The sequence below is a fragment of the Lissotriton vulgaris genome, unplaced genomic scaffold (genome assembly GCF_964263255.1).
Source record: "Lissotriton vulgaris unplaced genomic scaffold, aLisVul1.2 SCAFFOLD_4396, whole genome shotgun sequence".
Taxonomy (NCBI): Eukaryota; Metazoa; Chordata; class Amphibia; order Caudata; family Salamandridae; genus Lissotriton; species Lissotriton vulgaris.
Window position 1 is genome coordinate 45,783 of NW_028250683.1, and position 123,508 is coordinate 169,290.

Below are 123,508 nucleotides of genomic sequence, written 5' to 3' on the forward strand. Positions count from 1 at the left end.
TGATGCCACATGCAATGTCACACCCCATGATGTTACCTGAATACTGCCTAAATTGGTTATTCTCCCCCCACTTCCTTTTTTAGGGTTTGCCTGCACAGCGCTTGTGCTGTGCTTGTGAAATCTATTGTATTAAATATATCTTAAAAGGGACTTGCATCCTGCTTTCACTTCTTCACTTTTTATTGGTCCTTGTGCTTGTCACTTTACATTTCCTCATTATATTGGTCTTAGGCGTTATATTTCCTGTTCTTCTGTGTGTGTTTCTCTTATCAGTTTCCCATCAGCAAAGTACTGTGTTTATCCATTTTTGTGGAACTTCTTTAAAGCGTCTCAAGCAACATAAGGGAAACAAAATAAAAACAAGAGCTCCACCCCGCTTATAAATTACAGTGATGCCAGAGTGGTGTGGGTGCAGCGTGCTGTTATTATCGTCGTGGAGATCTTTCAACATGCCTTTTATTCCTTCTCTGCGCTCTGGACGAAGAAGGCACTACCTTGTCCCCCTGGGGCACAAGCAGGAACTCACTTTAGTGTCTTCATCATGGGGTGCACTCCATCATCCCCCCAGGGCACAAGCAAGCATCCACTTCAGTACTTGTTCCGCTTCCCTCTCATGAGTGCCTTCCCTGTTTTCCCTTGTCCCGGATAGAGGCCCGTTTTAATGCCACTTTAAATCACTTTTTTGCCCTAATGCAAAAATGTAGTCTTATCACACCCTTTTATTGAAGAGACATACATACATACATCTCATTATTGAAAGTGTCTGCTCTGCTGGCATCTCCCTACTCCTCCAAAGGTCATGTCCAGAAAGCGATCTAAGGCTGCTGCATATGCTGCAGAAATGGCAGACACATTGGAAACAAGCATTGGCATAGCCAATAGGTCTCGCCTTTGGGACCTTATGTGTTTAGCCAGAACTTTTAGCTATGTTGTAGAGCATTGTGGCTGCTGTGCATTATGTTGAAAAGTAATAATAAAAAGTGTTAAGCATTTTTATTACCATTATACAAACAAAGATGAGTTTATATACAACTGAAAAACCTGATTAAAAAAAGATTTTAAACATAAAAAATGTCTTCTAGTTTTTTTGTACTTGCACTGCTGGCAACTTCTTTCTGCCTGTTCTCATGCTTGTTTGTTAAAAAAAAGACATTTTGGGGAGCGGAATAAATAACGGGGGAGTGGAGTTTGGACAACAGTAATTTAAATAGAACACGAGCAACGGACAGACACTAGGGGAGAATCAACAGATGCCATATCCCAAGGGGAGACTGACGTGATGCTTAGGTGGTGTGCTGATGCAAAATAGTGGTGGTGAATGATGTTTAGTGCTCAGGTGGTGACACTATATGCTGTGGATTGGAGGTACGTTGTGGATTGTGGAGTTGAAATATATTGTTTGGTTTGTAATTATGCAGTGTGCATTGGAAATGTATGGAGTTGAATTGTGTGGCCTGGAACTGTGGGGTTGAATGAAATTGTCATGATGTGGAGTGCATTTATGTTGATTGGTGGTATGTGGTATAGAGTGCATTTATGTGGAGTGTATTTATGTTGCATTGAGTATAGTGCACTGATGTGGCATGTAGTTATGTGGTACTGAGTGGTATGTGGAGGGTATTTATGTTGCATTGAGTAGAGTGTAATTATGTGGCGTACTGAGTGGCATTTTGTGGAGTTTATTTATGTTGCAATGAGTAGAGTGTAATTATGTGGCGTCTAATTATGTGCCACAGTGGTATTATGTGGCGTGTATTTATGGAGTATTGAATAGAGTGCAATTATGTGGTACTAAGTGGTATTATGTTGAGTCTATTTATATTGCATTGAGTAGAGTGTAAATATGTGCCATGTAATTATGTGGCACTGAGTGGTATTTTATGGAGTGTATTTGTGTTGCGTTGAGTAGAGTGTTATTATGTGGTGTGTAATTATGTGGCACTGAGTGGTAATATGTGGAGTGTATTTATGTTGCATTGAGTAGAGTGTAATTATGTGGCTTGTAATTATGTGGTACTGAGTGGTGTGTGGGGTGTATTTCTTGCATTGTGTAGAGTGTAATTATGTGCCACAGTGGTAATATGTGGAGTGTATTTATGTTGCATTGAATAGAGTGTAATTATGTGGTCTATTTATGTGCCACATATATGTTAAATAGCGTATGGCTAAGCGGTATTACCATCCAGGTCGACAGTTTGCAACCTATTTGATAGGAACGACTGTAGAATTTTACGCACGGACCCCTTTACACCAAACTCCGACAACCGGTCCATCAATATTTTATGACGGACCATGTCAAAGCCCGCGGATAGGTCCAACAGTATGAGTCCAGCATTTCCTCCTCTATCCACGGCTTCTCAGATTTCCTCCGTGGATTTTAACAGAGCCAACTCAGTACTATGATAGGCTCTAAACCCATATTGGGAATTATGAATTATTAAGATGGAGAAAAGCACTGAGTTGGTTATTCATTACCTTTATCTTAGCTGGAAGGGGAAGCCTAGAGACCGATCTGTAACTATTAGGGTCCTTGGGGTCCAGAGTGTTCTTCTTCAATAAAGGAAGAACAGATGCTTTTTTCCACAAATTGGCAAATACGCCGGAAGACAAAATGCCATTCAACAGAGGGGTCAGTGCTGTTCCAATAGTTTCAGGGATTTGTTTAATAATCCGTACTGGACAAGGGTCACTAGGCGCTTCTGATTTAATCGCATTCAGTACTTTGAGCATATCTGACCTCTCCAAAGGAGTAAAATGGAGCCGGACTCGTCCGCTTCCCTCATGTTGGGACTAATCTGATTCGTTATAGTCATATTAGTGAATGAAGAAAATATGATTACTATTTTTTTGTCTAAAGAATCCAAAATTTTATTGCAGAATTCAGGATGGTCTTGACTTTTAGGAGTGTTCGGGGTAGATAGTTTAGTTATAGTTTAAAAAAAATTCTTTTGAATTAGATTTAGCTAATGCTATTTGCATTGAAAAAAACTCTTTTTTTTGCTTCTAAGAGTGAATGCTTATAACTGGTGATACAAATTTTGTATCTTTCCTTATCTGCTTCATCATAACGTTTGCGCCATGTCCTCTCTGATTGCTTACAAGCCAACTTTTTGGCTTTAAGTTAGTCAGAGTACCAAGGAGCAGCAGGGGAAGCTCGTTTGGGAATCCATTTTTCCTAGGAGCTAACAGATCACAGGCCTTGGTTAGTCATTTGTTGTAAACATCCGTGGCCTCTTCCACATCTGGAGGAAGATGACACAATGTGCTTGTGAGAGAATTTTCATTTTTCATGGAGTGTATTTAAGTTGCATTGAGTAGAGTGTAATTATGTGGTGTGTAATTATGTGGCACTGAGTGGTATTATGGGGAATGTATTTATGTTGCATTGAATAGAGTGTAATTGTGATGTGTGATTATGTGGTGCTGAGTGGTATTATGTGGAGTGTATTTATGTTGCATTGAGTAGAGTGTAATTATGTGGCGTGTGATTATGTGGTACTGAGTGATATTAATTGGAGTGTATGTTGCATTGAGTGCAGTGTAATTATGTAGCATATAGTTATGTCTAGTTATACCTATTTCTAATAACTATTGTGAATTGTTTTAAAATCGCCGATTCTGTTGATCCCTCGCCACTCAGCTGACTGCTTGCTGACGTGGACAAGGTCTTTCCAGCTGCCGCGACGTGATTGGCCTGTTGCCAGGACACGCCCACTAGCGAAGCCACGCCCCCTTTCACACAAAACGCGCGCTGACTACGAGCGCAGCGTTTTGCTAGCTTTAGCTCCTGAGGCACAGCCGGGAGCAGGGGCAAACAGCTAATTTTACCTATTTCTAATAACTATTGTGAATTGTTTTAAAATCGCCGATTCTGTTGATCCCTCGCCACTCAGCTGACTGCTTGCTGACGTGGACAAGGTCTTTCCAGCTGCCGCGACGTGAATGGCCTGTTGCCAGGACACGCCCACTAGCGAAGCCACGCCCCCTTTCAACCCCTCCCCTCCTCCGCCACAAAGCATGTGCCCCCACCGGAAGCGCAGCGGACGAGCGCAGCGGGCGCGACGATTGCGCGCCGAAGGCGCGCCTAAGGCAAGCCCGTCTGCGCCCGTCCGCGACCAGACGGGGCCAGGGGCCATAAACCCTGATCCCCACACTCATCTGGTCAAGACCTATTCCTCGGCGGCCCTTCGTAGCATAGGCAGTGGAGTCGGTGCTCACTGTACCCATATCTACGCCCCTACAGAGCTTCCTACTCAATGCCCATTCTGTAAATATTCCTTCCGCCATCCCTATAAGTCTATTTTGGCACAAACATATCGCATGTTGGCCCTAAATTGCCGCTCCCTACCCAAACATAGCACGCAAATTGCTATGCTGCTAGAGGAACAAAAACCAGACGTCCTTTTCCTGACGGAGACATGGCTTAAGGCGCACTCCGAGCCAGACGTAGTATCAGCTCTACCTACAGGGTATCATATTGTCCGGCTAGACAGATCGGAAGGGAGAGGGGGAGGTCTGGCGATCGTATTGAAGACCCGGTACCAATGCCGCACCTCAACAGAAACCATTCCCGAGTGTGAAAGCATGGCTTTCTGCATCGAGATGAATGCTAATAGCTCTTTCTCCGGCACCCTGATTTATCGCCCCCCAGTACAACCTAAAATGTTCCACAGATCTCTTCCAGAGATTATAGCAGAAAGAACTATGGCTGTGGCCAACCACACAGTTCTAGGGGACCTTAATTTCCACTTTAACTCCCCCTCAGACCAATTCGCTAAGGAAATAACAGAGGACCTTGGAGCTCTTCAAATGTCCCAGCTGGTGTCAGCTCCAACTCACGAAAAGGGCAATTTGCTGGACCCCATATTCAGCAACTGCCCGGGTCTGACGGTCGATTTACCTATTCCCATCCCATGGTCGGACCACTTTCTGGTCCCGTTTACTTGGACCACACAAAAAGTCCCCCAGTTACCACCCCAATCCACGACCAGAAGAAATTGGAAAAAGCTCCCTTTGGATGCCTGGGTACACATTCTGGACGCTACTCGTCCACAACCCTGCCCAGACCCTAATGTGGCAAATAGTAATTTTGTAGACTGGATTACAAATTCATTGGACCCGATCCTCCCTCTTCGCAGATCTTCCTCAAAGAAAATACACAAATCTGCACCCTGGTTCTCCGACTCCCTGAGGGAACTAAAACGCCGCTGCAGGCAACAAGAGAGAGCCTGGCGACTAGATTTCCTTCCGGACAAAAAGGCCGCCTATAAAGAGGCGATTAAAACTTATAAAACAGGAATCAGGCTCGCCCAAGCAACCTACTACTCAGACAAAATTCTTGAAGCTAAATCTAAGCCGAAGGAAATCTTTAGTATAATAAAACTATGCACCAGCCCCAATACAGCAACCCCGCCCAATAAAACCCAGGATCAATGTAATGAGCTTGCTAACTTTTTTCATGACAAAGTTGTAAAAATCTACTCTACATTCCCATCAGTAGCTACAAACCGGGACGCGACTGCCTCACCTCTTCCTAGATCGCACCTTCATCCCGAGCAGCCCTCCCTTGAGCACTTCCCTCTTCTGGATCTCGACACCTTAGATAAGGTGGCACGCCAAGTTAAATCAGGCTCCCCATGTGACCCCGCCCCCCCAGATGTCCTGCTGCAGGCATCTAAAACCACCTTGCCAATAATGCTGGAACTTCTCAACTCGTCCATCTCTGCATGCGTAGTCCCCACGACATGGAAGCAAGCCATGGTGCGGGCGCTGCTAAAAAAACCTAGCCTAGATCCCGATGATAACGCTAGCTATCGCCCCATCTCACTTCTCCCTTGGGTCAGCAAGGTCCTGGAGAAGTTTGTAAACGCCCAACTCGTTCAGTTCCTGGAGAACCATTCTCTGCTACATACATCGCAGACAGGCTTTAGACCAAAGCACGGTACTGAAACCGCCTTGCTAGCAGTCACAGAAGAATCTCGAAGGGTACTGGATCAGGGGGGATCAGTGGCAGTGATCCTCCTTGATCTAAGTGCCGCATTCGATACGGTCAGCCATAACACCTTGCTGAACCGTCTCCATGACATCGGAGTATCTGGCGACGCACTAAGGTGGTTTGAGTCTTTCCTGTCGGAGAGATCCTTTCGGATCTTTGATGGCGAGACAATGTCCTCCAGGAAAACCCTCAGCTGCGGAGTACCACAGGGCTCTTCCCTGAGCCCTGTGCTGTTCAACGTATACATGAGGCCGCTGGCGAGTGTCGTCGAACCGTATGGCATCAAAATTGTGTCATACGCCGACGACACTCAACTAGTGGTCTCACTGGCCGCTAGCAACAACAGGCAATGCCCGGCAGATCTGCTAAAATGCTTAGAGGATGTCAAGGGATGGATGACCTCCTCCTCCCTAAAACTGAATGGGGACAAGACGGAGCTAATGCTCCTAGGCCCAACCCCCCCAGTACCTTTCACCTCTCTATGGCCCTGTACTCTGGGTCCCCCCCCCACCCCCAAGGAAAGTGTGAAGAGCCTAGGTGTGTGGCTGGATAACAAACTCTCGTTTACCACCCAGGCCACGAAGTTGTCCGCCACATGCTTTGGCCTACTAAGAATTCTCAGAAAGATCCTTCCACTTCTACCGTTAGAAGCTAGAAAGGTGGCGGTACAAGGCCTCATTCAGTCTCGTCTGGACTCGAATAATGCCCTGTATGTTGGGGCTCCTGAAATGACCCTCCGGAAATTACAGATCGTGCAAAACTGTGCAGCTCGCACCCTGCTACAGATTCCACGATCCCAGTCAGCCAGACCTGCTCTGAAGAGTCTCCACTGGCTGCCAGTGAGGCAGAGAGTAGCATTCAAGGCGTTATGCATGGCACATCACGCCTTTTGGAAAACAGGCCCACCCATTAACAACGACCTTGTAACCCCCTATCACCCAAACAGGAACCTTAGGTCGATGGAAGCCTTTCTTGCTGTTGTTCCCAGAGTGAAGAGAGCCAGGTCGGGTGGTAGGCTGTTCTCTCTAAACACTGCCAAACTCTGGAACGCTCTTCCCCTCTCACTCCGATCGAATCCAAATCTGCTTTCATTCCGGAAAAACTTGAAGACACTACTGTTCGCTAAATCCTTCGTGTCTTAATTCCTCCGTCCCTGGTCTCTCCGCCTCAGCACAACTTAGCGCTTGGACGCCCCCGGGCAGCAATCGCGCTCAATAAATTTATTTTCATTTCATTTCATTTTCATTTCATTTTCATTATGTGGCACTGAGTGGTATTGTGTGGAGTGTATGTTGCATTTAGTAGAGGGTATGTATGTGGCGTGTAATTATATGGCAATAAGTGGTAATATGTGGAGTGTATGTTGTATTCAGTAGAGTGTAGTTATGTGGTGTGTAATTATGTGGCACTGAGTGGCATTATTTGGAGTGTATGTTGCATTGAGTGCAGTGTAATTATGTAGCATATAATTATGTGGCACTGAGTGGTATTGTGTGAAGTATCTGTTGCATTCAGTAGAGTGTAATTATGTGGCACTGAGTGGTATTTGGAGTGTATATTGCATTGGGTGCAATGTAATTATGTGGCATATAATTATGTGGCACTGTGTGGTTTTATGTGGTGTATGTTGCATTAAGTAGAGGGTATGTATGTGGTGTTAAATTGTATGGCACTAAGTGGTAATATGTAGAAGGTATGTTGCATTCAGTGGAGTGTAATTATGTAGCATATAATTATGTGGCACTGAGTGGTATTGTGTGGTTACTTTTCTAAATGTAGTTATGCCATATGAACTTGCTTTTGAATAAAAATACTTTGTTATTAAGAAAGAGATATATTCTGAGCCATGGCTTTTCGCATTCATTTTTCTCAACACTTTGAAAGGTCTGGAAGAGACCGCGAACACGATGCCTAGGCGAACCCTAAAAAGTATAACAGAAGGCTATTGATGTATACACATGTGTGGGTCATGGGAACACTTAATATCATCTGCACATTGAATGATGCTAGGAGCCCTCTGTTGTACAGGTTACCCTCACAGACTGACACCGTCTGAAATTGAGGGTTTCTCCAAAGCAAGAAAACTGAGCTTACAGTTGTTGTATTGAACAAAGAGAACTAATGTAGATCTTAAAAGACAACTAAGCCCAGGGCGTTGTTCTTTAGCATCAAACTGGAGAATAATGCATGTTGTCAAGTGGCTGAATGACAAACTGTGAGTCTGTGAAACCTGAGCTAAAATCCTGGCTTCCGCACTTGACCAAACTGAGTGCTCCCCGGCATCTCGCATTGCTTCACTGTCTCTCTCTTGACTAAGAAATTTTGAAAGACCACAGTTCTGAGTGGGAACTATACTCAAACAAAATCCTCACTCCTGCATGGAATAAAAAAAACATAACTTTGCTCTACATAATGCATGTGTTCTATAAATGAGATTTTGTTCACAGCGCAGCTTGTATTTTGACACATAGGGCGTGGTCAGACCCCCTGCTCGGTTGCTCCACTTCGGACCTTCCTCCCACCCCACTGATGAAGCTCTTCTGTGGGGCCGCAAAGTTACAGGGCACAAACACAGACTGACCACACCAATAATATGCCCATCCACATTATATGCCCCAATCAACTGTTTGACACTTGAATGCCTACACGTGTCTAGCTGTTGTGTGTCCAGAGTGACTTTACTGCTTTGTTGTAGTAGGCCACAGTCTTGAAAGTTCTTCCTCTTACTCCACTTCGTGGGGTGGTGGGAGTGTTGTTGGCGCAGAACCTGTTGAAGTCACAGTTTCCCGAATCCCCACTCCTATTGAAAACAAACATCAGTCCCAGCAGGAATGTTGAAAGGAACCTCAAATTGCAGGAGAGGACAAGTAAAATGTGGCCTTGAGGTGTGGTCTGGTCATAGCACCCCTTTCTGCTCTGAAAGGAGTCCCTAACCTGAAACCTGTTTGTGGGAATGCCAGGGCAAGAGTCTGTCCAATCCACCCGAGCGAAGTTATGTGATCTTGGGCAATTCAGTTTGATTACCCGTGTCTCGGTTCTCTCATCTATAATATCAAGAATGTTTAGAAACAGAATTACTCTAGCTTTAAAGGCTTTAGTAAAGCTTATATTTTTACACATCATGCCTCGTTCTGCCTACGTGACTCCCATCTCCATGAAAACATTGAATCACTGGAGAGCATACTGTTAACCGAATACATGAATCGCGTTTGCATACAGCTTCCGTCTCTCCCCGCAGAGCCTTCATTCTCCTCGCCCACGTCACCCATTGTGAATTAGCCCTTGAGAGATGTTTGTACACAGACAGCACCCTCGGGGTAAGGAGGTGCTCCTATTGTTATGACTGACTGCAGCTGTCAAGTTTAACAATACAGCTCTGTGAAACGGCATAGCGGAGCGTGAAGAAAGTCCTACATGTCCAACTAAGCAGAAACAAACAAACACCTGAAGTCTTGGGTGTAGAGCTGTATAGAGCACACAGCCTCTGAGCAAACGCCGGCCGTCTTGCCGCCCTGAGAAGTCCACGCTGCTAGGAAGCCAAACAGCAGACTCCATGATGTAGGTATTGCACCCTAAGACACGCCTCCAAAGTGTACTTTTGTTTGTGTTAATTATAAATGTAGACTAACAAGTCAAGATGTCGCAGACTCGCAATGACCGACCAAAACGACACGTTTCATTACTTGCCAGTAACAATGGATGAAAAGGCAACTAATAGTAACCAGCGCGACTAGCGCTGACCGCTCTCACTTCATCTGTTTCCAATTAACGCGAACCGATCATAGGAAACAGATGGCGTTAAATGCTCACTCCCACGCACCCTAGGCCAGGGAACAAAGAAGGCGGGACAATCGCCCACCTTGGACCAATTGCGTGCTGTCTTTATTAGAAAGACGCCTGCAAAGGCCAATTGAGGGTGATAAAAAAAAGACGCACAAGCGTGTGTTTAGAATTTACATTTCTTACTAAAGCCTCGCTGAGCAGCGCATGAGCGATGGATCAGGCGAGACCTAACAAACTACGGTTTTTATTATTTCTTTTGCAGTTTTATATAGCCACGTTTATTTTTGGGTCAGCTCAGAACCACAGGATGTTAAGCCTAGACTTGAGCCTGGTTCCCCAGTTTGAAGGTCGGCAGCCATGGCCATTACGCCACATCCTCTCTGCATTGTTCACTTAGTATGTAAGAAGTCACCAATTCACAGACTGTGCTTCTTAACTTGCATTGCTTTGGTAAGCTGTCGGGAAAAGGTATCCAATGTATGAGAAGTAACACTCCCAGGCATACACTTAAAGCAAATACGCAATAGATTAAACAAACAAACTAGTTCAGTTTAGAGAAAATACATTTTTTAATTTGATTAAAAGGAGATATTAAAAATCAGTGCACTGATCAAAATTGATAAAATAACAATATAATGATACATGTGTATTCACAAAAAAGTTAAAAAGAGGTTAGATGGCATCCGGTCGACGCGTTTCGACATAAAGAATATGCCTTCATCAGGACTTTTACCATCAAATTTCTGTAAGAAAGATCATAACAATGTTTTACTATTTTTGGCCTCCTATCGTGAAACAATACAACCGAACTAGTTACATGTTTGTTGCAACATTCTATTGGTAAAAAATATATATAATATTCTTTTCATGTTCATGATATACCGCTTTATATAAACAAATCTCAGAAACCTATGCATATAGATTAGTTTCAAGAGCAAGCCATAATATGTTTTGTGCCTGCAGACAGTGAGGTAAAAATGCCGAAACAAGTCCTTGCCATGATACACAGTTAACACATTTCAGCTAAAGACATATTTAGAAATTTTAACAATTACAGACACTCTTTTTCTATAATCAAATCTAGTGAATCAAATCTAATGATGTGGTTCAATGTCATTTTACATTTTACACCATACATATTCCCAATCAGGTTTCACTTGCTTGCATATGTCTTTTGCTAAAAAATAGAGCCTACTTACTCTTGATTGCAAAAAGATTAAAGGAAGAAAAATAGAGAGAAAAAAGATAAGAAATAGTGATGTTTTATCCATTTCTTCATTCATTGGTTTTGGTATATCTATCAGTCATATCTTAAGGAATACTAATTGCCTTAAAAATTGTTTTGGAAGATGCTATGAAAAGATATCATATTTTAAGCTAACCCCTATTTTAGTTACTAACATAGGACGTATTGTCGCACTTCTTATTCTCTTACCTAAAGTAGTACTCTTGTACCTGGACACTACTATTCTCGAATAATGAGGCTGTAAAGTGGCTGTATCAGGGCTGTGTCGTCCAGCTTCGAAATTGATTTATTCTTTATAATTTTCTAAAGAGACAAGGTAAAACACTAGTAAGCGGTCTGAATACACTCTTTTGGGGAAATTTCATGGTTCCACTAAAGAGGATACACCTAACTGCTCACCTTGCATACATGTTATTATATTTGTTTGTCGTTTCCAGTGATGTATTCATAAAATGGGTTTATTTAGGTCCAAAGCGTTGACACTTCCCTATAGGCAAAAACATATAATTTCACTACTGACCACCCTATTTCTATTCCTTTTTAAGGGGGGACATACTTATAGTTATCTTACCCTCAAAGGATTTATGATGCGCTTTTCATCTGGGGTCTATTTGTCGGTAAGGAACCACCACTGAACACTAGTATATTAGATGGAATCCTGACAAAAATTACAAATAAAACAGGTGAATGCTCCGAATTCTGCTACCCATTTTATACCTGTACGACGTTGCTGTTATATAATTACCGCTTACCTAAAGTAAAAGGAAGCGTTGTTTGCTAGTGGTGCCAATCCTTCCTCGTGGTGGGGTTTAAAAAGGAGATGTATATACGGCGTTGGCGTTCTGATTCAATTATATTTCGCCGCCGGTCACAAAATGCTCCTGGTAAGAGAATATTAACCATTTTCAAATAACTGTATATTAATCCAACAATTGCGATTTGATGTATCTTTTGTCAAATATTATCAATTACCTCAATCCTACAGAGCGCTTTTTACAAGTGGTGTCGTTTTCACCTCGCAGGAGGGCTTGCGAGTATACGGCGGCGGCGTCTTGATATCGAATATTATTTTGAGAGCCGTACGCACGTTACTCCTATTAAGTAAGGAGCAAACTATTAGCATTTAAAAAGCTGTTTGCATAGTCTCGATTTAGTTTATGTTAGACTAAACAGCATACGCGGTCTCTTACCAGGAACGCTCCGAGGGAACAGCTGCTACAGGATACTCTGCCGGCGGGTCAGGTTTCACAAAGAGCAACTCCAATTGGCAGTTCAGGAGTTCTTTTATAAGGACATTTTCTATTGGTTTACACCCCACCTTTGCTCTTTAAAGGCGAAGGTCTTATTTACACGTCGCTAGTTTTTCCGGGGTCATTGAACAATTCTTTGTTTTATTTATTAATTTTATATAATTCAGTGCTAATATGGCTTCCGCATCACTGCATGTTAGAACATATCACGATGTGAAGAAAGATTTATTTATACAGCATATTTATATAGAGCTACCGCTTAACTTAAAGTATTGGGTGTGGGTGAAAGTTTGTTTAATTCGAATGTTACAGCCTTATGTTGAGAAAAACAAAGTATACCATTAGTAGATAAGGTACATGTATTATACTTCTGGTGGTTAAATGATCACCCAGATCCATTTTATATGTTATTTCAAAAATAAATCCGGTAAAACCTTATTTAATCCGAGTGTTACAGCCTTATGTCGAGAAACAGGGTATCCCAATTCTGAGTAGAATACATATATTATAGTTCCGGTGAATGAATGTTCACCCAGATCCATTTTATATGTTATTTCAACATAGGTCGGGCGGTCTTATCTCTTGGTGGGATCTTGTTAATTATTAGTTTTAGCAATACTCATAAAATTGCATTCTCCCAGGGCAATTCATTATTAAGGCCTTGGCTGAAAGTCTTGAGGGAAAAAATCCAAAAAACTTCTTGTTTCTTTCGTATCTTCTCTCCTCCTTTAGTGTTAGGTGTATGGATCTTTTCCAGAATGCGCCACCGTATATCCGATGGAGCATGCCGGAAATCCATGAAATGTGCAACAAGTGGTGCTGTCAGTTTTTTAGTTTTAATTGCTGACCTGTGTTCGGTCAGCCGGATTTTAATTGTTCTCGAGGTTTCACCTACGTATCCCAAGTTGCACGGGCATACGAGCAAATAAACCACATTGCTAGTGTTGCATGTCCACAGATCATTAGCTGTAATGTTGTATCCATTCAGCTGAAATGTCTGTCCTGTTATGATGCCATCACAAGAGTGGCACGAACCACATCTTGAAGTACCTTTCACAGGGTTCACCCCCTGTATAGATTTTTGTACAAATGGGGGCCTTACAGAGGTGCCAGTGTGTCTTGATCTTACCACAAAGTTTTTTAAATTTTTATTTCTCCGATGTGCAAACATCGGTTTCTTGAGTTTTGGTTTAGACGATTCTATGTTCAGTAAGTGCCAATTTGCATTCACTATCTGTCTAATTGTTGCATTCAGGGTTGAATGTCGTGTGACACATACTAATTTTGATTCCTGGACTTCGTTTTTCGGTCTTAAGAGTGCATCCCGGTCATAGTATCGGGCTCTCTTATATGCCTCACGAACTAGCCGGTGAGGGTATCCTCTGTCAAGGAATTTTTTCTTCATCTTTTCGTACTGGATATCGTAATCTTTAATATTTGTACAGTTTCGTCTCACCCTAAGAAACTGTGAGAAGGGTATACCATCCTTTTGGCTCCTAGGGTGATAACTCGAAAAGTGAAGCAGGGTATTTCTTGAAGTGGGCTTAGAATATAAGTCCACTTCCAATTTATTGTTTTCATTCCTGATATATATGTCCAAGAACTCAACTTTGGTAGTATTGACATGGGCAATGAAATGGAGATTTTCATCTGCAAGATTTACCCACTCTAGAAATTCTCCCAGAGCCTGTTCCCCACTGGTCCGGATGAAAAAAATATCATCAATGAACCTGTACCAGTGGGAAACAGACTCAAAGAAGGGGGCCATCTCGTTGTATATATTACGTGCCTCAAAAAGAGCCATGTATATATTTGCTATGGACGGAGCCATGGCAGCCCCCATGCTCACGCCCTTAATTTGCTGATACATGTGGTCTCCAAATTGGAAGACATTCTCCTGCAATACTATAGACAGGCACTCATAGATAAACTGCTTATTACAAGGTATCTGATGTAAATCTATAAACCACATAGTGGCATCCAGTGCTCCTTTCTGTGGGATATTACTATATAACGCTTCAACATCAAGCGTAACCAATAGATCGTTATTCTCATCAAATGTTAGGTTTTCTACCTTTGCAATTATTTCACCTGTGTCCTTAATGTACGATGGAGATAGTGAGATATAAGGTCTCAATATATTATCTACATATTTGGAGATGGCCTCTGTGGGGGTACCGATTGTTGAAACTATTGGTCGATAAGGTGGGTCCTGTTGATTTTTGTGCATTTTGGGAAGACCATAAATGCATGCTAGTTTCCCTTGCGAATTGTTTAGAAATTCATATTCTTTTTTAGTTATTATTTTCCTATCTAGTGCTCTCTTTGTTGTCTGCTGGATTTTTCTAACTACCCTATCTGTCGGATTATTAGTGACTTCTTTGTAGAACAGGGGATCATTCAGCATATTTAGCATGTTTGCTTCATATGCATTGGAATCAATGAGGACAATGCCGCCTCCCTTATCGCTGCTTTTTATTATCAGTGATTTATTGTTCTTTAGATTGAGTAAAGAATCATGTTCCTCTTTCGAGATATTGTATTTTGATTTAGGAACAAATCTCAGGGCGTGATCTAATTTGGCTAGGACAACTTTCTCAAACATCGCCATCTCCGGGCCGAGTTGGTCCAGTGATGGTGTGAATGTTGAAGGTAGGGCTACAATATTGTTTGTTATATTATCCTGATCTATTTCTGTTCTGTCCATGAAGAATTTTTGAAGTCTTATTTTTCTGAAAAAAGCATGCACATCTTGATACATTTCAAATAGGTTTACATTAGCATGTGGGACAAAGGTCAAACCCTTTGAAAGTAAAGATATGTCTGAGGCTTTTAAGTTATGTTTGGAGAGGTTGAAGATTGGTATCACATCCACTGCCTCTGGTACTGCCTGCTGCGAGTCTCCAGATAATGTTGGGGCTGAGCTTCCATGGGGTGTTGATATGTTTGGTGCTGACCCCGGGTAGACGGCTGAAAGCGTACTCTCTGTCGTCCCCGTTTTGCTCCTCGGTACCCTAAAAAAGGCTGGCGCATATTTCTACGGCCATTTTGGGGATTATAATGACCCTCATCCTGGTAGTTTTGTTCATTGTCAGATTCAGGGTCGGAGGAGTCAGAGAAATTATTTATTCTTTGATGATTATAACTTACTTCCCCCTGTTGGTTATCTGGTTTATAGAAGCTTTCTCCTAGGTAGGGGTATGTACGTTCTAAAGTATAGAACCTCTTATCCTTTGCGAATTTTTCTTGTTTTCTCTTAGTAAGATATTCAGCAAAGGATAGGATATCCTTATTCAGAGATTCAAGTTGCTTCTCAGCGTCTGTTATTACTGTAGATGTTTTAATCTTGTTTTCTAGTTCTTCTATTTCTTTTTTTATATCTGAGGCTAACTCTTTAGAGGTGGAAATAATAAGGATCATTAGGTCCCTGGAGCACCTACTGGCTATCATGCTCCACTTGTGTATGAATGACTTTATATCTACAAATAACCCCGGGATATTTCTAACCCGTAATCCTAACGGAATAATAGCCGCTTTCAAATAGTTTAACATAAACTCTCCATGAGCCTCTATCCTTATTAATTTCTTTTTCAGGTTTGACAGCTTCACTAAATCGTTGTTACTTTGTGGTTTTGGCATAAAGCTAGAACCAGATGGTACAGTAGTGCCAACCAAGGTGGCAAAATAATCGTCAGAGAAACCAAATGTTTCCATGTGGGCCATCTGTAATCTCACGGTGAGGTTATTAATAAGATAAATAAGAGAAAACAAAGACAGGAATGATAGGAGAAAACACTAATGCATAGGTTTGAAGTAGCGGTAAGTTAATACACAGGTAGACAGAACAGTCCCACACGGAAAACCGTGGGTAATAGTGTGTTGATAACAAGGACCCCCTGATACGGATCAATATCCTGGGACAGGGTAAACAATGTATGAGAAGTAACACTCCCAGGCATACACTTAAAGCAAATATGCAATAGATTAAACAAACAAACTAGTTCAGTTTAGAGAAAATACATTTTTTAATTTGATTAAAAGGAGATATTAAAAATCAGTGCATTGATCAAAATTGATAAAATAACAATATAATGATACATGTGTATTCACAAAAAAGTTAAAAAGAGGTTAGATGGCATCCGGTCGACGCGTTTCGACATAAAGAATATGCCTTCATCAGGACTTTTACCATCAAATTTCTGTAAGAAAGATCATAACAATGTTTTACTATTTTTGGCCTCCTATCGTGAAACAATACAACCGAACTAGTTACATGTTTGTTGCAACATTCTATTGGTAAAAAATATATATAATATTCTTTTCATATTCATGATAAACCGCTTTATATAAACAAATCTCAGAAACCTATGCATATAGATTAGTTTCAAGAGCAAGCCATAATATGTTTTGTGCCTGCAGACAGGGAGGTAAAAATGCCGAAACAAGTCCTTGCCATGATACACAGTTAACACATTTCAGCTAAAGACATATTTAGAAATTTTAACAATTACAGACACTCTTTTTCTATAATCAAATCTAGTGAATCAAATCTAATGATGTGGTTCAATGTCATTTTACATTTTACACCATACATATTCCCAATCAGGTTTCACTTGCTTGCATATGTCTTTTGCTAAAAAATAGAGCCTACTTACTCTTGATTGTAAAAAGATTAAAGGAAGAAAAATAGAGAGAAAAAAAGATAAGAAATAGTGATGTTTTATCCATTTCTTCATTCATTGGTTTTGGTATATCTATCAGTCATATCTTAAGGAATACTAATTGCCTTAAAAATTGTTTTGGAAGATGCTATGAAAAGATATCATATTTTAAGCTAACCCCTATTTTAGTTACTAACATAGGACGTATTGTCACACTTCTTATTCTCTTACCTAAAGTAGTACTCTTGTACCTGGACACTACTATTCTCGTATAATGAGGCTGTATCAGGGCTGTGTCGTCCAGCTTCGAAATTGATTTATTCTTTATAATTTTCTAAATAGACAAGGTAAAACACTAGTAAGCGGTCTGAATACACTCTTTTGGGGAAATTTCATGGTTCCACTAAAGAGGATACACCTAACTGCTCACCTTGCATACATGTTATTATATTCGTTTGTCGTTTCCAGTGATGTATTCATAAAATGGGTTTATTTAGGTCCAAAGCGTTGACACTTCCCTATAGGCAAAAACATATAATTTCATTACTGACCACCCTATTTCTATTCCTTTTTAAGGGGGGACATACTTATAGTTATCTTACCCTCAAAGGATTTATGATGCGCTTTTCATCTGGGGTCTATTTGTCGGTAAGGAACCACCACTGAACACTAGTATATTAGATGGAATCCTGACAAAAATTACAAATAAAACAGGTGAATGCTCCGAATTCTGCTACCCATTTTATACCTGTACGACGTTGCTGTTATATAATTACCGCTTACCTAAAGTAAAAGGAAGCGTTGTTTGCTAGTGGTGCCAATCCTTCCTCGTGGTGGGGTTTAAAAAGGAGATGTATATACGGCGTTGGCGTTATGATTCAATTATATTTTGCCGCCGGTCACAAAATGCTCCTGGTAAGAGAATATTAACCATTTTCAAATAACTGTATATTAATCCAACAATTGTGATTTGATGTATCTTTTGTCAAATATTATCAATTACCTCAATCCTACAGAGCGCTTTTTACAAGTGGTGTCGTTTTCACCTCGCAGGAGGGCTTGCGAGTATACGGCGGCGGCGTCTTGATATCGAATATTATTTTGAGAGCCGTACGCACCTTACTCCTATTAAGTAAGGAGCAAACTATTAGCATTTAAAAAGCTGTTTGCATAGTCTCGATTTAGTTTATGTTAGACTAAACAGCATACGCGGTCTCTTACCAGGAACGCTCCGAGGGAACAGCTGCTACAGGATACTCTGCCGGCGGAAAAGGTATCCATACTTCATCATTTTGTGGGTCCCAGGCACTCCACACCACTTGGAGTCAAGCTAGCCGGGCTGATGAGAGGTGTTACCTCGAAACCGGTCCGGTCCTCGGATGCTTGATTCCGTTCTGGGAAGGACATGGCTTTTGTAGTTCGGACTGGACTGTTCCCATGGGGCAACAGGGTCAGAGCTGATTTGCATATCGCCATTGTCTAACCCAGGGTGGTGTGGAGTGCAAAAAAACGATGGATTTAGGCCCAGATCTTTTGACTGGGGGAATGTGTGACATTGATTCACATTCGGTCCATTTTGCTTTTTTTTTTTAAAGGCATTCACTTGGAGAGTGATTTATGGTGAAGTACTTTGCCTGTGTAGTTGAAATTGAAACACTCCTTAATAAGACGTCTTTGTACGCGCAAACATCCCTGCCTCCTATCTGAGGTAGAAGCCAGAGCTCTTGCAATCACTTACAACTCCACCTAGACCACCTCCTCTCACTCGGACCTCACAGGGGAAGAAATCCTAGCTATCCTCCAAGACCATAACCCTGCCCAAGACTCCCCGTGCCCTCAAGATACGAGTCCTAAACAGCACATCTGCACAGTCTCCATCAACCCTAACAGACCAGCTACGCTTCACAACAGAAGTGTGGTTAAAAGCAACCTCGCGCCAGTGCTTCTATCCGCCCTGACACTCCCCCAGACTCGACTCTATCGGGCCTCTTAATTAACTGCCGCTCGGCAGTTAAACATGCCTCAGATATCGCTGACCTCATCCTGAAAAAAACATAGACCTAACTATACTAACCGAATCCTGGCTCAATGAATTCTCTTCCCCTTGCCTCGACTTATTAGTCCCCCTAACTACAACATTGGTAGGCTAGACAGGCTCTCCAACAAAAAAGGTGGAGGCATCGCCTGCATCTACCGATCCTCCCTCTCGGTCACGGAACTCCTTGCTGACTCCACTGACTCCTGTGAATACCTCGCCATCTCCATTTCCAGCAACTCACTACACCTTTGCAACTTGCACATCTTCTACCACACCCCTGGCTCGAGTGACTCTTTCACTGAGCTCCTCATGGATATCATCACAACCAAGATTCCCTCCAATACTAAAGAAATCTTCCTTGGTGACTTCAACCTGCATTGGAATGACCTTAAAGACCCCCACGTCAACGCTATCAAAGACCTCCTCTCTGATCAAGCCCTGTCCCAAGCATGCTCGGTGCCTACCCACTCAAAAGGGGCCACCCGGGACTGGATCATCTATAAAAAATCCACAGTCAAACTTGTCTCCATAGACCCATGCGACTGGTCCGACCACCACACCATCTCCTTCGTTCTACCAGGGACTCGCAAGTCAAAGACACCGCAATCTGTGATCCCCGAGCGCTGGATCAGAGACACTGTGGGGCAGATTTATTATAACCTTGCGCCGCAATTGCGTCACTTTATTTGACGCAACTGCGGCGCAAACAATGCGCCCTATTTACAACGTGGCGCATCTAGGAGATGCGTCACGTTGTAAAGCCCTGTGCCATAAGGAAGCGTTCCAGCGCAGGGGGGGGGGGGGGGGGGGGGGCGTTCCTGCGCAGGAACGCCTCCTGAAAGTGGCTGAGTGAAATCTATGAGATTTCACTCCGTCACTTTCAGGCCAATGCTGTGTCAAAACCCTGCGCCTGCTTGAAGCAGGCGTAGGTCTTGATGCAGCATTGTGTAGATGGGGCACCCCCGAGCCTTGCTGGAGCGGCGTCGCGCTTGCGACGCACCTCCAGCAATGTGCCACATTTCCGGCACAGATGCGTCACGCATCTGTGCCATTTTTGCACCATGGTGCGCCGCATTGTAAATGCGGCGCACCATGGGAGGCGTAGCTGAGGCGCACTGTGGCGCACATTAACTGGCGCATCCCTGGAGATGCGCCTGTTAACATAAATCTGCCCCTAAAAGCCTTGACCTTATCAACCTGGAAGCACGCTAAAATTCTGATCCCCCCACCCCTCGCACATTACTGCGGTCAGTGACCTCAATGATCATTACTCAGCATACATATCTAACATCCTGGACGACCTGGCCCCTCTAAAACTAAAAAGGTCACAAATCAAAGACAGAAACCCCTGGTTCTCCGATTCCCTCAACATGGAAAGGAGATCCCTAAGACAAGCTGAAAGAATCTGGAGACAGCACCCCTCTGCTGAGCACCTTAAACTTCTCCGCCAGGCAAGAAACTCTTACAACAAACACATCCTAAACTCAAAAAAAGAATATTTCAGATCGGAATTGGGGAATGCCAGAAACAGACCCCGCAAGCTCTTTGAGCTGATCAAACACCAATCTAATAAACTGGCTAAATTTCAGAAAGAATCCCCTAAATCCCTAATATCCTCTGAGGAATTCTCTTCCTTCTTTACTGATAAAACCAAGGCACTAGAAACTGAACTCAATACCGCCGATTACTCTCATCGCCCCCCTGACCTCTCCCCCTTCTCTGCACTACCCACACTGGCCCCACCTAAAAACCAAGCTCACTGGACTGACTTCGATTACTACGAAGAAGACTCCATATCCAAAATCCTCTCTACCTTGAACCCAAAGAACCACTTCAATGACCCTCTACCATCTAACTGCCTCACTGTGGTCACCCAAGCCAATTATTCCCTGCTGGACTACAATAATCAATGCCTCACTTCAGCGGGGTTCTATCCCGGAGCCCTTGAAAGGGCTTCCTGTGCTAAAAAAAAGCCATCGCTGGACCCCGCTTCCCCCGACAACTTCAGACCTATCTCCAATATCCCTCTGTTAGCTAAAGTGTTAGAAAAATGTGTCCAACAGCAACTAAGTCAGCACATCAATAACTTCCACCTATTGGACAACCTTCAATCTGGCTTCAGACCGGGGCACAGCACGGAAACCACCATGCTCCACATTGTGGATGATGCCCTCCAAGCCCTTGACCAAGGCAAAACCTGCCTTCTAATCCTGCTTGATTGATCACCCGCCTTCGATACGGTCAACCATGATAAGCTACTCGAACGTCTTAATCTCAGGATGGGGCTTGATGGTGTTTTCCTAGAATGGTTCAGGTCCTTCCTACATAACCGATCTCAGAGATGCCTCATAAACGGCAAACTTTCAGCTCCCACCCCAGTCACAGTAGGTCTCCCCCAAGGCTCAACCTTATCACCCACCCTCTTTAACCTTTACTTAGAGCCACTCACTGAAGTTCTCCGTACTGCCAACATCTCCTACCACATGTACGCGGAGAATACCCAAATATACATCAATATTACATCACTTGAGGAGATCATTACCCTGAACGAGACCCTGAAACTAACTGTCCAATGGCTTGCCGCTAACCAACTGAAACTCAATGCAAAGAAAACCGAATTCCTCCTGATCTCCCCCTCCAAAGCCAACCCTGAGATCGAGACTTGGATCAAAGCTATCACAGCCTTAAATTGCCCGCTGACCATTGTGAACTCTGCCAAATCCCTGGGCATACTTGAACATGTGTGACCAACTCAATGGCTATATCAGCCAGAATCCACCTGAGCTACCTGTGAAAGTTAAAACCCTTCATAGATGCTCTAGACTTAAAAATGACAGTCAAAGCACTAGTCATATCGAGACTGGAATATGGGTGTTCCACCCTCACTGGTTTACCTAAAATCTCTCTGGACCTCTAAAAGCCTGCCTCAATGCGGCCGCAAGATTAATCACAGGCACCAGGAAATTTGACCACATCTGAAAGCACTAAACTGGCTCCCTATGGAGGCTTTGTTTTGCTTTTGTTTAACCATTCAGTCTCATTGCTGGCTTGCAGGTGTACTTTCCTCTTATGAGTAAAGCACCTGTGGCAACGACATGCATGTAAAGAACAAGGGAGGACTTTGAATTCCTTTAAGGTTAACACAAATCTTTGTTTTTCTTGCCATGAATAAGAGTAACAATTAATACCTACCGCGAAGTGAAACAAAACATCAGTTTTTCTAGAGTGCTATGTAAATGGTCATTGGTATAATTATGTAGCGATGACGTGAAAACGTCACGTGTAATATGAATTGAGTACATGTTTTCTTTGCATGACCACAACACAGACAGTGTATTCTAAAAGGGCGTGGCAGCGTCCAGCTCAATACTTCCTCTAACCTAGTGACGTAACGCAAAATGGCGGGTCCTGCCTGCAGAACGTGATGGGGGCCACCCGAGAATCCCCCATCTTGCTCAAAGCGTCCAAGTTTCCCGGGTGAATGCTGTGATGTGCTGCTCTGCTCCAGGTTTTTCCATTTGAATTCTGGGGCTTGGAGTCTCGTTTTATAATGGAATGAACAAGTCTACCAGTTCCACAGTTCAAAGAAAAAGCTGGACTGCAGCAGCAGGTCAAGCATGGACCTGGGAAACATGGCTCAGCTGTTTACTTCTAGCCATAGGATTTACAATGAAAGGAGCACCGCACCCTGGGGGCATGTTTTATTAACTTCACTTAGATTTTTAAAAAATGCACAGATTAGTTCACACTGCTGAGCCACACATGAATGGAAGTGAGACCACCTCTGCTCAGGCCCCCGCTCAATCAGCATACATTAACAGGCCGGCCCAGCGAGAGAAAAGGAGTGATATCTCTGCTCTTCTGTCTCTAGAAAGGCCACTCGGGCACCCACTGGTGGCATCCTAAAAGCACAGACAGCGCCCACATTGGCCAAAAAAGCATCCCACAGCTGGAACTCTGCTACCAGCTCTTCGGCCAGTTCCTGAGTGCCCGCGTTACCCTGCCCATGTTCTAGCCTTTGCCACGTATATGTCTGGTTAAAGACAGGGATGAACTGGTCAATTATCCCATCAGATATTTCCCTGGGAGACTGGAGGCATGTAGGCTGGCCTTTAATGCGGGTCAGGTGAGTCCACGCTGAAGGGAGGTGGCGCACTCAGCAGAGTGGGGCAGAGCTAAGGCCCACGCGGGCCGGTGAAGGGTCCACGTTGGAGAGAGATGGTGCACATAGAAGGGGCACGGCCAACTATGACACTGGCCTGCCACTCAATTTGCCCAGCAGGAGCAGGCAGGCCCAAAGGGGTGACAGACCAGACAGTAAATAAGCTGGTGCGCATAGGGCCGGGAGGTCAGCCCGTTTCCAGTATCGAAGGGCATGAGAGCGGGTTGGAAGCAGCCACGGATTTGCAACCCCCTGGGTTTGGGCAAGGGATGGTAAAATGTTGGAAACAGTCTGAATTTGGCCATTTCTGTCAGGTGGGGAGGTAAATGTGGCTGTGGAGGAGGCAGTTCAGAGGTCCTGAGAGAGTGGGTTAGGGTCTACCTGGTGTTTCTTGGGATGCATGGGCCTCTGTACGCGCTCTGCGCCTGTATACGTAATCAGAGGCAATGGCTTATGGAATGCAAGGCAAGGGGATGGTGGATGTGGGTTCTGAAGGTTGAGGAAAGGGGCATCAGAGAGTGAGGAGCTAGTGAGAGGACAGGCAGGGGATTTTGGCTGGGATGGTGGAGTCGTTCATTTTCAGAAGGGCGAGTTTGGTACAACTCATAAACCCCAATTCGAAGACAGGTGCAGCTGGTTCTGAGATGGCGGCGGATCCGAGTGGATGTGGCAGGGGAAGGATTTAGGCAGTATCTCCTAAGCAGGTGGATTTCATAGGAACTTTATGAAGAGCAGATTGGCAATGGAGATGTGAGTGATGGAGCAGTGGCAAGACCAAGCTCATATGGGCCTGATGATTTTGAATCTGGAATGAAAGAGCATGTGTTGGATTACGATGATGAGCCGGAAGGGGGTAAATGACGGGACTTGGAGAGTAAGAAGACTGGGTGGTGGAAAGCGCCTCAAGATTTGCGTCATGGGCGCATGGTAGCTAATGCTGGTAAAGGAGTTGGTGTTTTACAGGCGAAGCGAACGCCTGAAGAGCAAAGGGAGATGTCCGTGCAGACAGACAGAGGACTGGCATCGGGACGCCCGGCTTCAGACTGAGCTATGACCTCGAAGCCAGGTAAGGAAGGTGTGCTTTGACATAAAAAGGTTTGTCAGTCAGTGGAGGTAGGAACTGCGAGGGAATGTGCACCTAGTAAAGGGTACATTTGTGCAGGATTATTATACACGATTCCAGACGGAAAAAAGGGTCCAAGGGAAAATATTTACCGAGCCACTCCAGTTTCAATCCCCAATTCCATACTAGTACAAACACAAATAGAATCTGGTGGTCAACTAACTATAGTGAGAGAAGAAAAAATGCAAACTCTGCATACTACTCAGTCAAATGAACTCTTTATGACACAGCAAAAATGCTATAGGATTACCATCAACTGCCCTTCGTGGCCAGTGTCATCATCTGGAATTCCTGCATGCCTACCACTGCACCCCACAACCAAGAGGGGTGCCACTGTGGATTGGATGACATACTAGTCAGACAGCAGTAACCAAGTTGTTCACCAAACTAGACATATATACAGAGTTTGCATTTTTTTCTTCTCTCACTATAGTTAGTTGACCACCAGATTCTGTTTGTGTTTGTACATTTGTGCAGGACCTGGGGACAAGTGCAGAAGTTGATGACAAGGGGAGAAATCAGGGAAATCAGTGGGATCTAGCACAGGGGTGAGACTAGTGAAGGGTAAGTACGTTCGGAATCAAGGGGCAGCTTCAGAGGCTAGTGACGACCAGGGGGAGAAACAAGGAAATCTAGATTGGGCTACACAGAGGAACTAGAGAGGGATGAAGAAGAGGCCAAAGAAAGTAAGGAAATTAAATATAAAACAACTTCCTTACAAAGGGATTACAAAATCGCACCGGGCACATTTCATGGCATCTACTAAAGAACATATCTTGAAAGGGGAGTATATGGAGGTGTTCAAGTGGTTACATAGGGAGGTCAGGGCTAACAAAGGGCCAAAAGAGGAGAACAAGCTGTCCAAAAGGCCATGGGTGCCGGTTAACATAGAAAATTGGATGGCAGCTTTCCTGATATACAGTAGCGTACACTGCGGAAAATACCCAGAGCGATGAGTGTCATGGTTTATATACCTGGACGTAGTGCTGAAGTCCCAAATAACCTTTTGGGGGCCGGGCTTGGGTGAGGTAAGACGAGGAGTGTAGGGCCTGTTTGGCAGATGACGCAGACAGCATCTGGGGACATTCAGACAATGAATTGTTTTTGCAAAGATGATGCTCGCAAGGCTGGCCAATGACTTATATGGCAAGTGGGTGGCCAGTGATTTATAAGCCCTTTCATGGCTGTCCCACCCAAGGAGGGGTGGGGTCAGGGGATTGAGGGCAAAAGATAAATACAGGAGCATGGCCAGGCCTACAACAAAGGCACGTGCACTAGGAGGTACTGCCATTTTGAGCATGAATCCTCAAAATGCTGAGGGAGACATCCAGGTTTGCAATGCCGGCCACATTGGGAAGCAGGGGGCCCTCGTCATACAAGGGGGTCAGTGGTAATACAACAGTGAGAGGGCCAAAGGATGAGGACAGAACAGCACGGGGAAAGGCTTGTACACCAGTTGAGACCGATGGATTAAGATATTGGTTATCCTGGAGTGCTACTTTATTATTGTTGGAAGGTTTTGAGTTGGGCTATGTAGGCCCGCGTTGTGCCACTCGGCTGAGATTTGTGTTCCATCCCAGGGCATGAGTAGATGGTTTGGCATAAGCTGATGAAGGGAGGATGGCAGGCCCTTTTGAAGATTGACAGTTACGTTACTTAATCATATCCCCATTGGATTATCCCTAAGAAGGAGCTATTGGAACTTAGACTAATTCAGCATCTTTGCTGGCCAGAGGGTCAATCAATAAATGATTTTATTCCTGATAGGATGAGCAGCATGCATTATGCCTTAGTGGTCCAAGCTATTGCATTGAGCAAAAGGTTTGGGCCAGGTGCCCTGATGGCGAAATGCAATATTAAATCGGCTTTTTTGTTAGCTGCCTGTTCACCCTGACAATTTGGCGTTGCTCGGAGCCCAGATGCAGATTTGTTGACAATTCAGAACAGGGGGTGGTGATGAACAGAGTGTCTGAATTAAGCAGACCACTCTTACCCAGTCCAAAGATCAGGGCTTGATCCATCACCGTTATTTATCTCACTGCACCATCCCAGCTCAGAACCTGGCTATATGCAAATCAGTCTGTCCCTGGCCCAGTGCATCATGGGAACAGGGCAGACTAAACTACCAAGCCAATTCTTCACCAGAAAGGAGACAAGCTACCGGGGACCGGTTTCTGGCATTTCAGCCGTCTTCGGCCTGGCTTGCTTGAATCCTGATGGTGCAGTGAGAAAGGGACTCATGTCTGAGATTTGTTGACAAAGCATTGCCGATGAGCTATTCTGTTTCCTGCTCATTGTTTGTAGCCTTTAGTACATTTTTGCAGAACTTGTTTCAAATGGTTACTAATTCAGATACTATGACACACCACTTGGATGATTTGTGCATTGTGGGTTTCCCAGAGTCTACGGAGTGTGCAGACCTGCTGATCAGGTTTCTGGATTTGATGCAAGACTTGGGGAACCCTATGGCACCAGAGAAGACAGTTGGAGCACTAGTGGTTTTGACCTTCCTAGCTGTGAAGCTGGATTCCGTGAGAATAGAGGTGCGGCTGTCCTTGGATGAAAGGGTTTGCCCGCTGCCATGGTGGCAGATGTTCCCAGGAGTGGAGCCTCTGGAAGGTGAAGTTTTACGGCATGCCACGGGGAGCAGAGTGTTACAGTCTCAGGTTCTGGGCGTGTTGCAGAAGGCTTTGAAAGTGATGGGGTTCCCAGGGGAGGAGTTTGGTTCACATTCGTTTAGAACAGGCATGGCAACATGGGAATAGTTATGAAAAAGTTATCATTGTCCTGCTGTTTTGTGCTGCATTTGAGGGAGAATGACTTAGTTAAGATGAAGGGCTTGGGTCTAACAAAATACATCAAGGGCAATTTATATGAAATCAAGATGGCTAACCTCTATAGAAACTTCAAACCCCAGCCCAAGGTCACCGTCCTCTTCAAACAAAAATAAATCAATACATGTGTAGAATGCACTACTTACCTGTGAGGGTCGGGGGGGGGAGGGGAGGGGGCTACTGCTTGAACAGCCAGCTACCACCACCGAAACGTCGACTGTGGCTTTATCTACCATTCAATATTTAATTAATTTTGTGTTAGGTAGAAAAGCTTGAGCAATTGATGTAACAAGGGCTGTGTGGATTAATGGTTTTACCCTTTTACATCTTTGCTGTTTATCTTATACCCAACTTTTTAACTTGATTTGAAAAAAAGATTAAATACTCTTTGTTTATATACACCAGTTTTTCAATCTCTTTTTGCTCTCTCTCCTGACTGATTACTCACAAGTAACAGCTTTGAATATATGTCATTTTTGTTGTTGCATAACCAGCATTAGTGGGTCCAAATCACTAAGCCCACACGATCTCATCCTTTAAGTGATTTCAAAATTCCTGTGTCTAATAAAATCCCTTGAAGGTATCTTTACCCCATCATACTCTTTGACCAAACCCTCAAGGGTATACTGGGTCGCCCACTATCAATTCTCAGCTACCACCACAGACATCAGACTAACTGAATGTAGCCAGCTCATCCCACGGGAAACTGCCTCTATCATGATCTTTAACTAGTGTATGGAAGGGAACAATGCTGCTTTTGCAGAACGGGGATTTCCTGTATCACTATAGCAGTGATGAGGAGGGCTGTATCCCGTGATGCTGCAGTATCCACTGGCAGAAGAACAGCATTTGGACTGGGTGCTGAGAAGATGGACAGGGGCTGCGCTGGCAAAAGAGACAGGATCTGAACTAGAGGTGCTGCGCACCTCTTAAATGAAACACCAACGTATATATGTACCTAGCCCATTAACCGTGGGAACCTGGGCAACGTCACAATAGAGAAAACAATTGTTCCTTAAGGAAGTACTCTTGAGCAACATTGAAGAGCAGTTCAAAAATCCTAGATAATCTGATATTCTGGAATGGTTTGATATCCAACCAACATTCAGAAGGCCAGCCCTGGGGCAGGGTATGCCGAGAGAGGTCCCTAAGAGACACCTAAAGCTCTCAGCAGCACACACTCTAAGGGACCTTCTCCAAGAGTGCAGTGCTTACCCGGACACAAAGACTGAATCAAGAGCCCAGAGCCTTACTTGGTGGGAACGTTCTGAGCTTCAGACAGGAAGAAAAGGGAAGGTGTGGCATCACCAAATCAAGGCTTCACATCTTCAGAATCATTCCCCCCCCCCATACAATTAAACAATGCCAATTAACACATCGTTCACATGCGACTGACAACTTAAGTCCTCAATTTTTAAGCAGACCACAAGTTGCATGTGAACCTTGTATTTCGAGCCAATCTGTGAAAAAGTTCTCAGTTAACTATATTATAGATGCACTTTCAAACACCATTTATATACTCCCAATTATTCCATTTGATCCATTGCAGTTTGGGTTAAATCAGTGATCGTTTTAAATAACTCCATGTCATTATTATAAAGACTTCATTTAATCTACACTTTTCATACTTTAATAGCCGGACTATTGAACATGTTTTGGAGACTAAACTTGAGAAAAATACACGTCAGTGTTAACTGCTCTGGGTTTATCAAGGGTTTTCAAAACCACATGTGCTACAAGGACAGTGGCAATTTTTAAGGAGGCACTCACCTGAAAAGCACAGTACACAGTACAACATTATTGCATAACTGCAGACCGAGTACAGTCTGCAAGGAGTAATGTTGCTATATTTGTGTGGCCTGTCGTCAGAAGTGTTTGGGGTTATGTTACCTGTAGTTTGATCTTCGAACCTCAGATTGATCTGCTTAGCACGCGACATATTGAAGCCTTGAATATATAAGAAAAGGGCACAATGTCAGAATGGCACGTTAGGTGCTTTCCCAACTCAGTCTCGAATTATGGCCTCCACCATATTTGACAGATGTCACAAGGCCGGCTAAGAGTTGGTTATGCAATGATGAAGGGAATGTGCACCTAAAGCCGTAGTATGTGGGGGGAAATTTAAGATGTGCGACATTTGGTTGGATGTTCGAGTAGCCTAATGGCTAGTCCCTGCTTCCCCACTAGGCCAAATGCAGTGATCCTGGGCATATCACTTCATTTCGTTGCACTTTATACCTCAACTGCATTTGAAGCGGTTAGAAATATTTCAGCCCAGAGTGAGCCATATACAAAAACACAACTTGATTTGACAGACTATAATGTTGCTTCAAATATTCTTAAGACAGAACTCTGAACATACACCCAGCCTTTCCATGCAATTAACTGGCTATAAGGGTTCCCAACAAGACTTGCTACCATCAGCTACCTGGCATACATATATGTTTGCCAGGCTGTGAGAAGCTACACCAAGTTAGAAATGGTCTGGTTCTGTCCTCTGATCTCACCCTCTAACAAAAAAAGCCTCACAGTTAATTTAAACTATCTTATTCACCCTCCTAAACCACAGAGCTACAATATTGAATGGCACTTTGGCCTGAGTTTTAAACGTTTGGAAAGCCATACCCCAGACTACCGAAAGATGCCGTGATATCTTTAGGGTTGCCACCCTCCCAGAAGAAATACCTGCCACTTGTTTACCTTTTGATATTCTTTAAGTGCCATGAGCTTCTAATTTAACAATACTTTGGTAAAGTCCCCAGAACTGATATGTTTCAACATCACAATTATCCTACTGTTTGCTTTAATGATGATTTCCCCCAAAAATGTAGCTACCTCGCAAACACTTTTAAAGCATGTCGATGCAGGTTTGCTTTTTAGAATGTATATTTCGGAGGGGGGGCGAGACACTGGAATTTTACGATTAATAATACCTAGAATGTACTCACTGTGAATATTCCACAAACAAAAACGTATTTGTATGTTGGCTCACTCATGGTAATTAATGAGTGGTGTTACATATTTCTAAGCCAGTTTAAATCTTTCAATACATGTCACTAAATTGCAGTCATGTAGTGTAACAGCATCAACAACACGGAGTCGCGTCGATTTTACATTTAAAAAAAATCAATAGACAAACATTTTTATTAAAACATGTTTCTTAAAGCTACAAGCACATTAACGCTCATATTTCCGGAAATTAGTTCGCACCATCAATGAGGTTAGCAGCATTTGCGACAACTTTTAGGTTCACCGCAAGTATAGAAATTGTTGGTGCTGCACTAACACATCCTGTCGCTGGAGGGCAGCATTGTCTTTGACAAGAAAACGTCGATACATTTCCGTGCTTGAACAAACTACAAGAGGCTGGCAAATTATATTTCGCAAACAAATACCTTTATTGCTTTGCGACAGAGGCCTGAACAAGTGCGAGGATTTTATTACAGGTTGCATTCTTTCGAACATTTGTGCGAAATTTGAATTGATCTTTGAACCCCACTGACTTGAGGTAATGAACCGAACAGTTTACGTTTTAACAATGGACCTCCTGGGAACGCAGCCATTAAATCACAAAGGGGTGGGGCTACACCGAATTCCTCTCCCAACCCGAACCTCCCACTGGGTGATTGCCAGTAAACCTCTTTAGCAGCGGGAAAGGCATTCTTTGGGCAGAGAAACAGATTCTAGGTATTATTAGTGTGTTCAAGGCAAAGAGCCGGATATTGCAGGGATTGTCAGAGCAAAGGCAATGGCTGAGCTGGCAGAACGTGCAAGAGAATTAAAAAAACACACTCACACCCGGATATGCAGCATGCCACAGCCTTTCAGAGCCCCCCTGATGGAGCCAGCTCTGTTCTGCAGAGAGTCTTGCCCTGATGACCTTGAATAATTCTCAGAATGTTTTAAATACCAGTTTCCTGTAATTCACTTTTAATGTGGGGGATGTGTTAGAGTCTATTACAGATTGCAGAGAAATGCTGTGTTTATGTTTCATGCAACATACATAATGAAAGTTTCTTTGAGCTCAAAACAGGAGCTCACATATGAGAAATGAAGGGTGTCACAAAGATTAATTGCAGTAATCTTAGTGAGCTGCAGCTGTGTTAGATATCGAAAACACGTGTCACTATCCCTGAATATTAGATGGAAAAACAAGTAGAATTTGGACAAGTGTAACCTGTGCACGGTTAGTGACCTGAAGAAAGAGTGCATGAAAGAGCTGAAATTGGATCATAAATTCAAAGCTGTTTCGAACACAAACCCCACCCCCAAAATACATTTGTCCCGGGCCCCCAAAATCCTCAATATGTCCCTGAAAACCCCCCTGAATTAATCTTTGCGCATTGGTCGTTTTTGGTGCCTCATTCAACGCTTTGGTCTGCACAAAGCTCTAAGTTTCTCTCGTGTTATAGAGCTTTACAAGTCCAATTGCCTCTTCATAGCACCCAGAAGAAAATACACTCATGCAAATTTTGTGCAAACCCGCTAATGTACGCGAACAATAAACACAGCCCCAAAGACCATCTGTACCCTATAGTACAATTACCGGGCACTCAAAATGAGGCCATTTCAAAGGAAATGTTTTCACACTGGCATCATGCCTGGCACATTACATTCATACGTACTGTTTTGTACTTGCACATATATACATATGTAACACTCTTAGCAATTCTACACAGGAAGACGAAACTGAGCAGCAACAGTTACATCGACCCTAATCCGACCGCAGCAGACATCCCTGCATTTAACATTCAATGAAAGTATTTCCGATCAGCAGAGGAAATACTACAAGAACATTTTGAGCAATACAATAACACTCTGTGCAAAAGGTAAAAAATACTACATTTATACCATAATCAATAACAAGATCTCTGCAGGGAACGCTGGATCAATGACCTTCTGTAACGTAACTGGTGCTCATGTACAGCGTTCTGATACCAGATACCGTTGGGTCAAGTTCGCCCTACATAAAACTCCGGAAAAAACAAAAATGATGTATAAATATGCTTTTGATCTCTGAAGGGAACACTGTATCAATGACTTCTAAATATACTTGTTTCCATTGCGGAGTACCCGATCTCTAGCATGATGTTAGTATCTTTGCAATTTCTCCACAGGATGTTATATTGACAGCACTATCTAAAATCTTCTGACCTTTCTAATAACCTTTTATTAATAACATAAGCAATCTCTTGATATCCACATAGATTAACATATTGGTAATCTTTCCAGTGGCTCACATTCTCTGCAGAAAACGCAATATTGACAATTATACCAGCAATATTGTGGTCTCTGCAGAGAATTCCATTGACCTCCTGATCTCTGCAGTCAATTATTTATTGATAATGTTTCAAGTAACATTCCAAATCACTGCAAAAATGCCTATATTGAAAATGTCACCAATATTCTTCTGATCCAAGCAGTAAGAACACTACTCCTTATGTTAACAATGATCTGATTTCTGCAGTGACTGCTATGGTGATAATCTGATGGATAATCTGTAGTAGATTCTAGATTGACAATGTTAACAATAATATTCTGGTATCTGCAGTGACTGCTATGGTGATAATCTGACCGATAATCTGTAGGAGACGCTTTATTGACAATGTTAACAATAATATTCTGGGTTCTGCACCGAAAACCGCTAACCTTGTGTTCTTGGCAGAGAATGCTTTATTGATTGTGTTATCGGTAGTTTTCTCATATCTGCAGATATTGCTATATTGAAAAAGTTGCTAATAATGTTTTGGTCTACGCCGAGATCACTATATGATAATGTCACCAATAGCCTTCGGATCTATGTGGGGAATGCTATATTAATTATTCGAACACTGACCCAATCTCTGGAAGTATGTTATACTGTGGTCTCTGCAGAGCACGTCATATCAATCCCAATAACCTTATACTCCCAGGAGAGAGCGTTGTATTGTAACATCACTGATAATACGCTCATATCCAGAGAAAAGTCTGGAGATACCATTCCGAACAACCCCCTCCTCTCTACACAGAATGTTTCAATGTCACAATACCCTCCCCATCTCTCCTGGTAGAACGGCATCTATAAACTCATGATCGGTAACCATAAATGCTGGAGGCTCCAGAAAGGAATTGATAAACTGGTGAACCTCCGAGAGAACTAGAAATACGAAATGCTGCAGGGTACTCGGGCATGGTCGGCTACTGCGATAAGAGAAGAATAGGGGTGGGAGCAGCGGTGTCCAACAAGTGACTTATTGTAGTGATAGCCCAAGAAAGCAGGATACTAGAGTTCCTTCACACATTTATTATCCAACTTATGCGGAGAGGTCTTTACGAAGCTGACTTTCAGGGTTTGCACCTGAAACGAAGACTGTCCTCTGTTGATGAGATGTTGTACCTCATTCTCGGGCATCCAGTATACAACATTTGGGGTTCTGCAAGTCTAGGGAGAATGGTATTTCCTTGTTTATCGATGACATCCTTTCTGAAACACTGTTCACTGTCCTTCGGGGCTCCTTATCTTTAATATACAGAAGCAGATAGACAAGACATTGAGGTGTCTCACACAAGGGAGATATTAGCCAGGCCAATGTTCAAGGGCCCAAGATTGTCATGAGTAAGGGATGAAAATGACTCCCATAGTGAGACAAGAATTGCACAGCTGAGGAGATGCCTCAATCACATCACCAGTCTCTTGAGTGAGTTCTGGACCACTGAGAGATGATCAGTCTAAAATGAAGAGTGGGTCCTGGATGACGCAAGACTGAAAATGGAGCAATCTCCTGGATCACACACATGAAAGTGAAGCAAGATCTGGATCCATCAAGCCTGAGGGTGGAGAGCGTCCTGGATGGCCTCGCTGCAGCCGCTTAGGTCCATCTCCCGCAGCACTCGACTAATGACCTCCACAGTGGACCCAGCCACCCCCGTTCGGCATCGCCACTTCTGCAGCATCTCATAATGCCCTTCACGGCAGTCCCGGTTCTGCATCTCTATCAATTCAATGTCATGATCACTGAGACCGAGCCGGCGAACAAACTCCTTCCAGCGACGTGGAGGGACTGTGTCAACCACAGCGTAGAGAACACGAGGGTCTGGAGGGGGAGGAAGAGAAGGAATCCACATGAGTTATCAGGGTAGGTAAGCTTCAGATGGACAAGTATAGTACACCATGGGACTCACACAACTCCTCTCACACCAACAGATTAGATCTCAACTCTATTTCACACACTTACAATTTCACCACTGATCAACAAAGAATTGGTACGATGCTCCACATACACAATACAGTCCACTAAAACGAAAGAAAACCACCACTAGGAACATATAACACCCAAAAAATGTTGTGCATCCCATAAAAAACTTTCCACATAATAGCCCACAAATCTGTTGAGTTGCTACAAGCACTAAAGCTAGCCTTATGAATGGATTTGTGTCTCAAGCACAAGGCGCCATGTTTGGTTAAACAGCTTCCATACAACCAGAAGCTTTAATGTCAGTCTTTGGGTAAAGTCGAAGGCCCGGAGAAGCTATGACAAGCTTAGACCTCTGCATTGCACTACGAATGATCCAATTTAAAACAAAAGATTAAGGGCAGCATGCTGTCTGTACTCCGTACCCCAAGGCCAACACTCTTCTGCATAGATTTTACACACATCTTACATCAGGTACACCAACTATAAGGGCTTGATAATTTAGGTTCAGAAACACATGCACATATTTGTATCCTAGCACACTCTTGCAAACCTGTATGTTGCACACCAAGGGGTTAACTGATGACTTGTGAAGGTTGTTGCAACGCACTTTCTGAAGTTGTGCAATATCCGCCAGCACATGCACCACTGCGAGCCAGCTTTGTAACCACGTGGGTTTGTGGGTGCACCTACAGAACAGTGGTGGCCATCCACAGCACAACTCATCTTATTTAGCTTTAAATGTGTAGGTAAAACATTGTCGTAAATGCCATCTGCACATGGAAGGCTTGGCTAGGTAAAGCAAGACACCAAAATTGATAATCTAATAGAGATTCAGCCCTTCGCCAGCAATGCACAGCCTTCGAGGCTTTCACACATATGAACAAGTGGACACTGGACCCACTAGGTTAGAAGCCCATCCACAAGAACATGCAGGCTACTTACATAACTTACACTTATACACACACTGTAATATCTTATGTGCATAGACTAAAATACATCAGACATACCCTTACTCATACATCAAATACACTCGAAACCTCCGCACACCATTAGCATCCCAACAAACTGCGTACCAAGGGACGGACGCACACCCCAGTGTTCCTCAGCTACATGTGTTCAACAATACATCAGATAACTAGTAACATTTAACATAAACTTTCACCAAACAGGAGCACTTAAGGCACATTTGCAAAGAATACATACATACTGTAAGCGGATTCGCTGTATCTCCCTGTCGCACGTGCACACAAACAGACTCTGGCATGCACACTATCACACTAAGGTGTGATAATGACAAGTTAGGCACACCCACATGTGCCACGTATCTACTCACCCTCAGGAAGCTGTGTCCTTCCGGCATCACTGACACAGTCTGGTAATTGAGACACCATAGGGGATGGGCACGGGGCGGTCACAGGCAGCAGGACCTCTGGATCCGAGCACTGCACTGGCTGTCCAGGGAGGTATGTGGATTTAGTAAGTCCAGTTTCCATCTAGGTGAAGATGAAAAAAATGCAACCTTATGGTTACAAAACAGACACAAAACAGAAACCAATCCAGAAATCATACAACCAATCCATAAGTCGTATAGCAGGAAACAAGGAAGGGGAGGGAGGCCATATTCAGAATTGGCAGGCCTTGCAGAGAGATTTGAGTCAGGCAAGCAAAATAGGGCAAACACACAGATTACTAAAATGGAGAAAATACTCACATACAGAGAAAAAGAGCAAGCAGAGAGGATTGTTATAAGATGGCAAGCTTATATAGTGTTGTTCCATCTGGAACCTAGAATGTGGACTCCTACATGTCCAAGTTGCAGCTCCTGAGCTAGCGTTCCAGGGAGGTGAGCTGGAGTGTGACTGGCTAAGGGACAGCTAAGCTTACATTGTAGGGAAGATCTTTAATATACCCAGTGTTTACTCACCCCCTGGTGTCCTGTGGTTCAAGGAGGGCGGTGCAAGTAGAACATACACCAAGATTACAAAACTGAGGAGAGAGACCATGTACAGAGACTGCGGAGGGCGACTGTGGAGGTTAAGGGGGTAACATGCAGCATTAGAACCAATAAGGGAATAGAAAGGGTCATATAGAGATTTTACACACCAGAGAGGGACCTCAAGGCCCTGTAAAGTGACTAGACTACGGATGCGGAGTGGTAAAAGGGCGTCTCGAAAACAGATTACATACTACAAATAGGAAGTGACACCATATGTGGAGAATGAAGACCGGCGAAGCAAGAGAGTGATTACATGTCAACATAGAGTAAGCAATATATCCAGAGTTTACGGAGGAAGAGAGAGGTCCTCGAAAGACAATACAGCATGGGGAAGAGGCCATATCCACAGATTACGGACTATGAAGGAGGTAAAGAGTGGGCGTATTTATAGGAGTTAGAAAACAGGGTGAGATAACCGAGGCCAACTATAGAGTTTACAAACTACGTATAACCGCACTTCAGTGGCCATCACCATGATATAAAAACACTTCCCACATAGGCTCAAAACAAAGCCAACATCCTTCCACCATCCATGCTACCCATGTAGGCAATTGCTCCAGCGCCCCATTAGGGGTAATAAAAGCAATACAATACTCTCTCTCTATGGGAATTCTTTCTCTTTTACAATAGGAGGGCATTCGTGATGCCATATACAGACTATTTACCAATTTATAAATGCGTTTACTTATTTTTGTTGACTTCGGGACACTTGCGGGAACTTTGTTTGACTTGAACCTTGCCCTGCGTCGCTAAATACTTGTGGGTAAGATATAGGGCTTCGTTGATTGATACATAAGATTAGGTTGTGCAATGTTATCATTAACTTTGGATGCCAGAAAGGGATGCATCTTTTATTTATGATATGGATAGTTGTGAGAAAAATGGGGCCAATCGAGGGTGGTGGATAACAGACTGTATGCAATGAGGCACAAAACTACTACAGCCTTAAAAACAGGTTGGTTTTGCTCGTCCCGGCACCTCAAATAAGCAAGGTGAATCTTCAGTCAGATTTTGCACTTTTTATTTTATAGACAGAACAACACATATCGATTAACAATAGTCCAAGAAGGTTGCAACGAGAGAGCTACTAATCTAATCTTAGTGGTTAGTCACAAAGATTGGCCAGTTAGAAATTGGCCTCTTTGATCACTGAATTTTCTTGTTCCATATTGGACAAAAATGAATGATTCCTTCCAAGTTCCTTTCTCTCTGCTAAGAAGCGCGAGCTGCCACGGCAGACAAGGCCAGGCAAATGGAATCGTATTGTTTGAACCATTGCAGACCAGAGCCTCGGTTATGGTACAGATGAGGCAGAGACAAAATCCCTCAGCCATGTGGTAACTATGGCCTGGGTGCTTTTCAATAGCTGGTTAAGTTCCTAGCTTTAGTTTCCAGTCGTAGATGAATTTGGGAGTCATCTTCATACATCTGAAATGGCAGATACTGTTGTTCAATCACTAGTGCCTATGCATGCATGTCAATGTTAAAAGGTAGGCGCAATTTGAGGGACCCATGGGATACACTCCAAGACAACTTCAATCTACATAGTAAATATCATTTTAGAATGAAATAAATATGACAGTTATCTACTTTGCAATACCATTTTTGTTAAAAAGAACCTGAAGTGTTAGTAAAAGAAAGTTGCTGGCAAAAGAGCAAGTTACTTACCTTTAGTGTCTCTATTTCTGGTGGATACTCTATATAACCACAGACTTCTAACCTTAGAATATTCTCCAGACACCAGCACCAGTCTGGATTTCAAAACCTTTTTCCAGTGCACCACTAGGTGGCATTGCGGACTCTGTGCCACCCTGGAAGTGGTGGCGCAGAGCCACATGGAATCACCAGCCCTACAAGCTGACATCCGTTTCTCTTTTTTCCCCCTTTCAGCCCCCTCAGGTGCAGAGAATGAACAATTATTGGTGCCAGTGTGCCAAATACTAACTTTGGATTTTTTTTTAATTGTTACAAAAAAGAGGCTACTTCACAGAATGGGAAAGTGTTAGGGCAGGAAGAGGTCTGTGGTTAGTTAGAAGTAATCATCAGTACAAGTTACTTGCCCTCAGTAATGCTCTTGCTGATGGCTGATCTAACTTCAGATTCCTCACCTAAGAATAGATATCAAAGGATGTATGACGTTACAACGCAGGCTATTACAACGCCTGCCTTTACAACGCGGTTTTTACATCGCAATCCATTACAACGCATAGGACTTTGGGGTGCTGGAATGTGAAAAGTTTAATTTACTATTCCAACTCCAGTCCCCGTGGACACTAGGGAAGGTGTTGGATAGTAAATTAAACGTATTCCCTATCCTAGAGCGCCCCCCAGCGCAATGCGTTGTAATGTTTTGCGTTGTAATGACCGCGTTGTAATGGTAGTGCGTTGTAAAAGTTTTTTTGTAAAGGTCGTTCACTGATATCAAAGCATAGCCCCCAGTCTGTGGCATGGACTCAGACCAAAATGTCCAGCAGGACTGAGCAGCACAGTTCCTTTCCATCAGACATGGCCGTCAAGACAGTAGAGTTTTGTGAGCGTATGAAATGATGCCCATATCGCACCCTATCATATTTCAAGAACAAGCACTTCACGATTCAATGTAGTGATCGCAGCCTTAGCCGTAGTAGAATGAGCTCTCAAACCTTCCAGGGGCCGCTGGTTGGCCAGATCCTGATGCAGACCACTATTCATCTCAATGGGGTCCCCTCCTACACAGCCTTCCCTTTCTTCACCACAGAGAACACAACATCAAAAATGGTTGGCCCAATAAACGTAGACTGTCTGAGAGGGCACTATTAAAGGTCGATTATTGGTTTGTAACTTTGAAATGGGGAGTAAAGATGAGAGCCAGCGTGTGGTTTGTTGTTGTTGGTGTTGGGCCTTACACTCACTGGTTGAGAATAAGGGTTTCCATATTCTCTCCACAGTCAGTGGGGATAAAAAATTCACAGATAGCTGGCAATGGAGGGAAATAGAGGCCATATGCAAAGATAACACACCAGCAAGGAGAAAAAGAAGGTCGCCCAGCTGGCCCAGTTTTTGGGGAAAGATAGCATGGTTAAGAAATGGAAGGATCCTATCGGGTTGGCTGCACCCGAGGACCCAAACACCCACATCTTTAAGGGGCGCAATGGCTGCTGGAAAGGGTGGGCTGCTATGCTGAGGGATAGGGCTGGCTTTCGACAGACTGCTGTGGATTCGGGGACCATGACCATTAGCGGAATTGCAAATGTAGCAGTTTCTGTGCCACACATGACAGTGTTTCCTATCCAGAGCACAGACAGCAGCACCTCTTGAGTCACAGCATAAGAGAAAGAGGTCTCTGCTATGCAAAGGCACACATCAGGTAAGGTATAAGGCCAGAAAACACAAACATTACTTAGGAAATCAGGAGGTACAGTTTCGAGCTTACAAGCAGGACTGTACAAGGATTACACTCAGAAGAAAGACAGAGAAATACTACAGGGGAGAAAGAGTCAGGCAGGTGAATTACAGACCAGGGAAGGAGAGACAGGTAACCTCTCTACTCGCAGCCCTCCACCCCTCATGCAGGGTACTTTGCTCCCACTCACCTGTGATGTGCCGCCGTCTATTGGAGAAGACTGTGGAGACACTGAAACAAAAAGAAGACATGTCAAAGGCACTGCTGAACTCGTCTCTTGTGCTGGTTCTCTCTCTTTCTGTGCCTCCTGTCTGTTCCCTCTTTCTTGGTCCTTTCTCTCTCTCCCACCACATGCTCGCTGTATCACTCTCTTCTCATTCTTTCCCTGTAATCTCCCCCACTTTCTTCACAATTTCTTTCCCTCCAAGCTTTCAATTTCTCTCCTCCTTTTCCTCTTTACAACTTGTTTTCACTCTTTATTGCCTCTACGCCATTACATCTCCCTCTGCTCCCTTTCCTTATTCTTTCCGCTCTCTCTTCTCCATTGTGCCTTTATCTCTACTGCTTCCCATCCTTTGTTCTCTTCTCTTTCTCATCTGTATGATCGTTTTCATCTCTCCCGATACCACTTTTCCACCTTGCTCACTCACCTAACACCCCTTTTCACTCTCCTCCTGAATCTTTTCCTGTTTGTTCTTTCAATTTCCCCTTCTTCTCTCGAAGTTCCCTGTTCCCCTCTATTGTCGATCTGTTCTCCACTTTCATCACTTTTCTCCTTTCACTCCCTCTACTCCATTTCTCTATTTTCACCTATTCTCCACTACTGTCCACCTTCCTTCTCTCCCACTTCCACCATCTGTTGTCTGCCTCTTTCCTTCTTTCTCTTCATCCTCCCTCTCCTTCAGCTCTGTTTGTCTCCTCTCCGCCCGAGTAAGGATAACCAGTGCTACGTCGCGCCAGGTTAAAGTGCTGCACAAAGCAGAGTCAAGTCACAAGTTCTCGGTCTGAGATGGTGCACCACTGATTATTTAATAGGAACCGGCAGAGTTATGAACTGGCCAATTTGAGGCAACAACCACAACAGCAAGGGTAGCATCCTCCCCAGCCCGGGAGCATGCAAATGAAATGTGCTGCACACGGAACTCAGCAACATAAGCCTTTATTTATTCTTCAACATACAACCACACACTGCACGCATTGTGTCATAACCTTTAAAACCACACCTCAACATTTCCCAGCAGATTACGTAATTCCTGTTTAGAGTCCGCCCAGAACCGCAAGGGTCCTAGTGCCCGTTATATCAAAACTCTACAGCATGCTTAAATTGTCAGTCCCAGTCAAGTTCATGTTCAGCGTAGGACTTGGTCCCCTCAAACTGGGTCAAAGAAGTGTCCTCGAAATGTTGTACAGTCAGCAGTGGCAGAAGTACTCCGGCTTACCAGGGTAGTGGGGGCACGCATGCTGCTCCACAAGTTAGTTTTTTTTATCATGAGACGTGCTAAGGCTTGTCTGTGATTGTTGGAGCATGCAGCATCAACTCAAAATGTGTACTAGTGTAACATCAAAGGGGCCAGGACATGCATGGGCAAGCCTGAACACAGCAGAAGAAAGATTCATTATGGCAGACTGTGGGGGCTTGCTGCTGCTACAAGCACTCAAGGTGGTTCCACTGTTAGAGTGCGCAGAAGGAGGAAGGAACATTACAACCGCCTTGAGTGACATGGAGGTGGTTTGTGTACAGCAGAGGTCTTCAAACGAGGAGTGGGATATCAGAGGGGTACCAGCTAACTGGCCAGAGGATCATGTATTATGCCATTAAAAACAGAGACAAGCATGCTTAAAAGAGTGCAGTGTTGTAAGTGAAAACAAACAAAGCAGCAGTGAGCCACTTTGCAATGGGCTACAGGTAATGTCTTTTGTCACTCAGGTCCTGGCTGGAGGTAGGTGTTAGAGTGGGGCTGCTAAAAAACAGAACCCCAGAAACTACACGTGGTTCATCACTCAGGTCAGGAGCACACATGCATTCACCATGCCATGGACATTCCCCCCAAAACCAACTCTTTATAATAGGCACATGTGTGCTTTCACTTTTGACTCCGAAAATAGCTTCCCTGGATTTTGATTGGGAACCCCTCCAAATTGTGGCTGGGTTGTCAGGGTTTGATCTTCCAAAATGGTGTCTTGGGTAAGAGATTTTATGGCTCAAAATGTTTAGTTCAGATGGGTTCTACCACAACTTAAAATCCTTTTTTAACATGGCCATATTTTTGCAGGAAATGGGGTCCAATTTGACAATGGGCCTTAAAAGAGACACAGTAAGATAAAAGGGGCTGGATGGTGTGGGCTTAAAGCAAATGGACTGACTTAGACAACAGTGCACCATGACTTTGTCACTTTTATAATTTTTACAAGAATTTGCCATCTCCAGGTTATCCTCATCTCTCTCTTTTTTGTTTAGCTATCTCTGTCCCTTTCTTTTCTCTGTCTCGTATATAACACCTCACTCTCTGAGACACCATTTTCTGCCTCACCTGCTCCCATCTACCTCCTCTGTGAACCCGTAAGGGGAGGAGGAGCTATTCCATCTTCCACTCCTCTCTTGAAGGGGCACCTCCACTCCTCTCTCACCCTCCAAGGCCCTTTTATTCTTTGACCTGTGACGTCAGAAGCGCGTCGAGTCGGTTGCCTTCTTATGGCGTACACGGTCTTGGAAGGTCGACTTGGCTTCCTGTCTCTACAAGTCTCACCTACGGAGCCCTGGAAGGACCAACATTGTCACCACCTCATGCCTCTTGTGGTCATCCTAAGCAGCTGCACCCTGGACAGCTGCATGTATCACATATACATAAACCAGCATTCAAGACATGGGCAACATTGCCAAGCCAGGGACCTTCTCAAGTAGGCCCACAGCCGGTACATCAGCACTGGTTATGCCTTAGGACTGATGGTTGGAATTTTAGGACCTTCAGACCCAACATTACTTTGGTTGAGCGGTCCCTTGAACGCCTTTGCTGCCTACCTCAGAGCATCGCAGTGATCCTCTGTGCCCTGGGTCCTTCCGTTCGACCACAATGTTATTTGGCACTTTCCCAGCCATGCAACGGTAATCGTTCTGCTGCCCGTTATTTAGGACTATGGAAACTATGTGCCTTTTGAAATAATACACTGCACTGTAATGTTGGCGCTATATAAAACTGCTTATCATAAATAAATAAAACATCTGCAACCTGACAGTCGCTCTCAATGACCATGTCTCTTTTGTTCGAAAACGACATTAAAACGCAGCCGCCATTATCTTTCCTCTCCAGTTTTTTTATCTACGGATTTTCTTGGTCATTGCGCAGTTTCTCTCCTGTATTATCTATATCGGAGCCATGAGGAGGGCCTTAAAGGCAAGATGACCACATTATTCGCATAGTAATACAAGTGATCAGTTTCTAACAAGCACATAAAAGAAGAACATAGTCGAAAGGTACAGACCGTAAATCACTAGGTGGACTCTTAATCAGGCAAATAGTTGAATTCAAAACTTTCAAAACTCTGCCTACTTCAAGATGTCCAGGAGACATTCTAAATTAACAAACTGAGGTGGTCAGATCTGTCAGCCTTGTCACCTAATGGTAGTTACTAACAACAGACTCTCCATCCGTTTGTGGATAGATCCTTCTATGTGCCTGCTCCTCCCTATGAAGCTTCTTCCCAAAACTGTTGCGGCTTGAAACATCCCTGTGAAGACTGAAACCGAACATGTGGTATATAACAAGACCATAGGGAATGGCCCAGCAGTCTTTCAGCGATAAAGGAAGACGAGAAAAAAAAACCCTCCTCCCAAAAGTGTAAAGAATCACAAAATCAGCACTCAAAACTACTTTCTAACAAGTAAACATATATTATAACTTACAATTCTTTCAGTTACAATTATACTTATTTTATATGATAGTAAATCACAAAATAGACATTGATCACTGTCACCCTGCAACAGTTCCTTCTGTTGAATATTGTTGATGTGCATGTGGCAAAAGGATTTTTTTGATATGGAATGAATGGAAATGTGTGTCGCGTGAACGCAGTTGGCCTTTTTAAGATGGGGATGTGCGCGTGTGATACAAGGAGAGTGATGAAAGTGTGTTTTATATTTTCTGACTTGTATCATATAAAACAGATATAATTGCAATTTGTAAATATTGAATAAGGATATTGTGATTCTTTACTCTTTGGGGAGGTGGGGTTTTCTGTTCTTCTTTGGCTATTCCCCTGTCCTGCGCCCTATCATTTCAACAGGGGCAATTATTTTTCGAATTTCGTCTTTCAGTGGTAGCCATTGCTAACTCTTAGTTTATGGCTGATCCCCCTGCCCCTATCCTGCACCACTGAGATACCAGTCTAGCTTCACTCCCAACAATGCGCTCAAGCAACCGTTCAATGGCGTATACTGCGTATACGAACAGCATTAATGCAGCAAGCATGCACCCACACTCACCTGGGTTATAGAAAGTTGAAGAAGAACGATAATAAAATTTCCAGACAATCCAAATTCCTACGAGAACTAAGCAGCCCCCGAAAACTCCTGTTAATGCAATCAGGAGGGGTGGGGTACCTGTAGAGGGAACAAGTATTGATGAGAACTCGCAACCCCTCGCTTCTGAGCCCTGCATGCCCCAGTTTTGAACACTTGTTCATTACTCACCCCTGGGTACAGGTTTTTCAATAGGTATGGCCAGAGGGCATTGATCACGGCATTCATCACTCCGGCACCTGAAAAACAGCAAACACAGACATGAGATCCACACAGTATAATGGTGGACCTCCACGCGAAACCAGAAAAACAGAACACATCGGCGAGACCGCTTCCCTGCCCTAGAAACCTGCTAGATGTAATTGCCTAAATCAGGTTATCCTGAAGGGTCATACTGCTCATTGGGTCTGGTGGCTCAGTGGACTAATGCTTCCACTGCAGGGGCCTGTGTTCGACCTCATGGTCAGAGGTTCAAATCCCGGCAGGTCCACTCAGCCTTTCATCCATCTGAGGTCGATAAAATGAGTACCATGGAGTTGGGTAACAATAAACATGTTATTCAGCGACAAGATACCCGGTTGAGGTGAACGTGCGCTTACAAATACACATGTTATGTTATGTCATTGGTATGCTAAATGTCTTAGTGTTCATTGGTATGGTAAATGTCTTACGGCTCATTGGAATTGGGTCAAATAGAACAGTTTCTCCAACACTGTGGATACACAATGAAGCTACATGCTGTCTCCTGGGAGGACTGTGTTGAGTTCCACAACACATTTTCAATGACTATTTAAATCCAGCTCTATTTCATATTTTGTGTGTTTTGGAGGTATTCTGTCCTTCGCACCCTTTTTCATTACAACCAATGCCAGTAATGTAAACCTTCTCACCCTAATAACTCAGTGCAGGCAGAAGTAGACCCTCCACATCTATGCCGAAATTAAACTCTTTGCACATATCAAGGAACTCAGTGTAGTCTTTTTTCTATATCTATTGATACCTGGATACAAGGGCAGGCAATGTGTCTTTACAACTGTGCTTTGGTCTAATTACTGGCTCCCTGCATGGATGAGACTGGTACTCACTCATTACAACACCAAGACAAAGCCCAAAACAGTCACTTGCATCCAATACTCACTCGGAAAGTTAGTTCCATAATCATGGGATTAAGACTTTACTAACTCAGACACAGGATACAATAGGTAACGAGGTAGGACGTAAGGGCGTTACGTACTCCAACATACTGAAGTGCTAGTATGTACTCTGACAGAGGGACAAGCTCAGCATTACTCCCACGGCACAAAGAAGCCAACACCCCTATTCGATCAACAACAAAGAGCAATACTGACCAAACTACCCAACATATTAAAATTGGTAGGGTTGTTGCTCAATAGCATACTCACTCATTGCATGGACGGCACGGCACCTCTATGTCGTGGAAGAATCCGCTATTGCACTGGCAAATTGTGTCAAGGAACCCTTCACCTGCAAAGATCCACACCGAGAAAGGGATTCAGAAACAGACACAGGTTAAGCATAGTATGTCCTCAGGAGACCTCAGAATGCTCGCAGGATATGTAGTTGGAGTGGTAGCAAGCGCACTTAGGAAGGACTAGGTGTATTGTCTCTAGTGGGCTTATAACAGACCCAGCATGTTCCCTGGTGCATAACTTAAGGATTCCCCTGAGAGTGGGCTAGGTTTTCAATGTGTTCAAAGGAGGTGTGCGGTGGTCTCAGAACAGATTTATCACAGCTTCCATGCAGGGAGGGTATCTCGTTCAGAATCAGGAAGGCTTCAGTGCCAACAGTGAGTGGGGTGGAAAGGCTTATACTAAACTCTAGATATCCCTTGGACAGGCTCAACATGTGCCTTAGAAGAAGCACGCCCCCTTGCATTAGTTGTCCCGGAACAAATAGACTACGTCCCCAGAAGATGGGCTGCGGCCTAGACCTACCATGCCCGATGGTGTAGATGGTTACCAGCACAGACAAATTAATAAGCTGGTGGAGGGTGTGTTATCAAAACAAATTCATTATCTGCCAGTGGGGGTGGTAGGCCAGATGCACAAAAGATCCAACATCTCCCTTGGAAATCAAGAGATGGTGACATGAAAAAAATAAAGACCCCTTGAGAGAGGGAGTGGGTGCTAAGAGCAAAAGCAGCATGTCCCACAGAATATGATGTCTTGTAAAGTCCTCATCTTGAACTTTTGAGAATGCGCCCGCATGCTACGTGCTCATCAGCTCAGACATGGCCAGTGTGCGCCCTCATTTTTTGCAGGAAATGGTAAGTTGAATGTACCACCCAGCCGCTCTCTGGTATTGGCCCCACCTCAATTGCTCCATTCTACAAACCTTTCTTACTCCTCTTCCAAAGCAATGGACACTGTTTACTCTTTGAAATATGGCTGCTGTTGTGATATACTGTGAAGTTTGGACGTGCATTTTTTGTTCTATTTGGGGTCTAGAACCCAATGGTCTGCGACAAATGGTCTATCATTCGAAGGAAAGGATCGCAATCATTCTCTGCCACCAGCACCGCTGAGGTTGGGAGTCAATTCTACCTCTTTTTAGTTGATCTGTCCTCGTGGCTTCCCACCTTAATATCAGGTTCAGAAGTGTGAGGATCCTGCTGTGTCTGTCTGCGCTGTCTGAGATCACCAACACTGACCTCTATACTCCTGGCCTTCAATACTCTAAACAAATCTAAGAAAGCTGTCCCTGACATCTGTACTCCTGGCGTTCAATACCCTGGACAAAACCAAGAAAGCCGTCCCTGACCTCTATACTACTGTCCTTCAATACTCTGGACAAACCCAAGAAAGCTGTTCCTGACTTCTATACTCCCGGCCTTCAATACTCTGGACAAACCTATGAAAGTCGTCCTGACCTCTATACTCCTTGCCTTCAATACTCTGGACAAACCCAGAAAGCCGCCCCTGACCTCTATACTCCTGGCCTTCAATACTTTGGACAAACCCAAGAAAGCCGCCCCTGACCTCTATACTCCTGGCCTTCAATCCTCTGGACAAACCCAAGAAAGCCGTTCCTGACCTCTATACTCCTTGCCTTCAACAATCTGGACAAACCCAAGAAAGCCGTCCTGACCTCTATACTCCTGGTCTTCAATACTCTGGACAAACCCATGAAAGCTGTCCCGACCTCTAAACTCCTGTCCTTCAATACTCTGGACAAACCCAAGAAAGCCATCCTGACCTCTATACTCCTCGCCTTCAATACTCTGGACAAACCCATGAAAGCCGTCCCTGACCTCTATACTCCTGTCCTTCAATACTCTGGACAAACCCAAGAAAGCCGTCCTGACCTCTATACTCCTTGCCTTCAATACTCTGGACAAACCCATGAAAGCCGTCCGGACCTCTATACTCTTGGCCTTCATTACTCTGGACAAACCCATGGAAGCCGTCCTGACCTCTATACTCCTGGCCTTCATTACTCTGGACAAACCCATGGAAGCCGTCCTGACCTCTATACTCCTGGCCTTCAATACTCTGGACAAACCCATGAAAGCCGTCCTGACCTCTATACTCCTGGCCTTCATTACTCTGCACAAACCCATGGAAGCCGTCCTGACCTCTATACTCCTGGCCTTCAATACTCTGGACAAACCCAAGAAAGCCGTCCCTGACCTCTATACTCCTGGCCTTCAATACTCTGGACAAACCCAAGAAAGCCGTCCCTGACGTCTATACTCCTGGCCTTCAATACTCTGGACAAACCCAAGAAAGCCGTCCCTGACCTCTATACTCCTGGCCTTCAATACTCTGGACAAACCTAAGATAGCCGTCCTGACCTCTATACTCCTTACCTTCAATACTCTGGACAAACCCATGGAAGCCGTCCCTGACCTCTATACTCCTGGCCTTCAATACTCTGGACAAACCCAAGAAAGACGCCCCTGACCTCTATACTCCTGGCCTTCAATACTCTGGACAAACCCAAGAAAGCCGTCCCTGACTTCTATACTCCTGGCCTGCAATACTCTGGACAAACCTATGAAAGCCGTCCCTGACCTCTATACTCCTGGCCTTCAATACTCTGGACAAACCCAAGAAAGCTGTCCCTGACCTCTATACTCCTGGCCTTCTATACTCTGGACAAACCCATGAAAGTCGTCCTGACCTCTATACTCCTGGTGTTCAATACCCTGGACAAACCCATGAAAGCCGTCCTGACCTCTATACTCCTGGCCTTCAATACTCTGGACAAACCCAAGAAAGCCGTCCCTGACCTCTATACTCCTGGCCTTCAATACTCTGGAAAACCCAAGAAAGCCGTCCCTGACCTCTATACTCCTGGCCTGCAATACTCTGGACAAACCCAAGAAAGCCGTCCCTGACCTCTATACTCCTGGCCTTCAATACTCTGGACAGACCCAAGAAAGCCGCCCCTGACCTCTATACTCCTGGCCTTCAATACTCTGGACAAACCCATGAAAGCCGTCCTGACCTCTATACTCCTGTTCTTCAATACTCTGGACAAACCCAAGAAAGCCATCCTGACCTCTATACTCCTGGTGTTCAATACTCTGGACAAACCTATGAAAGTCGTCCTGACCTCTATACTCCTGTCCTTCAATACTCTGGACAAAACCAAGAAAGCCGTCCTGACCTCTATACTCTTGTCCTTCAATACTCTGGACAAACCCAAGAAATCCGTCCTGACCTCTATACTCCTTGCCTTCAATACTCTGGACTAACCCATGAAAGCCGTCCCTGACCTCTAAACTCCTGGCCTTCAATACTCTGGACAAACCCATGAAAGCCGTCCCTGACCTCTATACTCCTGGCCTTCAATACTCTGGACAAACCCATGGAAGCCGCCCCTGACCTCTATACTCCTGGCCTGCAATACTCAGGACAAACCCAAGAAAGCCGTACCTGACCTCTATACTCCTGGCCTGCAATACTCAGGACAAACCCAAGAAAGCCGTACCTGACCTCTATACTCCTGGCCTGCAATACTCAGGACAAACCCAAGAAAGCAGTCCCTGACCTCTATACTCCTGTCCTTCAATACTCTTGACAAACCCAAGAAAGGGTGGCATTTCTCTACCTATGTACCCTCTTCGAAAGGATGTTATCGAAACAAGCACCCATCCACCTACTTAGCAAATAATTATGTCCATCCAAAGTCATATTTAAAACCTAACCTTTGGTTTACAGTGAAACCCTGAAAGTCATACATTTATATCAATTTTTTGCCAACCCTTTAATGACTGGACATCTTGGCACTTCAACTTAATCAAAGGAAGCCTTCATGTATGTTAATATCTCTTCTGGTATTGCGGGTTAGGAGTGAGCTTAAACACTTGTCCCACATCAGTCCAATTTCCTGAAACCTTTAAAAACAATTCCATGCAGCGACTCCTAGATGGCTGATGTACCTAGAAGCACTTTGTCCATAGATTGCACTATACCCAAAAGTGCCTCACCTAACGGGCCATGGGGTTGGCCTCCGCAGCATAGTGAGGGGGTGCAGGGCCCTAACCTGTGTCACTGAGAATGTGGAGGGAGCCTTGGGTATTCGGGGAGGCGTGGATACCGTTTTACTCACAGCTCCTCAAGGTCTTCCCATTCGTGCACTCTTTGCATGGCTTGCATTGGAAGTCACTTCCCACTTTCACCTGGAACTCCCCACCGGGGCATCCGCAGACAGTCTTACGAGAGGTAGAACAAGGAGAAATCTCAATCTGCCCAAAACCTGTAGAAGGTGAAAGACAATGCATGAGAAAACAGAGGTGTCCCCCAAGAGGAGCAGCTACTCACACATGGCCTACAGTTACCACACATCATGGAAAAACAGACTTCAGTGTCTCCTAACTCCCTGTGGTTTTGAAAGCTAACCTCCCACGTGGGGTATACACCTGTTACAACGCATTTGTTACAACGCACTACTGTTACAACGCGACTTTTACAACGCATACCATTACAACGCATTGCGCTGGGGGGCGCACTAGGATAGGGAATAAGTATAATTTACTATCCAACACCTTCCCTAGGGTCCACGGGGACTGGAGTTAGAATAGTAAATTATACTTACCACTATCCAGCACCTCAAAGCGCTATGCGTTGTAATGGTATGCGTTGTAATGGTCGCGTTGTAACGGTAGGTAGTTGTAATGGTATGCGTTGTAACATGGTACATCCCCCACGTAAGTATGTTGTATTTATATATCACACATTTTGTCCCAAGGAAAGAATATATTTAAAAGTGATTGGAAAGAAACAGGGCTGAGTGGATATTGCATACTCTAATCTAGGGTCCTGCAGACACTTTCAATGCAATGAATGTCACACGTCCTCGAACCTTTCATATACACACCTCTTACACATTCTGCAATGGTGCTAGCCTTACATAGGCACAAACAACTCTGACACTTTGCATATTACATACCAATGAGCTAATCCAAATATGCACACCTCTCGCTCTAGGAGTATTACATACCTAGGGCAGTGTGACCCAAACGTGGGTCGCGACCTACTAGTGGCCGTGAGGCGATTTCCAATGGGTCGTGCGCAAGTCCAAGCAATAAATAAAAAAGCCTTTAACCCCTTGCATGCTCATGACGGTCCCCGGCCGTCATGTGTCGCGGTGGCTGTGTGCTCACGACGGCCGGGGCCGTCCGAATCCCGTCCACTATGTAAATGACCCGCACAGCGCGAAAATTTGCAGCGCATGCAAGGGGTTAAATGCTATGTTTATCTTGTCATATTTGCTGCGTTTTACCGACAGAGGTCAAATGTCAGGTCGAGTCTTCTAAAAAAAATGGCTGCTTCTTTTTTTTACATATATATATATTGCGATTGGTGTTTACAAACTCCACTCACTTTTCAGTCGGAGAAAATAAAGTAAAGTGAATTAAGTGACAATCTTGTTGGGGTTCAGAGAGTGTTTTTTGTAATGGAACAAAACGTGAATACCTGTAAGTGAACTCTCCACATTCAGCAATTAGGAAAGCTAAAATGAAGCACATTTGTTTGTCATTCTTAAGAGTGATGGAATCAAAGGTATCGCCAATACCTGTAACGCTAGGCGTCCCCCAAGGATCCTCTCTATCCCCAACTTTGTTCAACCTAGTCATGGAACCTCTCACCACCTTGCTACAAGCATCCAATGTACACTTCCACATGTACGCCGATGACACTCAACTTTACCTCAAATTACAATCACCCAATGACATCCTGCTCCTGAACTCAACAATCAGATACACCCAATCCTGGCTAGCCGACAATCACCTCACACTCAATGCCCTGAAAACAGAGTTCCTTCTGATCTCACCCCCAGCGAAGATATCCACCACTCAACATTGGCTTGAAAACCTAACCGCACTCAATGTCCAACCCACCATCGTGGACTCAGCAAAATCTTCAGGCATAACACTCGACACCAATCTCAGCATGCAGCAACATATCAGCAAGGCAACAAAAGGGAGCGAACTTCCAGATCAATACTCTGAGGAAACTTAAACCCTACCTCCCAGCCAAAGACTTCCAAACTGCAGTACAAGCACTAGTCATCCCACGAATTGAATACGGCAGCACCGCCCTCTGCGGACTCCCCCTAACTACAACCGCACCACTAAAAGCTTCTCTAAATGCTGCAGCGAGACTCATCACTGGGTCAAAAAAGTACTCCCACATTACCCCTGACCTGAAATCCCTGAATTGGCTGCCTTTTGAAGCCAGAATACATCTGAAAATCGCCTGCATGACACACAAGGCGGTAAACCTAAACTCACCCGGCTACCTTGCTCAGAAACTGACAATCTCTGGGGGAATTAGAAACACGAGAGGCACAAACAATCTTCTGCTGAAACCTCGAAGATTCCGGAAGGAAATAATATACAAGCGCTCCTTCTCGGGAATGGCGCCTAGAATTTGGAACTCACTCCCTCCCGAAACCAGGCTTATATCCTCCACTACACTCTTTAAAAAAGAAGTAAAAGCTATCCTCATGGCTAAATACACTTTAACTACTTTCTCGAATCCTATTAACACCCTGCACCGATCTGAACTACATGTTTGACCCCTTTACTTATTTGTTTGAGTTGTCTTATTATTGTCTTTTTATTCATATTGCCTTATTATTCATATTATTGGCTTATTATTCATATTGTCTTATTATTCATATGATTGGCTTTGCATTCATTTATTTGTACTATTTGTACTGTGTGATCTATTGATTTACTTGTTTGACTATGTTCCCTCATGTACCCTTCTATGTAAAGCGCTCTGATATCTGCAAAGATCTTGTTCGCGCTATATAAAACTTAAAAATAAATAAATAAATAATATGTTCAAAACAAATCTAGGAACTTTACTTGATGCACAAATGATCAATATTCATTGAAACCCGATTTCCACACATTATCGTTTGTTTGCAATGTAGTTTTATCCGTTAAACTGTAGGTCTGTGCAAAGTTAGTGCCGGTTTCAATGGAAAATATGCCGTCTATAAATGACAGTGCAATGCAATTATTAAGTTTAAAAAAAAAAAAATAAAGAACGCCCACCTCATATCCTTTAAAGTTAAGTGGGTTTCGAAAATGTGTCTTTCTTAAAGTTGGATCATGGTTCTAAGAAGCCTTACATATTTGTTACATCTGTCTCACCTGTTCTTCTCTTTGGCCCCTCCGAAAAAAAGTGGAAGTCATGTGCCTCTGTGGTTATAGTAGAGAGACTTATTTACATTTTAACTTTGCCCTTTGTTTGCTCAGAAGGTAAGCGGCTGCTTAGGCCTTTGAATGTAATAATGGAGGAACTTGAAATTGTAAAGAGGCAGTCAAATACTGTTCCTCCGCCATAAATTGTGTGATGATGGGCACATTTGTGAAATGTCTGATCTTTAAAAGTGTGGGATCTAGTGATTAGTGCCATTTTAGATTTTGTTTTGAGTGTTGGCACCAGCCTCTTTTTATGTGTAGTTTCATTACTGGATTTATAAGTGTATTGTATTTGTTCTTATAATATGGTAGGATTTTAATTAATTAGGCAGTAAAATTTCTGACACTGCTGTAACTAACAGGCTATCTAGATTATACGTGCAGAGCCAGGAGTGGGGGTTATTCAAGCTTCCCTGTATATATATATAGAGATGCCAACTTGTAAAACAAATCTCTAAATAGAGGGTATTTTAATGCACAACATTTTAAATTTTGATAGGATAAATCAATTTTTGGTTGGCTACTATTGGTGCGTGCGCTTTACAAAATGTACATCGAAACAATTAGAGGAAGTGTCAGACCTTTAAACAAAGGCCGTCTTGAAATTGTCTTTTTAACATACTTTATTTTTTGTGAAGAGGTGACACCTTCTTTGTTTTAGTCCTGGCTTTTTAATTCAGTTAACTATAAAAGCTGATTGGCTATTATACACCAAGAGCCCATCACTCTCATACCGCACATTATAAATATGACAGTGTCTTCCACTCAACAAACACGTCTTACTCTGTGGATATTTCACACCCTCCAGACCCTCTCACACTGCGCATGCTCCACACACCTCGCGCACCATGTAGAATGGTACACAATGATGGTACGCAGTGATGCCCTGCCAGGCTCTCACCTCCCCTGCATGCGTCACAGAGCATGCACTTGGATACATAATTTGGCACTTCCGTGTATGACCCCTGCTCGCAGCGACGGCAGCTCGTCACCTGGCCCTCGCCTTGGCAGTCTGACACCTTCCGGAAGCCTGGGGGAGGGGGGGAGGGATAAAGAAAACAAACATGCATGATTGGGACCAAGCTAAAATTCAACATATACAGGTCCATACCCTCTGCTCTCCCCCCAGTTCACAAATCTATACCCTATGTGTCTCAGTGCCAAGGACGGACCTTGCCCACTCATTGTCAGCCACCCACCAAGCAAAGATTGTATCCCCTCATACATAAGCACTCTCCAAATGTTTCAATCAGATTTTAACAGAGTCTTTTCCCTCTTCCCCACAGCCCCTCCACTCCAGAGACTCCTCATGTTTCAGCTTTTTCCCACCCTAGTATGGCTCCCATAATGCACAGCAGAGATGGCAGAATCTTTAACCGTACCCTACGGCTCCCTTCCATCTTGGGGCACCTCCCAGTTTCAACAGAGGGCCTTCCCACCACCTTATTGCACACCTCTTACACCACCCACTAGTGCCTCGAAGTATACAGTGGGAGCTTCAAGTCGCACTAACCCACACTCCATTCATTCTGGGGTGACTCTCCGTGTCCTACTCCCCCCACCCCAACACACAAGCATCTCCCTATTTCCATTAATGGATTTTCAACTACCACCTCCATTACGCAGTGCTTTACCACCGCCTACTCTTACTGATGCAGTCATGGGTAACTTCATATGCATCAGAGGGGCTTTCCTCTTGACCCTCTGCTTTTTCTTCTATCCCATGTGCAACTCAAGGTGTGCACAAGTAGTCATCCTTTCACATTTTCCTCTTGTCCGCGCTATATAAAACTTTCTAAATAAATAAATAAATAAACCCTCTTACCTGCCAAACACATTTTGCAGCAGAATGCCCCGCTTGGGTGCTTGTACTCGTCTCCTTCGCAATTGACATCCCGCCGCACTCTCCAAGTGTCATTCGATAAATTGCTATCTCCAATGGGAGCCCCGTGGATCAGCAGGGCACCCAACACGTCCGGAACAGTCACCTTGGCCGCCTGTAGGTGTGCCAGGCCAAGAATCAGCTAAGGCGAGAAAGAGTAGAGTTAGTGTGGCAGGGCCATGGAGAAGGTCATTTTCAGGTATTTAGTCATCCTTAGTAACCTACTGCCCTGTGTTTTCTAGGTGTGTTCTTCAGCTTTACCCACTCTGTGGGAATTAAAAACTAAGCAATAATCTTACATGGTGTGTTTGCTTTTGCAATGCTTGTTTCTTTAATTTACTCCATGCCTAGCAGCCTTTTTATCAGCCATGCTATTGTGTAGGCAGTGGAGACCTGTGCTGCAGCCCCTTTAAGAACAGCCTTGGTTTCTCGGTCATAGGCAGGCACACACCCATTACACTGTGGCAATGGTATGGTCCATGTGACGGGGACATACTGGCACTTGCACAGCCATCCCCACAAACGCAGCAGGGGTATGATTGTGTCAGGATCTCTCATGGTCCTACCGTAATCTCACATTGGTACCCCCCAATAACTGGCAGTGAGGCAGATCACGACCCAGCAATACACATGTGAGTATCCTTAACCATCTCACCCTCCAACGAGACGTCAGATGAAAAGGCCCGCAAAAATAGCCCTCTTCTTCTACTATGTTCCCACCTTTAAGCCTCACAACTGTTCCTCTTCAGAACCTTCATGCTGGAAACAGAGCGAAACATCTTCAGAACTAAATCCATACAACGAAAAAGAGGAATACCATGGCCAAATGATCCGCGTCACTATATTTTTGTGAATGAAAGAGGTCCACGCGGTATTCCTCACTCACCCCAAACCAGGACACGCCAACTTCACATCCGACTTCAAAGTCCTAAACAGTCACTTGGCCCCGTCTATCAATGCCGGTAATGAGTTAATTATCCGGAGAGAAGTCAAACAGGCAAATAGGACGTCCACTGATGAACCCATGTCGCCTTCGGAAGTTGGTGATCAAAATGATGAAGGAAGGACCCAGATTATCCATGCATGCTGATCCTCCAAACTACAGCAGCTCATCTTTAGCAAGGCAGGTATGCAGCTGAGGAAATATAATGAGCTCGAAAATCCCTTATCGTGAACTTGGGCGATGAACATGGAGGAGGACTTTGGAGAAGCCATGATAAAAGCAGATCCCTGGGACAAGATGCATCCTGAGGTTTTCAAGGGGATGAAGCATCAACCAAAGGGACCAGTACCAAGAAGATATGGCACCGCAGCGGAAGACTCATGAAGATGGCTTTGTGAATAAACGGGAAGTGCTCAGTTCATCGAGTGGAACGCAAAGAGGTTGCGTATCGAGCCAAGGCAGCTAGTCACTTCGCATGTAAGGCAACTTCAGGAAGGACTTTGCCGTTGTGCTATTTCCCAGAGTAAAGATATACACAAACAATTCTAAATAGTTAAGTTAAAGTAACCGGATGTGACTGGCTTTCTCTCAACTATGAGAATCTGCTGCGGACTTGTTGGAAATTTGTCATATTTAGGGTTGATTGCATGGTCGGCATAGGTTTTTTCATGACTCCACCATTGGAGGAGCCATGCTCCTGGGGAAACATTTCAACAGAGAATTTACCAATGTCAGTCAATGGAGATAAACATTTTTAGCATATATAGATGCTGAGAATGCACCCCCGAAGTCGGGCTGCACTATTGGTACCCGCATGGTAGAATCCCAGCAAGTCAAGGACCCTATACATGCTGTCGATTGTCAGCCACGTACATGGTACATGGTGAGAGACAAATCAGCTTAACTTGTCAGTTTCACCATTATGTCACAGGATGAGCCGATGGTGCATCTGGAGAGGTCTCCTACCATAAAATAAAGAAGTCCATAATTTCAGCAGCAATTCGGATGGGGTGCCCAATTTTTTTTTCTTTGGGTGATGGGGATTGCCGGTATATACATTAGATCTCTCCTCTATTATTATTTTATTTATTTATTTTGACAGTTTTGTATAGCGCGAACAAGACCCTTGCGGGTATCAGAGCGCTTTCCAAGGCACAAAAAGACGATATGATAAATGCATACGAATATAGTGACTTTAGCAAATAAAAGTTAGCGACTAAACACATAACAACAAGTATACATCTCAAAAAACTTTGCCTAAAGAGACAGTTATTACGAACGGTCCTGGTGATGGTGGTACATAAATTGACAGCACACCGAAACGCATTGATGCTCTGGTTTTCTTTTTTAAATTCGAGGAACTATTAAATCTAAAATTACATATGTGGTTCTGATGTTGCACAATAGATTCAATCGAATTAATGTTTTTAGGATGACTTTTTAACGTGTCACTTGTTACTGTGTCTCTCTCTTTTTTAATGTCGGATTGATTTGTCACATGTACGTTCTAGGCTGCTGTATACATTGTTGATATTTCTTTTTTATGGTGTCACATATGAATGTATTTTTTATTGATAAAAATGTGTGATGTTTTTGACATATTTTACTGTATGTTTATAATTTTGTTGGGTTCTCTTTATACTGATTGAATTGATACACAATAATTAGGTTGATATGTGGTATGTATGAGTGATTGTGATTTAAATGTAAGGCTGACCAAGAGAACTGTTGAATTTTCAGTTTGTTTGTTATTGATATAGCTGTGTTTCCTCTGTGGGTGTGCTGTGTCCTTTAATTAGCACCTTCTGATGTCTGTAGTGAGTAGGCGTGTGCAAAAAGTGAAATTGCGCTGCCGAGGTCGTACACTCCGGTTTAGGCAGTGCGTCGTCCACGTGAGGGTGGGATGTGGTCTGACACGGATGTTCAGTTGCCTCTGTGACCAACTGTGAGCACGGGTTGGGCTCCTTAGACACCAAGGCTTCACAGGGTCCTTTCGGCTGAACTGAGCCCGCACACAAGAGCGAGGCTCATGTTAAATTAAACCAGAAGAGAGTCACTGTGTCCCTCCATTAAAGATGGTGGAATGACGGAGGCTGTAGTGAGATCTTGTGCTCAAATGTGAGATTACCACTGCTGAACAGAGCTGTGCACCGAGGTGTGAGACTATGAGACTAAACAAAAAGTGAGTGAGTGGCTGATTCAGGGTGTGCCACATCACTGAAGTACAGAGGATGACTGCAACTTCTGTGAGACATCGCATTAGCGTAATGTTGTGTAAAACGCATATGAGCTGAGTGACACTTCTTGATGAATGTGCCACTCTTAAAGCCGTTGGGATGGCTGAAGCTGGAGTAAGACTGCGTGCGCATCACTGTGAGGCTTGCACACTCCGAACAAGGGAGTGCACCAAGGTGTGAGACTGTGCTGTTGTACGAGACCATCATGCATAGTAACCCTGAACTACCCTTCTCAGTTCAAAAAAATGACTAACATATCCACCACTCAAATTACTCTTAGATTTCTCTGTGTGTGCTAATTCACCACTAATCCTTTATGGGTTCCGGAATAGCGTGCTACTCGCCGAAAAAGCGCTACAATGCCTCGTCAAGGGTAGCAAGCGCTATATAAATGCAATTACAATGCAATACAATAGTGTCCTTCAGAGTGCAACAGTCACACAGACTCTCACCAACATGGTGAGGTTTTGCTCCAAATAGTTAACACCACAACCCCTAAGTGACATTAATCCAATGTGTACAACTACATTAGAGTCTACAGGGTGACTAAGCATGGAGCGAGACTATAAACCAAGCGTGAGACACGCGTACACTCAGTGCACAGAGGTGGGAGACTCAACACGCAGTCTGATTCCACCAACATGTGCAGCTCTGTTAATAAGTATAGCTTCACATCGGCTGGAGTGTGTCTATGCCTCATTGTGTGATCAATATCCGCCTAGTGAGGCTTTTCATTAACGTGCAAGACTCACACCAAAAGCGTGAGGGTTGCACGCTCACTGATGGGACTGCGCCAAAACCTGGAACTTGACTAAAGACGGTGGCCTCATTGTGCGTGACTGTGCGAGACCCACACCCATTGAGTGAAACTGCACCAACTGTGTGAGACCCTTGCCCACTCCACCCCCTTCTTCCCCTTCCAGGGTTTGTACGAGAACATTAACGTCTTTGTCGCTGACAAGGCCTGGCATGGACGGACCGGTCTCTCCCGTGAGTCCTCTGTGCACGCAGGTCACCCTGACAAGAAGAGGAAGGCCCTTCCGAGAAACCAGTCGCCAGAGCCCAAACAGGAAGGGCAGCTGGGTCGCGGTCTCCGCAACCCCAGGCCAGCACAGAGTGCAACACTCACTGGAAGCGAGCGCGGTCCGACAGGAGAGCAGGAGCGGCTCTAGGCTCATGGCAGCCCTGGGCAGGGAGCGTAGGTAGGGGGCCCCCGGAGGAATGCAGGCACGGAGGCCAGTAATGAGGGGGGGGGGGTCAGGGTGTTTGGAAGTGGAACAGAGCCGGAGGCCGTCAAATCCCTGCCAGGGGCTGCCACGCAAATATGTATCCAGCCACAGAGGATTATTATATTAAGGATATATATTGGCGTGGAGTTTGTCGGCCTGTGCAGGTGGCCAGCTTGCACCTGCCTAAGGCCGCCCCTGAGGAGAGAGCCGCTATCCGACAAGAAGCGCTATACACAGTACAGAATTGAATCTCTACCCCGGGGCGGTGGCCAGCTGTTGCCCTCGTGTACTGAGCGTGGGTAAGGCCACTCAGACCCACCCCCGCATTATCATCCAGGAGAGGGTCATTCCCAAACTCCCTCCATCGGGGATGGTCGCACGTGGCTGCAAGTCTAGCCCTCCCCACCTGTTGCAAAGTGAGGGCCTCATACACTTCTCTGGGAACGGGATGGAGTACATTTTAAAAGTTTCTTTCACCATCATGACCGAAGGCTTCCCCAAAATAAAAATAAAAAAACACCAGCGGGGCGGTGAAATTCTCAAGGTCATAGGTTAATTCCCACTTGACTTCAAATGGAATATCACGCCCTCAACAAACGAGACAGACTCGGCCCCGGCCCTTCTGGCCTATCACGTGACATCCTCGGACTGTGTATTTTGGGAGGAGGCGGTCCGCGCGTCGCACACACAGCTCACTGTCCTTGGCCGGGCCTCTTCTGCGCGAGCTCCCGCTGCAATCCGTGCAGGGTTTCCGGCGCCCGCTGGTTGGATGGCTCAAGGCTGCACGCGCACAGGACCAGCAGGAAGTGACGGGAATAAAAACACGCCTGCCGCACCTTCGAGGGGATTGCACAACGGAGGCGTGGGAGGAGGCGAGCACCAAGGGCTCTTCCCGGAAAACAAACGCGGCGCGAGGGTACCGCTTCGCCCTTTCAGCCCGAGCCTGAACAACCTCAGGGCTGTCAGTCCTTCTGGTACAGACAGTCCTTTAACTGGGGGAAATGAAGTACAGGTACAATGGAGTGGGCGTGGGGTTAGAGGCAAGACGAGGATCGTGCATGGAATGGGATAAGGGTTTTAAGGTGTGCATCAGCGGCGACCAAAGATCTTTGGAATGTATGGGTCGTAATTAGGCCTGGCTGGATTAAACTTTAATTACGCCTGAGTAATTTTGGTAATTCGCAAAATTACACTCTTATTCCCACTCGAGTAATTTTGGGTAATTTGGGTGCAAGAGGACTGCCGCCAGAGCACAAGCAGACGTTGCTGTGTATGTTGTTGAATTTAGCATTATTTTCTTATTGTAAAATGCATCCTCCGATCCATTTTAGAAGGAAGGGTGCATTTTGCACTAAGAAAACAGGGTTACGTTTCTTGCAAAATTCTACATAATCTCGACTACTTTAGCTGTAATTAGCAGAATTTCATTTCAGCAAATCACACGAGTTCTGCCCACTACTAGTCTTAATAGCATCTGAAAGTCAGTGGCTAACAGGGCACACATGAGTAGTGAGAAGGCTGTCTTCAGGCCACCCAGGAAGTCAGAGTTTGAGTCAGGAGTAGTATTCATAGGCTGGTGAATGGCCCTCATCAGCTCACACAGTCATTGGCTGTGTCAAAACATGAAAACAGAGGCTGGTGAATGGGCTTTCCTCAGGTCACAGAGAGCCGGTGACTCAGTAAGGAGCTGGACAAGCAGGAGTGGACACTGCTTACGTCACCCCAAGAGTGAGGCTGAGCCAGGCTAGGGTGGCCCCCTTTCCACTTCATGTGTGTGGGGACATAATCCATGTGCATGGACAGAAGATGTTTGCTGAGTAGCGAGGGAGGGGGAACTAGGAGTCGGCCAAAGAATTTTTGGGGGTTTCATTCTAAGCTCCCCCCAAAAGCAGGACATCTTAAAAGATATAACCAAGTCGGAAATCTAGCTTATGAAGAGTTATTACTATTCATACTGTACTTTAGGTCTAATCCTTTTACTACATCCTGGAGGAACTTGCTTCAGGAAAAATATTAAGAGTGGGGGTGCTTGCATCAATGTTACATCACTACATTAAGGGATTGTGAAAAATCGAAGCATCGCACAAAGTGTAGCATGTGAGCCACACCAATTCAGCAGAAGAGTGGCAAGGGTGTGGTATGTAGCGCTCTTCAACGTCTACAGGACTCCACTCACAGGCATTGTCAGATCGAAGAACATCAACGTCATCTCTTACGCCGACACACAACTCGTCTCACTTTCAATGAACCCCACCCTGACAAAAACCAACTTCCACAACGAAAACCAAATTACACAACTGCAAGAAGAACGTTGCAACATCGATGAAAGACAACAGCCTGAAACTCAACAAAGAAAAAAATAGAAGTTTTGATCTTTGGCAGACACACCACCCTTTGGAACGACTCCTGGTGGCCAACGGAGTTCGGACCAATGCACGAAACCTCAGCATCAAACTGGACAGCCAACTCTCCATGAAAGGTCTGTTCAACGCCGTAATCTCAGCCTGCAGCCACATGATTCGCAAAATCTTCAGATGGCCTCACAACCGCACAGGCCATCATCACCCGCTGGCTCGACTACAGCAACACACTCTATGCCGGCACCTCCACCAAACTCTTGCAAAGACACCAGACAATCCGGAATGCAGCAGTCAGACCGATCAGTCAGACCGATCTCAAAATGCCCAAGAGGACACACATCACCCAGCACCTGAAAGACCTCCACTGGCTCCCCATCCAGAAGAGATGTCAGTTCAAGCTCCTGACTCACGCATACAAAGCCCTTCACAACCGAGGACCAGCATATCTGAACCACTGCCTGATCTACCACCAAACCTCCACAAGCCTCTGTTTCGCACACCTCGCTAAGACACAACGTATCTGCAGCAGCCGCTCCGGATGATGCTCTTTCTCCTACCTCGCCGCTAAAGCCTGGAACACCCTTCCCCTCCACCTCTGCACTTATCCCACGCGGAACCACTTCAAGAAGGAACTCGAGACCAGGCTCTTCAACCGATACCTGCAGGACTGCACCTGGATATCCCCTGGGGTGATTAACCGCGCCATACAAATAAATGATCGATCGATTGATGGTGCACATATTTGCAAGTATATTACTAAAGCATGGCATGGTAGTGTGCCGTCATTTACAGACAGCACATTTTCCATTGAAATGGCCACAACATTCTCATGGCATGCAGTTTTACTGATAAAAGTATATGTTGCCCAAACGATAATGTGCAAAAATCAGGTTTAGCAAGCATTTATCATTTGCACATCACCCTATAACCCGTCTTGATTTGTTTTGATCAGAATATCATCTTTGTTTTCATCATACTACCCAATTACAAAAAAATGTGCTTCATTTGTGCTTTCCCATCTACTGATATGTTTTGACATATTTGCACACTTATTTTACAGGTATTTGTTATAATAAAAAACTTACATCTGTACCCTTTCCTTTCAAAATCCCTGTACCCCAGCAAGATTGTCATATAGCTTACTTAGCAGCCAGAAAAAAGACAAGTGGACACCCATCTTCATGTTAAAAGAATAAGCTGCAATTTGTAAGATGATATTTTCTGACATTTGACCTCTGTCTTTGATTAGTCCCCTCTCCCTTTTGTCAAGATTGAGCGTATTTAGAATCCCTGCAAAAAGCTGGTTTTGGATGTGTTGTTTAAAAGAAAAATGTACCGGATATTACCCAGAGACGGGGAAAGTGCCGCGTTTCATGGTATAATCCCCAAAATGCAGTATGCTGGTAAATGTATACTCTCTGCAGTAATTGCAGTGTGCTGCGTTCTCAGGTCTACTATTTAACTGTTTGATCCTGGGCAGTTTATACTTTCCATGTAGCTCGGTCCACTGAGCTTACAAACAAAAAACACTGGTGAAAACCAGCCTAATGGAAGAAATAAAAAAAATGGCAAAATCAACACAGTATTCATTAACACATTCAGGGATATTCCTAGGCAGGGAAAGGTATTGCATCTCAATAGAAAACATGCTTCTGAAGCTACACTGTGCAGGCCCTCTCCTGTGCTGCAAAGCCTCCATCCCAACCAGTGGCAGGGAACAAGATGTCTGGCATCCAGGAGTGCCTCTGTGTGGGCAGTGGGACAGGAGCCCTGATTGCAGACAGGCTATCATCAGGAATGGCCCTCCTCAGGTCACACAGAGAGTCATTGGTAGACACATTGTAACAGCCCAGGGTTTGATTGGTCCTTGTGCTGTTAGTCACAGTGTGATACGGGGCCTGCAATGGCCTAATAAGTGACCCAACCGGTCCATATGAAAATGAGCCTCTGTTGAATATATTGCTGTGTCTCAGCTGGGACTAAGCATACTGGCATTCAGCTGTCAGGGAGGAGCACAGAACCGGCTGTGCTCTTACAGCCCCATCTTTTGAATCCCATCAGATCATCCGTATATCTTTCCCTGTTCCAACTTCATGGGCATTAGTACTCCACTTGGGAAAGGAAAAGTGCAGGTGCACAAAGGGAGCAAACTGAGAAGTGCTGGTACTGAGTACCGGTGAGCACCACCCTATTTAAAGCACTGGCTATAGGGACGATCACCAAAAGCAGTGCACCCACCCCACCAAGCAGAACCCAGACTGCTTCTTTGCAAGTAAGTAAATATGGATTAATATGAACAGACGACAGTTGGCTATGCGGACAGTCATCGATGCAAGCATGGATATCAATGGCGCTTCCTCTGGTGTCCTAGACACAGCCCTCACCAACACCCATCTTTTCAGGACAAAGTCATCAGAACTGACACTAATATTTATTTTCTTTACTTTCTACTGGTTATTCCAATCTTTCAGTAGCAAATTTAGCATCCGGGATACTCTACCCTATGTAGCACTATCCTCTTTCCGTCTTCTGTATCAAGCCACCTCTTTGCTTTTCACTGTTCTTTGTCGGGTGCAATGCTGAAGCCACTCTGAAATCCCTGTAACCTACTAGTAAACCCAGTTATCCTTGGCTCTCCACTAAGATCACTTCCTTCTTCCAAACTCCATATCCATGTTGAACACCCAAAGGCGTAAACACTGGACCTTCATGTTCTTTCGATCTTGTTTTCTTTCAGTCCATAACACAACTCAAAGCGGCTAAGGATTGGTTCACTCATCACTAAACAATCTCACAGCGTTGGCCTATTTGGACGTTTAAGTGTTTGCTATCCCCACCTTCTCCTAACTCATCTCTTTATTCTCACACTGCTGATCATCTGGTTACGTAATTCACATCAAATATTTCTAGCATCTGCACTATTTACCTTCCTTCCCCAATCAGTACACCCTTTTATCCTGAATCTCTATCTTTCCTTCTAGAATTGTTACATTTCTGTGCTTCCACTCTCAGATCTATGTCAATGTTCCTCTTTTAGTGGCTTTCTGAAATCAGATGAGATGTACCTCTTTGATTTCTTCTGTTTGCCCACCCCATGTACCTCTTCACTTTCTTCCATTTTACCACCCCTCGTACCTCTTCAGTTTTTTGTTTGCCCACCCCGTATCTCGTCAGTTTCCCCACCCCATATACTTCTTCAGTTTCTTCCATTTGCCCACCCCGTGTACCGCTTCAGTTTCTTCCGTTTGTCCACCCAGTGTACCTCTTCATTTTCTTCCATTTGACAACCCTCTGTACCTCTTCAGTTTCTTGTTTCCCCACCTCATGTACCTCTCCGTTTCTTTTGTCTGCCCACCCCACATACTTCTTCAGTTTCTTGTTTCCCCACCCCATGTACCTCTTCATTTTCTTCCATTTGCCCACCTTGTGTACCCCTTCAGTTTCTTCCGTTTGCCCTCCCCATGTACCTCTTCAGTTTCTTCTATTTCCCCAACCCATGTGTCCCTTCAGTTTCTTCCGTTCGCGCTTCCCATGTACCTCTTCAGTTTCTTTCGTTTGTGCTTCCCATGTACCTCTTCAGTTTCTTTCGTTTGTGCTACCCATGTACCCCTTCAGTTTCTACCGTTGCGCTCCCCATGTACCTCTTCAGTTTCTTCTGTTTCCCCAACCCATGTGTCCCTTCAGTGTCTTCCGTTTGCCCACCCCATGTACTTCTTTAGTTTCTTCTGTTTCCCCTCCCCAAAACTTCTTAAGTTTCCCCATCCCAAGTATCTCTTCAGTTTCTTCTGTCCTCCCCACACCCCATGTACTTCTTCAGTTTCTCCCACCCCCATGCACCTCTTCAGTTTCTTGTTTCCTCTACCCCTTGTACTTCAGTTCCTTCCGTTTGCCCCTCCCCACCCCGTATTCATCAAAGTGCCTACTCCAGTGTAAGTGGTGGTTGCTGTATTAGGCTCCAACTTAATTCCTTGGGTCAGTGATGCAGTTCAGACTCTGGTTACGGTGACTTTGTTAAGTCACTAATTTAAGGGAATTCACAGAGGCTTTGGGCGTAAGGGACATATTTCAATCAGTGGCTTTGTTATTTTGCAATATTATTTCTTGAATGAATGTTCGAAGTGGGACGCAAGTATTTCTCAGCGAGTCCTGAAACTAGGTGAATATTTTTGTTACATTTTATGGCTATGGTTTACTCTTTTAAAAAAAAATCGTATTTCTAAGGATGAAAGACTAGAGCTTTTAGTAGGAGCAGCATCACCGTTCTACAGACTCTGTGCTTTACCACTGTGGAACGTAACTGTACCCTTGGGGATGAGGTATTTTAAACTTTTGCTTTTGCGATGGATTTATGCAAAAACCACAGTTGATGGACAGAATGCAGAACAATGTCATACATTCCCCCCAGTACAGAGATCTGGGCCTAAATCCATCGTTTTTTTGCACTCCACACCACCCCAGTTCAGACATGGCCATATGCAAATCAGTCTGACCCTGTGCCTCATGGGAACAGACCAGCACGAACTGCCAAGCCATGTCTTCCCTGGACTGGAAACAAGCTTCCGAGGACTGGTTTCTGGCATTCCAGCCGTCTTCAGCCCGGCTTGCTTGAATCCAGTGGTTTGGAGAGCATGGGACTCACGTCTGAGCATACCCATCCCACTCGGGGTGACAAATGCAAAAACCACAGTTGATGGACAGAATGCAGAACAATGTCATACATTCACCCCAGTACAGAGATCTGGACCTAAATCCATTGTTTTTTTGCACTCCACACCACCCCAGTTCAGACATGGCCATATGCAAATCAGTCAGACCCTGTGCCTCATGGGAACAGTCCAGCACGAACTGCCAGGCCATGTCTTCCCTGGACCGGAAACAAGATTCCTTGGACCCATGAGGCACAGGGTCAAGGCTGATTTGCATATGGTCATGTCTGAACTGGGGTGGTGTGGAGTGCAAAAAAACGATGGATTTAGGTCCAGATCTCTGTACTGGGGTGAATGTATGATATTGTTCTGCATTCTGTCCATCAACTTTTGTTTTTGCATTTGCGATGGATTTAACCTAGATCTGTGACAGGGGGTGAATGCTTTATTAATTCAGCATTCCATCCATCATCTTTTCTTTTTGCATTTGTTGCCCTAAGTGGGAAGGGGATGCCCAGATGTGGGTCCCTTGCTCGCTACCCCACCACATTAAAGCTTTCCTGGCTGATCAATCAATCAATGCATTTATATAGCGCACTACTCACCCGGAGGGTCTCAAGGCGCTTGGGGAGGGGGGAAGGTCCGCTACTGCTCGAACAGCCAGGTCTTGAGCTGCCTCCTGAAGGCGAGGTGGTCTTGTGTCAGGCGGAGGTGGGTCGGGAGGGAGTTCCAAGTCTTGGCGGCCAGGTAGGAGAAGGACCTTCCTCCTGTGGTGGCTCTTCGGATGAGGCGGACGGCGGCGAGGGCGTGGCTGGTCGATCGAAGCTGGCGTGTGGGAGTGTAGAAGTTGAGGCGGCTGTTGAGGTATCTTGGGCCTTGGTTGTGTAGGGCTTTGTGTGCGTGGGTGAGGAGACGGAAGGTGATTCTCTTGTTGACCGGGAGCCAGTGCAGGTCTCTTAGGTGTCCGGAGATGTGGCTGTGTCGGGGGATGTCGAGGATGAGTCTCGCTGAGGCGTTCTGGATCCGCTGGAGTCTCTTCTGGAGTTTGGCAGTGGTTCCGGCGTAGAGGGAGTTGCCGTAGTCCAGGCGGCTGGTGACGAGGGCCTGGGTGACCGTCTTCCTGGTCTCGTGGGGATCCACCGGAAGATCTTACGTAGCATGCGCAGGAGGTTGAAGCACGACGAGGAGACGGCGTTGACTTGTATGGTCATGGAGAGGGAGGAGTCCAGGATGAAGCCCAGGTTGCGTGCGTGGTCTGTTGGTTTGGGTGCGCTGCCCAGGGCAGGGGGCCACCAGGAGTCGTCCCAGGCGGAGGGTGAAGAGCCCAGGATGAGGACTTCCGTCTTGTCTGAGTTCAGTTTCAGGTGGCTGTTCATCATCCACTCGGCTACGTCTGTCATCCCTTCGTGTAGGTTGGCTCTGGCGGTGGCGGGGTCGTTGGTGAGGGAGAGGATCAGCTGGGTGTCGTCGGCGTAAGAGATGATGTTGAGGTTGTGCTGGCGTGCGATGGCCGCAAGGGGGCTCATGTACATATTGAAGAGGGTGGGGCTGAGCGAGGAGCCTTGAGGAACGCCGCAGATGACTTCGGTGGCTTCTGATCTGAACGGGGGGAGGCGGACTCTCTGTGTCCTTCCGGCGAGGAAGGAGATGAACCATTCTAGTGCCTTCTCTTGGATTCCGACGTTGCTGAGGCGCTGCACTAGGGTGCGGTGGCAGACAGTGTTGAATGCCGCTGAGAGGTCCAGGAGGATGAGGGCCGCAGTTTCCCCGTTGTCGAGCAGGGCTCGGATGTCATCGGTGGCTGCGATGAGGGCAGTCTCGGTGCTGAGGTTGGCCCGGAAGCCGGACTGCGAGAGGTCGAGGGATCCGTTCGTCTCAAGGAAGGCTGCCAGCTGCTTGTTGACTGTCTTCTCAATGACTTTGGCCGGAAATGGGAGGAACGAGATGGGGCGGTAGTTTTTGAGTTTGGTGGGGTCCGCTGATGGTTTCTTCAGTAGGGCGCTGAGTTCGGCGTGCTTTCAGCTCTCCGGGAAGGTAGCGGTGTCGAAGGAGGTGTTGATGATGTCCCGCAGGTGGGGTGCGATGACAGCGTCGGCCTTGTTGAAGACGTGGTGAGGGCAGGGGTCGGTTGGAGATCCGGAGTAGATGGAGTTCATCGTGCGTCAGGTTTCTTCGGTGTTGATCGGGGTCCAGGTGCGGAGGGTGGTGGTGGGGGGTGCCGGTGCGGTCGTGGGGTGCGTTGGCTGTGTGGTGAAGCTGTTGTGTATGTCTGCGATCTTGTTGTGGAAGTAGGAGGCGAGGGAGTTGCAGAGGTCTTGCAATGGGGTGATGTTGTTGTGTCCGGCGTTGGGGTTGGAGAGCTCTTTGACGATGTTGAAGAGTTCTTTGCTGTTGTGTGCGTTGTTGTCCAGTCGTTCCTTGAATGCGGTTTTCTTGGTGGTGTGGATCAGTTGGTGGTGTTTTCGAGTGGCGAGCTTGAGGGTGGTCATGTTGTCTGGTGTAGGGTCTCTGCGCCAGGCTCTCTCGAGGGGTCGGCAGTTCTTCTTGGAGCTCTTGAGTTAGTCGGTGAACCATGGTGCTTTCTTACTGCCGGGTCTGCTAGGCGGGGTCCTCAGAGGGGCGAGGTCGTCAGCGCAGTTGGTGATCCACTTCGTGAGGTTGTTGGCGGCCTGGCTGGGGTTCGTTGAGCTGGCGGGGGGGTCCTGGCTCAGGGATGCGGTGAGCTGGTCGGCTGTGATCTTGTGCCAGCTTCTGCGTGCAACCTGTTGCTGGTGGTGGTGGATCGTGTTCTTTCTGAAGCTGAAGTGGACGCATCTGTGGTCCGTCCAGTGGAGTCCGGTGGCGTGGCTGAAGGTGATGTCCTTGCTGGATGAGAAGACGGGGTCGAGTGTGTGTCTGGCGTGTTGGGTGGGGGTGGTCACCAGCTGCTTGAGACCGAGGTTGGCGAGGTTGTCCAGCAGGGTGGTGGTGTTGCAGTCGTTGTTGTTCTCCAGGTGGAAGTTGAGGTCCCAGAGGAGGATGTAGTCAGTGGAGGGGAGGGCGTGCGGGCTGATGAAGTCGGCGATGTCTTCGCTGAATTTTGTGCGTGGTCCCGGGGGTCTGTAGATGAGGGTGCCTCTGAGGGTGGTCTTGGGGTCGGTGTGGATCTGGAAGTGCAGGTGTTCGGCGGTAGCGAGTGTGTCGTCGGTGTTGGTCGTGATGCGGATGGTGTTCCTGTGGATGATGGCGATGCCTCCTCTGGTCTGATTGCCGCGGTCCCTCCGGGTGATCTTGTATCCGTCCGGGATGCCGATGGCGATGTCGGGTGCTGATGAGGAGTGTTACCCGAAACCTGTCCCAGGATGCTTGTTTCTGGCCCAGGGAGTGTCTGGCTTGGCAGTTTGGGCTGGACTGTTCCCATAGGGAGCAGGGTCAAGACTGATTTGCATATGGCTGGGTCTAAACTGAAATGGCATTGAATGCAAAAAAAACAATGGATTTAACCCAGATCTTTGACGGGGGTGAATGTTTGATTATTTCAGCATTCCGTCCATCATCTGTTCTGTTTGCATTTGCCGCTGTAAGTGGGAATGGTATGCCCAGACATGTGTCCTGTGCTCACTACGCCACCAGATTTAAGCTAGCCTGTCGGATTAAGAGTATTACCCCGAAACTGGTCCCAGGATTGTTGTCCCTGGTCCTTAGAGGACCTGGCCTTGCAGCTCGGGCTGGACTGGTCCCACAGGAAGCAGGGCCACAACTAATTTGCATATCGCTGGGTCTAAACTGGAATGGCTTGGTGACCAAAAAACTATGGATTTAACCCAGATCTGTGACCGGGGGTGAATGTTTGATTAATTTAGCATTCCGTCCATGATCTGTTCTTTTTGCATTTGTGTGCTGGCAGCCTGAGCATAAACATGCCTGAGATGACTTTTAACGTAAATGATGGCTGGGACACTGGGGGGTGGGTACAAACTACCATTGAAGGTACCCACTTGCCCAGAGGTCATAGCTCCTTCACTAAATTTGCAAATCATGAATTCTTTTTCGAACTGAGGTGCTTCAAATGCTTTGCATGAATACAGCAGTGATTGTATTTAAAAATGGACTTCACATATTTCATATGAGCAGTCATTTGGAGCTTGCATCTATAGAAAATGTAAAGAAACACAATATCGTTATGGTTGGAGAGTTGTTAATTTATGACGCTTTGAACAAATCAATCAATCAAGAAATTTGTATAGCGCACTAGTCACCCAGAGGGTCTCACGGTGCTTGGGGGGGGAGGGGTCCGTTATTGCTCGAATAGCCAGGTCTTGAGTTGCTTCCTGAAGGAGAGGTGGTGTTGAGTAAGACGGAGATAGATGGGGAGGGAGTTCCAGGTCTTGGCTGCCAGGTAGGAGAAGGATCTTCCTCCCATGGTGGCTTTTCGGATGCGGTGGCACGGCGGCGAGAGCGTGGCTGGTCGATCATAGTTGGCGGGTGGGAGTGTAGAAGGTCAGGCGGTCGTTGAGGTACCTGGGGCCTAGATCGTGGAGGGCTTTGTGTGCGTGGGTGAGGAGGCGGAACGTGATTCTTTTGCTGACGGGGAGCCAGTGCAGGTCTTTCAGGTGACCGGAGATGTGGCTGTGGCGGGGGATGTCCAGGATGAGTCGTGCAGAGGCGTTCTGGATGCGTTGGATTCTTTTCTGCAGTTTGGAGGTGGTTCCGGTGTAGAGGGTGTTTCCGTAGTCCAGCCGGCTGGTGACAAGTGCCTGGGTGACCGTCTTCCTGGTTTCGGTGGGGATCCAACTGAAGATCTTTCGGACCATGCGTAGGATGTTGAAACACGAGGACGAGAACAAAACATGCTGGGACCTCTTGGGTAAAAGTGGGGTGGCCAAAAAATTGCTTACTTTTGTTTTCCAAAAACTGTCATGAAAAGTATGCATTTAGCATGAAATACAGTTTGCCAATATCTTGCATGACTTTTTTGTATGAAAGGGGATATCTCACATATGAAAGTAATGCATGCTTTAGGAAAATTGTTGCAACTGAAAATATTTCTCAGAAGCGGTTTTACCCTTCCTGCCAGACATTTTTAGCTTGGCGCCAGAGAAGATTATGTAACATCATGTAATGCGAAATTGAGAAATGTTGAGGAACTTCTAAAATTTAATGCAACGCAAAATTTGAGAATTTCACTTTCATAAGTAAACTTTCACAAAGGCTTTGGTGAGGTCTAATCCATGGGGATACCTCTCAATGTTTAATATTAAAAGTACCGAGTACAGTTATTCAAAATAGATGAAAAGGTGCCTTGTTTTTTTTAAACTCACAGAAAGTGAAATTGGATCACTGGGTCCAACGTTGATATAGAATGTGTGTGGTTAAAAAAAAAAGCATGGGGAAAACAGAGGACACCCATTGGACATTTTGGACACAAATCTTCATACTGAAACATCAGTCTGGCAAAGCAATTTGAAAAATAATTACGATTTCTAAGGAGGGATCTAGGGCCAAAGCAAATTTCAGGATATCCAGAGTTGATAATATTTACATGATATTCAAATTAATAGGAAACATTGACAGAGTCAGGGTTACCCTAAAAGTTCAGTCTCCGAGCCAGTGCTAGTCATCACCACTCTTCAAGCCCTTATCCGTACCATATAGATCATTGGTAACTGAGCCGACCGCTCCACCCTGTCGAATGCCTTTTCACCATCAACAATAACCACAGGTAAACCAAACAAGAAGCAACAGTGACACACACACATTGCAAAAGAACCAGGATGTACAGGTCAAAAATGTAAGTCACCCTGAGCCAGATAGATCAGGTGCTCAGTAGTGTTATCTTCCAGGAAATCGATGGGTATTTTGGGACTGCCTGAGTGCCTGATCAGCTTGGGTAAGGTAACAAAGGCTTCTTCTCACATTAGCTTTAGCATTTGGAGTCGCAGCTGCTAAATACAGACCCACGGATGGAGCTCTGCATGAGCTCACTTCTAAGATGTCATGTAAAGCCCGGCATCTGAAACCGCCCCCATAAAGTTAAAACATACATTACATTATTATGAGATTAAATATATATATTGAAAGCAGCATGGAGGATAAGATTGGGACACTGAAATCCAAAAGATAACAAAGCTCTGTCAAAACTTTTCCTAACCGCCCATTTCATGTTTCCCTCAAATATTTTTCTGTAAATCTTCTTGTTTGCCTAAAGAAAAGATGTTTTCATGGCAAGTCTGCCTCAAAGGCATCCTAAGGTGATGTTTCATGAAACAGCGACAGAACTAGAGAAAGGGCAACAAACTCCTGGTGACACCTCATGTTTTGGCCTCAGCAGGAGGAGTGATATTCAAGAGACTGAGGTGTTTTCCATGGCTTCCTCAAGCAAACAAAAATACATATATTCCAGGTGTGTTTCGAAACTCCAGTCCTTGACTAAACTAAACTAGGATTTGTTGATAAAACTAAACTGATTCACACGTGACTAACACTAGAGAGAAGAATTAGGATCATTCCTGCAACTACTAAAACTCCTTGGTTTCAGATCTACTGGCCAATACATTAAATAAATGATTAAATTGTGGTCGGTCAAAGGCACATCAGAGCCCTGCCCATTGAGCGTCTGTTCTTTCAAAAAATATATATATATTGAGGTTTTTTTTAACATGCTGAGACGTATTAGCGTCTGTTCGAGTACTGGGGTTACGCTAAACTTGTTGACAGCCTTCCCAACCACAGAACAATGCGAGTTAGTATTGAGTACACTGTTATATCAGTGAGAAAATTGATTTGGGGGGTAATCATTAACCTGGTCACCGCTGTTATCTAATATAGATTTGATTAACGGATAAACAAGAGAGCAAAAGAGTAACAAAACAAAACCGGTAACAATTACGTTCCAATATTGTCATCAATGTTTTCAGATAAAATAATAAACCAGAAAGTTGAAGTGTGAGTGGTTTGTAAATTTCACCACAACACCAAGGTTGTTGGACCGTGATGAACATCCCCTGCTGAGCAACTGGACTGAAAGAGTCACTTTTTTCAAACAATGCATATCGAAAATTGTGGATACTGGATTATATTGTTTAGTTTTCTGCTGTAAAAAAAGAAAACTAAGAAAAATTGGTCATGCTAGTAAATCAGGGATCACAGGCAGAGATTTAGAATGTATGATTGACTTTGGCAAAGTCAGGAGGCTTCAATGAGCCTGCAAATGGGCATTAACTCCTTCCATGCTCATGACAAGCTCAGATCGTCATGCAGTACAGTGCTCCTGTGCTCATGACGAGCTGAGCTCGTCATGACCACACCCGTTTTTATTGCTGTCCAGCACAGCAGAGGAATCTCTCAAGCAGCGATGTGGTTAAGAATTAGGAGCTAGGAAAAACTCTTAAAATGATCCTCCTGTCGGATGAGGCGTTACCCCTAGAGAAGAGAGGAGGTATCATCCACTGTACGGTGCCCCGGGAAGTACTGGTGTAGCACGTGTTTGAGAGGATAGCATAACATGTCCCTGCAAATTTCCATTGTCTATCCCATGTTGCTGGGTATCCTGATTTGTGGTATGTAACTGTTACCACAGATTTTTTACAACGCATACTATTACAACGCATACTATTACAACGCAGCTCATTTTACAACGGATACCTTTACATCGCATTACACTACAACGCACATACTATTACAACGCATACCATTACATCGTAAGTATAATTATAGGTACGTTTATTTTTTTTTTATAAACATTGGGTTTTGGGGTACAGGGGTATTTTTAGGTTTTAGGGTTGGGTTTGGGTTTTGGGGTACAGGGGTATTTTTAGGTTTTAGGGCTGGGTTTGGGTTATGGGGTACAGGGGTATTTTTAGGCTTTAGGGCTGTGTTTGGGTTATGGGGTACAGGGGTATTTTTAGGTTTTAGGGTTGGGTTTGAGTTTTGGGGTACAGGGGTATTTTTAGGTTTTAGGGTTGGTTTTGGGTTTTGGGGTACAGGGGTATTTTTAGGTTTTAGGGCTGGGTTTGGGTTTTGGGTTAGAGGGGTATTTTTAACCTATTTTTACAAATATTAAAATTAAGTTAATTAATTATTTTACTAAAATAATATATAACAAATAATTAAATTAAATAATACATTAATAAATATTTACAACATATTTTAAAATTATATTTTATTATTATATACTTACCTATACTTACGTTGTAATGGTATGCGTTGTAATAGTATCTGCGTTGTAGTGTTTTGCGTTGTAATGGTATCCGTTGTAAAATGACCTGCGTTGTAAAAAATCTGTTGTAATGGTATGCGTGCTAAAAGTACGCGTTGTAACATCATACATCCCTGATTTGTATGTATGACGATAGTGTTACCAAGTTCTTGTATTGGTCTAAAAACTAACTAGGAATCATATTGGATGTGGAATATTACAAACAGGTGCTAAAAGTATTTGCACTTAAGCCGATGTAAAACTGGGCATCAATTGAGCTCACAAGTGGGTCAGATTTTTTTTTTTTACTAATAAATGCAATACAGCATCGGCAAGATGGGTGGAAGAGCAGGGCTGGACTGGAAACTCAAAACAGCCCTGGCAATTTTGTCAGACCACTACATGGGGTGGTTGGGGGGTTTCGGGAGGGCAAGTGTGAAGCACTGACTGGCCACCGAGGCTGTAAATGAGAGAGGAGTAGATTAAGCTTGCTTGCTGCTTTTGTTAGTGGGGGGGTGTTGCAGCACTGCTTCAAAGCCGGCACCCAGTAACAAAACCGGCCACCAACCTTTCAGCCTCCCGGGGAAACGCCCGATGCCCCCCAGTCCGGCCATGAGCTTGATGTCAGGGCCGTTTCATTTTATAGGCACTCAAATGCTCTATTGGGCATGCAAGCCTAGAAAATGATGAGGGTGCCATTTCTTTTTATTTACCATTCTGAGATGGACCAGTAAGTAAAAAAATAAAAAATATATTTAAAACGAAGAAAGAAGGAATGGAAAAGTGCTTTTAAAGCAGATGGGCAAACAGCAATAAGCTACCTGACCCTCACCCTCCACATAATAAATAAATATGGGGGAAGGGAGAAGCAACCAGGAGTGGCAGGGTAGGAGTGCAAAAGAAGCACCAGTGGCGGCTCCTCCGATAAGGCGAAGCAGCGTCCCCTCACTGCTTTGAGAGCAATGTATAGGAAAAATAAAATGATAATAACTGAACGTTGTCAATTTATTTTTCCGTTCCTAGGTGCAGGGAGGGGCGGAGCTGGCCAGAGCATGGCCCAGGGGGATAAGTGCTTTTCACGACCAAAGTGCGCATGACTGTTTAGCCGGCCCGAGGGCCGGCCAAACAGGCATGCACACTTTGCATCTTGCCCGCCAGGAGGTAATGCACACCCTGGTGAGGAACATGCACAGGCTCCCTGTCTCCATCTGAGCTCCGAACTACGGCGCTCAGATTGATCACAGTGCTGCATTGTAGTGTTGTGATTGGCTTAGGAGAGCGGGTGCTTCCTCCTACAGAGGAGAGGTGGTGGCTGCCACGCGAGTGTGGGTACGCTTTCTTTCTTTTTTTTTCTAAAATTCATAACAACTTTATACAACAGTACAATTTCTCAGCCTGTCTAGTTCCATTTTGCACGATATTAAATATATCTGGAAAGCACTACTGTGCACGTCACTTCCGAAGAGATTGTACAGACGACTGCCAGTGACTTGTGAATTCTGTTCCTTTTTGAGCGCGCAGTTTCTGGCAGGCCTTGCACGAGAGCCACAAACAGAACACAAAAATAGGTTTTCAGACTAGCAGGAGTTCATGAACTGTCTCCTCCTCCCACAACAAGAACTTTATAACATACCACAGACCTCCTCCTTGGAAATCATTAACAGAGGTGTGGAAGACAATGCAACAGACTATATTGGTCAGAAAGCCAACAAGACACCGACTAGACAATCACCACAACACTGTTTGCAAACACCAGGCTAGAATGCAAGACACTAAACAAACATGGTCAGGGCATTTAATACACCTTGTTCCAATAGCAAGCACCATTCAACAACAAATAACACACCACATCAAAGTGACCCTAACAACTACCGCATGATTCACAATCCCACTTCTAATGAACCACTGGATAACCAATCACACCACTGAACAGACAACCCCCACACACAGCAAGCACCACGGTATGAGCCCTATAAAGATCCGACTGCATGGGCCCCTAAAAAAGGTTAAAAAAAAAGAAAGAGGATCAGCATCTGCAAAACTGAGCAGGAGCAAGGATACAGGGACACACAGGAACCAGAGAGCCAGGGTCAGACAGAATACTGTTCAGAACACCAGGAAGGCTTCGGCTTCCCTGAGTGAGCTGGACCAGTGCTTAATTTGAGCCGGTGAGGAGCCCCAGCTCTCCTTTTTGGGGATCGGCACTTACTTTTCCGCATCAAATATTAACCAAGAGGGTGAATAAATAAAAAGCTGAAAGACAGAAACACTGTCACAAAGGGAGAAAGCAGAAACCTGCAAATGCGAGAAAGAGGGGCAGGGAGAGTCCGGCAGTGGATTAAAGAGGCAGGAGGTGGGTTCCATACTACGCAGCCTTGGCATTCTGCCCACCGACATTTAATTGTACCAGCAATTGGCTTCTGGACAGTGTTTTGGGCACCAGCTCTCATTCGTTTACAAATTAAGCACCGAGTCAGGGAGATCACCGAATCCCATATGTAATGTAAGGATAGGTTACTATACGAAGAACAAGTACAGGAGAGCTAGCACCAATGGAAACCACTGCTAATGCAATCACCCATCAACTCCTTGGAAAGGCAGCCCTCCTAGAGGGGGGCGAGCTGCTGAAAGCTGGCTCAGCTCCGGGTCCTGTTGAACCTCGAGCAGAGATCTCATGTGGCTTCTGCCTGCCACCCTTGCCCTCCCCTCATGCACAAAGAGGAAAAAACAAAGCATTAACGTTTCAGGTAAAAAGGAGAGACAAAAAGAGAACAATTTAGTGAAACCAGAAAACCTGGAAGAATCGCGGCTTCCCACTTAACCAAATTGTGTGATCTTTGGCAAATATTTTATTTTTTACCAATACTCCTTTTTCATCCCGATAGCATATGATAGCTCCTTCCAATACGTGATTTCAGAATAAAATCTGTACAAAACACTTTGTCCCAACAGAAAAAAAAGTTCCAAAAAAGCCTCAGAACATCGCCTGAACATAGGACGTGGCCCTTGTGACTGCAGCTAACAATATTATAACCATGGCATTATGAGGGACTGAACTGAACCTGTGACCTTTTGATGATAAACACTCGTGCAGTGATCAAAATAACCTAGGGGGTGTCAGTCTAGCTGTAAAGAGCTCTCAAGAACCTATTGACAACTTGTGTTTTCTTAATTTCACTAAAATATAAACAATCTGCAAATCTTGCCAGCACGCAGTCCTTGTGCACGGATTAGTTCACACTGGTGAACCAAACCTGAATGTCAGCGAGGTCACTTCTGCTCAGGCCCCCTGGCCCTGTCTGCATGCATTAATGGGCGGGCCCAGCACGAGACCGGGAAGGACACCTCCGCCGCCCCCACTCCACCCCCACAGGTGGGGAAAGGTGGGGAGGGGGGTTAAGAGAGGCCCACCTGCACCCAGAAAGGCCGGTGTTATCATGCTGCCCGCCCTCTAACCCAGAGGTCTTCAATCTGTGGGGCGCGACCCCCAGGGGGGTCGTGGGGTCCTTGGAAGGGGGTCGCAGAGTACAGTTCCTGGCTTGGGCTGATCGAGGGTGCTCACGGTGGAGGCCTAATTCACACGAGGTGTGAAAAACAGCAAAGCCTCATTAACAAGTAAAAGGTCTTTTAAAGACCTGTCAAGTACTCGGGTGTGGCTGTGTCTGTGTGTCCCTGAAGCCGTTTCGAGCTGGGGGAGGAGGGGAAGTGGGGGGAGGGGGGGGGAGGGGGCTGGGGGAGCAGGCTGTAGTGTAGCCCTTTGAGGTCAATGGATATTGCGTGCCTGGAGCTGTGGGTCCCGTGACACGTCCCCCGCCCCCAGCAGGAGGCACAGTGATGCCCTCCCGGGAAAGAAGGAAGAAGACGCAGAGAGATACTGACCCCCCCCCCCCCATGAGAGAGGCACAGAAAAGGTGGGTGGATGACTGATGGGTGGATGGATGGTTGTAAGGATGAAGGATGGATGGATGTGTGAAAAGGTGGGTGGATGAACGATGAATGGATGGATGAAAGGGTGGATGGATGAAAGGGTGGATGGATGGAAGGATGAAAGGGTAGATGGATGAAGGATGTATGGATGGATAAAAGGTTGCATGGATGAATGATGGATGGATGGATGGATGTGTGAAAAGATGGGTGGATGAATGATGGGTGAATGGATGGATGAAAGGGTGGATGGATGAAGGATGGATGTATGGATGGAAGGATGAAAGGGTGGATGGGTGAAGGATACATGGATGAAGGATAGATGTATGGATGCAAGGATGAAAGGGTGGATGGGTGAAGGATAAATGGATGGATGAAAGGGTGGATGGATGGAAGGATGAAAGGGTGGACTGATAGATGGATGGATGGAAGGGTGGATGGATGTATGGATGGATAAAAGGTTGCACGGATGAAGGATGGATGTGTGAAAAGGTGGGGGGATGAATGATGGGTGGATGGATGCAAGGGTGGACGGATAAAGGATGGATGGATGGAAGGATGAAAGGGTGGATGGATGAAGGATGGATGTATGGATGGATAAAAGGTTGCATGAATGATGCATGGATGGATGTGTGAAAAGGTGGGGGGATGAATGATGGGTGGATGGATGGATGAAAGGGTGGATGGATGTATGGATGGATAAAAGGTTGCATGGATGAATGATGCATGGATGGATGTGTGAAAAGGTGGGGGGATGAATGATGGGTGGATGGATGGATGTAAGGGTGGGTGGGTGGGTGGGTGGATGGATGAAAGGGGGGATGGATGATGGATAGATGTATGGATGGGAGGATGAAAGGGTGGATGGATGTATGGATGGATAAAAGGTTGCATGGCTGAATGATGGATGGATGTGTGAAAAGTTGAGTGGATGAATGATGGGTGGACGGATGGAAGGGCGGATGGGTAAAGGATGGATGTATGGATGGAAGGATGAAAGGGTGGATGGATGAAGGATGGATGTATGGATGTAAGGATGAAAGGGTGGATGGGTGAAGGATAGATGAATGAAGGATAGATGTATGGATGTAAGGATGAAAGGGTGGACGGATGAAGGCTGGATGGATGAAAGGGTGGATGGATGGAAGGATGAAAGGGTGGACGGATGAAGGATGGATGGATGTATGGATGGATAAAAGGTTGCATGGATGAATGATGCATGGGTGGATGTGTGAAAAGGTGGGGGGATGAATGATGGGTGGATAGATGGATGAAAGGGTGGGTGGATGGATGTATGGATGAAAGGGTGGATGGATGAAGGAAGGATGGGAGGATGATGTATGGATGGATAGAAGGTTGCATGGATGAATGATGGATGGATGTGTGAAAAGGTGGGTGGATGAATGATGGGTGGATGGATGGAAGGGTGGATGGGTAAAGGATGGATGTATGGATGGAAAGATGAAAGGGTGGATGGATGAAGGATGGATGGATGGATGGAAGGATGAAAGGATGGATGGATGTTTGAAAGTGTGGGTGGATGAATGATGGATGGATGTGATGAGGTCTACCAGGCGCATGTATGGTTGTCAAAAGATGATGATTAGGAGTACCGAAAGGGGGTCCTTACCCCTAAAAAGGTTTTACAAGGGGGTCTCGGCATCAAAAAGTTTGAAGACCTCTGCTCTAACCCCACACCGTCTAGAGCAGTAGGGGTGGGGGGGGGGGGGGGGGGGGGTAGGCTTCCAATGCGGGGCATCCACCAGACGCACCGCGGCCTACTAGGGTGACCAACTGGCATGGGTTCAAATTCAGTAAAGGGAGTGCAAAAATTCTGGACAAAGGGTCAAAATTCAGGACAAAAATTCAGGACAGAAGGTCAGAATTCAGGACAAATTCGGGACAAAAGGTACGTTTTGCAAACACGTCAGAGGAAGTCGCGCAATAGTGCATAAGTAAATAGACAACCAACACACGCACAAGTCAAAATAAGGTTATTTTAGGTTGCTAGAACCTTGCACTCCCTGCATCTGTTGTGTATGCCAGTGAAACACACCACCTGCGATTGCATATTAAAAAAAAAAAAGAAAAACATCAAAGCGGAAGGCTTCCTAGATCTCCCCTGCTGAAAAAAAGAGGCACCCGATCCAAAATGCCCATTATGATTCTGTATGTGGTAATTAGGCCAACATACAGAATGATAATGGGCCTGATAGCAGTCTGTGCCAGGGAGGGGAGGGGCTGCTGCAGGCCACAGATCACAGCAGGGGTGGGAGCTGGCCCCTGCAGTGAGAGCTACAGGCTGGGCTCAAAATACCACAGGTGGGCAACCCACCCGCTGTGGAACACACTCAACAAACAGTTCCACCCCACCCCTACTCGAAGGGCAGATTATGGCCCCGCCCCCATGAGCAGATCGGCAAGGTCGACAGCAAAGTATCAATACTCAGGAGAGCAAGCGATTGGTGAACGTGGGACGGGCAAAAAATGCATAAAATGCCATAGTCAGTGAACCATGGGTTGGAGTCCCCCAAACCGGGCAGTCATGTTTCAGCACAGAGAGGAGTCTTTTTCTGTTGGACCTTACGTCACACAAAGGAAGCCGTATTTTAGTGGTTCACTTGGCAAGCTCCTTGAAGCCCTAGGTCGCGGCAGCCACTCGCGGGATCCAGACCGGTTCAAATTAAGGACCCCGGCCGAGGATGAAACAGAGGTGCACAGCGCCGCGCTTGTCCACGATCACACAGGCAGGCGCCCCGGGGTGGGGAGGCGCCGTTCATACAGAAGCTGGCACCGCGCGGGGCGGCCTCTCTCTGCCGCTGGGCCTGCTAAGGTTGCAGACTTCCGCGTATGTCACCGACCATGTCAACATTTATTATGCAGCATTTTCAAGAATAAAACTAGGCGGGTGGGAGGGACAGAAAGTACTTTCGTGGAGCCGACGAGCAGGAACTGGTCCCATAAATCTCTCTGACAAAGGTGCCTTCTGGAGAAAGATAACCCCTGCCCGCATCAGTAGGGCACGCAGCGTCGCCTTTATCGTTACACTGATCATCAGACCCCCTCACGAAACTGACAGGATGTTGCAACATGGATTCTGAAAACAATCACTACTTCAGTTGAGCCCTTTCCATCTTTTTTAAATCTAGAAAAAGCCTAAAAACTCAAATCATGCGCGCTAGGGTCACTTCTAACCTGTAGGATATTGAAACATGTGATTCTGAAAACAATCGGTACTGCACTCAAACTCTTTGAATCATTTATAAATCTAGGAAAAGCGAATAAACTAAAAACAAACGTGCTAGGAAGTCCGTGACTTTCACAGCTGAATTGTGTTTAAATGTTGACTTCCGGATTTGGAGCCTCGATCATAATCTGAAAATGCCAGAACCCCTGCACAGACTTCGATTCACCAAAACCCAAAGGGTAGCCGAAGTGACATCATATACCCTTTGACTTAATGATGTCATAGGAAGTGACATTACATGACCTTTGACCCTGAATCTTCCCAAGAAGTGATGTCACACAACCCTTATCCTGATGAGACCACAATAATTAACATTACTCGCTTTGATACACACACACACCCACGATCTCTCATGCAAACATACATGCTCACACATATACGCTCACACAAAATCACGCACATGCATGCATACAACATACATTTAAAGCCTGTCTACTTTTCTAACCTCAGATGCCAGAGTTTAGGTCCATAATAATTGCACAATTCATATTCTATATTCTTCTAGGGGAGAACAGCCATTGGCTCTGAAAAAACAAACACTCACTAAATATTCAAGTTCTTTCATGGCGTGCCCAGCTAATGAAACCTGACAGCCCCCATGAGTTCACCCAGTTATGTTTTTAGAATGTGCTAAGAGTACCCCCTAATGAAAAAAACTTCCATTGCTAGGACCAGCATTTTGCTCCGGTGCACCCTTTTGCCTAAACATTACACACAATATGCCAGAGCCAGATTTTCCTAATACTGCTTCTCTTGCACTATAGAGGTCCAATATGTCAAAGGTCATGTCTAATATGTTGTGTCCCACATTAGGTCATGATTGGTCCCATGTCATTGCTACAGTTATCTTCCCATATGTCAAGAATTTCCGCCAATGTGCCATCACCAGCAATTTGCCACAGGTACTACCTCTGCCAAGGATTTCCTCCAGTAGGCCAGCGCTGGCATTTTATTCATGGGGGCCCAGTACAAAATTAACTTACAGTGTGCCAGAACTAACACTTTGCTGTAGGGATCCCATATGCAAGTATTGTCTCCAGCAGTGGCGGCAGCTGCAGACCTAAAGTGATAGGGCGGGTTCAGGGGGAGGGGGCGGTCGGTTAGGTAGGGGAGGAGTCAAACACACATGCGCACGTATAAATGCACAGTACGCCTCCTTGCCTCGGCCCGCCCTATACTTATTGTATTGGGGGGCTCAGTATAAATAAAATTATACTATTGTCATAATATCATTTTATTTATTGTCTGCTGGCAAGGGCTGTGGGGTGGCGCCCCTCCACCATTACGTAGTAACAGCCTCTGGTCTCCAGTATGCCAGTGCCAACATTTTACCAAGTTTGCTTCTATACGCCAAGAAGCATGCCAGATACAACAGCGGATTTACAAGCAGAACACCACAAGTTCACTTACAGTCACTTACACTCACTCTGTGTCAGTTTCACTCATTCATTTTCACCCAGTGTCTTGCCTGCAATCACCCTGAATAACTCACACATTCTCTGACTGACTTATACTTGCTCCCTCACTTGACACCCACAATCACACCTGCAAACATACATGCTCACACATGAACACGCTCTCACACAAACTCACGCACATGCATGCACACGACATACATTTAAAAGCTATTATATTTTTCTTATCTCAGATGCCATTGAAGATCCAGATCTTGCTGCTCCATTTTTAATTATACTAATAGTGAATAATAAACTTATTATGCACTATTAATGTAATAAAAACTAGCAGAAAAGGAGGTTAGAGCCCAACTCTGATAATGCCAGACACCCTTGTGTTCTTGACACTGATTTTGCCACCTTTGAGGCCATGTGTTGCAAAGGCAGTGCCAGGGCTAGCAAGAGGCAAATAAAGGGTCGCAACTGCGACCCTTGGCAACCCCTAAAGGGTGTCCATGACCCCCCAGTTCTCTTCCATTTGGTGCCTCCGCCCCTTTCCTCACTATGTGTGCCCAGATTGGATGAGTTTCAAATCCCATCGGCCGGACTGGACTGACCCCCATCGGGTGCACAGAAGACCCCGGGACAGTGGGCCAGAGGATGTGTAGCTAAATGGAGGCTCAGTCCGCTAAGTCGTGAAAGCAGTCGCTAAGCAGCACAAAAAAACCTTCATATTGGGCACGTGCACGATTTTAAAATTTTTTATTTAGAAGCTTGTAAAGCGCGCGACTACCCCAAACGGGGGTGTCCCGGCGCTGCAGACGGCAGGCTAAACAGTAGGGAGGTGGCAGCTAAGGGCTGGTGAACAGCCAGGTTTTCAATTTGCTCCGGAGCAGCGACTCCGAGGAAATAAACCTTAGCTCTAAGGGGAGGCTGTTCCAGAGTTTAGCGGTCCCAACCGCAAAAGCTCGGCCCCCCCATTCTAGACCGGCGAAAGTGTGGGGTAACAAGGAGGCGAAGATTGTTGGGCCTAAGACCTCTTGTCGAATGAACAAGTTTGAGCCTTTTTCTCAGGTAGCCTGGGCCCAGTCCATTGAGGGCCCTAAAGGCAAAGACCAGTGCTTTAAACTGAATGCGTCGGGTCACTGGCAACCAATGTAGCTTCCTCAAGTATGCAGTGACCGAGTCGCGGTAGGGGATATTGCCAATCAGTCTGGCAGCCACATTTTGCACGATCTGCTCTGGATAAATACTGATCCTGGACACAGTAATAGAATATTGGAACTTCATTAGCTTCCCATTGGATCTGCCAGCAACATGTGAGAATTTTACCCAATATGTCCTCATGTTTTAAAAAGGTTTCTTGAGAACCTCACCTACAGACCCCTCTGGTAAGGAGAGTGGAGCCCCACACAGCACGTAATAGAGGATTGTATAAAAACATTTTCAAAGACTACTTTTTCTCCCAATTCAGCCCGACAAGGAGGATTCTGCCTGGACCTGCACATCATTCAAGCACTGACTTTTATTTGTCTGTTGAAGGCATTTACTCTTAAACTGTTATTCATAGACGTTTCTTTGCTTCGAAAACTAAATTCTCAACAATTTTAGACATAGAATTCTACCGCCGCCTCTTTGCTTATACCAATAAGCAGCAAGAAACACATTCAAATTGTCAAGGTGGCATGGGGCATAACCGGTGGCATGGGGCATAACCGGATGGAATGAGGTCTAATCCCAATCCGCCAGAAGCCAATAATTCTTTAGAAAACCAAGTAGAGTGAATGGGTCAATCCAAGCAGGGGGAAAGAGTCACACCAAGCAGGGGGAAAGGGTCACACCAAGCAGGGGGAAAGGGACACACCGAGCAGGGGGAAAGGGACACACCGAGCAGGGGGAAAGGGTCACACCAAGCAGGGGGAAAGGGTCACACCAAGCAGGGGGAAAGGGTCACACCAAGCAGGGGGAAAGGGTCACACCAAGCAGGGGGAAAGGGTCACACCAAGCAGGGGGAAAGGGTCACACCAAGCAGGGGGAAAGGGTCACACCAAGCAGGGGGAAAGGGTCACACCAAGCAGGGGGCGTGGGTCACACCAAGCAGGGGGCGTGGGTCACACCAAGCAGGGGGCGTGGGTCACACCAAGCAGGCGGCGTGGGTCACACCAAGCAGGGGGCGTGGGTCACACCAAGCAGGGGGCGTGGGTCACACCAAGCAGGGGGCGTGGGTCACACCAAGCAGGGGGCGTGGGTCACACCAAGCAGGGGGCGTGGGTCACACCAAGCAGGGGGCGTGGGTCACACCAAGCAGGGGGCGTGGGTCACACCAAGCTGGGGGAATGGGTCACACCAAGCAGGGGGCATGGGTCACACCAAGCAGGGGGCATGGGTCACACCAAGCAGGGGGCATGGGTCACACCAAGCAGGGGGCATGGGTCACACCAAGCAGGGGCTAAGGGTCAAACCAAGCAAGGGGTATGGGTCAAAACAAGCAGGGGCTATGGGAAGCAGGGGGAATGGGTCACACCAAGCTGGGGGAATGGGTCACACCAAGCTGGGGGAATGGGTCACACCAAGCTGGGGGAATGGGTCACACCAAGCTGGGGGAATGGGTCACACCAAGCTGGGGGAATGGGTCACACCAAGCTGGGGGAATGGGTCACACCAAGCAGGGGGAATGGGTCACACCAAGCAGGGGGAATGGGTCACACCAAGCAGGGGGAATGGGTCACACCAAGCAGGGGGAATGGGTCACACCAAGCAGGGGGAATGGGTCACACCAAGCAAGAGGAATGGGTCACACCAAGCAAGAGGAATAGGTCACACCAAGCAAGAGGAATGGGTCACACCGAGCAGGGGGAATGGGTCACACCGAGCAGGGGGAATGGGTCACACCGAGCAGGAGGAATGGGTCACACCAAGCAGGGGGAATGGGTCACACCAAGCAGGGGGAATGGGTCACACCAAGCAGGGGGCATGGGTCACACCAAGCAGGGGGAATGGGTCACACCAAGCAGGGGGCATGGGTCACACCAAGCAGGGGGCATGGGTCACACCAAGCAGGGGGCATGGGTCACACCAAGCAGGGGGCATGGGTCACACCAAGCAGGGGGCATGGGTCACACCAAGCAGTGGGAACGGGTCACACCAAGCAGGGGGAATGGGTCACACCAAGCAGGGGGAATGGGTCACACCAAGCAGGGGCTAAGGGTCAAAACAAGCAGGGGCTATGGGAAGCAGGTGGGGGTTTCAACCGAGCCGGGAGGGGGGGGGTCAGTGGGTTCAACCGAGTCGGGGCAGTGGGTTCAACCGAGCTAGGTGGAAAAAGGTTCAACCAAGCAGGGGGGGGTTCAACCAAGCGGGGGAGGCGTTCAACCAAGCGGGGGGAGGCGTTCAACCAAGCGGGGGGGATGGGTTCAACCAAGCGGGGGGGGGGGAGGGGTTCAACCAAGCGGGGGGGGGGGTTCAACCAAGTGGGGGGAGGGGGTCAACCAAGCGGGGGGAGGGGGTCAACCAAGCGAGGGGGGAGGGGGTCAACCAAGCGGGGGGAGGGGTTCAACCAAGCAGGGGGGGTTCAACCAAGCAGGGAAGGCGTTCAACCAATGTGGGGGAGGGGTTCAACCAATGTGGGGGGGAGGGGTTCAACCAATGTGTTCAACCGAGCTAGGTGGAAAAGGGGTTCAACCGAGCTAGGGGAAAAGGGGTTCAACCAAAACGGGGGGGGTGAAGGGGTTCAACCAAACAGGGGGGGGGAAGGGCTTCAACCAAAGCAGGGGGGAAGGGCTTCAACCAAAGCAGGGGGGAAGGGCTTCAACCAAAGCAGGGGGGGAGGGCTTCAACCAAAGCAGGGGGGGAGGGCTTCAACCAAAGCAGGGGGGGGGGAGGGCTTCAACCAAGCAGGGGGGGCTTCAACCAAGCAGGGGGGAAGGGCATCAACCAAAGCAGGGGGGGGCTTCAACCAAGCAGGGGGGGGGGGCTTCAACCAAGCCGGGGGGGGGGGGGGGGCTTCAACCAAGCCGGGGGGGGCTTCAACCAAAGCAGGGGGGGCTTCAACCAAAGCAGGGGGGGCTTCAACCAAGCAGGGGGGGCTTCAACCAAGCAGGAGGGGCTTCAAGCAAGCAGGGGGGAAGGGCTTCAACCAAAGCAGGGGGGGGAGGGCTTCAACCAAAGCAGGGGGGGGAAGGGCTTCAACCAAAGCGGGGGGGGGCGCTTCAACCAAAGCAGGGGGGGAAGGGCTTCAACCAAAGCAGGGGGGGAAGGGCTTCAACCAAAGCAGGGGGGGAAGAGCTTCAACCAAAGCAGGGGGGGAAGAGCTTCAACCAAAGCAGGGGGGGGGAGGGCTTCAACCAAAGCAGGGGGGGAGGGCTTCAACCAAGCAGGGGGAGGTCTTCAACCAAGCCGGGGGGGGAGGTCTTCAACCAAGCCGGGGGGGGGGGGGGGGTGGTCTTCAACCAAGCCGGGGGGGGGGGAGGTCTTCAACCAAGCCGGGGGGGGGTGGGGGGGTCTTCAACAAAGCCGGGTGGGGGAGGTCTTCAACAAAGCCGGGGGGGGAGGTCTTCAACAAAGCCGGGGGGGAGGTCTTCAACAAAGCCGGGGGGGGAGGTCTTCAACAAAGCCGGGGGGGGAGGTCTTCAACCAAGCCGGGGGGGGGAGGTCTTCAACCAAGCCGGGGGGGAGGTCTTCAACCAAGCCGGGGGGGGGGGGGGGGGGTCTTCAACCAAGCCGGGGGGGAGGTCTTCAACCAAGCCGGGGGGGAGGTCTTCAACCAAGCCGGGGGGGAGGTCTTCAACCAAGCCGGGGGGGAGGTCTTCAACCAAGCCGGAGGGGAGGTCTTCAACCAAGCCGGGGGGAGGTCTTCAACCAAGCCGGGGGGAGGTCTTCAACCAAGCCGGGGGGAGGAGGTCTTCAACCAAGCCGGGGGGGAGGTCTTCAACCAAGCCGGGGGGGGGGAGGTCTTCAACCAAGCCGGGGGGGAGGTCTTCAACCAAGCCGGGGGGGAGGTCTTCAACCAAGCAGGGGTGGAAGAGCTTCGACCAAGCAGGGTGGAAGAGCTTCGACCAAGCAGGAGGGGGGGGGGGGGGGGTTGGAAGAAGTTAAACTTTGCAGGGATGGAAAAAGGTTCAACCAAGCAGGAGGGGTTCAACCAAGCAGGGGGGGTTCAACCAAGCAGGGGGGGGCGTTCAACCAATGTGGGGGAGGCGTTCAACCAATGTGGGGAGGGGGGGTTCAACCAATGTGGGGGGGGAGGGGTTCAACCAAGCGGAGGGGAGGGGTTCAACCAAGCGGGGAGAGGGGTTCAACCAAGTGGGGGGGAGGGGTTCAACCAAGCAGGGGGGGAGGGGTTCAACCAAGCAGGGGGGGAGGGGTTCAACCAAGCAGGAGGGGAGGGGTTCAACCAAGCGGGGGGGGGGTGGGTTCAACCAAGCGGGGGGGGAGGGTTCAACCAAGCAGGGGGGGAGGGTTCAACCAAGCGGTGGGAGGGGTCAAGTGGGGGGGGGGGGGGTCAACCAAGCAGGGGAGGTGTAAAACCAAGCAGGGAGGGGAGGTGTAAAAGCAAGCAGGAGGGAAGGGGTTAAACCAAGCAGGGGGAAGGGGTTAAACCAAGCAGGGGGAAGGGGTAAAACTAAGCAGGGGGAAGGTGTAAAACTAAGCAGGGGGAAGGTGTAAAACTAAGCAGGGGGAAGGGGTAAAACTAAGCAGGGGGAACGGGTAATACCAAGCAGGGGGGTTGGGTAAAAGCAAGTAGCAGAAGGACCATCTCCGACTGTCAAACTCCGGTTTGGGCATGCAGCAACCCTTGCCACAGGAGCACACAAACCTGATGAACCTCAGGGCTGTGAGTCACTCTTAGCCAGGAATTCTTCCAGTCCTAGGCAGCGTCAACAACTTGAAACTTCACAACCCAACCAGAAATTCTGGCAGCAGCCCTGATTCATGCACAACAGCAAACGCGATACTCATGAATCTTTCATTAACAACGCCCTTTACCTGTCCGCCTGATCAGGAACACATTTTGATTCCTCCCTTACCATAGATCAACTTTCAGAATACGACAAACTATTATTTGGTAGAAACAGAGTTAAAAAAATAAGGCAAATCAGCACCTTATTAACGACACCACTTGAACAACACTGCTCCCTTCAATAGCAAATGTGCCAACCACAAAAGCCTGGTCACCCAACACATCACCTTCGTCTCCCAACTAGCCACTCTATGCCTCACTCTCCAACCCAGGAAACACAATAAGATGCTGGACGATGCGCTGAAACTTTTCAGACACTCACCCTCAGTCACAGATCTGGGTTTAATCCATCATCATTCTTCTCCTCACTAAGCCACCCCAGTTTGGACCCAGCCATATGCAAATCAGTATTGTCCCTGTGCCTCATGGGAACACTCTAACCCAAGCAATATTCTTACCCAAATGAGAGGTTATCGCAGGAGCTCATGTCTCAATGATCCGTAATCAAAATTGCAGCAAGCCAATCAGCTGAGCTGCGGAACCCCTTCACAATCGTATCCTCCCTTCACACTAAGTTCATCTTCCACCACTGCCTAAAACAGAGTCGCCTTGCCCAAACATTCTCAGTACACTCACAAGTGAAATAGTTGTCCGGTCGCTAATTACTCTGGCCTGCAGTTAAGTTAGACCGCAGAGCTGAATACTGCATGGACCTACGCTGAACATTGTAGGACTTATCACACCTCGAAAAGCAGAGAAACCAAGAGTACGCCCATTGGTGCGACAGGGAATTGAACATTCATCCACTCCACAACTTGGAGAACATGTTGTGTTTTTCACAAGACAATGGTTCGCAAATCCAACAAAGCCAGCAATAGCCAATTAAAAGTAGCCAACACCTAAACCAAAACTGGCCAAATGTCCAAGCTTTTGAAGAAATCATGCAAGACTATCTGACCAGAATCTCAAACATTTCCTTTTAGATATGGAATCGACCTAATTCAAACTTTTCTTAAATGCCAGACTAACCCTAAAGTACAACCATCAGTCTTCAGCCCGCAAACAGGGAAAACTTTGACCTCCAACAGCCTCTAAAGTAATTACAATTATAAATTCAATATGGCCAAGCAATTACTCCATCAAGACTGTGAGTAATAAGCCAGTTGGATGCGTTTTGCACGCCACAGGTCTGGCATAGCAAGGATGGGGCGTGAGAACTGTCTTCCCAGACAGTGGAAGTGTATTGCCTGCGTTCTTGTGGCTGGAGAACTGGACACTGAAGTGAGGAGGATGGAGACAGGGCCACCTTTAGGAATTCAATGAGGCTTTTTGTCAACAACGAGCCACTGATTTGTCTTCCTCAGCAGTGCCGTTTGGTTGATGGACGGGATGAAGAGTAGGGCTGCATTTTCTTTTGTGTAAGGTGAGGAAGTGTCTAGGGCAAGCCTCACATTTTGATTGTCCCCCAAATACTCCTCAGTTGGGAAGATGACAGTCAGATGCAGAAAATGCATACCTTGTTGTCCAATCTCTAGATTGGAGACAGTCCCCCTGATACCTGATGTGAGAAACATCACTCTACACAAAGGCTGTGTGTGGACAGCAGCCGGAGATACACACTTGAAAGAAGAACCACCCCGACTGGTTCTGCCGTTTAAGACAGTCAGTTTGCATCCCTGGTTTAGAATATGTGTATAAAAGATGGACCCAAACCACCCCAGTTCCAAGTACTTTATGACCAGGGAAGGGAATGCTCCACAGAGTACTCAAAGGAAAGCAGTGTAACCAGGGCAGGAGCCTGACAGCCAGTCTTCCAGAGGTAAGGGGACATCACAGGTAGCCTGCACTTTCTGCTGGAGATGGTTTGGATCTGCCACAGGCCTGCCTGCTTGCTGAGAGAGGGAAGGTGTCTACCAGACCCTGCTGGAGGGGAGACTGTCCAGGAGGAGGGAAGCTGAACTTATCCCAGCTACAGAGACACATCCAAAGAATACTGAATATTCTAGGGCAAGCTGGGAGGGACCCATGTATCAGAGGATCTTCCTGGTCTCTCACCACCAGTTTCTGGCAGGAACAGCTTCACTTTGCTTTTCCTTACGGCAACTCTGGGGATGCAACTGCTGTGATCACCTTAGGTTCGATATGGACTGCTTGTTCCTTTGCCCCGTTTGAAGATGTGGTCATCGTAGTTCCGATCAGGCTACGTTTAACTTTTTCTAAGTTGGGGCTGCAACCGTTCTAATCATCGTAGGTCCAATCAGAGCTTCATGTACCTTCAGCCCAGTCTAGGACTGTATCTACCATGATCATCCCTGGCCCAATTGGGGCTGCAGCTGCCAATGGCTCAAACAGAGCCCGCCACTGCGATCCAACAGAGCCCGCCACTGCGATCCAAGGTGACCACGGAGCCAGGTTTGTACTTGCGCCAGAGAATCACACGACAGGCACGGAGGGATGCAGCCCGTGCCTAGCCTACCCAGCAGCCTAAAGGAATCCTCAGTTGCTGCAGTTCTGGAAGACGCACAAAGGAGTTGACCAGAGTGCCTGAGAGGAGTGGGCAGTTTTCTACCCGCTTTACCATAAGCGAGTAAGACTCAAAACAATCTTCAATGAGTGCACCTTTGACTGTGCGAAATATATGAGACCGCACCTGAACTTCACTCGTGATTTAGGTGAGTTCCAGAATGGGAACCAAAAAGGGACCACAGGGAGTGACGAGTAAAAGGGAGTAGGAGGTGTAGCACCACAAAGGTGGATCGCACCCTGGGACACTATCTTGTGTAACAAATTGGATTGTATGGTATTTAGTTCTACTATCTAACCAAAACTAATTAATTTTCCTGAAAGGCCACTACTGGGCCAGACATTGAAGTTATTGGGTCTGTTGCTTGATGGTTGAGTGCGGATATTTTGCACCCCACACAACCTCCCTGAAAATCCCATTCCTGCGCATCTCAACTACCCTGAGAGTCCAGACCAGAAAATATTCTATTTGGCTCACTTTACAGAGCCCCGTTTGTAGGAGAGCCCCCATGACTTCAACCACCAAAGTTGAGGCCCAATAGGCCTGTCTGGCCCAGGGCCTCACGAACATGTACCAACACCACTATTCAACACTATTGACCACGCTATACACCTGCATGGGACTGGGAAAGAAAGAAACTGACATGGTCCTCATTTCAAATGAACAATTTGCCCAAGTGGAGACATCTTAATCTGCCCCCCCATCCTCCTCCCCCCAGGTGGTGGAGAAGTGTGGCTCAGGGGTTAGAGGCGGCAGACCCGGAAGCTGAGATCGGCCGTGGACCAGGGTTCGATTCCCCGCCTCGGCGGGTCTCGGGCTCAAAAATTCCACGGAGTCGACAATTCTCGCTCTGGTGCCTACTCGACTCACGGGATCACACTCTGCGACTCTGGGCAATAGCTTGCTTAATCTCCACTACGGCCCCTCACGGCGTGATGCCTGGCTTTCACCTTGTGGACACCCGGCCGGGGTATCTCACAGGGGAATACCAGGACGGGTTCCCTAAGCAAGCGCCTAGAGACCCCTGGGTTATAGTGCGCTATATAAATCGAAACACATTTACATTTACATATGTACATCATGGGTCCCCTCGAATCAGTCTATTTCCCAATATTATTTTATAAACCTGGAACTCCTAGAAAAAGTATTGCTGGCAGGTTCAAGAACTTATAGCACGTGATTAACACCCAATGCTCAGAAGCGGCTCCTCCATTACGGTGTAGGATAAACCACCCCTAACAAAAATGCCCCAGAAAAGCCCCACAGATGAAAAATAAAATGGTAATAAAGTTAATTTATTACCATTTTATTTTTCACCAACCCGTCCTAAACAGGGTGTCAGAGCGGAGCCATTACTGAAGCCCGGAGGAGTGATGGACTGTGCACTTTAAGGTTTAAAGTGCGCATGTTTCTTCGGCCAGCTGTCTTACGACGGCCAGCCAGACATGCACACTTTAAATCTCTCTAATCTAGCGGTCTTAGACAGGTGGGTTAGAGAACGCACAGGTCTCCAGTACCCCTGAAAGCACCGAGTGAGGCCGCTCGCTCAAATCCTGGCGTTGCTCTCATGCTGGTAACCAGCATGAGAGCCATGTCAGGATTGGTTAGGGAAGTTGGCTGAAGCCTAGACGAGAAAGAGAAGAATATGGACCCGAGCGAGGAAGGCTTCAGACATGTTGTGCAGCAAGCAAGGTAAGTGACTATTTATTTATAGTCGCCACGCGCCTGACATGCATCCACCACCCACTTCCCCTCCTCACCACTCTTCATAGTATCAGCCGCCGCTGCCAATGATAATTAAAACATTCTTCTTACTAGACACCCACCATCTATAGTCCGGTTTCACTAACACTAAGATTTGGATGACCGCACACTAACAAAAACTTAACCCAGAAAATAAAATTTTGCCTGCAAATCCCAAGCTCACTAGCTAATCACAGTGGCCAAGAGACTACTCAAAATCCTGTTTTTTTGCAGTCAGTCCAGCTCACCACCACCCTCAGCCAGAACCTGCCCACCAACACGACGGACCCCAGCGAAGCAGCCCGCAACCTCACACAGTGGCTCACCAACTGCGCCGACGAACTCGCACCACTGAAGAATCCTCCCAGCGGTCCCGGCAGCAGTAAAGCCTTGTGGTTTACCAACGACCTCAAAAACTCCAAGAAAACCTGCCGCACCCTCGAGAAAGCCTGGTGCCACGACCAGACAGCAGAACACATGACAGCCCTCAAGAACGCCACCCGCAAACACCACCAGCTGATCCGCACCACCAAGAAGACAACATTCAAAGAAAGACTGGACAACAACACCCACAACAGCAAGGAACTCTTTAGCATCGTTAAAGAGCTCTCCAACCCCAGCGCCTGCAACAACGACATCACACCCTCGCAAGACCTCTGCGACTCACTCGCCTCGTTCTTTCACCGCAAGATCGCCGACATACACAACAGCTTCGGCGCACAAACCACGCACCCAACCACCGAACCAGTGCCCCCCACCACCACCCTCTGCACCTGGACCCCTGTCAGCACCGAAGACACCACCCTCCTGATGAACACCATCCACTCTGGCTCCCCTACCGACCTTTGCCCACACCACATCTTCAACAAAGCCGACTCAATCATCGCACCCCAACTCCGGAACATCATCAACAGCTCCTTCGCATCCGCCACCTTCCCGGAGAGCTGAAAACATGCCGAGCTGAGCGCCCTCCTGAAGAAACCCACCGCGGACCCCACGGACCTCAAGAACTTCCGCCCTATCTCGCTCCTCCCCTTTCCAGCCAAAGTCATCGAGAAGACCGTCAACCGACAACTCTCCGCCTTCCTCGAGACCAACGGATCCCTCGACCCCTCACAGTCCGGTTTCCGAGCAAACCACAGCACCGAGACCCCCCTCATCGCAGCCACCGACGACATCAGGTCCCTGCTCGACAACGGGGAAACTGCTGCCCTCATCCTCCTGGACCTCTCAGCAGCCTTCGACACCGTATGTCACCGCACCCTGATACAGCGCCTCAGCAACACCAGAATCCAAAAAGCGGCACTGGAGTGGATCATCTCATTCCTCGCCGGAAGAACCCAGAGAGTCCGCCTCCCCCCGTTCCGATCCACGGCCACCGAAGTCATCTGCGGCGTTCCGCAAGGATCCTCACTCAGCCCCACCCTCTTCAACGTCTACATAAGCCCTCTCGCAGCCATCGCTCGCCAACAAAACCTCAACATCATCTCCTACGCCGACGACAGCCAGCTGATCCTCTCCCTCACCAACGACCTCACCAACGACCCCGCCACCGCCAAAGCCAACCTCCAGGAAGGAATGAAAGACGTCGCAGAATGGATGAAGATCAGCCGTCTGAAACTGAACTCAGACAAGACGGAAGTCCTCATCCTTGGACCATCTCCTTCTGCCTGGGACGACTCCTGGTGGCCCCCTGCCCTGGGCACCGCACCCAAGCCAACGGAACACGCATGCAACCTGGGCTTCATCCTGGACTCCTACCTCACGATGACCGAGCAAGTCAACGCCGTCTCGTCCACCTGCTTCAACACCCTGCGCATGATCCGAAAGATCTTCTGATGGATCCCCACCGAAACCAGGGAGACGGTCACCCAGGCCCTTGTCACCTGCAGTCTGGACTACGGGAACACCCTCTACGCTGGAACCACAGCCAAACTCCAGAAAAGACTCCAGCGCATTCATACGTCACGGTCAATGACAGGCAGCCCCAGGTCCAGACCAAGCAAGGTCCCACCCTCCTACCGGAGTGACCTTGCGCAGGGGGTCCATCTTACCGGATGAATACCTCCACCGGGCCCACCCAATAAGAGGGACTTGAAAGCAAACCAATGTTAAGCAGTGGGCAGGCTCCTAGCGCCTCTGTGTTCTTGGTAAGTCATAATAAGTCACAACAGACAGTGCATGCGCCGTCTAGTAGGCTTGACCTAAAAAAAAATGTTTTTAAATCAGCAGCCGGGAATTCAAACAGAGTATTTAGCAGCACCTGGATGTTTTTGGGGTTCAAATGTTTGCATTATTTGAGCAGTCTTGATGAACCAATCATCAGGGCCATCGCATGACTTTTCAACCCCATCCTAGAACTAAGGGCAGGGTACACTCTTTCACAGAGTCTGACACTGGCTCATGCGCGTACTGAAAGTCTCGTAAGGACTCGGAGGGCAGTCTTGGAGGCTGGTTATTTTTCTGGACACCGAAAGAGGAGGAATACTAGACCTTTTTCTAAGACAGTAAAATCCACTTGGGCAAAGTGTGATGAAATTGCTGAGGACTTGGTGGCACTTTGAGAAAAAAAAGGAAAGATACTAATATCAAGAGTAAACCTGGATGGATAGTAAACTAGATCGAGATGGCAGAGAGAAAGTAGTGGTTGTTGCATTATGTAACAAGTAGGAGTTCTTAATCACAAAGAAATAAAATCTATGTTAAAAGCCAAAATACCAAAACTGCCAGAATGATTGTGAAATAGTATTGCCGCACTCTGCATAGTTCCCTCAAAGAATAGGAGCTCACTCTTAGGGCCAATCACCCAAAAGAATCCAAATTAAATACAATGTAATACAAAGCGAGAAGCACACATGCACAAAAGAGCAAAAAAACAAAATCTCTGCCTGAAATTTATCCCTCCAAATAATCAAAGAACAGAGTTACAACAATGTCATATTACAGGAACCAGACATCACAAAGCATAGAATTTTCACTGGAAATTCATTTTTTATTTTATTTTTCTTGCACTTTAGAAGCAGAGACAAGGACACAGCCAACATGTTTCAACCTTGGGCATAGGGAGTTCTTCAGGGCAGAAATTTTTGAGAACTGCTGTGGAACCTAAATGGTGCTTTAAGTTGTAGCTAAGTTGTCCCCCATATTATTTCAGGCACGTGCCCACATTCAATAAATGTTTAGAAGGCATGTGTCAAACCAGCAAATCCTCATTCAAGTGAGGTGAATTATCAATTTCCAATCCAGGACTAATGTTCCAGCCAAATTAAGAGTCCCGGCATGTGTCATATGTTGAAATGTCCATTCCCAGCAGCGTGCACCAACAGTCATTGAGGATTGATGTAACTCTGAGCCTTGGTTCTTTGGAGGGATATATTTCCTGCAGAGGAACTTCATATTTTTTTACTCTTTCGTGCATGTGTGCTTCTCACTTTGTGTTACATGGTAAGAGATGCACCTCTGGGCTAATGACAGATGGAATAAAGGTATGTCATACAAATTCACAATGTATACACTCCAGTTCAGCCAGGTGAACCTACTTGCTTCCTGAATGCGATGGATCAAGTTAAAAAGTTACAGAAATGTAGGCCTATTCATGCTGTGAAGAAACTTTCTGTTTTTAAGAGTAGTCATGTGCTTCTTCAGATTAAATGACTATGCTTTGTAGCTATGAAGTGGAGTGAGAACTCAAAGCTAGCTTTGTATTTTGTTTTGTGAAAATATTATTGTAGAAGCAGCTAATGTTGTAGGACAGGAAGGTTTGCAGTTAATCCCAGAAAATAAGTTTGTTTTATCAATTGGCAGAGAATCAAAAATCCTAATCAATCAATCAAAGACATTTGTAGAGCGCACTACCTACCCGTAGGGTCTCAAGGCGCTTGGGGGGGGGGGGGGGGGGGGGGGGGGGGGTGCCGTTACTGCTCGAACAGCCAGGTCTTGAGCTTCTTCCTGAAGGAGAGGTGGTCTTGGGTCAGGCGCAGGTCGGCCGGGAGGGAGTTCCAGGTCTTGGCGGCCAGGTAGGAGAAGGACCTTCCTCCTGTTGTGGCTCTATGGATGCGTGGGACGGCGGCGAGGGCTTGGCTGGCCGATCGGAGGTGGCGTTTGGGAGCGTAGAAGTTGATTCGGTTGTTGAGGTAGCTCGGGCCTTGATCGTGAAGGGCTTTGTGTGCGTGGGTGAGGAGCCGGAAGGTGATTCTTTTGTTGACGGGGAGCCAGTGCAGGTCTCTCAGGTGTCCGGAGATGTGGCTGTTCCGTGGGATGTCGAGGATGAGTCTGGCTGAGGCGTTCTGGATCCGCTGGAGTCTCTTCTGGAGCTTGGCGGTGGTTCCGGCGTAGAGGGCGTTGCCGTAGTCCAGTCGGCTGGTGACGAGGACCTGGGTGACGGTCTTCCTGGTCTCCGTGGGGATCCACCAGAAGATCTTCCGAAGCATGCGCAGGATGTTGAAGCACGACGAGGAGACGGCGTTGACTTGCCTGGTCATGGAGAGGGAGGAGTCCAGGATGAAGCCCAGGTTGCGTGTGTGGTTCGTCGGTTTGGGTGCGGTGCCCAGGGCGGGGGGCCACCAGGAGTCGTCCCAGGCGGAGGGCGAGGAGCCCAGGATGAGGACCTAAACATGGTGCGGACAGGTTTTCTCTGGACTTGGGTTTCGCAAGCTCCTCTGCCACGATAATTCAAACAACTGACCAGTTTACCAACAAAAATTGGAAATAAATTTGTAATAATATTAAATCTAATCATATGAGAGTTTTAGAATGTTCCCAAAGGGAAGCAAACAAAAGTTTCCCAAACAAATTGGAGATATATTGTGTCAAGCTCCATTTACTCCTGGCCATAATTCGTGGGATATTATGAGGTTTCTATTGTGTACTAAGACAGAGGGGGTGGATTTGTGATGCTCGCTTCTTGGGGTAGACTGGTCCAGGGTTGGCAGGGCTTTGGATGGATGCTCTGCAAATGTCTGACGCACTATTCAATTCTTTTACTCCTGGAGGTGTGGTTGGGGGGGGCGCACTTCTATAGGTGGAGACTTAGCTATTGACCTACCTGCTATTAGAAACCATTGGGCTCACCCGGTGGGAGACCTTTTGACTCAAGACTGTAGTAGATATACCTTAATAGATAGTAAATGGGCATGAGATGTTTTTGCTTTATTTTATGCTGATGGGAAGTACCTGATGCAGAGGTCTAGCCTGGGACCAGGGTTCAATTCCCCGCCTCGGCAGGTCTTGGGCTCAAAATTCCACGGACCTGATAATTCTCGCCTCGGTGCCTATTCCAATCATGGAGTCCCACTCTGCAACTCTGGGCAATAGCTTGCTTAATCTCCACAACGGCCCCCACAATGCCAAGGATGCCTGGCCTCCACCTTGGGGGGTGCCCAGGAGTGGACGCCTCACAGGGAAAGCCAGGATGGGTTCCACAGCGGTATTCGTACAAACGCCTTGAGACCCTTGCGGGTGAGTAGTGCGCTATACAAGTATCAATTTACATTTACATATAATCCGTAAACTTTTAAGTGCAGTTTAAGAAAAAAGCTCAGGGTTAATGTTGTAAGTAGTTTAGGTAGGTAGCAGGACACATCTTCAGGTTATTACGTTGGATTTATTAAGATAGTTCAAGATAAGACAGCAGAGCAGTGAACCTCACATCTGACCAGACCATCAACTGCCAAGGCTGGAATCTTCACATACTAGAGAGAACACTCTTAGGTACTATGGGAGATAGGTAAGAAAGGAACACTAAGAAAGGACTACCGACACCAAGTAGCCATATTGAAGTAAGTATAAATATACAACAGTTAACTTCACTGGTCATGCTGCAAAACGATTAGCCAAGATTTTGATAATCAAATCCCCCAACAAAGGTGGTGAGGGAGGAATTTAACCTGCAAATTAACCCTGATCCCTTCAATGTTTGCTTGAAAGATCTCTCCTAGTATATTATGTGCCTTCTAGCGAGGCTCCTGAGATGAATGCCTTGGTTATGGGAACAATGCTGTCTCAGTTAAAACCGTGTGTGCATGAGGCCAGTTTCCTCTTTCGACGTTCCGGTCAGTGTACTTTTAGATTTTGCTTCAATAGCAACCACAGATTATATGTCTGTTTCAGCAGAATTTTTTTATGAGTATAGTTTTTAAAGTTAGTGATAAAGAAGGAACCGATGAGCATACAATGATTGTAGATCAAGTTAAATTTGAAACACCCTCACAAGGAAGCACGCTCCCTATTCCAACTTCCTACACCCAGAGACTACGTATTTGTTCCAACTTAAAGTATTAGAATATGTTGTGGGAGTTTCAACTTACTACGGAGTTTGAAATTAATTATGATAAAGAGGGGGATGTCGCAAATTTCTTAAGTAGGGACAATGTTTTAAACAACCCGGCAGTCTCTCAAACTATTTCAAGAAGCACAAATGCTCAACATGAAAAAAATGGATTCATGATCTTGAAGTTCCTGGTCATAATTTTTGTCTAACTTGTAGGACTGTCACATCCCCTTGCTGATGTGTGTACATTAATGGATAAACAAAAACTGAGAAACCACATTGGAGGACACCAAATCATGGAAACCAAATTTTAAGGAAAAATAAATAAATCGAAAATTAAAATGAAGAATTCAAAAGGAAATATAATTAAAGAAAAATCCAAAATTACGTTGAACTTGAGTGGAGTTTATGGGTAGTGAGGAATTTTTGGATTCAGGGATGGGTGGATTTGAGGAGTAGAAATGGGTTTTTAGCGTTCTGGGATGAATTAAGTTTAGCGGTAATTACTTTTTTTTAGGGACCAGGAATGGATAGAGTTTAGGGGTGGTGAGGGTTTTTTTTAGGTGTGTTTAGGAGTGGTGAGGGATTTTTACGGTTATGGGGTGGGTGGAGTGTAAGGGTGTCAAGGGTTTTTTAGGTTTCACAGATGGGCAGCATTTACAGCTGGTGAGTGTTTTTAAGGTTCGGTGATGGGCAGAGTTTAGGGGTAGTGTAGGTTTTAGGGGTCAGGGATTGGTGGAGTTTATGGGTTGAAAGTTTTAGGGTTTAGGTATGGATGGGAGTTAGAAAGGTTGTACTGTTTAAAGACACAAGGATCGGTGGAGTTTAGATGTAGAAGGGTGTCTTTAGAGTTCAGGAATGGGTTGAGTTTAGGGGGGGTGTTATGAGGTTATTAGGAGATGGGATGGATGGGATTTAGGTGTAACAAGAGTTTTTGGTGTTTAGGAATGGGTGGAGTGTTGGGATAGTGGGGGTTTTAGAGCTCAGGGACGGGTGTAGTTTACCTATCACGGATGGGTGCAATTTATGTGTAGTGAGGGGTTACAAGGTTCAGAGATCGGCAGAGTTAAGGGGTAGAAAGAGTTTTAAGGGGTCAGGAATGGGTGTAGTTCAGCCATAGTGCTGAGTTTTAGAGGGCAGGGACAAATAATGATGAGGGGTTCTGAGAAGGTAAAGGATGAATGGCGTTTAGGGGTGGCGCAGTGTCAGCAAATTGGAGAAATCTAAAGTAATTGTTTGACACTGTGAAAGATACCTTTGAACTATTCCATGAACTAAAGCATTGAAATAAATACCTCCGACAAAAATGTTTCTGAAACTAAGACCTGCAGCCATTGCATTTACATCTTCAAAAAATAAGAATCCACAAGCCAATTAAAAAAAATGACATTCTAACAAGTGGTCTCTATGAAATGGTAAATATTGTTCATACTGCAAATTTCTATTAAACAGTTTAGGTAAAATCGATTATCAGTAACAGTATTCTAGGAAACCATTTGTTTATGAAATCACATACATCTCCCCTTATTTTAAGTAATGCAGTAGATGTAGAATTGCTTGCTAACTTTAAACAAGCATTTACAATGCAATGGTTTTGCCTTTGTTAAAGTTAGAGCTATTGGCATTGCTCTTGACATTATTTTTATTTATGTTTTTTTTAACATAAATAAATGGCATTGTCATTTACAATGCCAATAGCTTAATATCTCGCAAATGCCACACACAAACACCCACAGAGAGCCCCCCCCCACACACACACAGCGCCCCCCCCCCCCACACATGCGTGCGTCAGGCCCGGCGGCGCACACGGGGGTGCATCGATCCGCTCCCAGTTCAAATTTAGCTCATAATCATGTTCCGCCGCAGCGCCCGGAGATAAGAGGGCGCGGGGAGAATGGATTCGCGTCCGCCGGGCCCGCGCTGTCGTCATCGGCCGTGTGAGGCGGGAGAGGACCGTGTGAGGCTGCAGGGCGGGCGGAGGGGGCACTGCAGCTCGCCGGGGCTGCGTGTGAGGTGCGTCTGAAGTTACCGCACGCAGCTCTACCCAACAGGCCCGGTTCCAGGAATTTTGATTTGGATGGGCCAATGGTTTGTTTGGGTGGGCCAATGTACGTCCAATTTTTGTCAATTGTAATCCCAAGTTTTACATCATATCTTCTTCCAAACCGGCATAAAGAGCATCTAGAGTGTTATTTTAGAGTAGCAGCTGAGGTCTATGCCCAACAGCTCAACTTGTATAATTTCCAGCAGGCTAGGCTTTTGCAACAGCACCAAGATTCCATGAAGATTGTAATAGCAGTTTCAGGTTAAGGAGGTAGCTGTTACCACACCTGCGCCTTGACATTTCGCACTAGGAAGACAGGCACTGAAAGCTTCATCCAGGCTTGATCCTGAAGCCTGCTTCCTGTTGGAAATTCGAGCCCATAATGAACTGAGCTATTATGTACCTTTTGCATGCTACCCTCAATCTCATCAGGGGGTGGCGTTACAGCAAGAGCTTCCAACTTTGGAACTGAACAAGCTAGGTTTGAGTCATGGTGTTGGCTCAAAATCCTGTGCAAATCTCAAATGCCTAAAATAAATGAATGTGACCTTGTATAATATAAATGGTGTTCATGTGAACGCTTCAATATCTCACACTATATAAAAATCTCAGAAAAACTGGGTGGTAAAAACAAATCAATAACATATGAAGGAGAGACAAATAGCCATTAAGCGGCTGATTTGTACAAAGTGAAAACATAAAACCTGGATAAATTGCAGCACCTCCACTTAAATTGTGTGAGCTTGGGCAAAAATTTTATTTCACCAAAACTCAATTTTTTTCACATTTGCACATAAAAGCACATTCAAATTCATGAATTAGAAAACTAACTATACAAAAGCTATTGCGTTTCATTTAATAGACTAATGTTGGTATATAATAATCAAGGCCACATACAGGGTCCACGTGAGAACTGTCTTGCCTGTTAGTTCACTAATAGCACTGTCACCAGTGTGAGGATGGGGCAGGAATGACTGACTCTAAGCTCATGTTTAAAAAACATCACTTTTAAAAAATGTGTCTTAGTGCAGCGCTATATTGTGACATACTTAAGTCAAAGAAATACAGTCTCATAACATTTTTAAAAAGTGTATCATATTTTACGTGATGTTTGTTATATATTTTACAAAGCAAACATTTTCAGGGCTCGGATTGTGCATGGCTCTGAGAGCCAAGCCAGAGCCTGATCTCGGCTCTCCCTGTTCATTTGTTTCCTCGCACACCTCTAACCCCAACCCAATTTCAGTTTTAAAGACCATGAAACAACATTTCGACATTCTGACATCGAGATTGATGAAGCACTTACCAGGTGCCTTCTCCATGGCCTCTTCTTCCATGATTGGGTGGGCCAAAGGTCATGGTTGGGTGGGCCTGGCCCACCCGGCCCCCCTGCTAGAACCGGGCCTGCTACCTAAGCACACCGACCTCCCCGCACCGTATGATACCGCACACCGACCTCCACGCAGCGGTCTGAAGTTACAGCTCACCTCTCCGCACACCGCACCGGTCTGATGTTACCGCTCACCGACTTCCACGCACCGCAGGGGGGCTATGTGTGAACGTGCTGCGCCTGAAGTTACCGCACACCGACGTCAACTCACGGAAGGGGGACTGTGCAGCCGGCCAAGGAGGTGCGTGCACAGACTGCGAGTGACGTTACCGCATACCGACCGCATCACACAGATCTGAAGTTACCGCACAGCGATCTGCATACTCCAGAGAGTGGCTGTGCTCCCTGCCAGAGCTGTGCTGTGTGTATGCAGCTGCAACTGATGTTACCGCACACCGACCACCACGCACCGGTCTGAAGTTGCCGCACCGTGCAAGGGAAGGGGACTGTGCATCTGGCCGGTGTTGACATCACCGCACACTGTCCTCCGCACACCGGTCTGAAGTTACCGCACACCGATCTCCATCCTCCAAGGGGCGCTGTGCACCATGCTAGGGCTGTGTGCATTCGGCTGCATCTGAAGTTCATGCACACCGGTCTCCATCCTCCAGGGGCGCTGTGAAGTGTGCACCCTGCCAGGGTTGTGTGCATACGGCTGCATCTGAAGTTATCGCACACCGGCCTCAAGGCTGAGGTCTGTAATTACCGCACCCCTCTCCAGACACCCGTCTGAAGATACCTCTCACAGACCTTGGCGTAGGGCAGGGCTGTGCCGCCGGCCAGGCCTGGGAGTGAGCGGCCTGCGTCCGAGGTTACCGCACGCTCCAACCCCCGCACCGGAGTGGCTGTGTCTGGACAGGTCTCCTCCAGCGGTTACTTTCACCTCGACCCCTGCAGAGGGCAGGAGGGATGCCCGCCCGCACCATGGACGTCGACGCCCGCACCCTGGTGGCCTGCGCCACGGACGCCGAAGTCTTCACTGTGCCCGAAGTTCAGGTAGGCTGGCGGGGCTGGGGCCTGGCACAGCCACTCACTGGCTGCACCTCACTCGGGGAGTGGCTGTAGTGACTTTATGCAGGGATCGGTGGCTGTCCTCTGGTCAGTGTGTCTCCCATGGTCTGTGCTGCAGGGGGTCCCAGGCTGTCTCGCGCCACGTGTGTGTGTGTCATTGAAGCTATGCTGGGCTCTGGCTCTTCTCCTGTCGGTGTGTCTACCATGTTCGAATCAGAGATACAGAGTGTCCCATGTCCAGGGCAAGTGTCTCACCAGGGCTCTTCGGCCATCCGTGGGTGACAACAGGAAAGCACGGTCACCAGCGGGAGGGGGGCGGGAACGGGGACGGGAGACGCTGCGAGCAGGAGAGGGGGTGGGAACAACGGAGACCAGGGGGAGGGGAGTCTGCGGGGAGCGGGCCTGGCTGAGACAACAGGAAAGCACGGTCACCAGCGGGAGGGGGGCGGGAACGGGGACGGGAGCACAAATCGACTCACCTGCACCTTGCGACGGCGGCACTTCTCCGGTCTCCCTCTTCGGCATGGGAGACCGGCAACGTCCTCCGCATCTCCCGGGGTTCCCTCCAGGCCACGGGAGCCCCGCGGGCGCCGCCATACTGCTTGCCGTCTTCCTTCTTCCCCCGGGCTGCGGGGGGCGGGCACTTCCGGCCGGCCGCGCTAGGATTGGCCGGCCGGCCAGTCACGGGGCAGGAGAGACGCAGAAGTGCCGGCAATGCCGGACCAGACTCGGGGGCGTTCCCGGCGTTGCATGACGTCGGCAAAAGCCAAAGAATGTCAGGAACGCCCCCGTGTCTGGTCCGGCATTGACGGACAGGCCCCTCGTCCAATGGCAAGGCTCCATTTACGGAGCCAGCCAATGAATGGCGAGGGCCGAACCAAAGCACACTACAGTTCTCATCAGGTTTTCGCCTGCGCGAAAAAGCTGCGCAGAGCGCAGCTTTCGCTAGGCAAAACCTAAAGAATTGGTTGCTAGCTTCAAAATGTAAAAAATTATGTAGGAAAATGAGTTGGGAGGTTGGGGCGAGGTAATTTCCCAAAATTGTAGTACATCACAGTGCCAATTGGTGGATTCCTCAACGTGTACTATATTTTCCGATGGCTAGCATGACTGGCAAGCTTTACCACCCATGGTGTGGGAAATCAACGTAACCATTGTTAACAGACCGCTCAGAGAGATTCTGCAAAATGCGGTTTAGTTTCTTAAATTGGTGTATGCCCCAACATTATCTCCAGGATTTTAGAGGTCCAGATAAATGGGTGGATAGCGTTTAATAATGTAGTGCTTCAAGAACAGAGAGGTTTTAAAGGGGTTATTTTGACCTCTAAGCGATCACCCAGAAATTGGTGGAGTTGCTGGGACAGCTTTGTTGCCACTTTGATGATTTCCGGCAGCCTTTTCACTGGTCAACTTTTTTTGACTCTTATGGAGTAAATGGAGTTCCTGTAAACTGTTAATTGGCTCGTTATCTGTTGTTAGGTCAACATAGTAATATGTTTCTGCAGTTTGAGGTTGAAAAATGTGGTTATTTAGAGAATTTCTGTCAAAAATACCTTAAAAAAGGATGTCTGCTCGTGGAACCTCTTTCAGCCTGCATCTGGCTGATCTCCTACAGTCCCTGCTGAATACCCTATGTTTGTGTAGCTTGTGTACGGTCGCAGATTTAGGAATAACAAATTCGACCACCGAGGAGCTCCAATATAGGTGTCAAAGCCTTTGTGCTTCAAAAGTATCCCATCCCAAATAGGTTTTCGGTGAAAAAGAAGAACAACAAATATTACGCTTTGTTAAAAAGAACTCTAAATTTAGCTGGTTTTCTTTTAGGCCCAAAACTTGGTAATGTAATCTCTGGTAAATATTTCGTTTGCAGGTTCTTTAATCTTATTGGAAAACTTTGAAAACAAAGATCTGGGTATTTTCCATGACAGAGGTACAGTAAAAGTTTGATGCCCAACACACGGGTCCCTCTGTGGACACTGCACTGAAAAGGTAAGTCATCCCCAATACTCTGTATAGAGTGGAGTTGACTTCTTTGGACAATAAAAATCGGTGTGAGACCCCAGGAAGGCAAATGTCTGAAAGACTCATATCTAATTCCGTACTGGTGGGAGCTGGGGTTTACTTCCTGGTCATAGGTGGCGCGAGGTCATCTTTTAAGATGTCTATTTTCGCTGTAGCAGATGGAGATTATAAATGTTATGTCTTATGTTGGCCGGAGATCCTGAAAGGGACCAGCTGTAGCTTTAAAGTGATAAAAGGTAGGATGGGCCAGTTGTAGATGATTGGTTTTAGAGTTAGAGATGTGTTTGGGTTACCTGGACATGTCACTTTCTTTACTATTAATAAAATAGGCATCACATAAATCGGGAGTGGAGTAAAAACCTTTTTTGCCATCCAAATTGAATACTTTTAGGTGAACCATCTGCAACTGTTGTCAAGTAACTGGTTCCGCTTGAAAATGTTAAGATTAAGGACAGTGGTAAATTCATCATGAAAGTTTATGTTTTTTTATACAGTTAAAAGGAAATAATAGAGTGTTGAAGCTTGGTCTTTTTATCATCTATGAATGAACAGTTCTCTTTTTTTTGTTTAACTTTTGTGAAAATTGTATTCTTACCCTCTCTTTATACAATACATCAGGTCATATTTTGCCGTGAATGTGAACATTACCTTTCTTGGCTTTGCCATAAGATTAGGGCAGGCAGTTTGTATATGCAATAAAAATGATGCACATTTAGATTTTATAGCACATATTGATTTAAGTACAGGAATGTTGTTTGCATTTTTAAAGACAGTTGTCTAAATAAACGGTTTTGATTTCACTCTCACAATAAGAACATGGCCCAGATAAATAGTCAGAGATCCTGCCTTGGCCTGCTCTTTAGCACGCAGAGCAAGACTTCACTGGCGAGCATTATTTTGGAAAATACAGAGCTCCTTCTCCTGGATATAATAAATCGTGAGTGATGTACATCCCTAGGGGGACGTTCTCATTGGAAAACAAGGAGTTTGCAATATTGTACGGGTTACCAAATTTACAACTAAACAATCTGTTGGACCCACAAGTACTATGGAAACCTCATGCACATGGACAAAAGTTTTTTTTTAAATGTCATTCATTTATTTTATAAAAGTTAAAACTTCATAATAACATGGAACTGTTAAAAAATGTTATTATTTCATTAGGTCCCATTCCATTATAACATGAAATGTACTGTGATCTTTGTAGATGTGACAATACAGGGAACGAGTCCTGAAGAAGGTGCAAGAACAAAAAAAAAGGGCACCGAAACGCCGCGTGGACAGTTTGTTCCTTTATCATTGTTTGACTAATAAATGTGATATTTTAACATGTTGATGTAGACAATGCTAGAATAGCATTTTTTAATCTCATAACTCTTTTTTAACATTTGAGTGTATATTTTTGCAAAAATTGAAAGTGTATTTCTTGTTGTTTCATATAACAGTTCCATGTTATTATGAAGTTTTAACTTTTATAAAATAAATGAATGACATTTTAAAAAAACTTTTGTCCATGTGCATGAGGTTTCCATAGTACTTGTGGGTCCAACAGATTGTTTAGTTGTAAATTTGGTAACCCGTACAATATTGCAAACTCCTTGTTTTCCAATGAGAACGTCCCCCTAGGGATGTACATCACTCACGATTTATTATATCCAGGAGAAGGAGCTCTGTATTTTGCATGATTGTTGACCCAATCCTTTTCCTGTTAGAAAGGGTAGCTCCCTACTCAGAACTTTTTAGAGCATTATTTTGGAAACACTACCCATCCTAGTGATGAGAGATTAATTGGAAGTACCAGAGTGAAAAAGAAATTTACTAGATGACTTGCAAATCCTTTGTTTTCAGGTGTTAGTACAAATTAATCAACTAAAATGAATGACGACTACCACTCCCAGAAAGCATCAGGTAGTTAACCAAAACCCAGAACAGGAGCACTGTGTCATTGGTGACATGGCGTTATCTGGTAACTTTGGAAAACAAGCACTGGCAAATACAACCGGCTTGACGTTTGCATGGCATGCACATCGGAGAGTGAACGCAGACAAAAGAATCTGCACAATGAATGCCACAGAAAAAGAAGGTTACTTTCTTTTCGATATTGTCCACTTTTCAGATGTGCTTGCTCTATAGGTGTCTCAGACGCTTTTTGTGATGTGCATTAAATGGGATGCCGGGCTAATGGAGGTGGAAGGACATCGTCCAACAGCCAATAGGAAAACGGTGAGACTGGAATACTCCTGTGGACGGATTCAAGATGTCACTTACAGTGTCTTGAGTCAATGGCGGAAGCCTGCTGAGCAAATGTAACCAGTGGCTGGAGAAGGCTTACTTACACACAGTCTCTTAAAATGAAAAAAGTGTTTGCCCTAAGTGGCACAAGGCCCATACATGTTAAAAGTAACAAAGGCAACATTTCACTTGGCCTAGGTTTAGTGCAGTCCATGTGTCACCGGGAAAGAGTCCACAGAGTCTTTTTCTGAACCAATTGCATGAGATCATGTGTTTCCTATTGACATGACCTTAAGAGTTACCTTAAGCAAACAGCTGGGTCCAGCACAGCGTTCAGGGGCAAACAAAACAATTGTGAAATATGGATATATCCCAGAAGGAGGCTCCGAGCTATAGATACCATACGCCATGCCCCGCGGGAAGACAGGACTACCAATTCAAGAGACATTCAGAAAACTAAAGATATACAAGCAGATACGGCTGTAAGTAACAACCACAGACCTATAGATACCAGTATACGCAGCAGTAACACAGAACTACAGATTCTAGCATTCCCTAGAGAAATAGACACGCAAAGAACTACATATATGAGCATTGTCATCAGTAAGAAAAAAACTACAAGTTTCAGTATTCAGTGCAGCGAGTCACTCAGATCACTACAGCTATGAACATGACCTCAAGTAACAAAATAAAACTACAAGTTCCAGCATTCAATGCAGCGAGAGTCACTTACATACACCTACGAGCATGCCAAATACAAAAAAATAAGTTTTATCATTCAATGCAGCAAAAGTCAGAAAACATGAGCATAATCAAAGGAGAGGAAACCATGCACGCTATACATATCGGCATGCCATGCAACAAGACAGAACTACAATTCCCAGAATTCCTTGGGAGGAGTGACATTCGGAGACCTACAGATATCACCACCCACAGCACTAAGGAATATTTAGAGAAAACAACATATTCTGCAGTGAGAAGAAGAGCACCTCCAGTGACAAACACAGAGAGGACTACAGCTACCAGCATTCCCTGCTGTAAAAGACATTCATGGCTCGGTGGACTAACGCATTTACTACAGGGGTCTGTGTTTGCCCTCTAAGTCACAGATTCAAATCTTGGTGGGTCCACTCATCCGGTTATCCTCCTGGGGTCAATAAAAGGAGTACCATTGAGGTGGGTAACAATACACATGATTATCCAATGCCAAGCTGAACCTGTGGGTAAAAGTGAGCTTTACAAACGCAGAAGTTAGTTAACCAAAGAACACACATTGAGAAGGAGCGGGTACAAGCAGTGGTGGAAAAGGGGACCAGCCGCATGCAGCAGCTTCTACTGAGCCAGATGCAGGCCCACCCCACTGCTGTACCAGGGTGCAATCTGCCGACACGGGGACACATTCAGGGGTGCCTGCCCCCCTCCCCCCCCCCCCCGTGTCAGCCCGGGCTGACACAGCTTCGCGGGCTGGCGAGCATCTCATTGCAGCCGCACCCACCCGAGTACTTAATAGGTCTTTAAAATACCATTTACTTGTAAATTAGGCTTTTGTTGGGTTTTCACCCCTTCTTTCAGTCACTCTGTCTATGGTTGGAAGAATTGCCCCCCCCCCCCCCCCCCAAAAAAAATATTTTTTACCCCCCGAAATTTGGCTCTAGTTGCCCACCTGCCTTCAACCCAGTGATACCGTTTGAGTGCAGTCTCTTTGAGCTCAATTGTGTAAGCCGGAACAGAATTACTGTCTGCGTGTCTTTGTTGCCGTTTTTGCAAGATACACACTGAATCTAAAGAATAGATTTGCAAGTTGCCCGTCAAATGCAACTTCTCATGTGACGCCCCCTCCCACCCTGAAACTTTACCCTAGGGACCCTGGGACAGAAAATGGTCCCGGGCACCAAAAGTAAAAGTGTATATTAGTAAATTAAAGATATCTATGAAAAATGCCCATCCGTTTTTGCAAATCAGGGCACTTTAGAACTTGTACAGATGTTTTTCAATATATGGAAGGCAGGGGGGTTTAAGCTTGCTGCAGGCAATGTTTGTGGTATTCTCTAGGAAATCAACAGTGCAAACAGGCCCAGCTGGCCACAAAACAGGCCCAGTAACAGCCAGAGCACCTGCCCCCTCACTGGCTTGTCAGAACAGCCCCACCAGCCCACTCAATGACGTGCGAGAGCAGCCCCTCGGGCACTGCCTGGTTGATTGCCCAACAGGCCAGTCCGACCCTGCCCCACCCCCTTTTGGAGGCCAACCTTTGACCCCTCAATGTATAGGTCAGATTACAGCACAGGTTGGTCCTGCGGTTACAGGCATCAGGAGAACCACGAATAATATTGCGTTGCACCTGTAAATGACACCCCGAGAACGGATGACGTCAACACAGACGACATTGCAGGGCGTTCAAGGGGCGGGTGCTAGGAAGCAGCACTTGGTTCATTTAAAGGTGCGCGCAGGTACTGGGGTATGGTGAGCACCTGTACTTTTATATGTTGATGTTAAATCCTGCTGCGGGGAGGTTTAAGATGTCAGCTTGGCATGGGGCGAGACAGTCAAGAGAACGACAGCGTTAACAGCAGCTGGACACCGCCTTATAGACACAAGTATGTATGCCCTGCCATAAGACAGTGTCAGGCACAGGTACCAGCGCGCACTGCCCCCCGGACTGTTCAGTGTTTGCACAGCAAACTAACAAAGGGGTGGGGTTACTCTGCACAAAACTCACCGGATAGCACATCTTAAATGTCCCGTGGCAAGCGCCTGGCTTTCAGTCGGCGTTGTGTTGAGAACTATTTTATACTTTTACTTTCACTTTAAGCGCTATAAATAAATACAAACCTGCCAGGGAATTCCAGAACGGGTTGAAAGTCACCCTCATGTGCCGGAAACGGGTGGCCCCCGAGCAGTGTTACTTACTCACCGCACACAGTCAATCACTGGAAATGCCTTGGACCTGTTCTCCCGCTGAGCCGTGGATTCATCCTATATTAAGATTCATTCCTTCGACAAGGAAATGGGGGGCTAGAGTCACGCTTTGTAGTCAAAAAAGGTGCATTCTGGGACCTGTAGTTTCGCCTTAACCACTGAAAGTATGAAATCACAAATACCAGCGTGACAAGATTTGTTGGCGAACACGTCACGTATAGCTGTAGCACGCGCCTAGTACACGGTCACCCAGTAGCCCATCACAGCACTAAACACTAAACCACCGAGGAGAACTTAAGTCACCGACCCAGAGTACCCGAATCAGCACACCTGAGACGTTTGTTTACCTCTCGATCTCCCGTTGACTACGGTCTACCCACCGTGTTCAACAACACGAACTAGCGCAGGTCTCGCAACAGTGGACGGCAGTGTGTGGAAATAAAAGAACGAGGCCAGTACAGACCAGTACTCACCATCACCGGGACGGCGGCGGCCCCCGGACATCCGCCCACCATGCTGCGGGGTCCCGGTCACGGCCTCACCCGTGCGTCCAAGGCGGCTAGAGGCGCCGGTGGGCGCTGTACACAAGTCCCGCGGCGCCCTCCCCGTGGGGCCCCTCTCCAAGCGACAGGCAGGGTAGGAGGAAGTCAGAGGCGGAGGAGGAGCGCCGGGCTTCCGTCCCTCCCTCCCTGCGTTACCCTTACAGGAATGTGCCAGGGAGGAGGTGCACCAGGGCAGGAGACGCGAGAGGGAGACATCTCGTACAGAGAGGGGTGCCTGGAGAGGGGAGAATGCGGCTGAGGGAGAGAGGGTCCCTCAAGAAGAGGGACAGAAGGACAGGGGAGAGGACGTGGCATAACAACCAGAGCTACCGATTTTGGAACTGGGGAAGAGAGGCGAGCTCCAGTCTCGGCGTCGGCTCAACATCCTGTGATTCCGGGCACATTGATTTACCCCCGCCTACAAAAAAATAATGTGTACAGTAACCGGTGCTCCTGTAAAGCGCTCCAGTACCTTCGGGTCGAGTCTGCGCAACATAAAACTGCAAAAACATGAGAGAGGGGCGCATGTCCAATAGAGGGGACAAGAGTGCCTTAAAAGTGAGGGAAAACACCTGTAACTGCGTGGGCCCCCCGGAAAAAATCTAGGATACCGCTCAGTCAAGTGACCGTTGTTTAGAGGGTCTTCCATCAGTGCCGTGATTTCGCTTCAGACCTTGTCTTCCAGTCCTATGTTTTGTGATGGGGCGTGCACGGAGCGAAAGCCCGAGTGTGTGGGGCGTATCGTCGCTCCGTGCGTGGCCGCTGTTGTAAAAGATGCCAAGGGGTCGAGGTGGACTGGGACAGCGAGAACATGTTAGAAGTTTAAAGTTTGCGCACTGGGAGGAACTCGCAAGAAAGTGCCTCTCTGGCAGGAGGAGTGTTTCATTCAAAGAGGGGTGTAGGGCTAGATGTACGAAACATGTATTTTGCGTTTGCAAACACAACAAGCATTGGCATATCCAATAGCAGGGTCGGATTGGGATTGAAAATCGGCCCGGGCACACACAAAAAAATCGCCCCCCATTTGCATAATGCCTTTCCTCAAATCACTGCTTCAGCGTAAGTGCATTGAAAAGAAGGAGGGGGGCTTAAAAAATGCACGCATTAGTATACACTAGTGAAACCCACCTGAAAACAAGTGAGGCCACTTCTACTGAGGCCCCCTGCTCCGCTCAATATGTGCATACATTAAGGGGCCGGCCAGGAGACAAAAGGAGTGATACCTCTGCCTGTTGCTAAACCAGGGGTGGGGGATGGGCGGTGTTGGTGGCAAGGGGGGGGGGTGGTAATGAGCGCCCATCTGCCTGCAGAGAGGCCACTCAGCCACCCACTGGGCCGCTGGCTGTAGTGCGAAAATAGAGACACCGCCCAAATCGGCCCCAGACTGTCAAAAAAGCAACCCACATCAGGAACTCAGACACCGGCCCCTCGGGCATTGCCCGTGTTACAATCCGAGGCTGGCCAATAGGTCTCGCCTTTGGGACCTTATACGTGTTTAGCCACGCAACAGTTGATGTTGTTGCACCAAGAATATTGTGCTGCATAACTAAATACTTATAAGGTCCCAAAAGCGAGACCTATTGACTTTGCCAATGCTTGTTGATCTCATGAGTGTGTAGCCAAGTAGCACATTATCCGGGTTGCTGTGCCGCTGCTGAGAAGAAAGGTGTTGAGTGCACATAGCGCACTATGGCAGACTGATAACTTCCTCCTTCAGGGCACAACTTTGCATCTTTGCGGTTATCCACAAGCTTGAGTCTGTGAATGGGACTTCAAATCCGTGTGTTAAAGGGTTCTAGAAAAACAGCCATGGTGTGTTGCTTCAGAAGGACATGTGCGTTCAATTTCTAGATGACAGCGCAAGCACTCAGCAACTGTTTTAAAAAGTGTGCAGTAGTGTAGCCATGTTGTTTTGGGATGAAGTGCAAGTAATTGCGATCTTGGGATCCAGTTTCAACTTTGTAAGAAACCATGCATCTGAGTTGCATGGCTTTTTAGGGGCACAGCGTTACTGCATCTGTTGCAAATAATTGAGATATTTCCATTAAGTGCAGTTGTGTACGCTAGGGATGGGAAAGGAAGAGTTGTAGGCATTGTTGTTGTGTAAGAGGGGGAGGCAAGGAACAACATGTCTTTTTAGTTGGTTCTGTATGATTGAAAGTGCGTGTAAAAGAGCAAAGTTTATATTTTTGAAAGCACTGGAAGGAAATGACGGTATACAACATAAAAATGTTGTGAGCAAACAGAATCCTGGGCACACAGATAAATATCAACAGTTGATACAGTAATTAGTAGATGAATGATGTCGACACCGGCAGTTCCCTTTGATGGTTTTTTAATACATGCAGATGTTCTCTAGTAAAAACAACAACGCCAGCCGACATGTGTTTCGTCAACAGGTCAATGCCTGTGACTCTTCAGGGCTGACTATCTTTGCTAACGTAGCTTTCATCACCTGTTATACCCGCACTCTGGGTTGGAATTATCACCGGAACCTCGATACCTTCACTACGCCTTCTCAGTCCTGAAGAGTCACAGGCATTGACCTGTTGACGAAACACGTGTCGGTTGGCGTTGTTGTTTTTACTAGAGAACATCTGCATGTATTAAAAACCTTCAAAGGGAACTACCGTTGTCGACATCATTCATCTACTAATTACTGTATCAACTGTTGATATTTATCTGTGTGCCCAGGATTCTGTTTGCTCATACTGAGGGATGGGCTTCTAGCTCCTCACTCATTCAGGGGTTTGGGGTCTTCCCCTGTCCTGGAGGCGCCTCACACTTACTAATTGCTGTAATCAAGTTATCGCTACCACCTACCTGCTAGAGCGCCACTGCACCTGCTACCCCAACCCTTCACTGTAGGCACAATAAAAATATTGTGGTTTGTGGCTATTCTGAAGCAACACGGTCGCTAAAAAGCACAACATGAGTGGTTCCAGATCAAAAGCACACGTTAGAGTGAAAAGTGTTATGGCATCATTGCAGCAATGGAAGCTATGCCTATGGAATTGTGAGGCGAAATTGGGGATGGGAGAGAAATATGTATATGGGTAAACTAAAGCAGTAGTGGATTTTTGGGTTTGTGTGAGGCACATTGTCACTGCACCTGTTGCACAAACAGAAGCTATGGGCCAGTAAGTAGAGTTGCGTTGGCTATATATGATGTAGAGAAAGACGGAGAGGTGTGTTTGGGATGCAGCGAGAATGGTGATTTGTTGCGCTGTTGTTATTATAGCATAGGCATGCTAGAGGATATTTGGTAGATAAAAAAGGGGTCTGTGGTGTTCCCCACGAATGAATTAAAGAGGAAACCAAGTGTAGGTCAGGAGTCCAGTTTATTCGCCTCATCCATCAACAGCTTCAGGTCGTAACTGACCTGGAATCACACGTACATTCCTATTCTAAGAACATAGTAACATTCCTATTCTAAGCAAAAGGGACTAGAACGTGGGAAGGAGGAAAGCAAGTATGAAAACACAACATAACACATCTCCCATCTTTACCAAAACATAGTGAACAGAAAATAAGGAGGCAAAGAAGACAAAAGAAACTGATGAGCAAACGAAAATCAATGACCATAATTTACACATAATCTTTCATGTACATTGGAGCACTGCGTAACCTTTGACTCCTCAAGCGAGAACTGGATGGAGAGTTGTGACAAGAGCGAGAAGAATTGCTTAAGCCAAACAGATTAGATGTGATATCGGAGTCAGACTGAGAAAGGTTCTTTGACTTAACAACTACAACTCGACTCTTGTTCCAAATCCTCCCATCCTGTCTTTACGGCATTACCAAAAACTTTAATGACAGGCCTAACATTGGTATACTTGGACCACGGCCGTCTCCCTACCGGTGCCTTTATTTTTATAAGGTCACCTACCTTTACATCATGAAATTTAACACGTTTGACATTGTCAAAATATGCCTTCCTACAAGTTTGTTTCTGAATTTCTCTCTCTCTCCATGCCCCCACATGATTATCCACAAACCCCTTCTTCATGTTCATCCAACCTGGACACCACATCGTGTTCGGAACTCTACCTTTAAATAGCTCAAAAGGAGATTTTCCAGTGGTCGTGTGAGGGGAGTGACGATAAGCGTCTATTCTTTCTCTTAATGCATCCTTCCAATTCAAGCCACTAGCTCTTGCGAGCTGAATGCACTCTTTCAATGTACGATTGACCCTCTCAACTGCACCATTTGCTTCAGGGTGATATAACGATGTTCTCTTGTGTACTATTCCACATTTTTTAAGATAATCTTCAAAGACACTAGAACAGAACTGAGGACCGTTATCTGACAGTAAACTATTAGGGAAACTCTCTCTCAAGAATATGTCCGATAAAAACTTTATGACAGAATTAGAAGTAATTTCACAGACTGCACGGACCTCAATCCAGCGTGAATACAAATCAATTAAGACTATCAGATAGGGAGTGTCAGAAACACCTGCAAGAGGCCCTAAAATGTCAATTGCCAATTCATCCCAGGGATGATCAGGTAACTCCCTACACACCATAGGCATTTGCCTGACTTTTAGGATCTTATCACTTGCACAGCATTCCACACACTCCCTCACCAAACGTTCTATTTCTAAGTCCATTCCTGGCCACCAAAACTGAGTACGAACCATCTCCTTGGTTTTTACTATCCCCAAATGACCAGAGTGTGCATGAGAGAGCAATTTTTTCCTTAAAGCAAAAGGAGGTATAAACCTCAACCCACGAGTTAGCATGTCATCTGAAATTGAAGGTTCATGAGAAACCAGAGACCAAGGTTTGTCCAGACGCTTGTTATCTTTTAATAAGGACATTACTTTAACCAACTCCTCATCCTTTGACAATTCCTCTTTCCACTCTTCTTTACTTACAACACCCTCTGTGACCTCACAAACATTTAAATATTCATCCACATCAACATAGTCATCTTCATATCCCGTATCATCACTTTTAACCAATCTAGAAAAACAATCAGCAGCCTTGTTAGACACACCCAGTAAATACTGGACTTCAAAGTCAAATTCCTGTAAAGATATGATCCATCTTCTTATCCGAGAAGAAATGGAATCTAGTCCTTTTTTACAAAATACTTCCTTCAGAGGCTTATGGTCAGATTTAACAATAAATTTAGTCCCCCAAACTAAATTCTTGAACTTTTTTAATGCCCAATATATCGCTAATGACTCCTTTTCGATTACAGAGTAGTTTAACTCCGGACCACGGAGGCACCTGGATGCTCATGCAATTAAAGACTCTTGGCCTTGTTTATTTTGCACCAACACCGCCCCTAATCCCTTTTCACTTGCATCAGTAAAAATGAACGTAGGTAAACCAGGAACAAAAGCCTGCAAGGACGGAGCTTTCTTTAATTCCCCTTTTATTCCCTCAAATTCCTTCTTACACTCATCTGACCAGACAAAAATGGCACTTTTACCAGTGAGTCTCCTCATGTTCTTCGTCTTGTCCGCAAAATGTACAATAAACTTCCCATAAAATTCTACCATCCCTAAAAAGGACAATAACTCTTCTCTATTGACAGGTTCTGCAACATTACTGATGGAGGTAACTAAATCCGATTTAGGAAAAACACCCTGACTCTTAATACAGTGCCCTAGGTAATTTACTTCTTCTAAGCCAAATTTACACTTCTCTTTCTTAAGAGTCAAACCAGAATCAGCCAGTCTTCTCAACACCTCACACACACGCTCATTGTGTTCCTGCAAGTCCGACCCATACACTAGAAGATCATCCTGGTAACACTTTACCCCAAGAAGACCTTTAAGTATGTGTGTCATAATCCGCTGGAAAACCGAGGCAGCTCATATCAATCCAAAGGGCATCCTTTTGAACTTAAAAGTCCCCATCGGCGTTACAAATGCAGTTAAGTCCTGACAAGAAGTGTCTAGTTCTACCTGGTGGTAGGCAGATGCCAGATCCAGAGTAGTGAAGTATTTCGCACCCTCCAATGTGCCTACCATTTCATCTATGTTGGGTAACGGAAATCTGTCCACCACCACCTCTTTGTTCAACGCTCTTAGGTCAATACACAAACGAATCTCGCCGGTAGGCTTCTTCGCAACCACAATGGGAGACAACCATTCCGTGGCTTCTACAGGCACTATAATGTTATTTGAAACTAACTTTTCTAACTCCTCTTGTACCTTTACCTGTTCTGCTAGTGGAATCCTTCTAACCTTCGCTACTACAGGGATAGCATTTTTCTTAAGCCTGATACAATGCTTATAGCCAGTTAAACATCCCAACTTGTCTTCAAAGACAGATGGAAATTTTCCAGAAAACATGTCAGCAAGATTTTCCACCTCCTGAATTCTCACCTGAGGTGTGGCATTAGGATCAAGTGTGACTCCAAGATCACGTTGGTCACGCCAACTAATTAGAGCAGGGGTACTCATAGTACGGCCCGCGGGCCGCCCGCGGCCCGGCAAGCCTTCCTTGGCGGCCCGCGGACCTTACAGACATGTACCAGTTTAATAAAAAAAAAATCTCGAGTGTCAGTAAATACCACCGGCTGCAGCAGCCGGGACTCGGAGAGGCTCTGCTCTCTGGGGGCCGAGAGATTCCAGCCATAGAGTGGAGCTGCAGGGGCCTCGGAAGAGGTGAAACTGAACAAAGCCTCATTAAAAAGTTAATGGCCCTTAAAGACCTGTGAAATGCTCCGGCGCGGCTGTGCGCGCGCTAGGCAAGCTGTCTCATCCCGGGCTGACAAGGGGGTGGGGGCGATTTTAAACTCAATGAATGTTGCACGCCTGTATGTGACACATATATTTCCTTCAGGGCTTTGACCTGGCACGCAGGTTTCTGGTGGCCACATACAAAAGCTTGCTTGCCCCTGGCTGAAGGCAGGGCTGTCCTCTTTAATTTTATCCAAAAATAATTTGCTAAAAACTTTCAATATTTTCGGCGGTGAGAATATGTTCTGCTATGTCACATGCCTCTTCCAGTGTCTTCTTTGTAGTGTCCATTCATACGTCCGGAATGGCAGGCTTACGCAAAGATACCGCCTACTAAAAGCAGTGCGCAAGCAGGAGCATGCAAGATTTCAGACTTTTAAAGGAGGACCGCGTTCCATTGGGAGCTTTTCTAAAGATGCAGTGACTGCTCTGTAGATGAGGAACAAACGGTCTAGAATGCAAAGAAGTCTTGTTCAATATGTTAGCGGATTCTCACTCAAGTCAAGTTTCGAAACAAACCCGATTTATTACTTCTGCCTTTAGCCCGTGTGATCTTTCAGATGCTGTGTCTGCAGTCAATACCATTCGGTTGCTTGGCAGAAACTCCGGATCAGGCGGCATGTTATGACGCTCTGTATAGCGGTGCAGGTTCAAAAGTGGCAAGGGAGACTTGCACAGGTATGATCCAAGCAACAAACACGGAAGGAGCAACCTCGGCAGGTAAAGCAGTAGTACTGTGCCACATCGAAGCAATGAAATGACTTCAATTCAGACCGCAGGGACGTCAATTTATTGTGCTTCCCTCTTCGGAAGGAAGGACTTTATGTTTGCTGTTTAGTCATGATTCTTGCTATTTGCTTTTTCACTTCCTCATCCCGGTGCTGTAACAAGGATACCAAGAAGCTTTGCCTTGAATCTCCGAACAACAAAGAGAAGTGCGAGTCTTCGTGGTATTGACGGTGAGCAGCTCCACTGTCCATATTTTCATTCAGATTTACCACAAAGGTGAGCCCCCGTAGGAGGATGTCATCATTTGTGCATGTGTGGAAGAAGGATGCCAACGAGGAAGGTACTTGAGTACTCAGAAGATCTGTTGTGAGCGATGGGTTTGCAGACAAATTCACAAGCACCTTCAAAACATGAATCTGCGTCTTTTTATTTCCATGAGACCACAGACGAAGAAAGCAAGGTAAGGATTTTACGATCATGTCTTGGTACTCGTTTGTAACAGACATGTTAGTTAACAGCCTAAGTGCAGCTAACTGCAGGTCAGAGTTCAGTGGAGCAACTTCAACAGTTGCACAAATAGGTTCAATATAAATCTTTACCTGTTCCTGATTGCTCAAGTTCATACTCAAGTTGTTAAGCGCATTTAAAGCCTGTGCCTGGACTTCAGGAACAGGATCTGAAAGCATGTTTCCAATTACTGGAAGAGCCCCTAAATTACGAATAAGATCTTGATTAACTGAAAATGCAGCACTGTTACTAAGAGTAATCAAGGCTTGTTTTCGAACTGACGATTCTTCTGTGGCTTCAAGCAGTTCAATAACTCTTTGTAGACGTTGAGCATCCAAATTGCTTGATGGATTTATTAGAACATCTGTAGGGTTCTCCCTCACTTTGGCCACCAAAGTCATTCCGGACACCCTGCGCAGGAGACCGCCTGTTGCCTCAGGGGCCCAAGTCAGGTTCTTGGAATCCGCCTCATCTCTGTCCTGTGTCGCCCCCGCACCGTCCCCTGTGTAAGACCCCGGTTTAGACGGCTCACTGCGTAAAAGGCGTTTGTACAGCCAGTAGCATACGCTGGAGCCGACCACCAACCCAAGCAGGGATCCAAGAAGAGTCCTACCGTGAGGGCCCATGACGGGCGAAGCTGCATCCTTCACAACCTACTTTTAACAGTGTGCAAAGGGGAGGACGAGGGAGGGAGAGACTGGGGAGGGAGAGAGAGGGAGTGTCAGGGGAGGGAGAGAGAGGGAGAGACGGGAGGGAGAGAGAGGGAGAGAGAGGGAGTGTCAGGGGAGGGAGAGAGAGGGAGTGTCAGGGGAGGGCGATGGAGGGAGAGAGAGGGAGAGTCAGGGGAGGGAGAGAGAGGGAGTGTCAGGGGAGGGAGAGAGAGGGAGAGTCAGGGGAGGGAGAGAGAGGGAGAGTCAGGGGAAGGCGATGGAGGGAGAGAGAGGGAGAGTCAGGGGAGGGAGAGAGAGGGAGTGTCAGGGGAGGGAGAGAGAGGGAGAGTCAGGGGAGGGACAGAGAGGGAGAGTCAGGGGAAGGTGATGGAGGGAGAGAGAGGGAGAGTCAGGGGAGGGAGAGAGAGGGAGTGTCAGGGGAGGGAGAGAGAGGGAGTGTCAGGGGAGGGAGAGAGAGGGAGTGTCAGGGGAGGGAGAGAGAGGGAGAGTCAGGGAAGGGCGATGGAGGGAGAGAGTGGGAGAGTCAGGAGAGGGAGAGAGAGGGAGTGTCAGGGGAGGGAGAGAGAGGGAGTGTCAGGGGAGGGCGATGGAGGGAGAGAGAGGGAGTGTCAGGGGAGGGAGAGAGAGGGAGAGTCAGGGAAGGGCGATGGAGGGAGAGAGTGGGAGAGTCGGGGTGGGTCATGGAAGGGGAGAGAGGGAGTGTCAGGGGAGGGAGAGGCAGAGGGAGGGAGAGGGAGAGCGAGGCGTGAGGGAGAGTGAGGGAGAGCCAAGGTGAGGGAGGGAGAGCCAGGGCGAGGGAGGGAGAGAGAGGGAGAGCCAGGGCAGGGTGAGGGAGGGATGGAGAGTGAGGGGAGGGCAAGAGAGGGAGAGAGTCAGGGGAGGGAAAAGGAGACAGGGAAAGAGAGGGAGGGAGAGAGTCAAGGGAGGGAGAGAGTCAGGGGAGTGAGAGAGATGGCGAGTCAGGGGAGGGAGAGTCAGGGAAGGGAAAGAGAGGGAGAGTAGGGGGAGGGAGGCAGAAGTAGGGATGGAGACAGAGGTAGGGAGATAGAGGGAGGGAGCGAGGGAGAGAGGGAGGGAGACAGAAAGAGAGAGGGAGGGAGACCGCGAGAGTCAGGGAGACAGAGAGAGAGGGAGGGAGACAGAGAGAGGGAGGGAGACAGAGAGAGGGAGGGAGACCGAGAGAGGGAGGGAGACAGAGAGCAGGAGGGAGACAAAGCAGGAGGGAGGGGGAGGGAGGGAGGGAGGGAAGGAGACAGAGGGAGGGAGTCAGAGGGAGGAAGACAGAGCAGGAGGGAGACAGAGGGAGGGAGGGAGAGGGAGGGATGCAGAGAGAGGGAGGGATGCAGAGAGAGGGAGGGAGACAGGGGGAGGGAGGGAGACAGAGAGAGGGAGGGAGACAGAGAGAGGGAGGGAGACAGAGAGAGGGAGGGAGGGAGAGGGAGAGAGGGAGGGAGACAGAGAGGGAGGGAGACTGAGAGGGAGGGAGACAGAGAGGGAGGGAGACAGGAAGGGAGGCAGGGAGGGAGACAGGGAGGGAGGGAGACAGTGAGGAAGGGAGACAGGGAGACATGGAGGGAGGGAGACATGGAGGGAGGGAGACAGGGAGGGAGGGAGACAGGGAGGGAGACAGAGAGGGAAGGAGGGAGACAGAGAGGGAAGGAGGGAGACATAGAGACAGAGAGACATACAGGGAGGGAGACAGAGAGGGAGGGAGACAGAGAGGGAGGGAGACAGAGAGGGAGGGAGACAGGGAGGGAGGGAGACAGGGAGGGAGGGAGACAGAGGGAGGGAGGGATGGAGATGGAGAGAGGGAGAGAAAGTGGGAGGGAGGGTGACGGAAAGAGGGGGGAGACGAAGAGAGGGAGAGAAAGGGAGGGAGAGGGAGGGAGGGAGGGAAACAGAGTGAGGGAGGGAGACAGAGAGGGAGGGAGGGAGAGAGACAGAGAGAGGGAGGGAGGGAGACAGAGAGGGAGACAGAGGGAGGGAGGGAGGGAGACAGAGGGAGGGAGGGAGATAGACAGAGGGAGGGAGGAAGACAGAGGGAGGGAGGAAGACAGAGAGAGGGAGGGAGACAGAGAGAGGGAGGGAGACAGGGAGGGAGACAGAGGGAGGGAGGGAGACAGAGGGAGGGAGACAGAGAGAGGGAGAGAGGGGGGAGGGAGAGAAAGATAGGGAGGGAGGGAGAGGAAGAGAGAGAGATATGTGTGTATGCTGGATCTGGTGGGTCAGTGGACGAAGACGTCCACTGCAGGGGCCTGTGTTCAACCTCATGGTCAGAGTTTTTTTTTGGCTCTAGCCCCGCCCCCTCTCTCACTGACCCCGCCCCCTCCGGTGCGGCCCTCGGCCACAAACCACACTGTAATTTTGGCCCCTGAGAGAAAGTTTGTGAGTACCCATGAATTAGAGCATCCCCAAAATTGGTAACATAAATTTTTCCAGGAATGATTTTACTTCCTAATTCCATAGTGGCAGTAAAATAACCTAAAATCTTAATGGGTTTACTGCCATACCCTAGCGGTAAGATGTCACTTTTGAACAGTTTTACATTTTTCCCAAAGGTTTTGTGCAGAAGCTCCTCATCAATCATAGTGATCTGGGAACAAGAATCAAATTTAAATTCAATCATGGCATCATCTACTTTAACTAAATGTGTGGGGTGTTCTAATACTCCATCACTAACTTGAAACGTAACCGTTTTCACCTGTGGTTGTGCCCATTTCTTGTACGTATTATCCCTTTTATTACCTTTTGTCCTACAACATTTTGAAAAATGACCTCTTCTCCCACATTCATTGCAAATAACTTTCAATGCAGGACAATTTGGTGAGTTAGCTAAATGTCCGGGATTAGCACACCTGAAACAAGAAAATTTGTTAGACATATTAAAGTTCGGATTATATCTGTTCGTCATATTGTCATTCCTCCCACTGTCTTCTTTTCCCTCTTTCTGAACCTGACAAACTACTTCTTCTACTTTGGATTCGGTTTTCTTCTCAGGTTCTACTGTTTTCTCTTTTTCTCCTTTCAGTTCATCTACGCATTTGGTCATGTGTTCGACTTGTTTTGCTATCACAAGTACTTCCTCTAGGGGTGGTTCATCCTTTAGCCATAACTCTTTACGAATGCTGTCATGAGCACATTTTAAGACGAACTGATCTCTGATCCTTTCTTCTAATGTCTGTCCAAACTTACATGACGACGCCAATTTTCTAAGAGCGGACACGTAGTCTTCTACAGACTCATCTCTCTTCTGACCTCTCAACCCAAAATGGTATCTCTCCATTATTGTGCTTAGTCTTGGAAGATAGTGACGATCTAACTGCTCTATTGCTATTTCATACTCGTTTAGGTTTCTCTGTTCC

The 123,508-nt window shown here is 46.4% G+C and overlaps 1 protein-coding gene and 1 pseudogene across 1 annotated transcript; both read right to left on the reverse strand.

The window, feature by feature from the left end:
• Positions 1-30,474: 30,474 nt before the first annotated feature.
• On the reverse strand, positions 30,475-111,627 carry LOC147663164 (tumor necrosis factor receptor superfamily member 1A-like). The gene is made up of 10 exons (XM_086950620.1): positions 111,471-111,627; positions 54,673-54,871; positions 53,749-53,877; positions 49,739-49,885; positions 45,565-45,646; positions 44,333-44,400; positions 44,126-44,242; positions 39,836-39,876; positions 35,601-35,760; positions 30,475-34,165 (listed from the first exon to the last, which is right to left on the reverse strand). Exons 1-10 carry the CDS (start codon positions 111,510-111,512, stop codon positions 33,894-33,896), a joined length of 1,257 nt encoding a protein of 418 aa, XP_086806746.1. The 5' UTR covers positions 111,513-111,627; the 3' UTR covers positions 30,475-33,893.
• Positions 111,628-119,060: 7,433 nt separating this feature from the next.
• LOC147663165 (armadillo repeat-containing protein 10 pseudogene) lies at positions 119,061-120,113 on the reverse strand (annotated as a pseudogene).
• Positions 120,114-123,508: the final 3,395 nt, after the last annotated feature.

Bases quoted from the DNA above. Each gene is read 5' to 3' on its own strand.
- LOC147663164 (XM_086950620.1), bottom strand. From the start codon at position 111,512: ATGGTGGGCGGATGTCCGGGGGCCGCCGCCGTCCCGGTGATG. The intron at 39,877-44,125 runs GTGAGTGTGGGT...TTTTTGTTTCAG, and splicing joins TTCAACTTTCTATAACCCAG to TGTCTCCACAGTCTTCTCCA. The intron at 35,761-39,835 runs GTGAGTGGGAGC...ATCTTCACCTAG, and splicing joins TAGACGGCGGCACATCACAG to ATGGAAACTGGACTTACTAA.